The sequence below is a fragment of the Malaclemys terrapin genome, chromosome 12, assembly GCF_027887155.1.
Source record: "Malaclemys terrapin pileata isolate rMalTer1 chromosome 12, rMalTer1.hap1, whole genome shotgun sequence".
In the NCBI taxonomy this organism is placed as follows: Eukaryota; Metazoa; Chordata; order Testudines; family Emydidae; genus Malaclemys; species Malaclemys terrapin.
In genome coordinates, this window is record NC_071516.1 from 10,988,708 (window position 1) to 11,105,742 (window position 117,035).

At 42.2% G+C, this 117,035-nt stretch overlaps 3 protein-coding genes across 6 annotated transcripts; all 3 read left to right on the forward strand.

The window, feature by feature from the left end:
• Positions 1 to 48,133: 48,133 nt before the first annotated feature.
• On the forward strand, positions 48,134 to 83,409 carry LOC128846562 (androgen-induced gene 1 protein-like). Of its 3 annotated transcripts, none has more exons than XM_054045750.1 (7): positions 48,134 to 48,449; positions 49,835 to 49,978; positions 51,588 to 51,689; positions 53,019 to 53,134; positions 61,354 to 61,505; positions 61,942 to 61,987; positions 83,186 to 83,409. In XM_054045750.1, exons 1-6 carry the CDS (start codon positions 48,297 to 48,299, stop codon positions 61,971 to 61,973), a joined length of 699 nt encoding a protein of 232 aa, XP_053901725.1. In that variant the 5' UTR covers positions 48,134 to 48,296; the 3' UTR covers positions 61,974 to 61,987; positions 83,186 to 83,409. The 3 variants fall into 3 exon arrangements, with proteins under 3 accessions (XP_053901725.1, XP_053901726.1, XP_053901724.1); XM_054045751.1 differs by lacking the exon at positions 83,186 to 83,409 and adding an exon at positions 73,732 to 73,794; XM_054045749.1 differs by lacking the exon at positions 83,186 to 83,409 and having other exon boundaries at positions 61,942 to 62,079.
• Positions 83,410 to 83,684: 275 nt separating this feature from the next.
• Positions 83,685 to 95,463, forward strand: LOC128846832 (aurora kinase C-like). Of its 2 annotated transcripts, none has more exons than XM_054046070.1 (8): positions 83,685 to 83,759; positions 86,781 to 86,943; positions 88,193 to 88,250; positions 89,021 to 89,212; positions 90,816 to 90,954; positions 91,432 to 91,580; positions 92,619 to 92,793; positions 95,050 to 95,463. In XM_054046070.1, the coding sequence occupies exons 2-8, from the start codon at positions 86,796 to 86,798 to the stop codon at positions 95,221 to 95,223; spliced, it is 1,035 nt and encodes a 344-aa protein (XP_053902045.1). In that variant the 5' UTR covers positions 83,685 to 83,759; positions 86,781 to 86,795; the 3' UTR covers positions 95,224 to 95,463. The 2 variants fall into 2 exon arrangements, with proteins under 2 accessions (XP_053902045.1, XP_053902046.1); XM_054046071.1 differs by lacking the exon at positions 83,685 to 83,759 and adding an exon at positions 85,953 to 86,013.
• A 966-nt stretch (positions 95,464 to 96,429) lies between these two features.
• On the forward strand, positions 96,430 to 104,007 carry PRELID3B (PRELI domain containing 3B). The gene is made up of 6 exons (XM_054045685.1): positions 96,430 to 96,600; positions 97,304 to 97,472; positions 99,232 to 99,321; positions 99,994 to 100,064; positions 101,296 to 101,398; positions 103,218 to 104,007. The coding sequence occupies exons 1-6, from the start codon at positions 96,569 to 96,571 to the stop codon at positions 103,335 to 103,337; spliced, it is 585 nt and encodes a 194-aa protein (XP_053901660.1). The 5' UTR covers positions 96,430 to 96,568; the 3' UTR covers positions 103,338 to 104,007.
• Positions 104,008 to 117,035: the final 13,028 nt, after the last annotated feature.

Below are 117,035 nucleotides of genomic sequence, written 5' to 3' on the forward strand. Positions count from 1 at the left end.
AATGTCTGTGTGACTAATATGCACTGTACACAGTTACCATGAAAAGTTTGTGGAGGGTATGTTCCTGAGAACAGCCCCAATACTTTAAAATGTAATAAAAAGAAAAAGTCAGCTATCTCCTGTTTGTTTTTTTAAGACTAGCATTAATCATCAGCTATATGGTCACAGTATAATTTTGGGGAAAGTTTTAAGTAATGCTAAACTTTTGAATTAAATGGTAACACACATGCAGCTTAACTTCTGCTTTCTTCTGGCAACTAGCAGAAGTTGCTAGATCGCAGGCCCTGGTTCTCATGGGAGACTTAATCACCCTGATATCTTCTGGGAGAGCAATACAGCGGTGCACATGCAATCAAGGAAATTTTTGGAAAGTGTAGGGGACAATTTCCTGGTACAAGTGCTGCTGGAACCAACTAGGGGCAGAGCTTTTCTTGACCTGCTGCTCACAAACAGGGAAGAACTAGTAGGGGAAGCAAAAGTGGATGGGAACCTGGGAGGCAGTGACTATGAGATGGTCGAGTTCAGGATCCTGACACAAGGAAGGAAGGAGAGCAGCAGAATATGGACCCTGGACTTCAGAAAAGCAGACTTTGATTCCCTCAGGGAACAGATGGGCAGGATCCCCTGGGAGAATAGCATGAAGGGCAAAGGGGTCTAGGAGAGCTGGTTGTATTTTAAAGAATCCTTATTGAGGTTGCAGGAACAAACCATCCCGATGTGTAGAAAGAATAGTAAATATGGCAGGCGACCAGCTTGGCTAAACAGTGAAATCCTTGCTGATCTTAAACGCAAAAAAGAAGCTTACAAGAAGTGGAAGATTGGACAAATGACCAGGGAGGAGTATAAAAATATTGCTCAGGCATGCAGGAGTGAAATCAGGAAGGCCAAATCACACTTGGAGTTGCAGTTAGCAAGAGATGTTAAGAGTAACAAGAAGGGTTTCTTCAGGTATGTTAGCAACAAGAAGAAAATCAAGGAAAGCGTGGGCCCCTTACTGAACGAGGGAGGCAACCTAGTGACCGAGGATGTGGAAAAAGCTAATGTACTCAATGATTTTTTTGCCTCTGTCTTCACGAACAAGGTCAGCTCCCAGATTGCTGCACTGGGCAGTACAGGATGGGGAGAAGGTGACCAGCCCTCTGTGGAGAAAGAAGTGGTTCGGGACTATTTAGAAAAACTGGACGTGCACAAGTCCATGGGGCCGGATGCGCTGCATCCGAGGGTGCTAAAGGAGTTGGCGGGTGAGATTGCAGAGCCATTAGCCATTATTTTTGAAAACTCATGGCGATCGGGGGAGGTCCCAGATGACTGGAAAAAGGCTAATGTAGTGCCCATCTTTAAAAAAGGGAAGAAGGAGGATCCGGGGAACTACAGGCCAGTCAGCCTCACCTCAGTCCCTGGAAAAATCATGGAGCAGGTCCTCAAGGAATCAATTATGAAACATTTAGAGGAGAGGAAGGTGATCAGGAACAGTCAGCATGAATTCACGAAGGGGAAGTCGTGCCTGACTAACCTTATTGCCTTCTATGATGAGATAACTGGCTCTGTGGATGAGGGGAAAGCAGTGGATGTGTTATTCCTTGACTTTAGCAAAGCTTTTGATACGGTCTCCCACAGTATTCTTGCCGCCAAGTTAAAGAAGTATGGGCTGGATGAATGGACTGTAAGGTGGATAGAAAGCTGGCTAGATTGTCGGGCTCAATGGGTAGTGATCAATGGCTCCATGTCTAGTTGGCAGCCGGTTTCAAGCGGAGTGCCCCAAGGGTCGGTCTTGGGGCCGGTTTGGTTTAATATCTTTATTAATGATCTGGAGGATGGTGTGGACTGCACTCTCAGCAAGTTTGCAGATGACACTAAACTAGGAGGCATGGTAGATACACTAGAGGTTAGGGATCGGATACAGAGGGACCTAGACAAATTAGAGGATTGGGCCGAAAAAAACCTGATGAGGGTCAACAAGGACAAGTGCAGAGTCCTGCACTTAGGACGGAAGAATCCCATGCACTGCTACAGAGTAGGGACCGAATGGCTAGGTAGCAGTTCTGCACAAAAGGACCTAGGGGTCACAGTGGACGAGAAGCTGGATATGAGTCAACAGTGTGCTCTTGTTGCCAAGAAGGCTAACTGCATTTTGGGCTGTATAAGTAGGGGCATTGCCAGCAGATTGAGGAACGTGATCGTTCCCCTTTATTCGACATTGGTGAGGCCTCATCTGGAATACTGTGTCCAGTTTTGGTCCCCACACTACAAGAAGGATGTGGAAAAATTGGAAAGAGTCCAGCGGAGGGCAACAAAAATGATTAGGGGGCTGGAGCACATGACTTATGAGGAGAGGCTGAGGGAACTGGGATTGTTTAGTCTCCAGAAGAGAAGCATGAGGGGGGATTTGATAGCAGCCTTCAACTACCTGAGGGGGGGTTCCAAAGAGGATGGCGCTCGGCTGTTCTCAGTGGTGGCAGATGACAGAACAAGGAGCAATGGTCTCAAGTTGCAGTGGGGGAGGTCCAGGTTGGATATCAGGAAAAACTATTTCACTAGGAGGGTGGTGAAACACTGGAATGCGTTACCTAGGGAGGTGGTGGAGTCTCCTTCCTTGGAGGTTTTTAAGGCCCGGCTTGACAAAGCCCTGGCTGGAATGATTTAGCTGGGAATTGGTCCTGCTTTGAGCAGGGGGTTGGACTAGATGACCTCTTGAGGTCCCTTCCAACTCTGATATTCTATGATTCTATGATTCTAACTGATGCATTTATAGTTGTTAAGTGACCTTATTTCTATTTGACTCTGGCAGTTCTCTGTTTTCCGTACCAATTGATGTTATCTTTCTTCCTACGTGATGTCCTGTGTTGTTTACATTTTAGTGTGGTGAATAAGATCTCACTTTTCATGTCTTTATAGTATCCAGATACTTCTACAGAAAAAAAACACAAAGGCTGTGCTGCTGCAGCAACAGTTTATCACAATCTCATTGTAACTCAAGGTTAATTCTAGATCGTCTTTATAGAATATAGCAAATCAATTTTTACATAAAGCATCCAATCCTGAAAAGTACTGAGTGCCCTCAACTCTTACTGACCTTAGGGGAAATGGAGAGTGCTCAGCACCTCCAAGGGGGCACTTGGTACCTTGTGGGACTGCCCCACAGGGTCAAAACCTGGTCCCATTGAAGCTAATGGGAGTTGTGCTATTGGCAAAAGTGGAGCAGGATTTGGCTCATCCTGATTTTTTCCAGCTTCAAGTTTAAAAAGTCTGACTTTTATATAAGTTTCAGAGTAACAGCCGTGTTAGTCTGTATCCGCAAAAGGAAGAACAGGAGTACTTGTGGCACCTTAGAGACTAACAAATTTATTAGAGCATAAGCTTTGCATCCAAAGAAGTGGGCTGTAGTCCACGAAAGCTTATGCTCTAATAAATTTGTTAGTCTCTAAGGTGCCACAAGTACTCCTGTTCTTCTTTTTGACTTTTATATAGGCATTAACAGAACTGGTCACTGTAATTCCATTAAAATACATTATTTCAGTCACTGGTCCAAATCATGCTGCTAGTTACTCCAGTGTAAATAGATCCTATAAAGTCAATGGAGTAGCTCCAGATTGACACCAGTGTAGCCAGGGTTGCCAGGTGTCCGGTTTTCGACTAGAACGCCCAGTCGAAAAGGGACCCCAGCAGCTCCGGTCAGCACTAGTGACTGGGCCGTTAGAAGTCCAGTCACATCGCAGCAGGGCTAAGGCGGGCTAAGGCAGGCTCCCTGCCTGCCATGGCTCCGCGCACCTCCTGGAAGCAGCGGCATGTCCCCCCTCTGGCTCTTAAGTGTAGGGGCAGCCCAGGGGGCTCCACGCGTTGCCCCTGCCCCAAGCACCAGCTCTGCAGCTCCCATGGCTGGGAGCTGCGGCCAGTGGGGGCAATGCCTGTGGATGGGGCAGTGCACAGAGCCACCTACCTGCGCCTCCACATAGGAGCTGGAGGGGTACATGCCACTGCTTCCGGCAGCTACCTGAGGTAAGTGCCACCCAGAGCCTGCACCCCCTCCTGTGCCCCAGCCCCCTGTCCCAGCCATGATCCCCCTCTCGCCCTCCAAACCCCTTGGTCCCAGCCCAGAGCACCCTCCTACACCAAAAACCCCTCATCCCCAGCCCACCCCAGTGCCTGTACCCCAAGCCGGAGCCCTCGTCCCCTCCTGCACCCCAACTCCTAAAGCCAGCCCAGTGAAAATGAGTGAGGGTGGAGAGAGAAAGTGACAGAGGAAGGGGGGATGGAATGAGCAGGGGGCAGGGCCTCAGAGGAGGGGCAGGGCGTTCGGTTTTGTGCGAGTAGAAAGTTGGCAACCCTAAGGCTAGGTCTACACTACCTGCCTGAATCGGCGGGTAGAAATCAACCTCTCGGGGATCAATTTATCGCGTCCCATCGGGACGCCACAATCGATCCCCGAATCGGCGCTCTTACTCCACCAGCGGAGGTGGGAGTAAGCGCCGCCGACAGAAAACCGCAGAAGTCTATTTTGCCGCCGTCCTCACAGAGGGGTAAGTCGGCTGCGATACGTCGAATTCAGCTATGCTATTCACGTAGCTGAATTTGCGTATCTTAAATTGACTCCCCCCTGTAGTGTAGATGTACCCTTAGTGTAGAAGGGATTAGCATTTAACTCACTGTGTTAACCTATCAGTTACATTAATACTAGTTAAACACATAAGAACATTGGAGAATAACAGAACTACATTTTCCTATATAAACTGCTTCTTTATTATGTCATATATATTATATATCCTTGGGTTTCTGAGCACTACAATATAACCCCATTGTAATCCTAAATTATACAACCAAAGGACTCTTTCTACCCACTGGGTATCTAACACCACATACAAACTGTGCTGTAAAGTTGCTATCACATTTTAAAAAATATTGCTAACAGTCCAGCATGCAATCTGTTTCCGGTATTTCTTCTTTACATTTCTTTACACAGTATCTCACATACCTTTTGTGAAGAGTAATTTTTAAATAAACACAATATTAAGTCCCCTCACTTGGCCTATGGGTATTATCCATAGGCACAAAAAGCTTGATGTGTTTTATCACACTGAAGTAGCTGTTGAGGATTCTACACATGCATAATGTACTACAGTATACTAGATATTTTTGGCTCATAGGATGCCTTTTAAAAAGGCTTCCAGTCATTCCTACTCCAAATATAATACTGCAGAGTATAGACAAGATTAAGATATCCTCTTCTGTATAGAAATAAGAATTTTTTTAGCTTACCGTACCTTGCGTATAACTAAGTATTTCACCAAAAGAAGTCTCATTGCTGTCAATATTTGATGCAATCAGAGAGAGAGAGAAATGGGGACAGACTTGAAACAGATAAGAAGTAGGAAGTAATTTTTTTTCTGTATACATTAGTAAGTGTCATAGTAACAACCTTCAAAAAACAGGAAGAGATGAAACAGGAACATGAAACAGCATTTCAACCTTTTTCTATCATTATCATTAGTCATCTAACAGCCCATAAACAGAATCAGCAGCCTCAAAATGTAGGTGTTTTATAAATTGCATTCCTGGTAACATTGTTAAGTGAAAGATATTAATGTGATACATAGAAAACTCCTACAATTGTATGTGACTAAAGCTAATTTTCTTAAAATACTTTTTGTACAACTGTAGCAGGTAGTTCTTAAAATTGTAGTGAAAACGAACAATGAAAGAAAGATGTTTGTTAGACAAGAATCCTAATATCTATCCAATGTGAGTATGATATAAGGGCTTCTGATAGTGCAGCACAGTTAGGGAACAAGTGATAACTGGAATGGTATAGGACACAGATACTTTAACTATGTTGGGAACATGCAGTTAGCATAGGCTGAGAAAAAGAGACTTTGGCATCTAAAATCAGCTTAGAGTTGCATAGAAAATAGGTTGAGGCCCAGTTGCAGGCAACACAAGTGAAGAGAGAGTCTTAATTGTCCAGATCTTGAGCATGGGTGTTCGCTTCATCAGGTCAGACACATCATCACTCAAGTTCATTGCTACATGACAGCTTTCCAGCCCTTAAGTGACATAGGCAAAGAGGCCCTGACCCCTTCTAAAAGCTGTTTTACTTTCAGCAGTCTTCCCTCCAGCTCTCCATAGAGGTGGATGGCCCTGAATGTAACAGAACCAGTGTGGTTTCACTGCACTAGATGACATGCTATGAAAAGTCCTAGTAGGGGGTTCACACATCTTGTGCTACTGAGGCTTGATCCACATTATCACCCAGGGGTAGACTTTGACATAAGCCAGGGAAGAAGCATCAATATGGCCTGTAGACTCATATAGTAGGAGGCACTGTAGTATGATGTTTACTGTGTTTTTATGGATGCAGCCCTTAGATGAAACATGAATTTTACTGCTTTGAGTGATTCTCTCTGCCACATCATTGAATTGTACATCCCAAACTGGAACATGTGAACTTCATTTCCCAAGCTGCTGCAAATTAGCCATTTCTTGGATTGCAAATGGTACATGCTCATCACTAATACCCTGGAGATGTCATATCTTGATAATGCAAATTTTACTTTGGCTATCATCAAATGTGCTGACTCATTTGGTAAACACAGAACTTATGTTTCTTTTGATTGCTTGGTCCATATTCCTTGCGTTTCCACTGGGGTCTTTGAGATCAATGGTTCAGAGTTTGGATCATCTCTAGAAGTGGAAGTGGGTTTTAGTTTTGCAAAACTTCATTGGTCTGGGTTTTTTGTTTTGTTTTTTCTCTCTCGCTCACTATTTTCTCTCTCTCTCACTCACACACATACACACTCACATCCACCCACCCACCCACCCAACTGAGAGTGACTTACATCCTGATCCTATTTACCAAACCCCTAGATTCTGGGGTGGTAGCCAGATAAGTGATTCTGGGGTTAGTCAATCTCTAATTCTTTTCTTTTCTTTTTTTCCTGCTTTTATTTATGAAGAAAAAAGCTCTTACAGCATAAAGTATGGGAACTGTCCACTCCTGTGGTATATAGGAATATTCTTAGCAATAGTTAAACATTAAATTAATGCATGCAGTTAAAATAAGATCAGTGAAACTAGAAAAACACAGGCTTTGTGCCAGCAATGACTCTTGCTTCCAGTTCACACATTTGCTTTATGCATATGTGTAAGAATAACTACAATGCAGCAATTAGTTCCTGCTCCACTGAGGATACTCTCCTTACTGAATCTATCCCAATTCCATACATGTAGGTGAGAACTTCTGAAGGACTATCATGTGCTAAGGCCAACAAACTGAGTTAAAAGAAGATATTAATCTTAAAACAGGGGTTCTGCCCTTAACTTAAATGAGCCACACGCACAATTATGGGCACTTCACAATCAATTACAAATGAGCCACACGCACAATTATGGGCACTTCACAATCAATTACAAATGGTTTCTCTTAAAAGACAAAACCTTCTCTAAGATGATTTAAGCTTCTGCTTGGGACTGAGATTATCATTATTACTCTCACTGAATACATTTAAAGAACATTCCAGTTTTAGAATTATTGCCAATTCCAGCAATATTCCCTTTCTTTAAAATGGGAAATACTGCTGGAACTGGAAACATCTCTAAAACCATCATTATTTATGATAGTCTATAGTTTGTAGTTTATATAGTGCCAGCATTATGCTAGATCATTTAAAAGTAAACATAAATGCAAGATGCCTTCCCTGAGGAGCTTACAATTTAATTTAACATTGTATAGATTGGGGATGGGGTACAAGTAAAAGCAATGGAATGATCAGTTGTTTAGCACATATCATTAGCTACACATTTTGTATGGTACTTCTTATATTTGTTAATGTGTGTTTGAGGGTAAGATTAAAATACACAGGCTTCATGCCCAGGCACGCAGAGCACTCTGAAGCTTCAGCAAAGGCCTGATCCAAAACCTATCAAATCAATGGCAAGGCTCCCACTGTCATCCCTGTGCTGTGGATCAGGCTCATCGTGCAGAATATAGTAGGAGCAGGGCGAAAAATTGTTCTCCTTAACGTCTGAGGATCGGACAAGAAGCAATGGGCTTAAATTGCAGCAAAGGCAGTTTAAGATGGACATTATGAAAAACTTCCTAACTGTCATGGTGGTTAAGCTCTGGAATAAATTGCTTAAATTGGGCTTAAATTGCAGCAAAGGCAGTTTAAGATGGACATTATGAAAAACTTCCTAACTGTCATGGTGGTTAAGCTCTGGAATAAATTGCACAGGGAGGTTGTGGAATCTTCGTTATTGGAGATTTTTAAGAGCAGGTTAGACAAACATCTGTCAGGGATGGTCTAGATAATACTTAGGCCTGCCATGAGTGCAGAAGACTGGATTAGATGACCTCTCTAGGTCCCTTCCAGTCTTACAATTTTGTGATTCTATCCCAAGTGGCCAAGTGTGCTAGCAAGGATACAATGCATATTACACCTGTGTACATGTTGACCCATTCCACTATCCAGAACGCAGTAGCATAGTGCACTACTTTTCTGTTTGAAATGCAAGAGACTGATTTTTTTTTTTTTAAGCCAATCTGTTTTTAGATGTCACCAAGACTCCACTGCCTGTATAGGAATCTTTAGGCAAGATCAGTTATGTGCATTTCAGACCAAATCCTGGTCCCACTGAAGTCAGTGGCAAAGCTCCCACTAACTGGTCCATGATTTGGCAGCATGATTTTTATAATAATTCATAATGATGATCATAGCATAATAGAAATAATAATAAAAATAAATAATGTGTTATCCACCAGGGAATGTCTGGTGCTACCAAACTCACTTCACATGAGTAAGACTATGGAATTCTGAATATTCATTCTAACCTGCAGAAGCAGAAAATCCATCCTGAAAATGCCGCTGACTACCCAGACTTCATATTTGTCATTTTCAATATGCCTATCCAAATTATTCCACTGAGTCACTGGTCTCAAATACAAGAAGCCTGGACATAACAAAGCATTAGATCTTCTTAATACAAAAATAAGTAAGAGAGAAGGTTTTTTAAATGCTTCATATAATTGTTTAGAGAAAATGAGTTGAATAGGATAAACTGTACTTTTAGTTATTTTCAGATCCATAATTAGCTTTCTATGATTTTTGTTCATCATTTATTATCCATGGACATTTTTACATGTACTCTAGAAGTCATTTGGCCAAATCCTGTTCTCTAATACACCAGGGCAATTCCTGGTATTTCACTGTGGCCCATATCTTAGCATTTGTAAATATAAACCAGTTTTCAGTATACATTTCAAACTTGAAAAACTATACATCAGACAGAAGAAAAATCTTGGACTGAGGGTTACATATCATGCTTCAGTCCATTATTCTCTGTGATTTACCTTTTTCATATTTATTTTTTTAAACTGAATGGCACCACCTAAATACCAACTGAAACACAAAGTTCATCTAATCTCTTAGCCAGTGTGGCTTGTTCTGCTACCTCAAATTTAATTAGTGAAATCTACAGTTTGTTGAGACTGTAGATTAATTTACCTGGTTTCTGGGAAGACATCAGAAAAAACCTTGTATTTATAGTATTTTGAAAGTACAGCGCCCAACTCTCTTGGCTTCTTCCAGAGCAATGAGAACATGTAAAAGCTCATCCCCAAGATGTACCTTAATTTCAAATCAGAACACTAATCATTTGGGATGCTCTTGGCCAAGGATTCTCATGCCGTCTTCAGTAGAGCTACACCAATTTTACACCAGCTGAAGATCTGGCTTTCTGACTGTTGCAATCTCTGGCTGTTTAAAGGCCATTTTATGCTGCTTATGGCCTTAATGGACCAGAGAATCCATCCCTCGGTGTTCTGAATGAAAGACCCTTTTACCAGGGCTAAAATATAACTGCAGGCCAGCTATATTTAGTGGCAGGGAGGGATTATTTGTTTTTGGCTTTTACTCCTTATATAATCCTCTTGAAAAGTTAAACTGGTTGCAAGATGTTTCAAATGGAAAAAAATACGCTGGTCTTTGGAACAAAAGGAGTTGATTTAAAAGCTAAATTCTACTGACAGAGTACATCTGTCTTCTGAGAACTCTGGTTGTGTCAAACCAAGGGAAAAGCAAGTTGCAGAGTTGAGGATCCTCATTCAGATTGCCCTATCCCTAGTCTCGCCATGTCTAAATCAGGGGACTGCCAGCTAAAGAATCTCAACTGATCTGAACTGTCAGAATATCATATGAAGAGAAAGTCTCTTGGACTGCCAGGTCCTTTTATTTTCATGTATTGTTCACATTCCAGTAGCATCCAGAGGTCTCGATCAGGAGTGGCACTCCATTGTGCTAGAGACTTTACAAACATAAAACTGAACCATCAATAGATTTGTAAGTTGAAAGTTGGCACTATCCTATTTAGTAAGCACCTATGAGGAAGGTAGGTTTTATTAACTGCACATTTAACCAGCTCAGTCTGAAATGTTTCAACCTCTGGCAGCATCATCTAGTTCCCACTAGCCATGTTCAGATACTTCAGACAGGTATTTAGAATAGTCAGTCATCCATATGTGAAACGATACCTATATTTACAACAACCAGCACCTTAAAATGCACATACACATGAATTCCTCTTAAGTAGCTGTAATCTGGAGGAATGGGATCTTTGATCCGCTTCCTTTAGGAAACTGAAGTACTTCAAATAACACCCAGATACCAGACCGAAGACATCTCTGAAATATTAGTAATAATATTGGATTTTTCAGGGCTTCTTATATGTCCAAGTTAAATATTAAATAAGCACAAAAAGACAGTTGCTACTGTTAACTCTAAAATTAGTGACTATCTGGATGTTGATTTCAGACAAAACTGCTTGCTGTACTAGTACAGTCATGTCAAATACAATGAATATTTTATAACTAATGTAAAAAGCTTTTAAGTGACTATGTGAAACAGACGAAAATACTGATTTGTTTCTTCAGTTGATATTTTTATTTGTTACATGTACATTGGGGGCAGAGCAGATACTTTATAACTGTTTTTCATTATCTCTTACCGATGTCAATGTTTTGATCCAGTGGTTCCCAAACAGTGGTTTGTGATCCATTTAGTAGTAGCAGTGTCATGGTAGGACTGAAAGGCCCCAGGCAGAAACTGGGCCCTATTGGACTAGGTGCCGTAACAACACATAGTAAGTTCTTGGGGCAGGCTGGCTGGGGGACCTAGGTGGAAAATGAAGGGTAGCTGGAGAAAGCCCTGGGTAGTTACCTGACTAAACATGGATTTGCTTACACTGTTCACTTTATCTGCTGGATAGTCCCAGACATCTATATAATAAAGTTGCGGCCTGATTAAATCCATATCAAGCGTCTCCTATCCTTTTGGTATAGCCGGACAATGTTTATTGGCGGCACTTCCTGGAGAATAGATCACACTTGTATTCAGTTACATTTTCATACACAGTATGAAAAAGTAATTGTACGGTTAGTAATAAATTAATTACTAATGGTGCAACAAATACCATTTTGTTTGGTAGAATAGAAGGGTGTTTTGAGGAGGGGGTTCTGTATTGTTTTTAGAGTGCACAAGTTCCATATACTTCTACACTTCAATTCTAATTAGTAACAGTGGTGTTGATGGACTTTCTTACTGGCCCAGAAGTGACTGCTAGTCTCCCCCAAGATACCCTTTTTCACTGTAAACAATTTCTGTCTCTGGCATTTATTCTCATTCTTACCTCATTCCCTGAAGCTGAAATCATACCCCAATGCCTCATAACAAAAGTGCGTATCTGACTTCAGCTCTTCAGTTGTTCTTCAAAAGATCTGATCCTGTGAAATTCGGAGTACCTGCACTAGGGTGCTGACTGCTCACAACATCTGCTAAAGTTAATAGAGTTGAGGGTGCTCAGCCTGTTGCAGGATCAGGACCCAGATTTAGAGCCTCATCTTTGGGAATATTTATAATCTTTCCCAGGACAATTAGTCTTAACCATAGTCTGACCCTGAGACATCTGCCTGCTCATTGTGATATCAGTAGTCCCTGAAAAATCACACACACCTTACGTCATCTGTTATGGTATATACAAAGCAGCTACAAAACATGCTTTATCTAATTTTGAAGTCATGGGACCACAAGAGTCTCTCTTCAGGTACTGTGTATGAATATTTGGGGGAAATTTACCCTTACTAATTCCACAGTATGCTCCTACCATTTCTTAGTTTTACATAAGTGGTTTCTTTTTGTGGATATTGCACCAAAATATTATAATCCTTTCAGAGTATACGAAAGAGAAAATTAAACCTGTAAGATCAGAATACTTCAGATAAAATGTAGCAGCCAACTTAACTTTCTATAACAACTGAAATATACAACACCTATGACAGCAAAGAATTTAGGATTTAGCTTGATGGTTAATAAAAGTACATCAATTTGTGCTCTTTCTTTTCCTCTTGGATATTTTTAAGTTTGAAACCTCCAAAAGGTTTGACCTCAGTATAAACACTCTATAAGCTACAAATAGATTTTAATATGTAAATAAAACATTATTTTTGACTTATAGTTGTCTCAATCAGTATTTGTACATCAAAATATTTTCCATTCTAATTCCTATACCACGTCTCATCTCAGCTGAATCACACAGTACTCTCTAGATTATTCTATGTCTGTACTTCTATTTTAAATTTTACTTATTTCTCTCAAAAGGGAAACATATTTAATACATCTGTTATTCCTGCACATTGTTGGCAGCTCTATAGTGACCAGACAAATAGGACGTTTCTAATTGCACAACAGAAAAAATTAAGGGAGTTCGTTTTTTTATTTTGTCGCATCATCAAATTCACTGTGCATTTTCTATGCTAGGAAAGAGTTAACAACCTTCAGCCAACAGTCTGCAATCAACAGGTTGCACTAAGAGCAAAAAAATAACCTTAATCCAGCTTTTAAAGTTTTGGAGGCTGGACTAACAGATGTAAAAAACACTGATTATAAAGCTGTCTCAGACAGACGGGGGACTGGTACTAAAATGCTCTATGTCTTGGAGAAAAGCTTTCCTCATCTCGAATTGAAATAATTACTGCATTAAAACAAGCACAACTTCATGATCTATCTCATTCTGTATAGAATTTCTAGCCACATAAAGTAACAACAAAGCACTTGCTAACCTTTAGGCGGTCAGTCCATAGGCAGGTGGAGTGGTACAGGTCTCTCTGGAATAGCGTTGAAACAAAAGAAGCATCCTGTTTCCTTTTTCAATTTTCTTTTTAAACTGATCATTGAAGGTTTTACGGTGGGGTGTGTGGGAGTGGGGGTGATTTCAGCCCATGCTTGGCGTGGGAAGAGTTTTAATGGCTGTTGCTGGTAATATGGTTTGCCTGTTACAATGTCTGCACTACTGCAGCTCTGTGTGGGCGTAATGAAATGACACGACTGGGTTTCAAACCATTACAGTGAACATTTGCAAACAGATAAAAAAAAAATAAAACCAAAACCATCGGGTACAAATGAAAAATTCTTTTTTTCTTTCTTATATTCTCTTTTGGTTTTTAAAGGAGCCTTCTTTTTTAACCTTAAAGACTTAATAGATCTAATGCCCTTTCATTCCATCCAGGTCTCCTTCTGGGCCTGTAAAATAAAGAATGTAGCTGAAATATTTAGGAAGATTCTTGGTTGTGTTTTGCAATAAATGTTTCACTATCATCTTTATTTCCACTCTTTAAGGGATTACAAGAAGTTAGTCTTTTAAAAACTCCTTATCAGAATATTTTTTATTTTGTATAGCATCATTTACATATGCCTTGTAAAACACTTCAGTGACTTAATCATACAGAGTTTTAAATTATACAGAGCTTTATTCAATATAAAAGCAACACTTTGAGATTTGATTGAAAAGGATGCTGAAGGGCCAAATTTTGCCCGATCTTCTGGGGACACAGAGGTCCCTGATTCAGTCAGACAAGTGGAAAACAGGTGGCAGAATTTAAGAACTGTGCAGGAGATCCAAACTGCCTTCACACATAAAGCTCTGCTTTATCTGAGGCTTCCTGCACTTCAACATTAAGGGGGGATTTAGAGGTGCCCTATGGAAGGGGTGGAACTGGCAGATTCATAACTATGAAGATTCATCAGCTATACTTCTGCAAGGAGTGGGAGTGCACTAGTCCAGGGGTCCCCAACCTGGTGCCTGCAGGTGCCATGGCGCCTGCTGGGGCGTCTAAGTGCGCCTGCATACTGGCCGGCGGACGAGCATCCGCCGAAATGCTGCCGACAAGCAGCGTCATCCAGAGGCGTTGCTAGCGAAATGCCGCTGGCGGCATTTCAGCAGCGACGCCTCTGGATGACGCTGCTTGTCGGCAGCATTTCGGCGGTGACGCCTATTGAGGTTGCCGCTTGTCGGCAGCATTTCGGCACACGCTCGTCCGCTGCCACAGTCCTCCGTGGCTCGTCGTCTGATGCCCGCCAGACGAAAAAGGTTGGGGACCACTGCACTAGCCGCTAGAACTACTGTATATTCCAAGAAAGAGTGATTAATAGGCACAATGCAGTTCTGATAGTCAAAAGTGCAATTTATCACAAGGGTGTGCAATTTGTCACATTCACATCCCCATCACGTGTGAGTATGAGAGACCCAGATTTTTAGAAAAATATGTAAGCATTTGGCACACAAAAATGCAATGCAATGAGCCCAATTTTCATGTCTTGTTAACATGATTTCATACTGTTATTATTTATTGCTTGTATTACAGTAGCACCTAGAGATTCCCACCAAGAATGGAGCCTATTGTGCTAGGCTCTGTACAAACGCACATACAGTCCCTTCCCCCCCCAAAGATCTTGTCGTCTAAGTGGATAGACAAAGGTGGGGAGGGGAAACAGTGGCAAAGTGACTTGTACACATTCACATAGCAGATTAGTGGCAGAACTGAATTAAGAATCCACATCTATTGACTCCCAGTCCAGTGCCCTATCCACTACATCACCCTGCCACCCCTTATACCGTGCTGTAGCTTTTATCCCAAAGAATCTGTGTTGGGGTGTCCTCCCCACACAGACCTGAAAGGGTTATGGTGGCCAGGCAGGCCTATTAACTCCATAGGCTGCAACCAGAGAAAAAGCCAGGGAGCAGGGAATTGATTGAATTAAGGTTCAGCTGTGCAGGAAGAGGCAGGGCCTATAAAGCCAGGAAGCTGACAACAGACAGGCTGCTACTGGGAAAGAGCAGTCACTCTCTCGGAAGAGGGAGGAGGGTTTGGAGCTGGTACTCCCAGGGAAGGGGGAACTAGCAGTCCAGGGAAGGAGCAGTGAGAGCTGGGAGAGTAAAGTCCAGAACTACTGGGTTGTGTGTCCCTGGACTGGAATATGGAGTAGAGAGAGGGCCCAAGTTCCCCTACCAGCCACTGGCATTTGACTGCCTAGGACTGCTGAAGGAAAGAACTGAATGTACCCCAAAACGGGGGGAAGCTGAGTGACTTGGAGAGAGGGGTGAGTCATGAAGAGAACACTGCAGTTCCTGGAGTGAGAGAGGACCTCCAGACCAGAGAGAGAGAGAGAGAGAGGGAGTAACGATGTGCAATGGCGAGAAGGGGCATTGACCTCACGTAGTTAATCCCCAGAGCAGCCAGGGGGAGGCATCACAGTAGCAGTGAGTGCGGCACCCCATCACAGGATCCCAAAGTGCTTTACAAATTATATTCAGATAGCCCCACAGAAATTCAGCTACCTGACACTACATAACAAAGTAATGGAGAGGGGAAATTTTGGCCAATGGTACCAAAGACCCCTACTCTTAAGAACTGTGGAAACATTCAAGTTCACATAACAGACAAAATGCTGGTGATTGAAGTCTCATCAAAAGACCCAGGCTAACAATAAACCTCATGGAGTTCAGTTTATTTGCCTCTAAAGGACGAAGAGTTCATTCACTCCTACCGGGATTGGAATCTGTGGTTCCAAGGAGTCAGTGTTTTCACACCTTATTGTTATTTATTATTTGTATTTTAGTAGCACCCATCATATGCTAAGCAATGGCTATGTACAGGAAGATAAGGTGTAAGCTCTTGAGAACAGGCACTAAGAAAACCAAGAACCTCACTCATGTGACCAGGGTGAAGCATCACTGAAAGAGTTGTTTTCTTCTAACAGAGAACACGGGACTTTGTTGGAGTAAGGCAAAATCATTATCCCTAAAGCTACTCTTTCTCTCTGCTTCGTAGTTGAGATTCTGTCTAGGATGCTTCTCAGACCCCTTCGTGCCTGGCTTTTTGCTACAGATTTAATGTAACAATACACATATCCTCGTAATCTGATACTGCAAGATTATTCCTTGCCCCTGCAAGTAATCTTATTGAGTCAAAAGAAGTAAATGTATGAGTAAGAGTTGCAAGATTAGGCCCCTGGTGCTTAGATTACTAACCCACCCCTCTAAAACAGAAAGCCAGAATGAGATACATTATAATATATTAAAAATACTTCCATTTCCATATCTTCCGGGTAGGACATACCATAAAATATCTAGTGCTGATAAAAGAACCAGCTGACTGTGCTTGTGATGGTTTAGAGGCTGGCAGCAATGGATACTCAAACTCTTTTAATGACAGACGATCACAGGTTATAGCCAACTCTAATGGAACTTTTCCAGAGAAAGATGTCAGCGGCGTCAGTACTGACAATAAAAAAGTTCCCTGTGTAGAGGCTAAAGACACAGAGTTCCCAGAAGTGTTACATTCATGTAGACTCTGACAAGTCTGAGTGTGATAATACAGTGTAATATGGACTCTAAACTGAAACTGATTAAGTTAATTCACTTAAGATTGTAGATTTCCTAGCGCTCTAACGCCATGTGTGTTGCAGAAGCGACAAGTCAGACACTTATCTCTCAAATTATCTGTTCCTTTCAACATTAATGTAATCTTTGTGTAGATAAAGGGACTGCCTCAGACTGCTCATCACAGAAACTCCTGACCAATTAAGCACTTTTTGTGTCATGATCATTGAGATCTTGCAGCTCTCAAGATATGTCCTAAAAGTCCTCATTTTCTAAGTACATTTCACATGACAAAACCACTTGGATTTCTGAGGTCCAAGGTTAAAATCTGTGCTGCAGCTCCTGGAGAGGGGAAAAATTGGGAAAGGGAGCCAGAGCCAGAAGGATTGTGGAGAAGGAGCTAGGACATGGATCTGAGGGGAAATGGAGATTGGATAAGAAAGAATACTGGTGTGTGGAACTCAAGTAGGGAATCTAGCACCAGGTACAGTACTGAGATGGGAGCAAAACTGGGACTCAGGGGGGGAGAATAGTACTGGCTGGGTGAGGGGAGTGGGACTGGGACAAGGAGTCGGGGATGGGACTAGAATGGGGACCTGGGTGGTGTGGAAAGACAGGACTAGCACAAGGACAGGCTGGAGGGGACACAGGAAAAAGAGGTCAGGCTTGGGGAACAGCGGTGGAAGTGTTTGTGCCCACAACAGCACATTCTCCTCCAGAGCCTGTAAGGTTACGTCTATACTACAATTAAAAACCCGCTGCTGGACAGTGCCAGCTGACTCGGGCTCACGGGGCTCAGGCTAGGTGGCAGTTTAATTGCTATGTAGACGTTAGGGCTCAGGCTGGAGCCCAAGCTCTGGGACCCTGCAAAAGTTTCTCTCTCACCAACAGAAGTTGGTCCAATAAAATATATTACCTCATCCACCTTGACTCTCTCACCTATTACTTCTGTCAGTTACTCTGTTAGCTCAAGTGGCAGAGATCTGTGTTGTGGATCTAAAGAATCCAACCCTGCTAATGAACTGTGTAGGACTCGGTATAGGTCCATATGATGTAATTTCTGTTTTTCAGTTTGCTGTTTCAAAATGCAAGGTAAATTATGCTACTAAAATGGATGTTAAACTATGTTTAAAAAAATATTATGGTCGCAAAGTCAGGCACTCAAAAGTTAGGAAATGCCCATGCAACCTTAATTCAGCCTCCTTGTGCATATACAGTATGATACAGTCTTTAATTACGTGACTATGTATTATTTTTTCTAAATGGCCCCTGCCTCATTTGCAAGTTAACTGAAAACCTTTAAAGGAAGCATTCATAAGATGGAGGTATTTGAATATGTCATAGATATTCAAAGCAGGAGAAATGAACCTACCCCAGTAAACTGACAGCCATCTGTAGCCTCATATTATTACTATATAATAGCAACAAATAAAGACTATTCAACTTTAACAAGAGCTAAACAGAACTCCTCTATGTGCACAACTTACAAGCTGTTAATATTTTGTCCACATGTAAAAAAATTAATAAATTAGCACTTTAAATGCTTATGGCAAAAAACATTGAGTAGCAGCCAATTTAAAGGTAAAAAATTTGGAAATTAGATTCAATTATTCCTGATTAGAATTCAAAAACTCATAGAGATATGAATAGCAATAAGTTGTTGTTTTTTTCCCACTTGGTAATTTCACTCAAACTATTCTAAGATCCTTCTAGGTAACAAAGTAACCTGATGAGGGAGAGTAGGAAGAGCACACTACAAAACCAAAAAAAGAAGAACAGGAGTACTTGTGGCACCTTAGAGACTAACAAATTTATTAGAGCATAAGCTTTCGTGGACTACAGCCCACTTCTTCGGATGCATCCGAAGAAGTGGGCTGTAGTCCACGAAAGCTTATGCTCTAATAAATTTGTTAGTCTCTAAGGTGCCACAAGTACTCCTGTTCTTCTTTTTGCGGATACAGACTAACACGGCTGTTACTCTGAAACTACAAAACCAAATGCTATTCTATCACACTTTAATCCTGATTGTTTTCATTTTTTCCCATTAATACCATAATTAATCTTTGCACTTCTAATGCACTTCTATACGGTTCTCAAAGCACTTTACGGAGAAAAATTAAGCATGTCTCACATATGTGTTCTATTATACCAATTTACTGCTATGTAAACTGAGTTAACTGGAAGAAAGAGTATGTGATTTAACCAAAACCACGAGGCAGGGGCAATGCTGGGACCAGAAACCAGGAGTCCTGATTTCCAATTCCCTTCTCTGTTAGAACAGTGGTTCTCAAAGCCGGTCCGCCGCTTCTTCAGGGTAAGTCCCTGGTGGGCCGGGCCGGGCCGGTTTGTTTACCTGCCGCGTCCGCAGGTTCGGCCCATCGCGGTTCCCACTGGCCGCAGTTCGCCGCTCCAGGCCAATGGGGGTTGTGGGAACTGGCACGGACAGAGGGATGTGCTGGCTGCCCTTCCCGCAGCCCCCATTGGCCTGGAGCAGCGAACAGCAGCCAGTTGGAGCTGCGATCGGCTAAACCTGAGGACATGGCAGGTAAACAAACCGGCCTGGCCCACCAGGGGCTTTCCCTGAACAAGCAGCGGACCGGCTTTGAGAACCACTGTGTTAGAATATTCACTGTGCCAAAACCACTTTTCACAAATTTCTTCTTCTATAATTATGTATGTAAGAGAGGAGTATGACTGCTCAGAGCTCCGGTATGATACTGCAGAAAAACCTGAGAGTCTCTGGATAAAGTTGAGAAGTGTGAGCAACAAGGGTGATGTCGTGGTTGGAGTCTGCTATAGACCACCAGACCAGGGGGACAAGGTGGACGAGGCTTTCTTCTGGCAACTAGCAGAAGTTGCTAGATCACAGGCCCTGGTTCTCATGGGAGACTTTAATCACCCTGATATCTGCTGGGATAGCAATACAGCGGTGCACAGGCAATCCAGGAAATTTTTGGAAAGTGTAGGGGACAATTTCCTGGTGCAAGTGCTGGAGGAACCAACTAGGGGCAAAGCTTTTCTTGACCTGCTGCTCACAAACAGGGAAGAACTAGTAGGGGAAGCAAAAGTGGATGGGAACCTGGGAGGCAGTGACCATGAGATGGTCGAGTTCAGGATCCTGACACAAGGAAGAAAGGAGAGCAGCAGAATACGGACCCTGGACTTCAGAAAAGCAGACTTTGACTCCCTCAGGGAACAGATGGGCAGGATCCCCTGGGAGAATAACATGAAGGGCAAAGGGGTCCAGGAGAGCTGGCTGTATTTTAAAGAATCCTTATTGAGGTTGCAGGAACAAACCATCCCGATGTGTAGAAAGAATAGTAAATATGGCAGGCGACCAGCTTGGCTAAACAGTGAAATCCTTGCTGATCTTAAACGCAAAAAAGAGGCTTATAAGGAGTGGAAGATTGGACAAATGACCAGGGAGGAGTATAAAAATATTGCTCAGGCGTGCAGGAGTGAAATCAGGAAGGCCAAATCACACTTGGAGTTGCAGTTAGCAAGAGATGTTAAGAGTAACAAGAAGGGTTTCTTCAGGTATGTTAGCAACAAGAAGAAAATCAAGGAAAGTGTGGGCCCCTTACTGAATGAGGGAGGCAACCTAGTGACCGAGGATGTGGAAAAAGCTAATGTACTCAATGATTTTTTTGCCTCTGTCTTCACGCACAAGGTCAGCTCCCAGATTGCTGCACTGGGCAGTACAGCATGGGGAGAAGGTGGCCAACCCTCTGTGGAGAAAGAAGTGGTTCGGGACTATTTAGAAAAACTGGACGTGCACAAGTCCATGGGGCCGGATGCGCTGCATCCGAGGGTGCTAAAGGAGTTGGCGGGTGAGATTGCAGAGCCATTAGCCATTATTTTTGAAAACTCATGGCGATCGGGGGAGGTCCCAGATGACTGGAAAAAGGCTAATGTAGTGCCCATCTTTAAAAAAGGGAAGAAGGAGGATCCGGGGAACTACAGGCCAGTCAGCCTCACCTCAGTCCCTGGAAAAATCATGGAGCAGGTCCTCAAGGAATCAATTATGAAACATTTAGAGGAGAGGAAAGTGATCAGGAACAGTCAGCATGGATTCACGAAGGGGAAGTCGTGCCTGACTAACCTAATTGCCTTCTATGATGAGATAACTGGCTCTGTGGATGAGGGGAAAGCAGTGGATGTGTTATTTCTTGACTTTAGCAAAGCTTTTGATACTGTCTCCCACAGTATTCTTGCCACCAAGTTAAAGAAGTATGGGCTGGATGAATGGACTGTAAGGTGGATAGAAAGCTGGCTAGATCGTCGGGCTCAACGGGTAGTGATCAATGGCTCCATGTCTAGTTGGCAGCCGGTTTCAAGTGGAGTGCCCCAAGGGTCGGTCCTGGGGCCGGTTTTGTTTAATATCTTTATTAATGATCTGGAGGATGGTGTGGACTGCACTCTCAGCAAGTTTGCAGATGACACTAAACTAGGAGGCGTGGTAGATACACTAGAGGGTAGGGATCGGATACAGAGGGACCTAGACAAATTAGAGGATTGGGCAGAAAAAAACCTGATGAGGTTCAACAAGGACAAGTGCAGAGTCCTGCACTTAGGACGGAAGAATCCCATGCACTGCTACAGACTAGGGACCGAATGGCTAGGTAGCAGTTCTGCTGAAAAGGACCTAGGGGTCACAGTGGACGAGAAGCTGGATATGAGTCAACAGTGTGCTCTTGTTGCCAAGAAGGCTAACGGCATTTTGGGCTGTATAAGTAGGGGCATTGCCAGCAGATCGAGGAACGTGATCGTTCCCCTTTATTCGACATTGGTGAGGCCTCATCTGGAATACTGTGTCCAGTTTTGGTCCCCACACTACAAGAAGGATGTGGAAAAATTGGAAAGAGTCCAGCGGAGGGCAACAAAAATGATTAGGGGTCTGGAGCACATGACTTATGAGGAGAGGCTGAGAGAACTGGGATTGTTTAGTCTCCAGAAGAGAAGAATGAGGGGGGATTTGATAGCAGCCTTCAACTACCTGAAGGGGGGTTCCAAAGAGGATGGAGCTCGGCTGTTCTCAGTGGTGGCAGATGACAGAACAAGGAGCAATGGTCTCAAGTTGCAGTGGGGGAGGTCCAGGTTGGATATCAGGAAAAACTATTTCACTAGGAGGGTGGTGAAACACTGGAATGCGTTACCTAGTGAGGTGGTGGAGTCTCCTTCCTTGGAGGTTTTTAAGGCCCGGCTTGACAAAGCCCTGGCTGGGATGATTTAGCTGGGAATTGGTCCTGCTTTGAGCAGGGGGTTGGACTAGATGACCTCTTGAGGTCCCTTCCAACTCTGATATTCTATGATTCTATGATTCTATGAATTACTTATTAATTTAACATTATTATAGGAAACCCTTGTAGTTTCAAAAGTTCATTATTTCTACTAAACGAATTTTTCATTTGTAATTGCCAAAAGGATACTAACGTCGTTATTTTTTTCAAGCTATTCTGAAAGAGCCCCTCATCTTGGGACCTGTAAAAATAAATAATAATAATTAATATGTACTAGGCTAGCCATAAATCTTTGGGCTTAATGGAAAAGCCCTCATGTTTTATGAAAAATATGTAAATTTTTAAACAATTCAGTACATTCATAATTTTTTAAAAAAATTATATATATATTTAAATAATATAAACGTTTACACTTATATCTACCAAAGCTAAAGTAAATTCACACTCAGAGCCAGATTTTTCAACAGTAGCCTCCATTTTTGTGCCTGCACAAATAACCACAGACACAATTCTGCACCAGAAATTATTGGCAGGCACAATTAAAGTTACTTAGGGTATGTCTACACTGCACTCTAAGCCCAGACTCTGCCTCGGATTTAAGGATGCAAATCCTAGGACCCTGCTAAGGTGGGTGGGTCAGAGCCCCAGACCTGCTGTGACTCGGGTCCAAACCCTGTCTTTGTGCAGTGTGGAAGCAGCTCAAGCCACAGGCCCAACTCAGAAGATCTGCATAGTGCAGTATGGATGCGTTAGTATAGCTGTGAGACACAGATCCAGCAATTGTAAACACAGGTTTACAATGCAGCTTGAATGCTGAGGTGCAACCTTAGAAACACTGAGTCCACAAGCCTGGGTCCCACAGACCTGGGTTTACCTTGCAGTGTAGACATACCCTTAGATTTTTAAGTACCTGACTTTCAGACTTAATAAGATGCTTGAATGCCAAAGTGATCCTAATCACACCTGCAATAACTGCAGGTTCAAAAGTAGGGGCCCAGTTGAGGCCAACCTGAAAATGTAAGCTAAAATCCTTACTACACTGAAGTAACTGGAATACCTTCTCTTTGCTTCAATGGGGCCAAGTTTTCATCCTTAGTCTCTAAGGATCAAAATTCAAACCTCTTGTTAAAATACCTAGCTGAGGTCTGTACTGCCTATATAATGGATGTTTAATCCTTAACCACTGGTGTTCTTGCTTTTCTAGGTTTGTCAGAACCTTAATATTAAAAGGTAATTTTTCTTCATTGAATAACTTATTTATTATTATTAATTACTATTATTTACTGACTTATTTGTATTTAGGTAGAGTTGAAGACCCCGATTAGAACTGAAGCCACCTTGTGTTAAGCACTGTGAGAACACATAGGAAGACAAAGTCCCTAATGTGAAGAGTCTATAATCTAATTTAAAACAAGACACAAAAAAGTATGTAACAAACAATAGGAGTGAAACAAGGAGGAAAGGAAGAGTAAGAAGGACATGTGTTTATATAGGCTAGCTGTGGACTTGATCCAACTCCCTTTACAGTCAATGGGTGTTTTCAAATTGACTTCAGTAGGCCTTAGATGAGGCCCTATATGCATAACTTAACGGTTCTGAATCATTAAATTTTAAAAATATATATGTAATTAAATGCATAACTCCCAATTTAGCTACTGTTAGCTGCATTTTCCTTTAGACCTCCAAGTACAAGAGGGTCTGGAGAAGGACACCTTTATGGACTAAATCAAAAAGGGTATTTCATGGCTAAAGGGCAACATGCAGGAAAACTGAAGGTAAGTGGAAGAAGCAGAGAGCTGAGGCTGGCTTCAGTGGTAGAGCAGAGGGGATGTGGGTTATAATGAAGAATTCCCCTTTCTACACCAACCACTCCTACACTGAAACTGTGATGGGGGGAGGCATTGGGGGACACATACTAACTCTGAAATACTCTTGTGATCTTTGTCATGTACTGAGTATCTTCCACATGCCTGGGGTTTACAAACATATAGGAAATTGTGGTTCATGTCCTATAGTCTAATTCAGACATAGATAATTCAGTGCAGACACAAAAAAATGGATGATGGATTAGACTAGAAGCAATGCAGATCTCATGGAGAGAAAAGAACTGAAGACCTTTCTGAAAGAAGTATATTTTAAAAGAAGGGATATAAATGAAACGGAGGTTGTTTCTCAAAAGAGAAGGCAGTTCTAAACTTAGGTGGTGATACTGGTACAAGATAAAAAGGAGGTGGTTAACAATAGCTTGTAAAGTGGGAAATATTAGGGCTCAGATGTAATTGATTTTGAGATACTGAAAATCTGGGCCTATCTGAATCATCACCCATTCAGCAAGGTAAGAAAATCCAAGGGGACATAGGACTGGTATTACTAATTATACTTCTGTGTCCTATTTCCGTCTCTCAAGCATGTATGTTTTTACAAAACTGAGTAATCTGAGCTGTATACAATACAAAGGTTAATACTCCACAGTAAGTACCCTAATAAGTTTTGAATATTTCTGTTCTGAAGTATCATGGGGGCGGGAGGGAGGCAGGAGTGTGCAAGAGAGAGAATTAGATACCGAGTATCTGATTTTCACTGTACATTACCCCTCTAAATATAGGTAGAATTATGTTTAAAAAAAAAGGGGGCCCAATTAAGTTTTGGATTTGCAAAGAATGCAGCATCAGGTTCTAACATAAAGATTGTGGTAACTCTTAAAAAAAAAGCTTAGTTCTAAGATAAAATTTGTTGCTGGGACCTCAGAAATGGAATATCCAAAGCAAATTTATTTTGCCTTTCTCGCTCATGTAATGAAAAAGTGAGTTCTGGATCTGGGTAACTCAAAAGCAGAGTCCATCTTATACCACTGTGTCTGTGAATCACCAAGGCTACTTTTAGTTTGACAGATACTGCTCAAAGAGAAAATAATCCAAATAAATAGTGTTGAGGAAGGATTATCAGTTTACAAAAAAAAAAGTAAGTCAATCTCTGAAGACTAAGAACATTCTTTGATTCTGATGCTCAAGGTCAATATGTCACTTGGAGTAAGAAAGCAAAGCAAGGGTCACGGAGACCAAAGTTCGAAGAATTTCCTTTCTTTCACTTCTTAGATCACTGACCATTAGACAAATAATCAGACTGAATCCAAAATGTCCATATATGAGTGTTGTAAATAAAGAAGCTAAAAATCAAACTGTGCTGTCTACAAACTATGTACCCTTATTATCACTTAGAAGGAAATACAAAATGATGGATAGTCTAACAAAAACATTCAGCACGCTTTACAATATAGCAATATATAAAATCAGCGATTAAGGCAATTAAACACAACAACCAGAACATAGCACTTTAACCCGCTTTTAAGAACTGTTATCAACTGGGAATTATAGATAATCAAAAACATATTCCAAAAAAGCACTCCCATTATCTCAAGATTATCTTGTGATAGTGCCAAGAATTGAGGGGCCCATTTTGTAAGGTGTTGTTATATAAAGACATTGTAAAAGAGAGTTGTTTCCCCAAAAAGTTTACAAGCAAGTTTGAGAAGACACAACAAGTGTAACAAATAAAGAAAATGGGACAAGAAGGATGAAGACAACACTGATAAAAAAATATGGTTACTAGACTAACTTTATGTAATTAATTACATTTTGAAAAATTATAAAAAAGGCCCTGCTTTAATTGCGGGATAATTGTCAAATAATTGCATGAGTTGTGGACAAGCCATGGAAAATTGCAGAAAAGTAATAATGGACCTTATCATTTGTGGTAGTAAAGTCCATTATTACTTTTCCATGATTTTCCGCTGTCGGCTGCCCGAGGCTAACAGCAGCGGCTCCCGCTGTCGACCACCCAGGGCCCGCCTGAGAGTAGGGGCCCACAGCTGACAGCGGGGGCCCTGGATTGATAGTGGGAACCTGGGGCTGACAGCGGGGGCTCCCACTGTCAGCTGAACTGGGGCTGAGAGCAGGGCTTTGTATGCAACTCCAGAGGGAAAGGTTACCACCACTCCTCCAGGAACCAAAACCAGTGGAGGGGTGATTAAGGTGAATCACATAGGTTGTAAACAGCTCCCAAAAGGTACCATCCCTTGGGAAGACTTTTATATACGGGTTCAAATTGGGTTTCCCAGAGACCAGCAGACAAAGAAAGTGCTTTTAATATAAAAAGGTTGTATTTAAACTGACACAGGGCTTTCTTTCCGATCCAGAAAATGGACAGTATCTTCTGTCCAAGGGGTACACCAATCTTTGTGGAAGGGTTGGAAAGTCTTTGACTTACTAGGGACCGAGAGGTTCGGAGAGCAGGAGGGGGATCAGGGCTGGGGCAGGGGGTTGGGGCACAGGGGTGCAGGCTCTGGGCAGTGCTTAGCTCAAGGAGTTCCCAGAAGCAGCGGCATGTCCCCACTCCAGCTCCTATATGGAGGTGCGGCCAGGTGGCTCTGTGGGCTGCCCTGTCCGCAGGCACCACCCCTGCAGCTCCCATTGGTCACACTTCCCGGCCAATGGGAGCTGCGGCAGTGGCGCTTGGGGCAGGGGCAGCATGCAGAACCCCCTGGCTGTCCCTACATGTAGGAGCCAGAGGGGGGACATGTCAGTGCTTCTGGGAGCCGCACGGAGTGGGGCAAGTCCCCTACCCCGCTCCCCAGCTGGAGCGCCAGAGCAGGGCAAGCCCCAGACCCCACTCCCCGGCAGGAGCTCAAGGGCCGGATTAAAACGTCTAAAAGGCTGGATGCAGCCCCCGGGCCGTAGTTTGCCCATCCCTTATTTAGAGAGTGTTTAAAGCTATTTATTGTTTTTTTTTAATGTTTTCTCCATAATGCTTTTATCTTAGGAATAAATGTGCTTGCTTAGAGAGATGTGTGGTAAACTGCAATACACTGTTCAGAGCCTTCAGAGATAAAGCAAAGCACAGGTGCTGGCCTTTAGGCAGGCTGGCTTGCTGGAGGTATCAATGTACATAGGGACTCCCAACACTTCCTGGAAGCATCTGTTATCAGCGACTGGCTGGCACTGGGGTAGCAATGGCATTCCCTGACAGACATCTTTCTGATTTGTCCAACAATGGAAAGATGCAAATAAGAATCCTGGAACAAATACTGGCAACTTCACGCTTTGCCTATTTCAGTGGTTCTCAAACTTGGGCCACTGCTTGTTCAGGGAAAGCCCTTGGCGGGCCGAGCCGGTTTGTTTACCTGCCGCATCTGCAGGTTCGGCCGATCGCGGCTCCCACTGGCCGCGGTTCACCACTCCAGGCTAATGGGGCTGCCAGCACATCCCTTGTCCTGCGCTGCTTCCCGCAGCCCCCATTGGCCTGGAGTGGTGAACCGCGGCCAGTGGGAGCCGCGATCAGCCGAACCTGTGGACGCGGCAGGTAAACAAACCGGCCCAGCCCGCCAGGGGCTTTTCCTGAACATGCGGCAGCCCAAGTTTGAGAACCACTGGCCTATTTGGGTTGACAAGCCGACTTCAGCCATCCCTGAAATGTCTCCAACCAGCTTGAGGCATGTTCTCATTTATGTTAATTGGTGATCTTGAAAATCTGCTCTAATACAAAGGATGGCACAAAACCTTTCTTGAGGCAAGAAGTCTTTTACTGTCTTTGAGTTGAGAATTGCCCCTATGAATTCCACCTATGCAGGCCAGTAAAGATAGTTGTTTGGAGCTGCACATTCTATGTAGGTCAAAAGATTCCAGTTTTGCACATGGGGTCCATGGCCTCCAAGAATGGGATCCACATATACAGATACTCAAAAAAGTGGTGGATTCGCCTTATCTTTATGTCTTTGTTAGTCAAACATACAAGTTACTCATACAAATTCAGTACAGGTAGGTAAAATGTAATGCCCAGTAATATACAGGTCAGACTGGATGATCTAATCAGTGGTACCTTCTGGCCTTAAACTCAATGAAACCTTAATAATGTTCTTTTAATATAGGTGTTTCTGCGTCCATTCACACCTATAGCATTGTATAAATAATAATAAATAATCTACATGCGTAAAGTGCCTCAGATAAATCAGGTGAAACTCGGTTTAAGTCAAGGGAAGTACACTGATTTAAAACTTTGTAACGGTTTGTCTACATGGGGAAATTGTTTAGAATAGCTAGTGCATAATAACTCTCCATGTGGAGACTCTTATTCCAGAATAAGCGTGTCCACACAGGGAGTTATTCCAGAATAGCTTTAGCGCTTTAAATTCACACCCAACTTTACTCTGGAATAATTTACCTGAATAGACAAAGCCTAAGGACAGAGGCATCTTCATAATAAAAGATTAGCAGAGCAGCTAACTGTAACTGTTGTGACTCAGCTGCTTATGGTATTTTAAGATGGTTTTCATGTGCACAAGTTCATTGTTATGGTAACTACCTGTCCTACAGCCCACAGTCACTAAATCCTTCTGTCTGATTGCTTTTATCATGTATGTAAATCACTACTACTTGCCTTATTCCTTCATCTTGTAGTAATTTATAGAACAAAGGGTTGCCACAGTCCTGTTAAAGCTTTTGAGCTGCTGTCGCTTGGCACTAGCAGCTGATCTTAAAGCCTTCCCTAAATTCACATTTCACTTTCTCTACTACAGAGAAGTTCTTTTCTTGTTGTGTTAAAAAACACAAAGATTCAATACATAGAAAATACTATTTTCTGAACCATTTTTAACAGAGGTGGAGCCAAGTTGAAAAGTCCAGATCTAGAATTCAAAAATCACAATGTTCAGATCCAGGGTTTTGATTTAAACTCATTTTTAGTTGTTGTTGTTTGTTTTGTTTTTAAACACAAAAATATATAACTGAAACGTATTAAAGGGCCAGATTTTGCCTGGGCCTTGCACAGAAAGGTGCATTTCCCTCTTGCTGTATCCCACATGCAAGAACCAAGGATTTATAGTCACTGTGCTCTCCTAAGGGCAAGGACTTCTTGGTGCAAGCCACCCTAAATAAATCTGCCAATCCATGGTTCCCACCCCTCCTCACCAGCCAGCTGAGGTACATCTTTTACTTTTACACTTCGCTTTCATGCAGTGTTTTTTTTTCCTCAGTTGTCAGGGAAACACTAGACTTCTCCACTTGCAATTTAATGTTTAGATCTATACTGCCAAAAAGACAATTTAGGATTTAAAGGTAATTGATCTACTTCCCCAACAGTCTGATTTGGTGCCCTCGGTACTATGACCCAAGTTTGCCTCAAGGAATAACACTTTTTGAAGACACTTCTTTGTGGTGTCTACAAGAAATATGGTCCCTTGAAATATGTGTTAACTACTTATGGAAAACAATCTGTTCCACGCTATACTTAGCTGTGACACTGAGTACATTTCCCAGACCTGAAGAGCATTGTGTAGCTTGAAAGCTTGTCTCTCTCACCAACAGAAATTGGTCCAATAAAAGATATTACCTCACCCACCTTGTCTCTAGAACCATGGGACCAACATAGCTGCAACACTGCATACAAGAGATGTGTCAATTAAGTCTTCTACTTATTCATTCATTTATGTGTTTTTTAAAATCATTGTTCCATCATGCTGTGAACTAATCTTTGATGAATAACTGTGATCTTATTGATGTTGCCCCTTTCCTATGTCTACATCTAACAATACTATCCTACTACCTCCCTCATTTTGTCCTGTCTGAAATCAGTCTGCCAGCTCTCCTCTAGCAGGGATCTTTCTTTATCTGTATTGAGAGGCATCTAGCATACAATGAATAATGCGACATGCTGCATAGTAATCTCCAGTTGTGCACAACATCATCATAATTTTTTTCCCTTTATATAGCACTTTTCACCTGTAGTTCTCAAAGTGCCTTACAAAGGTGGGTAAAATCATTAGCTCCATTTTACAGGCAGCTGAAGCACAGAGAGTACAAGCTCTGTTATGATTAGGGCTATGATTCTGTCATGGAAATCATGAATTTGAATAAAGTCTGTGAAATCTTGAAAATGGCTATCAGAATACATTTGATTAGGCCCTGAAACCAAGTGGTGTTGTGACCGGGCACATGGGATCAGAGTGTCACTCGGGATTGACCTGTTTACCCATAGATGGGTGGATGGGCCAAACCTAAGTGGTGCTGCAAACCCATGCGCCAGGTCACAACACCTGGAAGGGGGAGCTCAGCCCAGTAGGACAGGAACTGTGGCTGTGGGGCGAGCTTGCTCTCCAGCACCCTCACCCCGCCAGGTCTCACCTTTCAGCACCCCAACTATACTCTTGCGTATGTTGATCTGTATATTGTGTATGTATGTTGATGTAGTGAAAACTACATTATTTGGTGAGCTTTCCATGACTTCTCCTCTGCCATGAAAGTTATTAAAAATTGCCATGCCAAATCATAGCCAAGCGTCTGAGCCACTCTAGGAAAGTGCAGTGCTCAAGCAGGGGCCCTTGGAGACATTATGCTTGTTGAAGTTAGGAGCAGGCAGGGGCAGCTCTATGTTTTTTGCTGCCCCAAGCACGGCAGTCAGGTGGCCTTCGGCGGCATGCCTGCGGATGGTCCGCGGTCACGCAGATTCGGCGGCGTTTCTGTGGGTGCTCTGCCGGTCCCGGGGCTTCAGCGTACCCACCGTCAAATTGCCGCCAAAACCACGGGACTGGCAGACCTCCCGCAGGCACACCGCCGAAAGCCGCCTGACTGCCGCCCTCACAGCGACAGGCAGACCACCCCCCACGGCTTGCCGCCCCAGGCACGTGCTTGTTGCACTGGTGCTTGGAGTCGCCCCTGCAAGCAGGCATAATGTTTCCTGTAGCATGGTCAATGAGGGCCCCTATGATACCCATAGGATGACATGTGTAGTCTGCTTCCCTCAGCACAGCCTTGAAACTGGTCATTGTATAAGGCCCTGGCTACACCCCAAACCCAACAAACAACTCTCTCTTGAATGATGCATACTGTTGGTGGCACTAGCTAGCCTCCCTTCTGCTCCCAGAGCACAGACAGCCAAATCATAGTTGCCTGCTGTGCAGGAATATTTTGGCATAGAAAAAATGTTCTTTGTTTTTCTCTCCCTATTGCACAACCCTAATTTGGCCAAGAAAGATTTATCTACAGTCATACAGCAGAATCAGGAATAAAACCTAGGCCTCTGATTCTTGGCCCTTAAATTAACCTGTTACACCATAGCTGCCCTCCTTTGGTACCTTACAAAGCTCAGTGGAACACCCACCTCTCCATTCCCTCCAGTTTTTATCCCATCATTCTTAAGGCTCAAGTATGTTACAACTACCATCCTTCCAGCCAATGAAAACTGGACTAGACTCTCCTTGAGTGTCTGGTAATGGGGTCACAACAGAGCAGAACAGCATGTGGGATGCTGAGTGGGATGAGAAATAAGAGAGAGACCCATTAAGTCAAAAACACTGGATTAAATTCTAGCAGAGTACTGTATACAGCAGGGGTCGGCAACGTTCGGCACGCGGCTCGCCAGGGTAAGCACCCTGGCGGGCCGGGCCAGTTTTATTTACCTGCTATATTTATCTGCTATACAAACGGTAGGTTCGGCCGATCGCGGCCCCCACTGGCCACGATTCGCCGTCCCGGGCCAATGGGGGCGGCGAGAAGCCGCAGCCAGCACATCGCTCGCGTGCGCCGCTTCTCGCCGCCCCCATTGGCCTGGGACGGCGAACTGCGGCCAGTGGGGGCCGTGATCGGCCGAACCTACCGCGTCAGCGGGTAAATAAAACTGGCCCGGCCTGCCAGGGTGCTTACCCTGGCGAGCCGCGTGCCGAACGTTACCGACCCCCGATATATAGCCAGACAACCTGTGCACACCAGGGAACCAAGGGGCAGAAAAATTCCACTTATGGCTCCCTTCAACTCAGGTTGTTCTGCAGGATCTCTGCAAAAGGTGCCATAGAAGGTCATTCTGGGGGCAGAAAAAGGAGCCAAAGATCATGATCTACTTTTTTTTCTCCTGACAAAGCAGCAGGAATAAACACCTTCTGAATAGATTGTTCCCATTTAGGCAACAATGAGCTCCATATGTGGAATCATTGCTGGCCAGACAGAATATAGATGTATATTAATGTTTCTTTGTAGTATTTATGTGCATCAATTCTAGTATCATTTAGACATGCAACTAACCATCTATTTTTGACCAGTTTCATTTTGTATAACAGTAAGATGTAGTTGATCAATTCTGTACAATATTTTGGTAGGGAAGAGACCATCAATATTATTATTTGTTATTAAACAAACTAGAAGAGTAGTGACTTAATCCACCAGGTTTGCTATTCCTTTCTTCTCACACTGGTGAGTCTCTCATCTTCAAATTATCACTGGTTCCCACTCTGTAAAATTCCAAAAGTGGCCATGCATTGAAATTACTGAGTGCCTCTTTGAACATATATCCCTTAATACGTCAATGACTTCAGAAGGGAGAAAAATGTTGTCTATTAGATAGCATCACAAAGCCAAATAGTCTGAAAATATATTGTGATAAATCTTAACATTAAAGTGTTAGCTGTATTTACAATGTTACTTTTTTTCCCAAGATGACCTATGAAACACAACCAATGGCACAGAATAGCACTGCATAATTTTAATATTAGAAAATGTAAGTGATCATGTGAAAAAAACACTTGATAATTTGCAGGTAGAGTATTTTCACCTATTTATAAGGTATCTCACAAGTCACTGAAGGATGTTATTGCATAGGGGTTATGTTTCAGTAAATGTGATTGTAAAAGTCAGTCTCCCTAGGTTTCATGCAGTTGTGCTTTCATTTGTTGTCAAGGAAACACTGGGTTTCTCCCCCTTGTGCATTAATGTTTAGATTTTCATTTCCATAGCTACAATGAAACCTTAGTATTTTAAGATAACAGTATCATGACATTAATTTATCAGCACTAATAACAACCCAAATTTTCAACTACTGAAAATTACTTCTGTAGTTTTGCAGCTACATGTGTTTGTCCATGCAAAATCCTACATTTGCACACGCTAAGAAATTTCTTGTCTAGCTACATCAAACTCCCTCTGAAGTCAGTTAACACTTATGGGAGAAAGCCCTCTGTTTTCACTTTTAAATATAGGTTTCTGCATATGCTAAAAATTAGTGCATGCAAAAACTGTGGGGGACAATTTTATATGCTCTTGATCTATCACAAGTTATTCCTGACTCCTTATATTAGTACAATGAGTTGTGACAGATGCATTTTCTTTGAGTTTTACCGATCATATGTGTATTGCGTGAGTGCCACATGGCACTGACTAAACTCTCAAAGTCCTGTTATAAAACTGGTCTCTTTGGAAAAATCTGAGCGGGATTCTCTAGAAACAGTCTCTTTAGTTGTTCCAAAGTCCTGGTTAAGAAACTGTAGTATCTTAAGATATTACAGCTCCTTTGAAAATCTGACCCTATGTGAACAAATATTGTTTTTGTTTTGTTGTTTTACCAGTCAAACATGGCTGGACCTAGCTGGATGAGTGATGTGGGGAAGAAGAAAAGGAACTCTCCCTGCGGAATATCTGCACAGGGATGGGCCTGATCCTGATCTGTGTGTCCCCTGAGTGTTAGAAACCAGGAGAATTAAAACTGAAAACAGACATCCTAAAATGGTTGTGCCATAGCCCTGATGAACTTTCACCCCAGCTGGCACTGCAACTGGCTCCTGTGGGGAGGAAAAGCTGCCTGGGAATATACTCCCCCACTGTCACCAGAAGCATTCTGTATTTGTGTGTTTCTCTGAGGCTATTACTAGGAACTGATGCTTGTATGGTGTTCCTTCCCTCTCATTGCAACTGTGCCTAACTGAGGCACAACAAAGCCCTTTGTGTTTCGTAGGCCAAATACTATATTTGGGGGTAAATTGTGAAAAAAATAATACAGGCAACGCACATGAAAAGCCTCCTGCTATTTTGCTTAACAGAATTTCACTGAACTGTGTTGGTTAAGTAGAAAACATTCAGCTGTGACTACCATCCTGTTGGGGCAATTTTGCTGTTCAGGACTAGTGTGAAGTATTGTATCAGAGACAGAAAAAAATAATTCCGACACTACCTGAGTATGCCTGTAAGGCAATGTAATTAACATATTTAATTGTCTTCCATTGTTCACCACAGTAACAGTAATTGCAATGCACTTAAAGAATTTTATACCAAACATAAAAGCAATGCAAATGTAAAACAGTTACATCCAAATAATGGCTAACTTTGCTTTAAAAGGAACTGCAACTGTTTAAGTATAATGTCTTTAATTGTCTCTGTTGTCCAGAGAGCAGGAATTTAGAAACCTTTTCATGGAGGATATGAGGATTTGAGCTCTTATAGAAGGTTTGTACCATACATCTAGTAATTAATTTTTTTTAAATGTTTAGCTCTCACCTTAGCTTTTGTAATGAAGCTGTCGGAGAAAAACTGAGTTCTCACTGTTTTTGTTTAGGTGCAGCAAGTCAGACGCTTTATTATTAACTCTCACATGTGCAGAGGAGAGAGCAAGTAGGTCTCTCTCTGGTAACTAATTACAGCAAGCATTTATACCTTTCATTACAGAAATAATGAGGGACAGCTGCATTTTGTTTATACATAGGCCATCTTGATATCTCATTTCCTTACTTGTTTTGACTCTTGCCTACATACAATTAGTTTCTATACCTTATCTACACAAGGTCTTCTACACCTTATCTATACTGAGGTCACAATGACTTCTTACACAGCTCTTTCTCACCCGTCTCACACAATCCTCACACAATCCTCACACAATCCTCGCTTCTACAAATCTCGCATTATCAGGGTTATCAGGGTCACAGCTAGCTTGACTCTTGCTAACAAAGACTGTCTCTTGCTAACGAAGCCTGACTCTTGCTAACAACCATCATGCATTGCAGTTCCCTTCTGTCAGTTCTTTTCTCTGCTTCCACAACCCCCCCCTTTTGTACTTCTAGTACAACAAACATTCTCAAATCTCTATTTGCATCAAGTCCTGGACTTCAGATTCTAAATTAGATGCTTCAACCTTAGGGGTTTTGATTGGATGCAATGATAATGCATGATTAGCATGAACATGAAAGGTATTACTATTATTACGTCTTTTACAACAACAATAACATAATCCTAAACTAACTAATAACAATACAAGCAATAACATTCCCATAGCAATACTATAATGGGGTTGTTGTACAGCCTTTGTCATAAAGCACAATACATCATATTTAGTACATAAGGTAGCTACTCTATAAGCAGTGTGAAAGGCATACTTTTCTACTTGATATACATTTTGAAGCATGTGAATTTGCCCTTGTACCTCAGAGATTTTCTGAATCTCAGGTAACAATGAAAGCAAGTTTTGAAATCTATCAGATAGTAAGCTAGTCCAATTAAAGGATATCTGGAACCTAAGGGCTACTTGAAAAACTCTATCTGCAGGCCAGTAAATGATATGATTGCCTGCAGTGGTAATGAGATTAAAATGTATGTCTTGTGATATGGTGTCATTAACATACACACAGCTATCATTAGCTTGGAAGAGTAAGTGTCCTGTCAGGGTAGTTCCTTGTCCCCTACCCTCCCAGCAAACGTAGTCATAGACAGTGACAACTTCTCCTGGCTTCAGTTTACGTGTACACTGAAGCTGTGGGGGTTCTAATGGCCAGAATGTCCACAGGTTACCTAACCCCATCCAAATGTCAGGTGTAATCCTAGGAGCACTAACTAAAAATCGATTGGGCATACCAGGTGGTCTAATTTCCCAGATGTCTCGATGAATTACCCAATCCCATATGCATCCTCCCCATGGACCTGGCAGGATACGGTATGTGGGAGCCCACACCCCCTGTACCGGTCCATATGCTTGGAAGGAGCACTGAGAACGTCCACACTTCCACCCAGAAAGTTTCCAAGTATGTCTCCATGGCCACAGGTCAGATGGCACTCCTGACGTGTCTGTAAGGGCAGTGGGCCAAGCCTGGTGCTCTAGATCATTCCGAATGGCCATTAGCTGGTCATTCAAGAAATCCTGAATCTCTGAGCATGCTAGATCCCACTGCAATGCCTTCCCAGCCTCAGTGATATTCAATACCATCTCTGTCAGTAACTTCTGGGTCATAAAACTAAGGGCGGAGATAACATGTAACTCACCAACTCCAGCCTGTACCTGGGTTAGTTGTGCTCCAGAAACAAGGCCTATGGCCTTCTCTAGTTGGCCCAATTTCTCATCATTGGAATGTGTAGTACTGTTTGTATCTGGATAAGTTACAGTGGTGGTGGCAAGGGTCAAGGGACTAGTGGTGGTGGGTGTAGTCTTTGTAGTGGCAAGGCGTTTTTGATATTTATCATCTGAAAGCCAATTAGGGAGGGCAGTGCATCCTGAAGGTACCTGTCCATAAGCACAAAGCCCTGATCCTGGAAAGAATCCACCCCACCACTGGACCCCACATTCCCAGGAACGTTCCCCACAGTTCCCTCCTTGCCAATAAACAATACTTCGTTTCTTCCACCAGGGCCAGTTCTTAATGTCTTTTGTAGTTAGAAAGTTCTGGACTTTGGTGGTTTCAGCAGAGCGAGTGTTTCTTCTTTTCTTCTTCAAAAGCAGTTGTGATTCACCATAATACCGGGGAGAGGTTACTAGCACTTCACCCTGTACTGGTGTGATTCCTGTAAAAGAATTCAAAGGCACAGTAGATCTGTCAGTGGACAAGGGAGAGGTTACTAGCACTTCACCTTGTCCTCTTTCCCTGCTGTCCAGGAGGCACAGCAGAGTTAGCAGGAGAAATAGGCTGATCAGCAGCTGGAGAATCCTCTCCAGGCGGAGGGGTCTTTTTGCAGTGCGAAGCATGGGTCCAGGTGGGCAGACCTTGGCACTTCACAGCAGTGTTGGTAGTTAGCAGGACTTGGAAAGGGCCTTTCCAGCGTGGAGCCAAGGCAGTCTTTCGCTGATGGACCTTTATGTAGACCCAGTCTCCTGGTTCCAGCGAGTGGCAGGGCTGCACAGGATCCTTGGGTAGTGCTTCTTTCACCTGTGTATAGAAAGACTTAACACATTTCATTAGTGCCTGACAATACTTAAGCATTGTGTCATCCATTAAATGAATGTCCATCTGAGCTAGGGTCAGTGGGGGCGCAGTTGGTAGTCTCATCGGGCGCCCTGTCAGAATCTCATGAGGGCTGAGTCCAGTCTTTTGATTGGGAGTGGCCCTCATACTCATTAGTGCCAGAGGAAGGGCATCTGGCCACTTCAAGTTTGTTTCAGCACAAATCTTGGCCAGTTTATTTTTCAGAATTCCATTCTGGCGTTCCACTGTTCCAGCAGACTGCGGATGGTGGGGACAGTGAAGGTTGTGTTGAATCTGCAAAGCTGCACATAACTCCTTTACAATCTGTCCAGTAAAATGAGTTCCACGGTCACTGTTGATACTCACAGGGATGCCAAATCGTGGTACAAAATCTTTAAGCAGAAGTTTCACAACAGTCCTGGCATCTGCTTTCCTGCAGGGAAAAGCTTCAACCCAATTTGAAAATACATCCACCAAAACCAATACATATTCATAGCCACAACATTTAGACAGTTGAATAAAATCAATCTGAATATTTACGAAAGGTCCCCAAGGGGGAGGGTGAGCTGCCTGCCTAACTTTAACAGCTTTACCAATGTTATGCTGCTGACAAATCACACATTGTTGACAGTAGTGATGTGCAATGACTGGGAACCCGAACGCACACCAATCTCGGTTAACTGCAGCAACCATCCCCCCTTTGCTCACGTGAGCCATTCCGTGGTATACACGAGCAAGATAGGGCATTAGCATCTTCGGTGCAACCAGGCGACCAGCTGGGGCACGCCAAAGATGATCAGGGTGTAGAATACAGCCATTAGCACTCCATAAACGTTTCTCAGCTGCCGGTGCTGCTTCCTGGATCTTGGCCAGATCCTCAAGGGAGGCTAGTGGAGGCTGTTCAATCAAAGCACAAGTATATTCAGCCTGAGGTGCAGAAAGGGCCGCTGCTTTGGCTGCAGAGTCTGCCAAAGCATTTCCACGGGTAACTTCATCATGAGGGGTCTGGTGAGCTGTACATTTCACGACAGCTATAGCTTTGGGCAATAAAAGGGCATCTAAAAGAGCAGAGACATACAGACTGTTCTTAATAGGAGAACCAGTGGATGTAAGAAAACCTCTATACTTCCAGAGCAACCCATAATCATGTACCACTCCAAAAGCATAACGAGAGTCTGTATAGATTGTAACTGCTTGATCCTGAGCGAGAATGCAGGCTCGAGTTAAAGCCACAAGTTCGGCCACTTGAGCAGAAAACACAGAAGGAAGGAAAGCACTTTCAATAACAGCATGTGCAGAACACACAGCATAACCAGCAACCAATTTGCCCTTAGAATCTCGCGAGCACGAACCACGAACCATCTACAAAGTAAATAAGATCAGGATTTTGCAAAGGCACATCTAGTAAATCATCTCTTGGACGAGAGAGAACCGATGTCACAGACACACAGTCATGTGGGTCTCCATCTTCGGGCCCAGGCAACAAGGAGGCAGGATTTAGAACAGGGCAACGAGCCAAAGTAATATGAGATGAAGACAACAAGACAAGCTCATATTTTGTAAGACGAGAAGTGGATAGATGCTGTGTCTTAGATTTTAACAAGAGAGCAGCCACAGCATGAGGGACAGCAACAATCAAAGGAGATCCTAAGACAATAGATTCAGATACCTGAACAGCAAGAGCTGCTGCAGCTACAGCACGCAGGCAAGGGAGAAATCCAGCTGCCACAGCATCTAGGGCAGTACTGTAATAAGCAATGGGACGGTGTTCGTCTCCGTGCTTTTGCGTTAATACAGCCAAAGCAAACCCATTACGCTCATGACAGAAAAGAGTGAATGGTTTAGCATAATCAGGAAGTCCCAGGGCTGGTGCACTGGACAGACTTTGCTTGATAGCAACAAAAGCTTGTTCAGCCTCTGGAGACCAAGGAAGAGGCTCAGGGGTACCTGACTTAGTCAGATCCTGTAAGGGTTTAATCATTGTTGCATAGCCTAAAATCCATTGTCTACAGTACCCAGTCATGCCAAGAAAAGTACGCATTTGAGAAATAGTTCCAGGCCTCTTAAAGGAACCTGGAGTGCATGTGCCACACTTCTAGTAAGATAACGGGTACTTTCCTCAGAGGGATTAGAATCAGGGGAGCTACTGGGAGGCTCAGAATCACCTCTTTGTGGTGAAGAGGAGGCTTCTCTCCCAGGGGAAGAGAGAACAATGTATGCAGCTGATACATGCAGTGGTGAAACTGGCACTGCCGGGTGAGATTCGTTAACAGACCCAGGCTGTGCAGGGGGAGGAGGCAGCACGGGCTGCTGCTGCTGCTGAATGTTACTGAAGAAATCTAAAATATCCTCAGCAGTTTCCTCCTCACTGTCAGATCTAACTAATTGGGGATAAAGGGGAGCAGAAGGAATTGCTTGAACGGGATTAGGATACACAGGAGCAGAAGGAATCGCTCTAGGGGGTAAACAGCTGGATGCCTTGCATTTAAGCTGTAAATGTTGCACTTGGGCTTTTAACTTTTCCTGGGAGTCCTTTAGACTCCGCACTCGAGACTCGTGGAGTCTCTTTGTTGCTTCCTCCCACCAACAGACAAATTGCTCCCACTGTGTATCAGAGGCTTTTGGTGAAGCCAGAGTTTCTTTAAGGTATTTAAGTTTGTCTAAATCAAAGGTACCTTCTAGTGGACATTGTTTAGATGGATTTGCACGCGTGTAAAGATTCCAACTATCTAAATACCTGCAGGTTTTCGGGCCATAATGTACGTACATGAAATAAGCTGGGGTACCCTTAGGGGGTGAGAGGGAAGACTTAGACTGTCCCCCACCCATTTTCCAATCACACACTCAAAGGGGGAAGGATGCCCTGTCCGCGCTAGCGGCTCATAAACTAAGGATCTCTCCCTACAGGGTATTCACACAGGAGTGACTAACGAGGATAGCCATGACCCCCTACACCTCCCTTCAGCAAAGAGCGTCGGCTAATCTCAGAGAGAAAGCGCCGCTTACTCTGTTGCATCCAGTGAGATGGTCAGACTGTCAGTGGCTCACACGGAGAGGAAAAGGGGAGGGAAGATGGGTGCACACACTCCTAGACCCAGGTAGCCTCCTCGCCGGACGATGCCAGGCCGAGTTAACTTACATGGGTCGGATCTCCTAAAAGATCCTCTAGTTACCGGGCTTGCGTTAGAGTAGTTCTGGTCACGAGCCAAAAGACTTCGCAGAGTACTCTGGGCGTCTTCCGGTAACACTCAATTCACACTGTGTACACACACACACACACACACTCCAACATACCAAGGCCTTATACCAGGTACTACTCCTGAGTACCTCCAGGTACTATTCCCAAGTACCTTGATGCATCACTTGAGGCGGTAAAAAACCCTCTTGAGGCAGTAACAACTCCTCAATACAGGTGCAAACCCTATGCACCTAGCATATGCTTACAGGGGGCGGCAAACAATTCCCCTATTACGCCGCTCAGCATCTGACCTTGCTGCACAGTCAATAAGTTCGGATGGCGTGAGCCCAACAGGGGCAGACGGCCCCACGGACAGTCCTCCTCCGACACCCCAATAGAGATTTCAAAAGGTCTCTTACCTCTATTGTGGCGCCATGGGGTTCGAAGGGGAACGATCCGTAGCAGCTGCCGTTGCCTCAGTGGGCGTTGCCATCCCGGACGAGCCCCCAAATTGTCGGAGAAAAACTGAGTTCTCACTGTTTTTGTTTAGGTGCAGCAAGTCAGACGCTTTATTATTAACTCTCACATGTGCAGAGGAGAGAGCAAGTAGGTCTCTCTCTGGTAACTAATTACAGCAAGCATTTATACCTTTCATTACAGAAATAATGAGGGACAGCTGCATTTTGTTTATACATAGGCCATCTTGATATCTCATTTCCTTACTTGTTTTGACTCTTGCCTACATACAATTAGTTTCTATACCTTATCTACACAAGGTCTTCTACACCTTATCTATACTGAGGTCACAATGACTTCTTACACAGCTCTTTCTCACCCGTCTCACACAATCCTCACACAATCCTCACACAATCCTCGCTTCTACAAATCTCGCGTTATCAGGGTTATCAGGGTCACAGCTAGCTTGACTCTTGCTAACAAAGACTGTCTCTTGCTAACGAAGCCTGACTCTTGCTAACAACCATCATGCATTGCAGTTCCCTTCTGTCAGTTCTTTTCTCTGCTTCCACAAAGCCAATCCTTAATAAGGACATTTATAGAGCATTTTATTTCATCTGTTTTTTATCTGTTTGTATTCTGCTACTGACTAAGAAAAGATAGGACTGTTTCCAGAAGCTACAAGTAGCAATCATAATAGCACCTTCCATCCAAGCTCAAAGAACTTTACCAACATGAATTAAGCCTCACAATGCCACTTTTAGAATTGGTATCAAAGCAGCAAGATTTTTTATATCCATTATTCAGATGGCTTAACAAAGGCACAAAGTGATTAAGTAACTTGTCTAAGGTCACACAGTGAATCAGTGGCACCACTGGAAAGAGAACCCAGAATCATGACTTCCCATCCCTTGGATACATGATTTATCTTCCCAGCTGCAAGAAAAAGATATATTATAAAATAAGTCCTGTTACTCTAGATTTTAGTTCTTTGTGTCACTGTAAACCGTTGGACAAATTCTGTCTTCAGATGCATCCTTGCAGATCCCACTGACTTATATTACACATGTTCAGCTAATTAAAAATACTATAAGAACTGCTAGAGAAGATTATATTACAGAGTCGAGGGTAAAAATAAATCACCTTCCTTGTTTCACTTTAGAAACCAATGTCCAATAATGATCCATTTAAACTAAGAGAAGTGATCTCAGCAATTTAAAAAAAAAACTTGAGACTGTAAATAATTTTCCATTCTTTTAAGCACTGTATATAATTATTCCCAAAATAAAAGGATGTAAGTAGGTACAACTGGTCATATTTCCACATGTGCTGCTACAGGAACTCCTCATTTAACACTGTAGTTATGTTCCTGAAAAATGCGACTTTAAGCGAAACGATGTTAAGCGAATCCAATTTCCCCATAAGAATTAATGTAAATGAGGGGATTAGGTTCCAGGGAATTTTTTTTCACCAGACAAAAAACTATATTTTATATATATATACACACACACACACAGTATAAGTTTTAAACAAATGATTTAATACTGGTACACAATGATGATTGTGAAGCTTGGTTGAGGTGGAGGAGTCAGAGGGTGGGATATTTCCCAGGGAATGCCTTACTGCTAAATGCACTAGCAATTGACTGAGCCCTCAAGGGTTAACTCTCACAACACTCTACAAGGCAGCAGGAAAGGAGGGAAGGCAGTCAGAGACACACACCCTGTGTGTGAGAGAAAAAATGTGCATTTCCCCTTTAAGTAGCTGACCCCAGGCTTAAGTACACTGCCTTGTTAATTAAATCAGCTTGCTGAGACCTGAGACCCCAGCTAGTGCCTAGAAGCTCCCTTCCTCCATCGTGTGTCCCCCCTGCTCTATGGAAGATGGGGTAAGCAGGGTGCAGGAGCAGAGGGGAGGGGGAGACACCCTGACATTAGCCCCCCCACTTTTCCCCTCCCCCCATACAGCAAGCAGGAGTCTCTGGGAGCAGCTCCAAGGCAGAGGGCAGGAGTAGCACATGGCAGTGGGGGAAGGGATAGCTACTGTGCAAGGAACTTAGGGGAGTGGGGAGCTGATAGTGGGGCTGCTGGTCCACCCTGGTTCCAACCACCCACCAGCTAGCTGCAACGGGCTGCTCTTCCTGCAAGCAGCAGACAAAACAGGCGGCTGCCAAATGACGTTAGAAGGGAGCATTTCACAACTTTAAATGAGCATGTTCCCTAATTGATCAGCAACTTAACATTGAAACAATGTTAACTGGGATGACTTTAAGTGAGGAGTTCCTGAATCTACACTATCATTTGTCCATATATTAAAGAAAAATGCTCCAAATTTACTTTGTATTCAGGATTCATTTATAGGTCTTGCCATTCACTAAACACCCTAGTCCTGCCCCTTCCCTGAGGCCCTGCCCCCCGCTCACTATATTCCCCCACCCTCACTCACTTTCACTGGCCTGGGGCCGGGGTCTGGATTGCGGGAGGGGGCCAGAAATGAGGGGTTCAGGGTGTGGGAGAGGTCTCCGGGCTGGGGCAGGGAGTTGGGGTGCAGGGGGGTGATGGCTCTGGGCTGGGGGTGCAGGCTCTGGGGTGCAGGAGGGGGCTTGTTTGGGGGGGCTCAGGGCTGGGGTACAGGAGGGGGGAGGGGGTATGGGCTCTGGGCTGGGGGTCTGAGGTGGGACCAGGGATGAGAGGTTTGTGGGGGGCTCAGGGCTGGGGCATGGGGTTGGGGCATGGGGTTACCTCAGGTGGCTCACAGTCAGCAGCACGGCGGGACTAAGGCAAGCTGCCTGCCTGTCCTGGCTCCATGCTGCACCCCGGAAGCAGCCAGCAGGTCCAGTTCCTAGGCAGCGGGGGAAGGAGGCTCCGCAGCACATGCTGCTCTTGGCCACAGGCACCTCTCCCCCAGCTCCCATTGGCCGGGAAACAGCCAATGGGGGTGCGGAGCCCCTTGGTGCCCCCTCCTAGGAGCCGGACCTACTGGCCATTTCCAAGGCGTAGTGTGGTGCCCCAGGACAGGTAGGGACTAGCCTGCCTTAGCGCAGCAGCACCGCCAACTGGACTTTTAACAGCCCGGTGACCGGTGCCGTCAAAAACCGGACACTTGGTCACTCTAAAGTGAGGGTTGTGGGGTATGGGTTACCATACATCCAGGTTTTTCCCAGTTGCCTCCTGCCCAGTTGGGAGCTAACAGCTGGAACCATAGCCTCTCTGTATGGGGGCCTGACCACTGGAGCCGCAGCCTCTCTGGATTGGGAGGGGGTGACAGCTTGAGCCGCAACCTCCCGCTTGGGTCAGTGGCTGACAGGTGGAGCCCCAGCCACCCAGCCAGGTTGGGGACCAACAACCACCCTCACTTCTGTGCTGCCTACAGAGCTGGGCTCCCAGTTAACAGCCGCAGAGCTTTCTGCATCTGGAAGAGGTTCCCAGAGGTGGGTTTGACCTGGCTCTGGAAGCGGCCCCTGCAGGGGAAGAGGAAGTCCTGTCCTTTCCCAGATCAGGTCGTGACTACTAGCTGGAGCCTGGCACACGATAGAACTTAGGCACCCCCAGCCCTGCCCCTGCCCCTGCCCTAACAATAGCCAGATTTCGCAGTTGAGATCAGATTTCATGGTCCATGATGCGTTTTTCACAGCCGTGAATTTGCTAGGGCCCTAGTCATATTAAATTGTATTGCTGCACTTAAGATGCATTATTAAATTATGACAAGAACATCTATGAAATAGAGAGAGATGCCTTTTATAGCATTCCTGTAAATGGAAATAAATAAATAAGAAAGAGACTGAGTTTTATTTTATTAAAATTCTGCTTCAAAGAGTGGGTTAGTATTGGATCCATGTTCCCAAACAGCTAAATCTTGCAATTAATTTAAATACTTAACATTAGGGCAGCTGCCGTGATGAATGTTGCCATAACAACACAACTGCAGTGATGTCCATGATGACACAGAAGACCGTTTCTATGGTAATGGAATGTCTTAACCTCAAGGATGCATACAAGACCATTACAAAAAATGGGAACTGACACTCTAGGTTGAGGGAAGTTTCTTCCTTGTACTGCCCACCTGTCTACATCCATTAGTTGTCTCTTGTCGTATAATTAGATGGTAAACACTTTGGGGCAGGGACCTTCTTTTTGTTCAGTGTTTGTATAGCACCTAGCATAATGGGGTCCTAGTGCATTACTAGGGCTGCTAGGGAGCCTTAGCAATACAAATAAATAATAAGCATAATTAATAATATAAATGGGACAGTCAGTTTACAAAACAGAAATACAGCGGCTAGATTTTGTTCCTAATTACATAAGTGTAAATTCAGAGATTTACTGGTGTCAATAAGATTAGAATCAGGCATAACAGTGTGATTCTGATCTCATTCAACTTTTACCTCAGTGAAATTCTACTTAATGCAAAGGAATTATTTCAGAGGTGTGAAATCAGAATCAGGTAGCCATTCTAATTTTAGTTTATCCAAAGGATTACTAGAGATTTATAAAAAGTAGTTAGGAGTTGAAACAGTAAGAGAAAAGGCAAGGGAGCAACAGAGAGAGACCTGAGGAACAATAAAGGCAGACATTAGACTAGGAAAGAATTATCAATAAAGAAAAGCAATTTGGATTCTCTTCCAGAACAGTAGGAGGGAAGGAAGGTTGGGGAGGGAAGGGGGGGGATGTTCTTGTTTTACATCGCTTTTTGCCGGTATCATATAAAATTAGACCATTCTAAAAAATTTTCCACCAGGAATTTCAAAGCAAATTACAAAACATTAACTAACATTTTAAAAATTAAATACATTAATTAACATAACATAAGTAAGGCTTTTGATACCATCTCACATGACCTTGTCATAAACAAACTACAAAAATGCAGCCTAGATTAACCTACTATAGGGTGGATGCGCAACTGGTTGGAAAAGCGTTTTCAGAGAATCGTTATCAATGGTTCACAATCAACCTGGAAGGGCATATCAAGTGGGGTCCCACATGGATCTGACCTGGGTCCAGTTCTATTCAGTCTCTTCAGAAATGATTTGGATAATGGCATAAAGAGTACACTTATAAAGTTTTCAAACAATACCAATCTGAGAGAGGTTGCAAGCACTTTGGAGGACAGCATTAGAATTCAAAATGATCTTGACAAACTGGAGAAATGGTCTGAAATAAACAGGATGAAATTCAATAAGGACAAATACAAAGTACTACACGTAGGAACGAATAATCAATTGCACAAATACAAAAATGTAAACAACTGCCTAGGAAGGAGAACTGCAGAAAAGGCTCTGGGAGTTATACTGGATTACAAACTAAATATGAGTCAACAATGTAACACTGTTGCAAAAAAGCAAACATAATTCTGGGATGTATTAGCAGGAGTGTTTAATCAAGACCTGAGAGGTCATTTTCCCACTTTAATCAGCACTGCTTACGCTCCAGTTGAGGCCTTATGTGCAGTGCTGGGCCCCACACTTCAGGAAAGATGTGGACAAATTGGAGAAGGTCCAGAGGAAAGCAATAAAAATGATTAAAGGTCTAGAAAGAAAAATTCACATTTTCATAATTCCTAAAACATTGCAATATTAGGTAGTGTACTAGTCATTGATTCATTCATTTGAGCAGGACAGTGCTGAATTCAGAGAGGTCTACTTATTTGTAACTAACCTTTATTCAGATAGTTAAATAGATATAAATCAAAGCCAACTGGGTGACTTGTCAAGCAGCATATCATATGTTACATGGGAACTCCATATAAAAGCTACCGTTCTGGAAGTTTCACAAAGGTGATATTTTAATCGGTAGCAAACACTGTTTTGCATTAGTTTAGTACCCTCTAGTGTGAACAATTAAACAGGTACAATTCTGTCAACTGTATAAGAGCTTAATTATCCCATCCGCTTTTGTATCCAAAAGAACATATGTGGCTGTACACTAGGAAAGGAAAAATGAAACAGAAAACAAGTCATAATGACAGGACAGGTGAAAACCCTTGACTCATTTAGATAAGAAATCCTTGAAGTAATGATCATCTGTATAACTATAAAGAGAAGCCTACATTTCATCTGTATACTCTCCCCACAAAATACTAACTAGTAGTAGTTGTAATTGGAATGTTCCAAAGTTGGAGAGAGAAGGTCAACCGCAGTTGAGATGTGGAGAAGAGGAGCAGGTAGAGATGCCAGTCAGTCAGAATGAATCAGTGGCCAAATCACAAGTACCCAGACACATCTTCAAAGAGGTGTGAAGGCAAAAATCACTCTAAGATACCTCAATTATGAAACCAATCATCACCTGCTCTCCTAAAGCCAACAGTCACTCATCAGTATTCTTGTAATTGTTTAATAGGGCCTATGTCTATCTTACTGTACTTGCAAAGACCTTCCAGTTTATCTTAAAATCTCTTTTGACTCGTTAATGTAACACCTTTACTTTCCTAAAGTAAACAAAAATTGTATTTAAATCTAGTCTAGAAACAATAATAAAAATAATAAATAAAATCCAACAAAAGTAGATTTGAACTCTGGGAAAGGATTTCAAGTGTTAATTTTGAACTAGGATTGTAAGGACTTCCATTCATCCCTTACATTCTTTTTTCCCCCATCAGGTGGTTTTCCAGCACTTGCTGTTAGTAATGTTTAGTTCCCTATAGCACACAGCTTTGTAATCTCAAACCACTATCATCAAACTATATATATTTATATATATAACTATATATAACTATATATATATATATATATATATATATATATATATATTTATACTTTACTTTTCATGCCAACCTATTTTACAGAAATCATTCACTCACCATAGAAATACAACCCCCTCTGGGGTTCAGTGTGACAATTCCAGTTGGATGCAATAATTTAGGACAGGCAATGAAGAAATTGGGTGGGCGTATGTAATGAGCTAAGATGCAATCCGATCTGGCCACTGGCATTGACGCCACAACTCTTATGAAAAGTGTCTTTAATGACAATATCAGGGACTCTGGTTTCGGCCTTACACTAAGGATGGTGTACAGACATCGTGCCCATCCAGAATGACGCCATGCCTATCTCAAGAGGCATAAACCCACCCCGAGCCCCACAGACTGAGGTCCTCACAGCTGACACAGGCATTCCTCCAGCCTTTTTATCCAGGACACCTAAGTCCTGCACTAAAGGCTGATCCCTCCCATCCAGGGGCAGCCAGCACCAGGTCCCCGTGGGTGGGCACAATCACACAGGGAGCATGTCACTTCTCGGTAAATCCCACTGTCCCCTGTATTACTGCACTGAATGAGCCACGGTCTGCAGATGGCTGAAGGGTTAGGGGGAGTAATTCTGGGCTGCCCGTCACCCCCCGCTCCCCTAACCCCCGCTCCCCTAACCCCCACTCCCCGCACTGACGCGCATTCCTGGCCACTGTGAAATGAAGAGGCGTCGCCGCAAAGCGCCTCACCTTGCGAGCCTCACAACATGGCGTCGGGCGGCTTTACACCGTCACAGAGCTCAACGAGGTCGCACAAGATGGCGGCGGGCGGGACGACGCACGCGCGGAGTTCACCACAAGGGATTCGGTCCTCCAGTGAGGGGAGGAGGCGTTGGAACGCGCCTCATTTGTAGACCCACACAAGATGGCGACGGGATGTCTAGCTCGTGCGCGGAACGCACCGAAGGCAGGGGCATGTGTCGCGCATGCGCAGCGCGCCTCACACGCGCGTGCGGGAGGCCCCCTTGTGAGGGAAGGGGGCGTCGCGGCTGTGAGGCCCGCCCAAGATGGCGGAGCGGTTCCTGACCTTCGTCCACCTGTGCTGTTTCCTGTGGGCCTCGTTCTCACTCTCTCAGAACGTGGGCATGCCCCACTCCCTCCGCAGGGAGAGCGAGAACACCTACGGCGGCCGCTGGAAATACCTGACCTTCATCAACCAGGTGCCGGCTGGCCTGAGCGGGGCTGGAGGGAGGAGACCGGCTGGGGGCGCTAGGCCCATTGTGAAGGGGGAGTAGGAGGGAGGTCTCACCTGGGGGCGGTAGGAGGGCAAGAAGGAGGGGTGGCTTGAAGGTCGCAGGGGGGCAGAGGGAGGCCTGGCTGGAAGGGGAGTCGGTGTGGGCCAAAGGGGGCTCAAGAGGGAGGCTTGGCCTGAAGGTTGCAGTGGACAGGTGTGGGTTGAAGGGGATGCAAGAGGGAGGCCTGGTTTGTGGGGAGAAGTAGGTGTGAGCCAAAGAGGACACAAAAGGGAAGCCTGGCTTGATGGTTGTAGGGGGCAGGTGTGAGCCAAAACTGGGGAGAAGGACCGGCGTTAGGAGGGCACTGAGTCATGTTGAGGGAACCTGACCTATCATCACTTGATCCATGTTTCCATTGTTATTTGAAAAATTAAAATTAAATTTAAATTAATTTTGAAAATTAAATTATTTCTGATAAAAGTAACTGAAAATGCAAAAGTAATAATGACAATATCCAGCCCTTCCCTTGTGCTTTTCTTCTTTGGGGTCCTTTACAATCATACATTTAAAAAATCAAACAGTATTTTGAGGATATATTATCACCTAGCTTCTGTAGAGAATTCAGGGAATTTTTTTCTCTCTTAGGAAAAAATAGCAGATGATTAATTCTAAACAACTTAATTTTATAACCAGAAACCAAATAAAATAGCTTGTATAAAATGGGGAATTTTGAGACAATGGAGATAGAAGATGTTCACGTTGATAATTTGGGACTTGATCTTGCAATTCCTGCTGCTCACAGAACCTCCCATTGACAACAGTTTTGCACAGGGACAATGTGCACATAGAGCTAGGATCAGATGCCTGCACTTTAAAAAGTTTGAAAATCCATTACTAAAATGCATGTTTAGAATTAGTCAGAAGATAAAGTTTCCAAACGCAAGGAGTAAGTGAAATTTATAGGCCTGAGCCAAAATAAGGTAGATAAGACTCCTTTTGAGTCATTGAGAATTTTGCCTGTATTAGAAATACAGAATTTTGTCCTTTATCCTGAACTGGTAAGATGTCATTACAGTAGATAGACTAGAAACACAAACAATTGAGTGTTTTACTTTCTTTTCAAAAGAAGTTTAAAGGCACTGTAGTGCCAGTAAATGTATATGTGAACAAAAACAAGTATATTGATTGAAGAGTGAGGTAACAGGCTAGGTAAACATGAATAACTTCCAGGACAAACACGTTCTATTCACTTAAATAAAATATTTTCTTCTTTGGAATACTAGAGGAGTAGTAAAATGATATATTTGTAACCAAAATAATGTATTAAAACAATTTCTTAAGATGTTTTCTTCATTTCTTAATACATTTAGATTCTTCAAACTCTATTGTTTGGAATATGTGTCATAATTGACTTTGCTCATATGTTCATCCCTGCAACAAAGAACAGTATGGCATCCCGATTGTTGCCTCCAAGAGACTTCATCTTCTCAGTGCTAGTATTCCCTGTTGGCTTAGTAAGTAGTTCCTACAAACAGGACCCCTCTCAAATAACTTCAGAAAAGACAGAAGATATTGGCATGTCCAGATTAAATTGACACAGCTGAAAGCCATAATATTTTATACACCATTTTGTTTAGTTTCCGACATAATAACAGGTCTAATTTATCCCTGACTCAATTGACTCTTAATGTATACCCGATAGGAAAGGATCATTTTGTCTAATGTGTTACCAGCTGCTTTTTGAAACATATGGACACAAAGAAAGAGAGAAACTAGATTTCTGTTGAGTTCACTTAGGGCCTACCTTTCTTCACGTAAGTAATCCTCATGAATGGGGGTACTCATATGAATAATGACTATTTATATGAATATGAGTTTGTGTTATCAGATTCCTAGATGAGGCCTTGTCTACCTGAGAGAGGTACTCCGATGTAACTAAAATGGTTTAACTCCCTTAGGTGGACATTCTTAATCCAGTGTACCTTATTTTGATTTAGCTTATGTCGGCAAGGAATGAGCATAAATTAGACCAAGAAAAGGCACTCATAAATTGAAATGTGTCCACACAAAGGATTTGCACTAATTTAACTGAATTGGTTTCTAAACTGGGTCCGTTAAATCAGTGCATCTTTCTTGTGTGGACAAGGCCTGGGATTGTCTTGAGTTCTGTGAACAATAGAGCTTAAGAAAAAAATTCCTACAGTTTAGAAAATATAAAATATGCATATTTTAGGAATTAAGGAAGCATTAGATTATAAAATTGCTACTGTAGCTCCTGTACATGTCTCACTTTATCTTTCTACGAACTTTTTTGTTCTTGGTTAATGATTATCAATTATATATTATTTTGTATTTTTCAAAGGATTACTTTGTGTTCTGAGTTCACTAACAGCAAGTTACTGTTAATATTTCCCTCATTCTTTCAGTACATGCTAACCAAAATGGAGTGCAGGCCACCCACCCTGTTGTGCATCTACTGACCTCAGTGGTAAAATTCCCCTGGACTCTAATGGGAGCAGAATTAATTCCATAAATTCACCATTACTTATGCAGTAACTTATAGTAGTTTTTCAATGAAGTATACATTTTCTGAATGTGACAGGAAAAAAAAAAAAGATGGAGGTAATTTGTACTAAACTGTCTTAACATCCACCATGTAAACAGAAAAACTTTTAAATACATCTTCTCTTCAGAGCAACTATTTTGATAAGGATAAACTCTGTCTGAATAGTCCTGTGCACAAAGATTAGTAATACAGTAGAACCTTAGAGTTATGAACACCTCATGAATGGAGGTTGTTTGTAACTCTGAAATGTTCGTAACTTTGAGCAAAATGTTACTTTTTTTTCAAAAGTTTACAGCCGAACATTGACTTAATACAGCTTTGAAACTTTACTATGCAGAAGAAAAATGCTGCTTTCCCTTTATTTTTTTTTAGTAGTTTATGTTTAACACAATACTGGACTGTATTTGCTCTTTTTTGGGGGTCTCTGCTCCTGCCTGATTGCATTCTTCTGGTTCCAAATGGGGTGTGTGGTTGACTGCTCAGTTCAGAGCTCTTGTGTTCATAACTCGAGGTTCTACTGTGTTTAGTTTTATTTACATGCAGTTTTTTTATCTCAGTTTGTAGCTGTTACTTTTTGGACCCTTTATGCATATGACAGAGAATTGGTATACCCTAAAGAACTGGATGAGATTAATCCATCTTGGCTTAATCATACCATGGTAAGCAGATAGTGTTTCTTTCTCTGGGTCTTGGGTTTGATGTTTTTTCACTTTATGGTATTTTCCTTATTATATATGTACAATACATGCAGTTTGAACATAACAATAACTTGCAGACAATTTAGTTTACAAATTTATTACTTATCTTCTGGTATTCCACACTGCATCAAGTGTAGATATCAGGGTCATGGCCTGTAGCCCTACCAGAGCATTCTCTAAACTATAACTCCTACCATCTCTACCACTGGTGGAGATGCACCAGTAGTAACAAGAATTGTGGGGGGGGGGAAGACTAGTGTAGACCCAACCCAGGGCTCTCTGTGCTGTAGGGTACAGCTACACTGAAAGAAAAAACAAACAAACAACCCTACAACAACTCTCCGGGTTTCAGAGCCCAAGCTCCAGCCTGAGCAGAAATGTCTACATTGCTATTTTAGCCTTCATAGCATGAGCCTAAGTCAGCTGACCCAGGTTCGGAGACTTGCTGCTGCTGGGTAGTTGAGGGTGGGGTGGGGGGTGTTTTGGTTGTTGAGTGTAGACATATCCTTAGTTCCTCATATGAACAGCTAGCTGCCTCTTTCACTGAATATCACCTGTCCTGTGCACCAAATTAGGCAGGGTACATGGATAAAACAGTATGTAGCATGTAATTAAATATTGTATTATAATATATACATGGAAGGGGGCAGAATTAAGGCTGCACAAGTCTTTTTCATTTTCTGATATTTGGGTGCTTCACATTGCAACCAGAACATTCTTTTAATCTGTTTTTGTATGGAGTGTAAATCAATCTATCTATCTAGATATATGAATTCCTTAAATCTTGTAGAACATCCGCAGATAAATCTGTAAATTGCACAGTAACTTGTCCTATATATTATGGGCCAGGTCCAAAGCATGTTGAATGCAGTTACATTATTTAGTTATTGATTCTCTAATTTGTCTCATCGGTCCTGAGCCAGCATCATGTCAATGACAGCTTTGCCATTGACTTCAGTGAATATAGGATCACGTCTATAATACTCAAAATCAACTATGGGCATTTTATTTCCTGATTTAAAAACATCAATTTCATTTTGATTGCCTCTCTTGGTGGCCTTTAATTTCTGGGGGAGTGGATGCAGCTGTTACAAAGTAGAGATTACATTTGTGGGGGATGGAAGGAATCTGTTATAATTAATAGTTTACCAGAGAAACCTACCAAACAAAATATTTCATTGCTGTTTGTGAAATTTTCACAGTCAATGTTTCTGTCATATTTTCTAGGATATCATTTGTTCATTTTGTATATTTCCAAATCTGACTCTTGTATTTGATTTTTATTTTCAGCATACCACTATACTGCCACTACTTCTTATTGAGCTGATTACATGTCCACATAAATATCTTTCTAAATTGAATGGAATGATAGGACTTAGCATCTTTGGTACCTCATACCTCACATGGTAGGCATTCCCTGTTTCTCAGAAACACATCAGCATCAAGAAGCATAAAGAGCAGAATGCATGTGTGTATTTGTATTTTTTGGCATAATATTTATTGCTTTTCTTGATGGAGTTATCATCATGTATCTTGGTTCTTACTCTACAGTATAATAAGATACAAATACTTTACAAGAGATAATAAAAATGCATGCTGCAGTCACTTTTTTTTTCTAAACTACAATAGTGTGGTCCCACAGGGCACACTCCTGATTCATGACCAGTGTGGTTCCAAATACTACCTCCATGTGTGTTTTGGAGAGAGCTGCTGCAGAGCACTCTTCTATGGCAGATGTAGTAGCGAATCTTCGTGTGTGGCCTTTATGTGGAGTGCCCCCCTGTGCTGCAGAACACTTATGACCAGTAGATTTGACCCAAAGAGAGGTTTGAACTACTTAATTAGTCAAAGTCAGTGATAATGTTGAAACCTAATAATGACAATTTGAATAGCAACACGGTGAACTATTTCACTGCTTAGTGTATTAGCAAAACATCCATGTAAAATATTTATCTAGTATGGTTGGATTCCGTCAAAAGACATTCCACAAAAATACGTTTCAAGTTTAGAATATACCAGACATTTGAATATTCTGTTTAAGTGTCTGATCCTCCACATAGTATACTAGAAGGGAAACAGATAACTGAGTGCAAGAGGAAGATTTCAGAGGAAAATGAAAGATGTCAGGAAGCTGGAAGGATTCAAAAAAAGCAAAGCAGATTAAATTAAGTCTTTTTATTGATTAAAAGATACAAATATGTTATTAGACACCTTACTGTTTTCATTTGTTTTGAGTAAATTTGCTTTAAGAAAAACCTCTATAGAGTCCCCCCCAAAATTTTGCAGCCTCAGAGAGAAAAAAACCTTTCAAATATTCCTTCAAATTCCCTGTAACCCTGCTCAGTATGAATAGTAAACTGTCATAAAATAACTGCTTAAATTTAGTCACTGACCTTTGAAATGGTTATTCATCTGATACAGGCAAGTTGTCAGTCTATCTTTATTTATTTATTTCATTTTAAACCTAACATTAAAAATATCTATCCTGAACTTTAATCTCCTTTCACTTAATTATAAATATGATTACATGAATATGAAACTAGTATCTTAACCATAGCTAGCCGAAAATATAAGAAAATAACCAAAAATCTTGAATCCAAATATTCCTCCTCTACACTCACCAGTATGAGCCCTTAATACACCATTTCTTATCCAAAAGCCTGGGTAAAGAGGTGGGCTTTGCAGCTTGCCCTGATCAGCACGTTTGAGTTACTTTGGCTTGGGGAGGGGAGTAAATTCCAAAGTTGAAGGCCCCTCAGAGAATGCCCTGCAGGCAGCTCCTGTCTGTTGCATAGAGGGGTCTCCTGTTCAAACACCTGTGTTCACTGCAACTGTGGTACTATAGCCTGAGGAGTAATGTAGTCTCTTAGGCTAGGTCTACACTGCGTAGCTTACAACAGCACGGCTGTGCCGAAGCATCCACAGGGTTGTAAGGTGCGCAGTGTAGCCACTCTTTGTCGCCAGGAGAGCATCTCCCGCCAACGAAGCGCTGTCGACACCAGCGCTTTTCGTCATTAAAACTTTTGTCATTCAGGGCGGGTTTTTTTTCACATCCCTGAGTGACAAAAGTTTTAACGATGAAAATGCTGTGTTGATGTAGCCTTAATGTATGTCTTCACTGTAGTACCTAAACTAGCTACACCGGCATTAGCATGGCTAAAAATAGCAGTGTAGATGCGGTGGTGTGGACTTCAGCACAAGCTGTACAAGCACACCGAAGACCCTGGGTACTCACTTGCTTTGTTGAAGGCTGCATTGTCACATCAACACTGCTGTTTTTAGCTGTGCTACTTAGATGTGTCTACCTGAGCTGCAGTCACACCTCTGACTACATTGTGTATGTACCCTTCGATACATTGGTCCAATCCAGTTCAGACTTTATAGCTCAAAACCAGCACTTTAAACTCCACCTGGAAACCAACAGATAGTTAATGCACATCCCAGAGTAATGGGATCACACATAAATAAACCATCACATCCTGTACCAGCTTCTAGGTTGATTTAAAATGTAGCCCCATATAGGATGCACTGCATTAGAAAATCTTCATATGGAAAAGGTATGGACTACAGAAGCAAGCTCCACATCCAGAAGAATTCATCACAGTACACTGCTACTGGATGAACACAACAGTAGTGATACACCTGAATTGAAATGACAACCTCTATAAATGTATAGTTAAAGTACTGCTGCATGTACATGTGTATAACATGAAACAAGTTGAGAACTAAAGAATAGCTACAATGTCCTAGTCCTTGGGATTGGTAACATAGGATCAGTGTGTCCCCTCTGCACAAATTACCCGCATAGATCACTGGAAACTCTTCTGAATTCCCTTCCCAGTGCAGCTTTTCTGTTATTTTCTCATGCAGAGCTCCCCTCTCCCTATCTGACCAAACTAAATGGTGAGTCAGATCCCCAAAACAAGAGGATCCCACAAAATCTGCTTGGATATCAGGGGAATACGTAAAGGGAAGGACTATGTGTGCAGAGCCTTGGTAGTTTTCTTCCCCCGATGGCTCTTTCCACTCTTCCTGGCAGCTTGGCCTATGATGGATCCTTGTTGCCAAGGATGCATTTATGGAAGATGTATGGAGAATACTCACTGAGATAGGAGAAACAACCTGGCCCTTAATTCAGTCTAGTCTAGTAAACACTACAGCAGTTTGGTATAAGAGTTTGCTTATGGTATTACATTATTTGTATAAGGCCTATACATTGTAGTTTTTAAGTGTTATTTTTGGATTCCATCCTCTACTCCCTCCCCTCCCCACCCCCGATTTTGCAGTTCAGCGTTTTTCCTCAAAATACAGATAAGCAATTCTAACATTTCTGAAGTTTTGTTTATGTCTAAACTCTCTGTGGATCTGTAGTCCTACTTTCTTCAGCCATGGAACTTGTAATAAGGAGGAATTTATATTGGCTCTAGGCAGATATTATTTAGCACTATGAAAGAAAAACTCTGACACTCCAAGTGCAGAAAGTGGGTGCCCACAAGGATTCTAAAAATTAGTACTTGCCACTCAGGGCTTGTATTAATCTCCCAAGGTTACAGCTTTTCTCTGACCTTGGCTTGGTAAACGCTGCCACCATCCAAATGCAAAAAAAACCCTTGGACCCAGGAAGGAACACTTGGGAATTTCTCTCTGTTGGGTACCCTCAAGCTCGCGCACGTGCTCTCGCGCTCTCTCTCTCTCTCTCTCTCTCTCTCACACACACACACCCCACCCCACCCTTAGGACACCAAAAAGCCAATCCTGTTCTTAAAAAGTAAATTTTATTAAAAACAAAAAGGAAAAAAATACATCTGGAACTTAAGCTTTTGCTAGATTTTAAAGGAGCAATTCCAAAAATTAAGCACCCAAACTAACTTTAAGAATGTTACTCCATTGTGTATATGCTCTGGAGAAGCTATGCCCATACATTTGGGGATGGCATTTCTACCTGCAGACTGACCATGCTGCACTCAAGTGGCTTCACGCAGTCAAAGAGACTAACAAAAAACTTCAGTGGAGTTTAGCTCTTCAAGACTTTGATTTTGAGATACAAAACATTTCAGGAGCCTCTAACTAAGTGGCTGATGCACTCTCCCAAGAAGGTTTCCCAGAATCAGCTGGGTAAAAATGCCCCTGCATTTTAAGTCATTGTAGTCCTTGAAATGTAAAAAGTACTGTTTAGTTCTTCATGTAATTATTAGTAAAATTAGAGGTGCATGTATCTTATTAACTCTGTTTCCTAAACCTCCCGGAAGAAATCCCAGCCAGTGTGGACCTGACCTAAACCAGGCTGGCTAGCACCGTCTGTGATTTGGGAGGCATGTGATAAATGAAGAGGGCAGGGGGAGCTCCCTTTTATAAACACCCAGACAGCCAGTTAGCTGTAAAATCCCTCTTGGTGTCTGTTCTCTGCTTACTTTACCTGTAAAGGGTTAACAAGTCCATAGGTAAAAGAAAAGGAGTGGGCACCTGACCAAAAGAGCCAATGGGAAGGCTAGAACTTTTAAATTGGAAAAGAAACTTTTCCTTTGTCTGTGGTTCTCTGGGCTGCAGGCACATGGAGAAGTAATGCTGTGTAAGATTTAAGCCAGGTATGATTGTAGCTAATTTAGCTACAACTAATCAGGAAAGAGATCTTGGAGTCATCGTGGATAGTTCTCTGAAGACATCCATGTAGTGTACAGCGGCAGTCAAAAAAGGAAACAGGATGTTAGGAATCATTAAAAAGGGGATAGAGAATAAGACAGAGAATATCTTATTGCCCTTATGTATAAATCCATGGTACGCCCACATCTTGAATACTGCGTACAGGTGTGGTCTCATCTTAAAAAAAAAAAAATACTGGCATTAGAAAAGGTTCAGAAAAGGGCAACTAAAATGATTAGGGGTTTGGAACTGGTCCCATATGAGGAGAGATTAAAGAGGCTAGGACTTTTCAGCTTGGAAAAGAGGAGACTAAGGGGGGATATGAAAGAGGTATATAAAATCATGAGAGGTGTGGAGAAAGTGAATAAGGAAAAGTTATTTACTTGTTCCCATAATATAAGAACTAGGGGCCACCAACTGAAATTAATGGGCAGCAAGTTTAAAACAAATAAAGGAGTTCTTCACACAGCACACAGTCAACCTGTGGAACTCCTTGCCTGAGGGGGTTGTGAAGGCTAAGGCTATAACAGGGTTTTAAAAAAAAGACTAGATAAATTCATGGAGGTTAAGTCCATTAATGGCTATTAGACAGGATGGGTAAGGAATGGTGTCCCTAGCCTCTGTTTGTCAGAGGGTGGAGATGGATGGCAGGAGAGAGATCACACATTACCTGTTAGGTTCACTCCCTCTGGGGCACCTGGCATTGGCCACTGTTGGCAGACAGGCTACTGGGCTGGATGGATCTTTGGTCTGACCCAGTATGGCCATTCTTATGTTCTTCTTATAGATTATCAATTCATACCTCAAACCTGCTTATCTGGAGGTTCAGATATGTAAGTAAAATTAGGGAATGTCTAAAAAGATGCAATCAGGGTTATTTCTTTTATTTCTTACTGGCTTGTGGACTCCTCTGTGCTAACCCCTGATGCTTTTGTTTGCTTGTAACCTTTAAGCTGAACCCCCAAGAAAGCTAGTTTGGGTGCTTAATTTTTGAAATTGCTCTTTTAAAATCTAGCAAAAGCTTAAGTTCCAGATGTATTTTTCTCCTTTTTGTTTTTAATAAAATTTACCTTTTTAAAAGAACAGGATTGGATTTTTGGTGTCTAAGAGGTTTGTGCATGTTTGATTAGCTGGTAGCACAGCTAATTTCCTTTGTTTTCTTTCTCAGCTCTTCGGCGGGGGGAGGGGAGGTGAAAGGGCTTGAGGGTACACCACAGGGAGGAATTCCCAAGTGTTCCTGGGTCCAAGGGGTATTTTTTGCATTTGGGTGGTGGCAGCATTTACCAAGCCAAGGTCAGGGAAAAGCTGTAACCTTGAGAGTTTAATGCAAGCCTGGAGTGGCGAGTATTAATTTTTAGAATCCTTGTGGGCCCCCACTTTCTGCACTCGGAGTGACAGAGTGGGGAGTCAGCCTTGACAACAGCTAAGAGAATGAATGTTCAGGAAATGTTATTTTGAAAGGCTTTACAATAAAGTTCAAACCCTCTTTCTGTTAGTGATTTCTATTTTATTACTAGTGTAAATTTTAGTGCAGTTCTGTTTTTCCTCTTACTCAGTTTCCTCTTATTCAAATTCTCCCACATAACACACTCTTGTTTGATAAGTTTCTCTTTATTTAGTTTCAGACTTCTCACTGGAAGGATGATGTAGCAGTGCATAACTATCTGGTGACATCAGTCCCAAGTGTTGATAGCAGATGCTGCTAATTGGATGCAGAAAAATGCATCTGCCATCCTCTATTTCAAGTGACAATTCCATTCTATGCAATATTTGACCTGTAAGCCAAAAGACCTAGTTGGGCTGACACTTATTTACTCTGTGACTTTGGGCAAGTCACTTCATTGTCTCCTTCATCAAATGGCTGTGAGGATTAATTAGAAATATTAAGAGTTATTTGAAACAATGCAGCGCTTCATAAGTAATTATTTGTCCCTTCCAGAGAGCGCTGTCTTTATCATACCTCCGCTGCCTTCCACAGAAACCAGAGAGGGCATAAGATTCTCAGATTTATTGCTAGTGTTCTGCAGAGTAACAGATGTAGTTTTGATTCCCGAGACCTTGTTGCTTGGGCCAACAGGCATTGTGAGCACTTAAGGCCAGATTTTTAAAGGTATTTAGGCACCTGACTCCCAATGAAATCAATGAGAGTTAGGTATCTAAACATCTTAAAAATCTGGACCTTAACCCTGGGGCATGGAATCCTTCAGATTGTCCATCCGTGACTTCTCTGACCAATTGTGAGGTAACATTGATTGGGAATGAAGGTCGGTTAGTCCTCAGGTGGAAGACTGGCAGCTACTACATGGTGCCTCAAAGGTGGGAGTGAGGAAAATATGGATGATTCTGTGCTCAGCAGGGGATATGGAGGACTTATTAAAAATCTTAGCTAATCTTTAGTTATACATTTTCCAGTTTTGGAACAGCATAAAATATTTAAATAACCATTACAATAAAATGTTCCTAGGGTTGAGGCAGTTCTGTACCTGCTATAATGTCTGTTGCAATTGTAACTCAGAATTCTCTGGTTGTGTGGGTTTGTGTTGCATCTTTAGGGTCACATTTTCAAAGGACATCCAGTCCATATCCATGCAAAACTTGTTCATGCAAAAACAACATTGCTTAATTACCAGTCATAAGAGGTAGATAGGCTTTCAGTGATGACAGTTTTCATTCAGAAATGCTTTGTTTGCTCATACAAATAGAATTTGGATTTGTGTGCACAAACAGTTGGATGTGTAATTCACCATTCAGTTATGTGTTACTTATCTTTCTTGTGGACAGAGGTTTATGAATCTGCTACTGCTTACACCTAGAGAACGGTCATTTAGCACAAGTGACAGGCTTGTGTTTTTAGGCACAGGTTCAAATCCCACTGTTGGCCCAAGTGAGGTTAGCTGCACATATCCAATGTTGAAGGTCCTCTATACCAGTGGTTCTCAAAGCCGGTCCGCTGCTTGTTCAAGGAAAGCCCCTGGCGGGCTGGGCCAGTTTGTTTACCTGCCACGTCCACAGGTTTGGCCGATCGTGGCTCCCACTGGCTGCGGTCCCCCATTCCAGGCCAATGGGGGCTGTGGGAAGCAGTGCGGGCCGAGGGATGTGCTGGCCGCCTAGTTTGAGAATCACTGCTCTATACATTTCACACACGGATACATTTTCAGAAGCGCTCATGATCAGCCTCCCATTTTGCAGGCTAATTTTTACACTTCATAATATGAATTCAAATTTGCATATTTGCACCCACAAGAACCTAGTTAGAGGTTCAGGTACCCTGATTTGTGCTGACAATTCAGTTGTGGATACAGAAGTGTTTGCACAATCTTTCTGGGCTTGTCTTGCACAAGATTTTGAATATTTGGCCTTCAGTATTGTTTTATTTTAATATTCTGTGTTTAAATGACAGAATGCACACACACTTAAAAGAACATCTGATAGTAACACAGGTTGGCACAATGAAGAATTTCTTGTGTGCACATATGATATATACTGTAACTTGTTGTTTGGCAAATCTGCAGTTTTGTGACTTAAGCAATGGCTGAAAAATGCTTTGCCAATCTCTGTTCAGAGGCGCGAGAGAATTTGAAACCATTATTACGTGTAATTGTTTAAATGATAGTAATTATATTACATTTGACTCTTAGAGCCTTTCCTCAATAATCTCAGATCACTTTATAAATACTAATTTATCCTCACTACACTCCATTAAATCCCCTTACGTTGCTGTTACTGCAGAGAAAAGTTTAAATCAAAACAAAGCTATTTTAATTTTAACTGAAATATATAAATATTTATGAACATTTTGGAAAAAAATTGCTTGAAAATTTAACTAATTTACCAAATGTTCCTTTTAAATGCAAAATTAAAAGTGACAAGAATGGAGATTTTCATATGGCTTTAGAAATAAAGCCAATTTATAATCGTCAAGCAAACTAAAATGTAGATATGTCTAGTTCTGTTTCTCAATACTGTTTGTCTTTCATTGCTTTAGGGTACTATGGGTAAATTATGCATCAGGAATTTGGGCATACCCAATTTTAGAAGTATTAGGCGTACCTGGAAAGGCGGTACTTTTTACCATTTCCTACCTCGTAATGATAGGATTCTACTTACTTGGAGAGCATCTAACAAAGTTATTATGGGGTAAGCAATGTAGAGAATTTTCGTTGTTACAGGATTTTAATTGGGATAAGGACAGTAAATATGTGTTAGCAGAGAAATCTTCTGTCTAAATCTTTCCCTCACCACAGTGGTCAGCACAGAGCTTTCTCATCTCTTTCCATAGAACATAAATTTCTTGAATGATTGATTGTATCTAATAAGGAACTTTATAAGTAAATATCTGCTGCTTCAGTGCAATTTTCATCTCTGGAAATCTAGGATGAAATCGTGCTTGAGTTAAAAGCGAGAATGAGTTTAGTGGCCTCAGTTTAGTCTCTAGTTGATATAGAGCCATTAGACAACTTGAAACAATTCTTAAGGAATAGAAATCTATACTTAGGAGAGTCCCGCCAATGGAAATGCAGGCCAGGATTGAAATGTCCACACTACTTAATTTTAATTTGTTCCTTTCTTGCAGGTGACTTTCGAAAATATAAGAAGCAAGGATAGAGAGGAAGCTGAAAGTAGGTCACAAAAAGTGCGAGTTCATTTATGAACATTTTATATTTTTAAATCGAGATGCCAACTTGCACTGTTTTGAAATATACTCGGTCATCTCTCAAATATATTGTTCAAAGCAATAAAAATATTTCTATACCGATAAGCAGTCAAGCAATCTATAAGGAAAAAAGCTAATTTGTAATCAAGATTTCAATGCTTCTAACAAACTCCCACTCCAGTTATATAGAAAAAATGGTTTACATATATATTCCTTCCTGTATCTCTGTGTGTGCACATGCACATACATATTGAGGCCAGGAGAATGCTTGGCATTTTTTACCCAAGAGGATCTGGTTCTGGCTAACCTTAGGGTTTTAATGCTCAAAGAAGTTACAATTTTCTCCCAGGGTCAGTTCAAGAACTGTATTAGGCTCTAAATGTCACTACATTATGTCCAACATTTGTTAGAACAGTCCTGTATTAAATAATATTACAGGGAGCTTAAACATCAGCCATATCATTAAACTGCCACTTTAATCATTAATCTTGATTTCAAGACCAACAAAATATTACCTTATGAACCCTAATATACCATTTATTTCAATCTAAAAATAAAAATAACTATCCAGATGCTTGCAAAATATTGACTCATAATAACATCCTACTAAGTACATGAAGCATAATTAATCTCAGGCCTTCTTTGGATGGATTAAATACATTAACAACCTTTCAATTGCATTTATAGCCAAGCCAGATTTAGGATTTTGAATCTACAGGAGAATATTTAATTGCTGTAATTTGCCTCGTAATGGGTGGCTAATATTGTGGTATATTTCAACTTGGACCCCTGGTATTGGAAATGGAAAATATTTATAAACTAATGCCCTGAAGATCAATCCTGGATTGTTCTTTCTCTTTTCTTGAGTGCCTTGTCCACTCTAAGGCCTTGTCTACACTACAGGGAAAATTAGGTCTAAGCTACACAATTTGAGTTACGTGAATAGCATAACTCAAATCGACGTAGCTTAGACCTACTTACCACGGGATCCGCACTACGCGATGTCGCTGGGAGACTCCCTCTATTCTTCTTGATCCGGTGGAGTACAGGAATCGACAGGAGAGCAATCAGCAGGGAATCGACGAGCGGCGATCGACCGCAAAGTGTAGACAAGCCCTTAAAATAGGGCTCCACCACTTCTCTTGGGAAGAATATTACACAGTCTAATAGACCTTGGTATTAGGACAGTTCTCCTACTGTTCAAACTAAATTTTCATTCTCTCAGTCACCCCGTCCTCCCCAATTGATTCTAGTTATATTCACTTGGGTCAGCCTCTCCCTTGTTGAAGTTTACACCCTTCAAATCTTTGTAGACCATTATTCTAACTTATTCCAGTGCTTTATCTTCCTAACTGCTTTCAATAAATTGTTTCTTGTAACAGTTGCACAAACTCAGAAGAACAAGTTAAATATAGGACCAGATTTATGGATGTGCCCAAAGAACACACAGCAGAACTCAGGAGGAGATGGGGTCAAAGTTGGTCTTTGTGCTTCTCAGAGACTAGCCTCGATGTGCCTCAATCCAGTCCCTTGGTTTTAGTGAGAGCAGCCCAAAGTTGTTCTAACTTATGTGGGTTGCCAACAGCTCTAAAGGGGTGATAATGGTGGCTGAGGATCATTGGGATGCAGGGAAGCCTGAACCACACTCCCTGTCCTGTAAAATGGTGTTTCTGTGGTGGTAGGGTTCAGCTGGTAATAATTAATCCAGCTCTCCAACTCAGTCTTTCCAGAATTCTAATATCCAGTATTAAATTTCATGTCACTGACTCAATCTTGCAAAGCTTATTGTACCTTGTGACTAGGACTGTCCCTATGGGGGTGTAGGGCCCGGGGCGGAAGTGATGAATCTGTCACTTCTGGGACTGACCCGTCACTTCCGGGACCAACCACACCGACTAATTGCACCAGCCCACAGGGCCTCCCAAAGCGTGGGAACAGTTGCCCCGATTTGCCATACCCAAGGGATGGCTCTGCTTATGACAATAGTGTTCAAATCATCATAGCCAGATGTGGTTTATAAATCAGTAAAACTCCGTTAGATGTCTTGAATTTTGCTAGAAACAGATAGTATTTTGTTTTGTAATCAATTCAAAACATTACTGAAGAACGTTTAATCTTTTTAAAATGCTGAATATAAATAACCTCTGAGCTTGGGATTTGTATCTATGATGTTTTATGTGAATAACCTAAAGATGTTGAGGTCTAAAAAAAGCACTTTTGTCATACCTAATCAGATAACTTATTGTAATTTTGTGCTATTTACTTTTGAGGGTTAGAACAGTTGATACTGGGTATAACAGTTACTAATAGGAAAATACAGCAAACAAGAAAAGAACAGGAGTACTTGTGGCACCTTAGAGACTAACCGATTTATTAGAGCATAAGCTTTCGTGGACTACAGCCCAAAGTGCTCTAATAAATTGGTTAGTTGGGCTGTAGTCCACGAAAGCTTTTGCTCTAATAAATCGGTTAGTCTCTAAGGTGCCACAAGTACTCCTGTTCTTTCTGCGGATACAGACTTAACATGACTGCTACTCTGAAAGAAAAGAATGTTTCACCACTAATGCTGACGTGAGATCTGTTTTTGTGCACATGCCACCTTGATAACTTGCAATAATTGTTTTAAAATTATGAGTCTCCATAATGATATATTTTTCTGCTAAAACAGACAGAGTGCAAAATTTAAAATATTGTTATTCCACTTAAAATTGTGTAAACCTAATCATATGTATATTGCCTGCTCACCAGTTTCGGAACCCCTGCCAGCCTGTGGGCCAAACCCAAACCCACAAGGATCTACCCTTAATCCTTCCTTCATACCCTACGCATGTGTGACAGTCAACCCCTACCTGTACCCTACATAGGTCACAACAATGGATCATCATTCAGCTATATGAACCAAGAGGTAGATTACCAAAGGGACACAAACCAGCCCCCCAAATTCCCAGCTTGCCCCCAGTTCTCTTGACTGGAGGTAGACATGCTTCAAGTACACCTGCCAGATCAGGCTGCACAGTTTGAGACGTCTGTCAGGGAATAGGCATGAGCAATGGCTCCAAGTAGCTCATTAGCTGTGGGGTAGCATCAGGACTTAGGTGTTTTTGTGCATTCCTATCAGTGGAAACTTTGCCACCAATAAAGGTTAGGTGGCAACTGAGCAGCGATTTTGAGAATGTCTGTGGCGCCTAAATATTACTTACATACCTTATGAATCTGGCCCCTATCTCTCCCCTATGTAATCCTGGGCACCTAACTTGGAGCTAACAATTCCATTAAGAAGCAGGGGACATAGGAGTTAGATATTGCAATGCTGAGCAGTGTAATGCTTAAAGTCCCCGTGTGAAACTAACCCCAGGAACTTAGCAGGATTCATAGAAATGTCCAAAGTTATAACTAAACATTTAAAAAATAACACCATATAAGCCTTCATGCTTCAGGGCTTAAACCAGCCTCTTAACTATTTGGATTAAGAGGAGATTTTTCCTGTGAGCAAGTTATTCTAGAACTGAATACTGTAGGAGTTCTTGCCCCTTCTTCTGAAGCAGCTGGTAATAGCCTCTATTGGAGACAAAATACTGGACTGGTTGTACCATTGGTCTTATTCAGTATTCCCACGTTCCTTGACGTGATGAAGAATTCACTTTGGTGGTAACTTCAGATATAAATCCCCTGGTTATCCAATGCTCAGTGTTTTTAATAACATTGTTACTAATAATTTAAGGGTAATATAAACTCAGACTTAATCTGTTTTAATTGTGTTTTGTCTGAGATTGTGTAAATAGAGAACATTCTAACTAGTTGTGATTATGGTTTTCAATGTTTGTTTATAATGGTTGTACATTTTACCCCAGAAGCATGATAAAATAAACTTGTAAAACAGCCCTCAGTAGACACTTGGTAAGGATAGCAATGTTCCACAAAATTAAAAACCAAAAATTGAGTTTTATCTGTGTCATAATAAGGTATCAAAACTTTTAAATAGTCCCTATTTCTTATTTTGTGCAGCAAGCATTTTGTGGCATAATATAGTAGATAACACTAAGTCCAGTATAGGTAGGCTTGATCTGTGGATCTGGCTGATCTCTGTTGGGTACAGGACCCAGAGAGGAACAGAAAACAAAGCCTGCTTTATGCTTTGCCCTCCACCTTATCCTGAGTTTAGCTGAGGGCCAGCACAAGTTATTTTAGCCTCAAAGCAGTTCTAATTTGCACAAGATGGTAATAGTCCCCAGGGCCTATTACAAATAGGAACTGACGGAGCACAAAGGCATTCTATCCGTTCCTATGTTAGGGCAATGCAGGAGGAATTCTCAATTAACAGCTTCATGGCCCCTCTGCAGGATCTGCCCTTTAAACAGAAAGGAGAAACTCTTGCCTCTCTGCAGGTTTAGGACTGTGAACTGTGGCTGTGATAAGTAAATTCAGGTTTCAAGCCTGCATCAGAGGTGTGAAGATGGAGACACCCAGCTGATGGATCGGGAATGTGTTTTGGGAGGGCCATATATATAGGGTAAGACCATATGCAGGATGCGGCCACTGGCAGGATGGACCAAGGCAGGCAGCCATTCATGAACTTGTGATCAGACATTTCTGTGTCTCTCTCCAAGGCCATATATTGATTAACGGAACTTCCTATTACATTTTTATAATAAATAGTAGAATCATTAGATTCTGAATTTTCAAGGATCAAAATCTGGAAATGTTATGATTGTTTATTGCATAACTAAAGGACAACAACCTCTCAAACAAGTTAAGGTAGGCAATTATGTGGTTACTATGATTGTTCAAGGACACATATGCAAATACATGTGATTAGCATATGTCTTCACAATTATGCAATTCATATGCACATTTGTCATAATTGTGAGCATGAATTGTTGTACAGCTCGCTTATAATTGTCATAACCTGGAAGATTTTTAAAAAAACATTGGAAATGTGAGATATTGCATTACTGGGGGGTAGTTCACTCACTTCACATGCAGTAGGATTATGCCACCAGTTATACAACTGGTTGAAATAGCTGGTTACAGCTGTGCCTCATTTAAAGCACAAACAGGATGGGAATCATAAAGAGAACTATTTAGTACACCCATAGTCAAAATTCTCAGAACGATACAAGTCAGGCTTATTTCCGTTATTGTTAAAAATCTGTCGGAAGGAAGAGTGCCAATGGTGTGAGTCATACAATATGTACATTTTGTTACAAATTCTGAGTCATTTTTAAATTGAAATTATGCATCATTCATGAGCAGAAAACCATTTAAGACAGTTGTGTATCGCCTACTTCTGACATTCTGGTTATGTGCAAAATGTAAAAAAAGTATGATTGCACCTGTGTAATATGGCATCTCATTTAATCATGGGTGGTTTAAATATGTTAAAGCAGAAGAGACTTTGCAGACTGCATGTAACAGAGCTAGGGGCATACAACACTTGTGAAGCAGGTCAGAGGTGGCCAAAGAAGTATCCATTGACTTTTGGGATGTTGTAGGATTCTAGGATGGGAAGAGATCTGATTGAAAAATAATTCTTTGCATCATATTGCACTTTCCAGACAAAGGTCTCGGCATACTTCACACACATCAATTACTATAGCCTCACGATACCTCTGTGAGGTAAGCATTTCTGCCCATTTTACAAGTGAGGAAATGACACTCCAGAGAGGTGGTGTGATTTGGGAAAGCCACTCAAGAAGTCGGTGACAGAGCTGAGAACAGAAACCATGTCTCCTGACTCCTGGTCCTGTGCCTAAGTCACCAGATCATTCTACCTAATCGAGACTGCAAGCTCTAATTTAAACTATTTGCTCTTTGAGGCAGAGAGAGTGCTTTTACGTGTGGGTTTGTGTGGTTGTGTGTGGGGGGGAGAGGGGGTTTGAGGTACCCACTCCTAGCATATTTTGGGGGAGCACCCAAAGAATTGGTACTAAAAATCCAACCTCTGTTGGGACATTCCGCTGGGTTTTTAACTTCAGACAGTGAGGCTGAAGTATCTGCTTGTGGCTCACTCTGAACTTGTTGAGTAGAACTGGAGCTAGTAGTAAATCCTTAATACCTTCATGGGCCCCTTATGGTTTGAGATTAACTGGAAGGTGACCTAAAGCCAATTTCTGTCTTCTCATACTATTGAACAATTTCCATTAGCTTATTTTATTTTACTTATATTTCTGTGATACTCATGACAATTGGATCTAAATGTCAGTGAAAATTTCCTACAATTATAGATATGGTGGTCGAATTTAGCCCCGCGCTGAGAAACCAAGTTTCCTAAAGCTTTAACAATCAGCTTGAGACTGGATGATGAAAGGAAGAGAGTATTAGTATACATAAGTCACATGACATCAGGGCCGGCTCTAGGCACCAGCAAAACAAGCTGGTGCTTGGGGCGGCACGTTTTTAGGGGCAGCATGGCCGGTGCCAGAATGCTGCCCCTAAAAATGTGCCCCGGCTGCCCTAGCTCACCTCCGCTGCTGCCGCTCGCACACTGCTGCTCGCCCTTCCTCCCAGGCTCTCAAACCTGGGAGGGAGGGGGAGATCCCAAGTAGCCGCGGCTTGCGAAACAGCTGATTCGCACGCCGCTGCTCCCCCTCCCTCCCAGGTTTGAGAGCCTGGGAGGGAGGGGGAGACTCCGAGTGGCCGCGGCGCACACACCACTTCTCCCTCCCTCCCTCCTAGGCTTGAGAGACTGGGGGGAGGAGGCAGGGCTGGGGATTTGGGGAAGGGGCGGAGCTGATGCGGGGTCAGGGGTGGGGTAAGAAAAAAACGGGGGGCAGCCAAAATTGTTTGTGCTTGGGACGGCAAAAATCCTAGAGCCGGCCCTGCATGACATTGTGATTTCTACTGCAGTGAGACATGGGCTGTGAGGTGACGTCCATTATGATTTTCCCCGTGGATTTTATGCAGTTTGTGGCCAGTGGAGCTGTGCAGGTCACAGAACCATTACTTGTGCCCCTGTCAGTTCTGCAGTTCACCTACAACGCTCCCTACATGACGCTGCAAAATGGAGCATTCTGCAGTACATGGGTCCATATGGCTCGTTTCCATGTCCCTTCTATATTTTGGCTTTGCGGTGTTAACAGAACATGGCAATTCCATTGCACTTTGGCCATTTTGCTGCCAGAAGAGGGAAGGGGACAGGATTTCATCCAGTATACACAGGTGAAGTAAAGGCTTCTGATTGCATAGTAGCTCTGACCTGCAAATCCACTTATTTGCAAGTCCTGACTCTTGTCTGAGCAGAGACTGACATTCATACTACTTGTTTTGTGGTTTGGTGATGTGCATAAAAGAGATCTAAAAAGGAGACCATCGTCCTTTTCATGTGTGTCCTAAGGCAGCATTCAAGATCAGGTCTTTATGCGTGGAAAGTGAGAAGAACACTAATAACCGCTGCTGGTTAAACTTTTTTCCATACCTCAATATTTGTTTTATTTAGCATTGTAACAGTAAAGAAAAAAAATGGTGGGACAAATTCTACCTTTGCTTACGCCCATATAATATCATTTACTACACTCTGAGTCCTAGGGTGTAAGTGAAGGTAGAATTTTGTCTACAAAACTACAATTCTAGAGAAAAATGTATGTGTTAGAGGGAAATAAACCAAGATGTTTTACTAAAAAAACCATCAGGACATCGCAGCATTCGCATCTGAAAGCAACTTGCAAGGAAAACTGTTGCCGTTTTTTGTTTTTGTTGATCAGTGAACTGATTATTCCACTGCAGAAATATTGGTAGACAAATATCCTGTTTAGTAGAACCAGCTTTCGCTTTTCGTTAGCTGAATAGAGAAAGTAATTCTAGATAGAGTTCTGTTCACTTGAAAAAATTACTTTCCACTGTGTTCTAGCAGTGTTTGCAAATGAGTATGTTCAACCCTGACAATAATGATTTAATTCTAGGAAAAAGCAGGAATTTTACAGTTCAAGGAACAGCTGCATTTTCAGCTTGCGATTAAACACATCCAGTGGGGTCCATAGGAGCTTTTAGTGCAGCTGATGGAAGACCACTGACCACACTAAATCAGAGACCAATTACTCACTCCCTTTCGTACTGATTGTAAGAAAGGCACCCAAAGATTTGTTTGCTGAAATGATGCATTGCTACAAAGTCACTTATTTTTTCAGTAATTAAATGCTTATCAGCTAAACTTAGCCATTAAAACCATATTCTCCAAACTGACCTCGCTGTTGATCTGAGGTATTCATGATGTGCGCATTGTATTATTTCCAGGCAAATAAATTTACATTCACAATTATTTGTGGGCTCAAATAATACAATTTTGACATTTAACCATTTGTTCTCTTGGTGCAAACAACATTTGCAGATGGAAATAAGATAGATGGCTTAATGAATACATGTTCTGGGCATTCCCTCTGAAGCACCTGGGATTGGCCACTGTTGGAAGCCAGAATACTAGGCTAGATGGACCATTGGTCTGACCCAGTATGGCCATTCTATTCTTAGATGTCTCACTAGAAATGGTAGTTGTGTAAAGTCTGTGATTTGCATGTGCATATTATTGTGTGTGGAAGGTTGTGGGTGCAAATGAGTTTGAATACAAAACGGTGCAGGGAGGAACAGTGCAAATTGATTCTTCTACTATGCTAACCTTTTTTGTAGGATGGATGCATATTAATGGAAAACTGCCATTTAGGTACACCCCTGCACTGGGGATGGTACAGAGCTGGTAGGTACAGAGCTGCAGGCTAATGAGATGGGGAAAACATTGCTGTTTCTGTGTGGGCCCTCTGCACAGGAGTGAATTTCACCCTAGGCAAATAAGACTAAGGGCTTATTTACACAGGGATTTTAAACTGGATCAAATTGAGTTAATCTGGTTTGAAAACACTTGCGCATACACAGTGCAACCCATCATTATGCACTAACTCCACATTTATCAGGAGCTGTGGAGTCCACTTGCAAAGTGTACTAAATTTGCTTCAGATTGAATTAGTTCCGTCTTCTGTGCGTGCACGCAATTGCTGCACAACACTTTCTGCATGCTTCCAACAGCTATCTCACAATGCTGTGCAGGTCGACCATTACTGACCCGTTTCTTTACTTGTGTACTCTTTCTGCCCCGGTGTCAATTTTCCAGGATGACCCTTCTACCCTTTAAAGGGTGGTGCAGAGCCAGATTTTGCCTAAATGCTCCTGGATCCCAATGTATCATTATTGTGGTGATACAACTGCAGTAGCCCTCCCGAAGCTCCACAGTATGCCTCATGCAGCTGTCCGGAGTCGTGCTGAGATCCTAGATCTCATTGCCATCTGGGGAGAAGCATTTATTCAGGAAGCTCTTGTGACCAGCCACAGGAATAAAACCCTTTTTGTGGTTAACAACCAGGATGCCGACTAGTGCCAGATAAAGAGCAAACTACTCAGGAGACAGTACACTGAAACGAGGAATAAAAGGAGACAATCCAGTAGGGCACATGCGACCTGTCTGATTTTGGATGAACTGGACTGGATTCTACACCATTACAGTATGCCCCGTTCAAGGCACTGTTTGGAGACTGCTCCCTCACACCCAGGATCAGGCTGGACCCATCAGCGGATGAGCAGGAGGATCCCAGAGAGGGGCTGCCCCCAAGAGGGCCGGGATCTTTTTGGGACTCCGCTGATGACAGCCAGCTGGAAAGTCAGCTCCAGTCCTGCCCTCTTACAGTGGACCCCGATTTCTGCCCTATGTTGCTGAGCCCAAGTCTCACCATAAACCCAGGCCTGGACCAAAGAGTCAGATCCCCTGGAGGGAACTTGGGCATATAAGTACTTGTCTTTACAATTTATTATTTATTGGTGGTGGTGGCGGATGTCAGCTACGAGCCGCCTACTCCCTCCCACCCATCCCCCTTTTGCTGCTCCAGAAAGGTGTCCACCAGGATGATGCAGTCGCAATCTGTGCCCACCCCCCTCCTGCAGCAGATTTGAATAATGAAAATTCAACAGTTTATATCATGCTTATAGGAAAAGAAATGTGGTTAGTTTCCATAAGATATAAATGCCCAGTGCGTGCCAGGGTAAGGCACAAACAATAATGCTGCCCATTGAAGTAAATGGTTGTAACATGCATTGTAGCTGACAGTGTAGTTTTAGCTCTCAATCAAAGGAAGAAGAGCTCTGTGTGGCTCGAAAGCTTGTCTCTCTCACCAACAGATGTTGGTCCCATAAAAGGTATTACCCCACACACCATGCTTCCCACTATATCTTGCAAAGGCCTTCCACTCCTGCAGTGCTTCTGGGGAGACTATCCTGGTGAATAACTTCAAAGAATATCTCTGGGGTCTCCCCTTTGCCTTTCTGAGTAAGAGCATTCTTTGCCTCCTAATCATCCACCTCAGTGTAATGTCATGGAGAGTGAGGACCACCCAAAGGAGTTCAATCCTTGAGGGGGGCCATTTAGGGATTTGGGGCACAATCCGTACTTGGTCCTGCTAGGGAAGGCAGGGGGCTGGACTCAATGACCTTTCAAAGCTCCCTCCAAGTTCTAGGAGATAGGACATCTCCATTTATTTATGCAGAGGTAACTGAGATCCCAGTGTGGTCTGCACACCCTTCATTATTGATGAAGATAAAAGAAGGAAAGAGACCCACTTTATGCTGAGAGCCCAGGCTGAATTTGCAAGGCTGGCAGTTAGGAAAAACATTATTGTCACTTGTAAACTGAGCACATGTGATACAGAAAACATTGACATACAGGAAACATGGAGCCCCACAATGTCATTTTTACAGAATGGTTTTTCAGACTAGACCTGCACTTTAAGAAGATACCAGGCCAGAATCTTGAAGTCTGTGGGCCTATCCTGACTTACACCAGCTAGGAATCTGACCCAATCTCCAAATCAGTTTTAAACTGTTATCAAGTTTCTCCCATTCAGGGTAATATCATAGGGTTGTCAAGCCTTTAGGATTGTCCTGGAGTCTCCAGGAATTAAAGATTCATCTTCAATTAAAGATTACGTCATGTGATGAAACCTCCAGAAATATGTCCAACCAAAATTGACAACCCTATAATATCTCTTCTGAAATAAGAGATTAATTCTATAGTGCTTCAACGCTGTTTAAAGGCTGGATTGCGGCATAAGTAAGGCAATATATGTCCCTAATGACACAGGAAGAAGGGAGGAATTAGTTTAGAGCTAGGGCCAGATCATCTGCTGGTATAAATCTAGCTAGCTTTATTGATTTCATTGGAGCTATGCTGAGTCTCACCCGCTGCTGATTGGGCTCAGTGTTCTAATTTAGGGCAGTAGGGGTGGTGTTCGAAAGACCAAGAGAGGTCAGACATGCAGTTAGCCTGGTAACTCTGACACTTGACACCTCACAGAATCAGGCTCTAAGAAAATATGTTTTGACAGGAACTAGGTTTTTTGTCTGGACATAGCAAAAGTGTGTTAAAGCCAATCCCTCTATTCCTACCTAGCCTTTAGCAAAAAATGAGGTCCTGTAAACTATGTAACTGTGCATTAAACTGTATAACTAGGTCCCTAGTCAATTTAGAGCACCTTTTAAAGTGAATTTAATTTAGTCCATATTGAGTAGGAAAAGCATTTTTAAATGGCGTTAGCAGAGTCCATTTTTAAATATGGGTCCGTCTATAATGGGTATTTTCTTAGGGCCAAACCAGGCAGTCCCCAAACTCCACTCACCTTGAATTCAATGGTAATTTTCTGAGTAAGGACTGTTGTATTTGACCCTTACTGTGAACAGGAACATAGCAAATAAGAAGCCAGCTTAATAACTGGATATGAGACTCCCAACAGAATGGCCAGTATCAGATACTTCAGAAGAAGGTGCTAGAAACTTCACGTCGGACAATTCTGAAATACCAGTCCATGTGGAATTTCCTTCCTAAACCGTGTCAACTAGTGGTAAGTCATCAGCGCTGCACAGGTTAGTAGTTATCAATCAGTTCCTAGTTGAGGGTTGTCCATGTAAAACAACCACCATCTCAGTTGGCACTGCTTGGCCCTTTTGTGGCAGTCTCAGCAGAGAAGCCAGGGACACTGAGCCATTGAGACTGAACTATTCTTTCTTCCCTAATGCAGCTTTGAGACATATTGGCTCATTGTTGTGGGGAAGCTTGTACTGCTGCTGCCCATGCTACATATACTCTGGGGAGAAAGAACTTCACACTCCAGACAGTATTTTGCCGCCCCAAGCATGGCAGTCAGGCAGCCTTCGGCCGAATTGCAGCTTGGGGCGCTGGTGCTGGAGCCACCCCTGTCTCCAGAGCTCTCAGTTTGGCTCCTTTCAAGAACTGCAAGAGCCCCACGCTGTCACTTACTCTTGTCTGTTAACACCTTGCACTATGAATAGTCCCATTGAAATGATGGATGAAGTTATTACTCAGCATAAGTCAGGGTGGCAGAATCTGTCCCAGAACAATTAAAGATGAGATCCTCTTGTTTTTTTGTTGTTTTTTATTTTTTTCATATGATTTCTATTTAAAACCCAAAGTCTGAGAAATGAAAACAGCCAGTGACATACATTTAGATCTCTTATCTCGGCCATTTAGAGAGTGCACTATAATAATGGCCTGTAATATTCTTCCCTTTTAAAAAAATATTGGATTCATTTTTGCACAAATCAAGTCACTTCCTACTTCATGTGATATTTATAACTGTGAAGGGAAATGCTGATTAAAGCACATGTGAACAATCTTTAGGAGACCTTTTTTGTGGCTACAGCTGGATTTTTGTGTGTGTGAGTGTGTTTTATTATGCTTATAAATCACTTCTGTTTCACTCCAGAAATATATAGGAATGACTGGCCAGAACAGACAACAGAAAGCAATTATCTTCTGGAATAGGTACTCTGTAACAAGAGGAAAATGCCAGAGAAGATAATGAAAGAAGCTGTTTTATAACTACTAATTATAAAACAACTCCCAGCCAGCAGGGTTACAAAACAATTTGGCTAACACCAAAAAAATTGCTGTGGGTAGAGTCCGTGATGATAATGAATAAACCAGTATAAATAATGTTTATACATGTTATCACCTCTCCAAAGGCATCATTCTATCTCTATCAATGGGATTCACAGCATCCCTGTGCCCTCTAGTGGCTGATAGGCAAACGGAATCATAGAATCATAGGCCTGGTCTACACTACGACTTTAATTCGGATTTATCAGCTTTAATTCGAATTAACCCTGTAACCGTCCACACAACGACGCCATTTAATTCGATGTAAAGGGCCCTTTAAATCGATTTCTGTACTCCACCCCAACGAGCGGAGTAGCGCCAAAATCGATTTTAGCAATTCGAATTAGGGTTAGTGTGGCCGCAATTCGATGGTATTGGCCTCCGGGAGCTATCCCACAGTGCATCATTGTGACCGCTCTGGACAGCAATCCGAACTCGGATGCACTGGCCAGGTAGACAGGAAAAGCCCCGCGAACATTTGAACTTCATTTCCTGTTTGCCCAGCGTGGAGAGCACAGGTGACCACAGATACCTCATCAGCACAGGTAACCATGCAGGCTGATAATCGAAAAAGAGCACCAGCATGGACCGTGAGGGAGGTACTGGATCTGATCGCTGTATGGGGAGAGGATTCAGTGCTTGCAGAACTTCGTTCTAAAAGACGAAATGCAAAAACTTTTGAAAAAATTTCCAAGGGCATGATGGAGAGAGGCCACAATAGGGACTCTGAGCAGTGCCGCGTGAAGGTCAAGGAGCTCAGACAAGCCTATCAAAAAACAAAGGAGGCAAACGGTCGCTCCGGGTCAGAGCCGCGGACATGCCGCTACTACGCCGAGCTGCATGCAATTCTAGGGGGGGCTGCCACCACTACCCCACCTTTGTTCGTGGATTCTGGGTCAGGGATAGTCTCGACGCCTGAGGATTCTGCCGATGGGGTAGAGGAGGAGGAGGAGGAGGAGGATGAGCTTGCAGAGAGCACACAGCACTCCATTCTCCCCAACAGCCAGGATCTTTTTATCACCCTGACTGAAGTACCCTCCCAAGCCTCCCAAGCCAGTACCCAAGACTCTGACCCCATGGAAGGGACCTCAGGTGAGTTTACCTTTTAAAATATAAAACTTGTTTTAAAAGCAAACGGTTTTTAATGATTACTTTGCCTGACTTTGCATTCGCGGTCAGTTCAGCTACTGGAAAAGTCTGTAGCTACTGGAAAAGTCTGTTAACGTGTATGGGGATGGAGCGGAAATCCTCCAGGGACATCTCCATGAAGCTCTCCTGGAGATACTCCGAAAGCCTTGCCAGAAGGTTTCTGGGCAGTGCATCCTTATTCCCTCCTCCATGGTAGGACACTTGACCACGCCATGCTTGCAGCAAGTAATCTGGTATCATTGCCTGACAAAGCCTGGCAGCGTATGGTCCCGGTGTTTGCTGGCATTCAAGCAACATCCGTTCTTTATCTTGTTGTGTAATCCTCAGGAGAGTGATATCACTCCTGGTAACCTGGTTGAAATACGGGAACTTAATTAAGGGGACAGAGGTGGCCGTTCCTACTGGGCTGTTTGCCTGTGGCGGAAAATAAATCCTTCCCTGCAGTTAGCCAAGCGCAGATGGGAAATTGGCCCTGAAGTTTTCCGCGTTTGGCTAGCAGGGATCTTCCCTGTTACCAGCCACGCGGTGGGGGGAGGGTACCGTGATCATCCCAGAGAATTCATGGCGAGGGGGGGGGTCGGCGGCGGGGGGGGGGTAGTTTGGTGCCTGCAGGGATCTTCCCTGATACCAGCCACGCGGTGGGGGGAAGGGTACCGTGATCATCCCAGAGAATTCATGGCGGGGGGGGGGTTAGTTTGTTTTCTGGTGCTGCTGAATGTTAATAGAAAAACCGCAGCACTCTACTTGCCTGAAGGGGCCCAGACAAGCCCCCCCACACTGCCCCCCCCCAACTGGCTGAGATTGGCCAGGCTTCTGCAGCACTCTACAGGCTATGCTTGGTATGTGGGAAAGGAGGGTGCAGAAGCTGTAAAACAATGGCTTACCATGGCCGCATGCAAGCCGAATTCTGTTGCCCAGACCTGTGATCTCTAGCAGCAAAGCCACAAGCACTCAGCATTAAGAGGCAAAATGCGACCTTGCACAGAAATCACATGTGCTATGTAATGTGAACAGTGTTGGTCACCGTGAAAGAGTATAAGCATTGTTCTGCAAAATGTAGCTTTTAAAACAATTCTCTCTTTTTTCCCCTCCCTACAGCAGCTGCAAATTCCTCAAGCCTCCCTCCTCCATCCCGAAGGTTATCACAGATAAGGCGTCGTAAGAAGAAGACGCGGGAGGACATGTTTTCTGAAATTATGCAATCCAGCAGGAGTGACAGAGCTCATCTGAATGAGTGGAAGGAAACAGTTTCAAAGTATAGGAAAGAAGTCAGTGAACGTGAGGAGAGGAGGGACCAACGTGAGGAGAGGAGGGACCAACGTGAGGAGAGGAGAGACGATCGAGATGAGAGATGGCGGCAGGAAGACCAGAGGATGAAGGATGCAACGCTGGGGCTGCTCCGGCGTCTGGTGGAGGTTCAGGAACGGCTGCTGGAAAACAGACTGCCGCTTCAGCCCCTGTTCCACCCTCCCCCCTCCCCATGTTCCGTATCCTCCTCACCCAGACGTGTAAGAACGCGGGGGGGGAGGCTCCGTACACCTTCCCATTCCACCCCAGTAGACAGCCCAAGCAAAAGGCTGTCATTTTTTTAACCTTTTCTTTGTGGCTTTTTCCTTCCCAGCAATCCTCCTCCCAAATACCACCCGGGTTCCCTCCCTCTTTTTCTAATCTATTAATAAAGAATAAATGATTTTTAAATGATAGTGACTTTATTTGGTTTGAAAGAAAGATGGGGGAAGGGGCAGGGTGGGTTCCTTACAGAAAATCAGTCAGTAAAGGGGGAGGGTTTTCATGAAGGAGAAACAAACAGATATTTCACACGGTAGCCTGGCCAGCCATGAAACTAGTTTTCAAAGCTTCTCTGATGCACAGCGCTTCATGGTGTGATCTTCTAATCGCCCTGGTGTCTGGCTGCGCGTAATCAGCAGCCAGGCGATTTGCCTCAGCCTCCCACCCCGCCATAAAGGTCTCCCCCTTACTTTCACAGAGATTGTGGAGCACACAGCAAGCAGAAATAACAATGGGGAGATTTCTTTGGCTGAGGTCAGAGCGAGTCAATAATGAACGCCAGCGACCTTTTAAACGGCCAAATGCACATTCTACCACCATTCTGCACTTGCTTAGCCTGTAGTTAAACAGCTCCTGACTCCTGTCCAGGCTGCCTGTGTATGGCTTCATAAGCCATGGCATTAAGGGGTAGGCTGGGTCCCCAAGAATAACTATGGGCATTTCAACATCCCCAACGGTTATTTTCTGGTCCGGAAAGTAAGTCCCTTGCTGCAGCCCTTTAAACAGAGTAGTGTTCCTGAAGACGCGAGCGTCATGAACCCTTCCCGCCCAGCCCGCGTTGATGTTGGTGAAACGTCCCTTGTGATCCACAAGTGCTTGCAGCACCATTGAAAAGTACCCCTTGCGGTTTATGTACTCGGTGGCTTGGTGCTCCGGTGCCAAGATAGGGATATGGGTTCCGTCTATTGCCCCACCACAGTTAGGGAATCCCATTGCAGCAAAACCATCCACTATAGCCTGCACATTTCCCAGAGTCACTAACTTTCGTAGCAGCACCTGAGTGATTGCTTTGGCTACTTGCATCACAGCAGCCCCCACAGTAGATTTGCCCACTCCAAATTGATTCCCGACTGACCGGTAGCTGTCTGGCGTTGCAAGCTTCCACAGGGCTATCGCCACGCGCTTCTCAACTGTGAGGGCTGCTCTCATCTTGGTATTCTGGCGTTTCAGGGCAGGAGACAGCAAGTCACAAAGTTCCATGAAAGTGCCCTTACGCATGCGAAAGTTCCGCAGCCACTGGGAATCGTCCCAGACCTGCAACACTATGCGGTCCCACCAGTCTGTGCTTGTTTCCCTTGCCCAGAATCGGCGTTCCATGGATAGAATCTGCCCCATTAACAACATGATCTCCAAAGCACCGGGGCCTGTGGTTTCACTGAATTCTGTGTCCGTGTCCGTGTCCATGTCCTCATCATGCTTGTCGCTGCGCTGCCGCCGCCGCTGCCTCCTCGCCTCGTTTTTCTGGTCCTGGCTGAGCATAAACTCCACGAGAACGCGCGAGGTGTTTGCAATATTCATGAGTGCTGTCTTGACCTCAGCGGGCTCCATGCTTGCCGTGGTATGGAGTCTGCAGTGTTCACCCACCCAGGAAAAAAGGCGCGAAAATGGTTGTCTGCCGTCCGTTGCTTTCATGCAGGGAGGGAGGGAGGAAGGAAGTGAGGCTGTACCCAGAACCACCTGCGACGATGTTTTTTGTCCCATCAGGCACTGGGATCTTAACCCACAATCCCAATGGGCGCGGGAGACTGCGGGAACTATGGGATAGCTATGGAATTGCTACCCACAGTGCAACGGTGCAGAAATCGACGCTAGCCCCGGTACTTGGACGCACACCACCGAATTACTGTGCTAGTGTGGCCGCACTCATTTCGACTTTATACAACCTGTTTCTCAAATCCGAATTATCTAAATTCGGATTAATCCCGTAGTGTAGACATACCCATAGACTATCAGGGTTGGAAGGGACCTCAGGCGGTCATCTAGTCCAACCCCCTGCTCAAAGCAGGACCAATTCCCAACTAAATCATCCCAGACAGGGCTTTGCCAAGCCGGGCCTTAAAAACCTCTAAGGAAGGAGATTCCACCACCTCCCTAGGTAACGCATTCCAGTGCTTCACCACCCTCCTAGTGAAATAGTGTTTCTTAATATCCAAGCTAGACTGCAACTTGAGACCATTGCTCCTTGTTCTGTCGTCTGCCACCACTGAGAACAGCCGAGCTCCATCCTCTTTGGAACCCACCTCAGGTAGTTGAAAGCAGCTATCAAATCCCCCCTCATTCTTCTCTTCTGGAGACTAAACAATCCCAGTTCCCTCAGCCTCTCCTCTAAGTCATGTGCTCCAGCCCCCTAATCATTTTTGTTGCCCTCCGCTGGACTCTTTCCAATTTTTCCACATCCTTCTTGTAGTGTGGGGCCCAAAACTGGACACAGTACTCCAGATGAGGCCTCACCAATCTCGAATAAAGGGGAACGATCATGTTCCTCGATCTGCTGGCAATGCCCCTACTTATACAGCCCAAAATGCCATTAGCCTTCTTGGCAACAAGAGCACACTGTTGACTCATATCCAGCTTCTCGTCCACTGTGACCCCAGGTCCTTTTCTGCAGAACTGCTACCTAGCCATTCGGTCCCTAGTCTGTAGCAGTCCATGGGATTCTTCCGTCCTAAGTGCAGGACTCTGCACTTGTCCTTGTTGAACCTCATCAGGTTTTTTTTGGCCCAATCCTCTAATTTGTCTAGGTCTCTCTGTATGCAATCCCTACCCTCTAGTGTATCTACCACGCCTCCCAGTTTAGTGTCAAATAGATCTGTTTTCAAATACTGTACAGTAAAAATTAAATTAAATACACCTAGTTAACATGACATGACATGACATGAGTTATGTCGGAGGACAGTGAATAAGCATAGATTTCAGGTGATATTGGCCTCATAGGATTGATTAAGGAGTATTTACGGAGAATAACTTACAAGGTAGCCTGGGAAGGCAGAAAATTCAGACTGAAGATCAGTGTGGCAAAGACAAAAGCCTGTGGCAATAGGAAGACAGGGAAGAGGCATAGATAAAAGTCGGAGACAAAGAACTAGAACAGTGGAAAAATTTGTTTCCATTGGAGGTTTAGTATCGAAGAATGGGAATTGTGAAGATGACATAAAAAGGAACCTTGGACTAGCTGCTGTTGCATTTAGAAAACTCTGTAAGATTTGAAAATCTAAAGACATTTAGATAAAAATCAAAATCAGTGTGTACTGAAACAATTGTCATGGCAGAATGTTGGCGTATGAGGAAAGCTGATGAATATAAGATGTTGACTGTAAAAATGAACTGGCTGAAGGGAATTTTGAGACTTTCATAACTGCAGAAAATAAAATGAAGTGATAAGAAAATGGCTATGGCAAGAAATTGATTTAAGAAAGATAACTGCAATGGTTTGGACACATGTCAAGATTGGACTCAGAAAGGATGCCATACATGGTGATATACTGGAGTACAAGGAACTTGAAATAGGGAATCATAGAATCTTAGTACTGAAAAGGACCTCGAGAGACCTTCTAGTCAAAGCAGGACTAAATATTATCTAGACCATCCCTGACAGGTGTTTGTCTAACCTGCTTTTAAAAATCTCCAATGACGAGATTCCATGACCTCCCCAGGCAATTTATTCCAGTGCTTATCTATCCTGACAGCTAGGAAGTTCTTCCTAATGTCCAACCTAAACCGCCCTTGCTGCAATTTAAGCACATTGCTTCTTGTCCTATCCTCAGAGGTTAATGAGGAAAAAATGTTCTCCCTCCTACTTCTAACAACCTTTTATGTACTTGAAAACTGTTATCATGTCCCCTCTCAATCTTCACTTCTCCAGACTAAACAAATCCAATTTTTTCAATCTTCCCTAATAGGTCATCTTTTCTACATCTTTAATCATTTTTGTTGCTCTTCTCTGGACTTTCTTCAATTTGTCCACATTTTTCCAGAAATGTGGGGCCCAGAACTGGACACAATACTCCAGTGGAGGCCTAATCAGCGCGGAGTAGAGTGGAAGAATTACTTCTCCTATCTTGCTTACAACACTCCTGCTAATACAGCCCAGAATGATGTTTGCTTTTTTTGCAACAGTGTTTACACTGATGACTCATATTTAGCTTGTGATTCTCTGTGACCCCCAGATCCTTTTCCACAGTACTCCTTCCTCAGTCATTTCCCATTTTGTATGTGTGCAACTGATTGTTCCTTCCTACGTGGAGTGCCTTGCATTTGTCCTTATTGAATTTCAACCTGTTTCCTTCAGACCATTTCTCCAGTTTGTCCTGATCATTTTGAATTTTAATTCCATCCTCCAAAGCACTTGCAACCCCTCCCAGCTTGGTATCGTTCGCAAACTTTATAAGTGTACTCTCTATACCGTTAGGAAGACTGAATGTCTAGTTAACTGTAACATGAAACCATTTTAGATTGGGGGAAGATTCAGTAGTTAATATCTGTACAGTGCTTTGGATATGTAAAGCACTATTAAAGTGCTAAGTGATACTTAGTTTCAGTTTATTAAAAAATATATTTAACAATGTCAATAAAACAAAGTCCTCAATGACTGAGTAATGATTGAGGTTTTGTATGTGTTTACGTGTGCAAAACCAACATCAGACATTCAAGCCAGTAAAGAGCAATAAACAGGAACAGCATAAGAAACAGTAATGACAATTATCAGAGGGGTAGCTGTGTTAGTCTGAATCTGTAAAAAGCAACAGAGGGTCCTATGGCACCTTTAAGACTAACAGAAGTATTGGAGCATAAGCGTCTGATGAAGTGGGCATTCACCCACGAAAGCTTATGCTCCAATACTTCTATTAGTCTTAAAGGTGCCACAGGACCCTCTGTTGCTTAGTAATGACAATACGTTCTATAGCATGTTTTAATTGTAGTGTGCTTCAGAAACTAAATTAAGCCTTAATGCCTGTGTATAACCTTTGTTCGGCCCTGCTATGCATTTACATTATGATGCTGTTGTCAATGACATGATCATATACTTTTTTTTTCCCATGGGACTCCTGCCTCATTCAGTGCACAGGATGGACACAATCAAGAGGCAGAAGCAATACTAAATCTGGCATTTCCTAACTTTTGAATTCTTGACATTGAAACCTAAATAACATTCTTTTAGTATAGTTTTTAATGAAATGTATATCTATATATCTGTTCAGAATCCAGCATTTGTAGCACCACAGATACCTGACATGGAAGTCAAGTATCAGAGGGGTAGCCATGTTAGTCTGGATCTGTAAAAAGCAAGAGAGAGTCCTGTGGCACCTTTAAGACTAACAGATGTATTGGAGCGTAAGCTTTCGTGGGTGAATACCCACTTCGTCAGATGGAGAAAGCTTATGCTCCAATACATCTGTTAGCCTTAAACGTGCCACAGGACTCTCTGTTGCTTCTAACATTGAAGGCATCTATCACTCAGTTGATCAATATCCATTTAATATATGTCCACTACCTAACGCCTGTACTCTCTCCCGTTTACAGTACCTTTCTAGTAGCTCTCCCATTTGTGAAAAGCAAATAACAAAATGCACTGCTGAGTGCTGGAACTCTAGTGCCAACTGCTTCATGCCAGGTGGAGACAGAGGACAATTCTTCAGGAAACCCTCCCCTGTCACGAATGAAAAATACAATTCTGCAGTGAGACAGACTGTTTGCTTGGTGACCCTATCCCAAAATAGAGAACAAAGCTTTATGAATTACACGAGTGACCCTGTAGTTGACTATGTTCCTCTGAGTAAATATGGCCCATGAAGCAGGACACAGTGCATTGTTTCAGAAAACAATACTGTGCTACAAGTTGAAGAAGATCCAGCCCTCTGCAATCCTCTTATCTAGGGAGCCTCTCTCCTCCACAGAATGTTTTGGCTTGGCATTCAGGCTCCCTCAACACAGAATGCAAATACAAAGAACAGCAGTGCTCAGTGTCAGGGCCAGCACCGTGGGTTTGAAGAAGTGAAGGATTTTCCATGCAAAATTCCAGCTCAGCTGAAGAGCTGAGAAGATTCCTTGCAACTGTGATGATTTTCACTCAGTATTAACTCTGCTGCTCATAAAGGTAATGTGCAATCAAGAGCAAGGACCCTAATATAGACTCTCTTATTAAACTTACTTTTAATGTTCTCACTTGTTAGAAGCTTATATTTGATAGGAAAGATTTAGATATACGTGCTTAAATGCTATGAGGATAGGTGCTCAACAATGCTGGAAATAGATGGCTTGATTACATAGCAATGGATTGGTATCTGTATTGATTTATATGTACCAATACGACTACAATTGCCCATCCAGCGCTCTGGGCACCTATTCCATAAATTAAAAATGAGCTCACATAAACAAAGGACTGCCCATACATATCTCCATCTCACCCCACACCCTACTTAACGTCCTTATGAAAAGATGGGCTTTGTCGCCCAGGTGTGAGCCATTTCAAGTTGAAAGGAAATATTGTTTTGGTGTTTTCAGTTCATGGTAGCCTTACAAATGTTGTTCTTCGAATGCATTTTTAAAAACTGTTTTGCCAATATTTAGTATGTTATGTGGAGCAATTTCTGTACTGCTAACCCAGGCAGGCAAAAATCATGAATTAGGGCCAGAAGAATCATGAGATAGTCTTAGAAATCATGGGATTTTTAACAAATGATAAATGTGACATTCTTTTGATTTCTGAGCTTTAGAGTGCATTTGGGTTATGTTTTCTGGCCTTTCTCTGCAACTGTGAAGAACAGAAACTTGCATAAACAAAACAAAGCCCACCCCTGAGCTTCTCATGAAATAACATCTCCAGAAGTTGGAGCTTTGAGAAAAAAATATTAAATATCACAAGGTTGGTGATAAAATCATGAAGATTGTTAATACTGCAATTAATTTGCCCAGGACTGAAAAATAATATTTTTAAAAATATATTATATAAAATTACAGCACTTAGATCCTGGCCCTGCAAAAACTTAAGCACATTCTTCATTTTATGCTTAGGAGAAGACTCATTGATTTCAACTGGACTATTCAAGTGTGTGCACAAGTGTTTGCAGGGCCATGGCCTTAACATGTATACAAGGTAGTCTATAACTGGCCCCTGGAGAGGTGTCTTTCCCCAGGTAATTCCGGTTTGTCATATTTCCAAGTTATGACCACTTGGAGAAACCATTAAATTTAATTATAATCATAACACTTATTTCACCTGTAGATCTCAAAGCATTTTGCAAAGATGGGTAAGAATCATTATCCCCATTTTGCAGGTGGAAAAACTGAGGCACAAAGAAAGAAAATTAGTTGACAAAAGTCGCACCATGAATCAGTATCAGAGACAGGAACAGTCCCACGGTCTCCTCACTCCCAGGCAGTTGCTGCCTAACATTGATATATAAATATAATTGTGATTAGAAATGTGCACAGGCATCAACAGATACTGGGATTTTCAGTTTTGATGTCATGGGTTTGCCTGTCCTAGAGTGAGAGATGAACTGTGACATTCAAATCCAGGATTGGATTCTGATTCCTTAAAGTTTAGAATTGGGATTTGAGACTGTAGAACTCAGGGCTGGCCTCAAAACTGAGAACTAGTTCTGGGTTCAGATTCCAACCCTACCCCTACACTGTTGGAGATGCTGAGATTCAGGGGTTTGGTCCATTGCTAATAATAATAATGAGTAATACAATAGCTTTTAACCTGTCACACTGATTCCACACTTTACAAAATATTAATTCATACATCAGAAAAGGAATTTCTCTGCCTTTATTTAGGTTTATATAGTGCATTAAGTTGTGTGTTGATTCAAAGCATGTGTGTAAAGATCTGTAATTTATTCCTCTGTAATGAATCAAAGCAATCATCCCTAAAGCGCTGTTCATTCCTTGGCCCATTTCTAAATCTAATTATATTAACATTAGGCACAGGCCTGGAACAAGATTTGGATCCTTTTTCTGGCTCTGTGATTGACTTACTGTGTGACTCTGGGCAAGTCACTGCTTCCCTCTGTGCCTCAGTTTCACAATTTAGAAATCAGATGTGGGGAGTCTGACTTTAAGGCCTAAGGTCATATGACCCTGGCTTTCTATATAAAGGGAGCTTTTAGAACTAATTTGTGTTTCCAATCTTAGCTGGTGAAGGGAGAGAGAGTAGAATCTGCTGAAGGTCAGAACTGAGATTCAGGCATATCTCTAGATCTACAGCCTTATCGTAGTGCCCTGAGCCAGTGGAGTGCTGCTAATCTGGTCTATTTATTTTATTTTAGCTGGTTTCATTAGAAAGTTATCAGGGGTCCTGGAACACACAAAAACCCTTAATTGTGGACATCCATGTTTTAATATAGGTATATTTTGCTATTGTATTAGAAATAAAACTTAGTACTCAATACATATGTTAATGAATCCTAAAATGCTAATTTAGAAGGTTTTAATGCCTCTGGGCAATCTCTTACAAAATGTTCTTAAATAATAACGTGTCTATCTAAAACTACAGAAGTGCAGCTTAGTTTCTGGCCAAGCTTTGGTCTGTTTGATATCTATAAAGTACTTGTTAGAGCAGGTTTATGTGTGACTGGTGTGCCTATTTTCTTGTTGAAGCCTCAGCTCTTGTGAAATGCGTGTGTCTGATTAAATGAGATCTGGTCTAACTATCTTACCAGGTGTAAATGATTGGGTAAAATTGCTATATGCTCATGGTGACTAATGAAGGAACATAGCAGCTTTCAAAGGATAGCCTAAGATTTCAATGTGATTATAGGTACCCAGCTTGGGACACCTTAAAAGGGCCTGATTTTCATAGGGAGAGTGCTGAAAAATTGGGGCTGTTCTAAAATTAGGCACCCAAAATCAGTAACCACTTCTGAGAACAGCATGGAGGCCAAAGAATTCTAGTTTCATCCTCTTACCCCCTTATATCCATGCTAATAGGAAACTTCCTGAAAGTGAGATGTTAGGGTGGGGGTTGGGCTCTGGCAGGCATTTAAATCAGAGGGGCAATAGAGAACAGCCAGGTGACGAGAGCAGTGGATTATACAGACACAGAAGAAAAAGATAGTCCCTGCCCCAAAGAATTTTTAATCTAACCTTATCTCTTGGATTTTCACTGTTGAAGTTGTCTCCAAAGCCAATGACTGTAAGCAGCTCAGATGTGGACCAGAAGAACATGAGAAAATATTTGAGTAGTTCCTGCATTTCAGTGTTTTCCTGCAAGGGGCCATCTTCTCCAACAATCAAGAATATCATAAGCAAAGCCAAAGCAGGATCAGAGTCAAAGGGTATGTTACTTACTCAAACCATAGCTGGACCCATCCCACAGGTTATGTGGAGTTGGGAATTTTCCAGTTCCCAGACATCCTGAAGGGGTCACCCACTTGCCAAAGAACTGCTTAAAGTCTCAACCATAACTTCAAAAAATATAAAGTCAAGGTAGTGGAGCTGAAATTGGTCAAGGAGTAATCCAGCAGTTATTTGGCCAGTGACTTCTTTGGTGGTGTGAGGGTGAAACAGGATTCTCTACTTCCCTTAAAAATCTGGTTGAGACTTGACTGGCTCTGAAAGCTTCAAATGTAGGCACTAGTCCTATTACTTCCACTGTTAAGGAGTTTATGTGCACCATGAAGCTTGTGAAATACTTTCATTGCTTAAAAAAAATGTAAGCTAGGTGACAACAGCAGAAGTAACTGAAATAAGGGTGCTTTTTCACCTGGTCAAAAGTAACCTAGCTGAGCTCCGACAAAGCGGGCAAGGATAAGCTGCCCCACCCTGTCAATAACTCAGTTTCAGTGGGTTCCTGAGCAAAGAAGTGTTGCTTCCCAGTTCATGGTCTCTTATTTGAGAAAGAAATGCAGAAACAATACAAATGTCAGCAATACATAAAGGGCAGTTCAGCCTTAAAAAGAACTCTCCGTATTTAATGGTACAAAAGACATAGGACCTTCTACAAAGATACAAATGAGCCTTTGAAACTTTTTTTTTAATGGTGTGTTTATTCCTAGTCAGCTGGAGCTCCATGTACCAAGGGGCAGAAATTGGCCCAGAGATATTTGATGCTTATTGTACTCCACACACCTTTAGACTGATTAATAAAATTAGGTGCAATTTTCCTTTAAGGACAGTCTGATATTCCCCCTTGACTCTTACATTAAACATGCTGGTAGTTTCAGTGATCATCTTCCTATTCAAGGATGCAAGAGTTGCCTGGGCATGCCAGCTTCTTCAGTCCCCTTCCATCATGAGATAGTGATCACTGTTTTTCCCCTGGGCTCTGGTCATTACTCTCCCACCTCTTCCATCTTCATCCTATTGTTTTAAATTGTACTTTATTGCCACCACAATTAATGGGTGACATGATGTCTAACACTATGTCCAAACACTCCTAGGGCTGTCTGTTTTCACTGTAGAATTCCTATTCAGTGAAGACTTCCTTCCCCCATTCATCCATCCAAAAGCTCTCAGATCCACTCTACAAGCTACAGCATAAAAAGACTCAATTTCTGTTCTAAAGCTGATGCATTTGTTTTACAGACGAGGAAGATGGTTCAAAAATGGACACCAAACGTACCTCTGTTTCTCAGCTGCCCAGGTAACTATTCAGAAAATATCTCAATATGCTGTTTCTGGAGCATTAATATTGTTTGCTGTATAAGTCTCCAGATCATCCCAAACCTCTAGATACTACAAAACTACTAGCTTTTTTCTGTGTAAGAATTGTCTTGCCGATTTCCCAAGTTGGTTTTAAAAGATACAGATATTTAAAGGGCCTTTCCCCTAAGATATTTAGAACTCTCTATATCTTACATTGTCGAGAATAGTATCTAAGGCCTAGATTTTTCAGAAATGTGCTTCTGCAAAAGTGCAGAGACGTATATGTGAAATCATGGCAGATGTGAGCATGAATGGGCAGTCAAGTATCCAACTCTCCATTTGCATATGCAAATTAAGCACAACTGAACATACAGGTGCATGTATGACTTTGATAACCTGAGCCCTATTTTTTCAAGTAACTTGGTGATTAGAATTGAGTCTACCAAGACTTTATTTATACACCTTTACTTTGCTAAAATAGTAGGACTGTTTTAGCATGGAGGGCTTACACCGGGGAAAGGCTCTGTTTTAGGCTGTGTTGACTGTCATCAGTAACTTTGTCTACCCATTCACTTATATTCTATTGAATATCTAAATGTAGTCAATAGGAAACTTAAACATGTTGAAATATACTGACACCTTCATGATAGGGCTAAGCAGGTGCAGTGACATCTGTTTTACACTAAGATTGAATTTGACGGATAGTTCTCCATTTACTGGAAATTACTAATGTTATAACTTTAATACTGACTCTTGTACTGCATGCAGGAAAATGTGGGGCATTGATGACTTTGAAATTGGGCGACCACTTGGGAAAGGTAGATTTGGAACCGTTTATTTGGCTCGTGAACAAAATACCCACTTCATCCTAGCCCTAAAAGTCATCTTCAAGTCTGCTCTGGAGAAATCACAATTGGAGCACCAGCTCCGAAGAGAAATAGAAATTCTTAGTCATCTCAGGTAAGAACCTGTGCTGAAAGTAAATAAAATAACCATGGAGTGGGACTTATAGCCTGAGGAATGCTGGTATCCCTGGCTGACTTAGTCTTGGCACCCTCCACTTTAGCAAAAGCCAGACTGTAGTTCATTCTAGACCACCCTAGTGGCAAGCTCAACAAACTGGAGCCAGTCTTCTGGGTTGCCTTTTTGGTGATACAGAGAAGTGGAAAACGTGATTACCTTACTTCAAAAACAACTTAACCTGAATTGGTGAACTTGAGAGGTGGGAAAGAAGGTAGTCCTGCTCATTAGTTTGTCAGATGGGTGAGGAAAATCTCTGAGATCTATCCCTACAAACTAACTGCTATCCTCTAAGAAATATACGGCAAACAAAATGGTGTGCTGCTGGTGGGCCTCACTCTCCACCCATGCCTTCAAGAAATTGTTCCTTTGCCTTTTTCAGTTGTCTACTTAAGGCTAGAATCTTGAGGGTCCTAATTTTGATCACGGTTCAGTTGTGAACTAAAGAGGATCTCATTGGGAAAGCTGAGATGCTGAGCTTGTTGTCTTGATTTCTAATGTGGTTCAGTTGTGCCAATCTCAGCATGCTTCTGACTAACCTAATTCCTGACTGTCACAGTTACAAGGCTAACTGTGCCTCTGAGCTGAGTGCACCCCGTCAGGTGTTAGGCCTTGTGCCCTTCTCCCACCAACTCCTAGGGGACAATACCCTGTGTATTGTCTGTGCTCACCCCAACAGGTCCAAGTAGGTTTGGGTACCTGTGGTTCTTCCCTTTTGGGAGCTTGTGACTAGTGGAAAGAATTTAATCTTAAGAGCATGAACAAAGCATAAGACAAAGGTTTGTTAAAGCAATAAAAGGGCTACCTACATATCTGTCTTGCCTTAAAGGCTTGCTGTCCCTTAGCAGAGACCTACCCAGACACTCAACTTCTGGAGCCTGGCTTCACCCTCCCTCTCTTGAGTGACTCTTTATCCAGCCCCAAGTTTTATTGTTCTCCTGTGTTTTCTGAGCCTAGTTAAACCAGTTCAGATAGCTCAAGAAGAGTGGGGGTAGTAACATTAAGGTCCATATTCCTGGGTGCTTGCTGAAAGTCTGTTATCTGGGCAATTGTCCTGGCTTCCTGCATTTCCTGACAATCCTATTATCAAATAAACTCAGTGCAGTAAACATGCCAAAAGCCAGGTCACATACAGCATTCATAAATTGTCACATAGCCGCTCCAAATCCATCACACTAACCCTGGGGGGAATTTTCTAGCCTTCTTCCCTCAGACCTCTGAAATAACAAGCACCATTTCTACAGCATGGCTTCTACTCCTGTTAAATCAGCAGCCAATGCTAATTACTAACAGAAGGACAATAGGACAACTGACGTTAATGTATTGTCTGTTTTTTACGTACCTGATCCATTTAATTAATCACTAGACCAACTAAACTATGGGATTATTATTTTCCCACATGTGCAAGCTTTCATAACACTCCTGATCCAACTGAATAGGAATGTGGTGGCGGGAATCAAGAAACTAGCTTAACATCTGGCTTCAGTGTTGTGATACTTGTTTGATTTTCAGCTACCAAATGTGTCCTTTCTGGCTTTTTTAGGCATCCAAATATTTTGAGATTTTATAACTACTTTCATGACAGAACACGGATCTACCTGATGTTGGAATATGCTCCAGGAGGGGAGCTGTACAAAGAGTTGCAAAAACATGAGCATTTTGAGGAGACTAGAACTGCCACGGTGAGTAAAGTGTTGATGCTGCTTATGTTTTGTGAAGGGGAATGGAATCTCATCTTGGAACTACTATAATGTATGCACTGTAGGCATACACTCTGGGTTTGTATGCAGAACAAATCATCTTGCCTAAGTAAAACTAGTTGGAAATATCTTGCTCACAAAGTGTCTCGTGTGACTGCCAACGTTCCAGTTCCTGGATAGAGCCAGGAATTGCCAAGATGTGGCAAGGCTTCTTTCTAATCTTCAAAGGTTCAGTACATCCATCCCTGGTTTTATATAGTACTACCATTAGCTTTCTACGCAACTCTTGCAAGCAATATCAAAACAAACATGGTAAATATCAAACCAAATCATTCACTGTTGAGCCACAACAAGGTTTGTATTTAACTTACTAAATGGCTAAATCATATTTCCTATAGAAAACCACTACATAAACTGTGTTTGACTGTATCATTCTCTTGGGTGTGGCACATTCTGCAGTATGTAGAAGAAATATCTGATGCTCTGATATACTGCCATGCTCAGAAAGTGATCCACCGAGATATCAAGCCTGAAAACCTCCTGCTAGGACTTAAAGGGGAACTGAAGTTAGCAGACTTTGGCTGGTCCGTGCATGCTCCATCACTCAGGTGAGTCTGACTCCTCTTTTCAGTTGTAAGACCACTACTATATGGACTCAGTCTCTATTCGACTATCCTGTATTTACCGCTCCTCCACTGACAACATTTGGGTAAAAATCTGTCTAATATCCTAATCCTCTCATCTTGATTCACTGATGCCACATAATTGTCTCCAAAGAGATGAACTGTGGACAATCATTGGATTGTGACACCACTGATGGTGAGCAAGGAGGAGCAGGATTGGTTCAAGGTTGTGTGGTCCCTGGAGCACTGAAATGAATCCTCCTGGCCTCTACAAAGGCATGAAAAGTATAGTCCTTGTGCCCTGCTTTGCTTCCACTACATGGTCCTTGAGACAGCATGAGCAGGGAGGTTTGTCAGCAGCCCCAGGACCAACAGCTGAGAGAAGCTCTCCTTCAAGGCTGGCTATCTCTACACCTTGACTGGCACTTTGAGGAAAGAAAGCAAAACAGTGCATATGGCTTTTCTTAGATATTAGAATCTTTATTTTTTCCAAAGATTCTTGCGACACAGACTATAGTCTGTAATATTACTGTCATGGAGCCATATAAGTGCCTCTTGTCTTTCATAAAGCACTAAGAGAATGTTTTTGACTCTGTAGCCCAACCCCTCATGTAGCTTCTGTTTGACCTAATCTAGATCTCTGGCTTCAGGAGTTATGTCTAGTCCCTAATCAAAACTACTCCTTTAGACTGAAACTTAAGAAATTGTATGCACGGAGTCACCCAGCTTGCATACACAATTTTGAAAGTTTGGGCCTTAATTGGTCAGAAGGTTAATTGCTGGGTAAGTAAAGCACTTCCTAGGATTGAGACAGAAGCTAATCTACTTTCCCCACACCTAGGCCACAAAGCTGACATCCTACCTAGGGCAAGATCTTCAAAACAGCTCTGATTCTAGTGGGTCCAAATCTGGCCCCTAAAGTTCTAAATTGGGTGTGGATGTCCGTAGTAAATCAGTTATTGATAAATTTACTCTACCTTATTTGAATGCAACAAAATGACTGGTGATTTATTTTTTAAACAGGAGGACAACATTTTGTGGCACAACAGATTACCTTGCCCCAGAAATGATTGATGGGAGAACCCATGATGAAAATGTTGATGTCTGGTGTGTTGGTGTTCTATGTTTTGAGTGTCTTGTGGGGTATGCGCCATTTGAAGCACCCACCCGCAATGAAACATACAAAAGAATTGCAGAGGTAAGTTTCAGAGTAACAGCCGTGTTAGTCTGTATCCGCAAAAAGAAGAACAGGAGTACTTGTGGCACCTTAGAGACTAATAAATTTGTTAGTCTCTAAGATGCCACAAGTACTCCTGTTCTTCTTTTTGCAGAGGTAAGCTTTCCTAAATCCATGGAAGAGGTTACTTGGTTTGAGAGCAAAGAAAACCACCTCCCACAGGCAAACAAATAATTAGGCTCGGAAGGATTTTTTTTTTTTATTTAAATCAGGGAAAGATGATTTCATGGTACGCACAAACTAATGAAATAATAGCTTAATTGATGATGATCAAAGTTTACAGATAGGCAAAGTACGAAAAATGCTGCTTGAGAACTTTGTGCTTTAAGGATATTTACTTTGTATATTTTGACTGATGTTGACAACTTGTGTTTTAATGGTTATAACGCTTTAACTTTTTGAATCTCGCCATCTGTCATTAAATAATTGTCTGATTTTTCTCTCTCCCCCCCCCCCCCCCAATTTTCTGCAACTGAAAATTTAAATTGATAAAAATGGAAAAAAGCTTAAACATTTGATATTTATTGAATTATATAAAAATCAAATTCTGGCAAGCCTACAAATAACCTAATCATATAAAAGATTAGACTAGGAACCCACAACTGTCAGCACCACTGATAACCAGGCCAATAAATTCTCTTCTTTAGAATCAGACACTGCCTGGGTTTTGATTTCGTTGGCCTCAAACATGACTGGTTAAAGCACTGTCAGAGTGCATTACAGAGAACTGGGCATCTTGTTTGATACCATCTCTGTATTCATTAGGGTCCCTGACATTCCCAGTTAAAATCTTCAGAACAATGTCAAAATAACATTGTTTATTACGAGAAAATCTTGGTTAGTTTTTCTTGCCCTCACCATTTCCCTCTTCAAAGTCTGTAGTTGAGCAGGGTTGGATAAAAATGCCTTCAGAGCACATGGGCTCATTCTTAAATCAACAAGAGTCCTTAAATAGTAATGTGAGGCACTCCCTTTTACTGAAGCACTCATCAATTGTGCTACCTAGTTACTAAAAATAGCACAAACACATACTGTGGCACTTCAACTGGCAATACATATGGCAAAACTGTTAAATCTAAATTAGTGTTGGATGTGTTTCAGACAGCTGCTCCTTTTTTGTACGGAGTTTGGGGTGAAAAGTGGTGACAAGATGTAAACTACCTAATTTGAAACAGTGGATCATCTTGGATATAGATTTGGGGCCTTGTCTTGTACCCATATATCTACGGAATTTTGCCATTGATTTGAATGGGAGCAAGACTGAGGCTGTAATATCTTTTCTATCAGCAAAATTGACATGGTGGAGGGGGATGAACAAATGTAGATAAATATATTGAAGACTAGGGATACAGATACAAAATGTAGCAGTTGGTTCTAATACTGGCCTTATTCAATGAAGATTACTCTCCTTCATTAATTCTGTCTTCCACACTGCTCAGTACAAAAGGTCTCTTTAAAATTAAGCAGCCAACCAATTTATTCCAGTGAACACTATCAGCTAGTGTCCTTGACTGTGTGACTATAATGTGCACACTGCATCACAGATAATTGGAAGTGTATTATGCCAGAAACATCGATCTTATTTTGCACATTAATCAGGGTTAAAAGTATATCAGATAAAGTTCTTGTGATTAGATCTATTCTGTGGCTGCTCTGACAATGATCTGGTATAGGAGATGTTGCAGTGTAATTCTGGAGCACACAAAGAATCTTACTTTTCATTGAAATTCAGTTGTTGTCATCATAACCCAACTATACGCTATCAGACTTGTATGCATTCCAAATCTTAACTGTCAGTAAAACGCTTGCATTTTCGTAGTTTTTTTTAAGACACTAATTTACTATCATGGAATTACCTGGCTTTGGTAATATTGTTACATCACTCGTTACCCGTTAAGCAGTACTTTTTGTAGCTGTGAAGACTACAAAAACTTAACACACTAGACACCGAGCAGTTGTCGAGACCACAGTCTATTGTGCTGACCAGTGCTATCTCCTGTGTCAGTTTGTCTTATAGTTCGATTGCAAGCTTTCTCGAGCAAAGACTATCTCCCCCAACCCCTTCATTCTGTTTGTACAGCACCTAGTGCATTGGGATCCTGGTCCATGATGCAGGCTCCTAAGTGGTGATATACTATTCATTGTACTTGCATCATACCTGTTGTTACCTTGTGGAACTAATATTCTCTCTTTTTTTTTTTTTCCCCCTCCCCCCAGGTGAAATTCACATTTCCCACATGGATGCCTGATGGTGCTAAGGACCTTATTTCAAAAACACTTAAGCGCAGTCCTTCTTTGAGGCTGTCTCTCAAAGAAATAATAAAACATCCATGGGTTAAGAAGAACTCAAGGAGGATTTTCCCACCAGTTTATAAAGCAGCTGAACAATAAACTCGTACTTCCAAGAAAAGACATTCTCACTCTGGAATATTGACTACTTGTGCTTTTCTGAGATGGCTGGATTTTTTTAAATCCGATTAGTATTCAGTTTATTAGAATGAACAGGACTGGGGAGTATTAGACACTAACGTAGAGAACTTTTTGTGACGCTGGAAAGAAAAAAAACACTAGTGCAGGTCTTAAGGCTCAGGGAAGAGAGGTGGTGGGAAATAGCTTGTCCTGAATGTAATATTTAAATGGCTAGGAGTTAATTCACTTTTAGAAATAAAGCAGCTGCTAATACTATCTATAGTCATTTGCTTTTTGTATAAACTTAATTGGATAATTGTGCTTTCCCTCCCCCATTCAATCTGATGTTTCTCTACAAACTCTGAGAGCACCTGCCACCTTCCCGCTTAAAAGGAACCTTCTGCATCGTAATTGCTACTTTTACCTATGCAGCATGGGTGGAGTCCATTGACTTTGCAGTAGGTGACACCCCCCTTGCCTCTTGTTTGCACATAACGCTGCTGTGAGAGGCCAGTGGGGTTGGCTGTGTAAGAGGGCAAGCGAGCGAGCTGTGCTGTAAAGCGCAGTCTTAGGGTTACCAGATGTCCCTATTTTATAGGGACAGTCCCGATTTTTGGGTCTTTTTCTTATATAGGCTCCTATTACCCCACATCCTTGTCCCAATTTTTCACATTTGCTGTCTGGTCAGCCTACGCGGACTGGACAAGTGCTGCCTGCCCGCCTCTGCAGCTCAGGGCCAGCGAGTCCCTTACACTGCACCCCCTCCCGCCTCAGTGCAGTGCTAAAGGTACTTGTCTGCCCCCCCCCCCCCCCACACACACACACACGCTGGGCCCACTCGCCTCCCCCCGCACACCGCCCCAGCCAGGCCGGCGAGGGAACCACACTCTCTCTGACTCAGTTCCAAGGCTGCGCAGCCGCATGCGCGAGAAACACCCACGAAAGGGCGGGGGGGGGGTCTTGCGGAGTTAGCCGGTCTCTAGGCACGCATGCGTCCTGAGGGCAATTATGTCACGAGACAGTCGCCGGCGGGCGCGTCTGCCTGGGGAGGGGAGCCAGCGCAGCACGTGGCCAGCTGCGTGCCCTTCCGACGAGCGGCGCTTCCCTTCTGATGTCACACTGACGCAAGAGCGTCAGATGGGAGACGGGAGTCTCCCCACCCACCCCCACCAGGGCCTCACTCTCCTCACGGCGCAGGCGCAGGGCCCGCCGCCGGCTCTGGCCTCCATTCCATTCGCAGGGACGGCAGGGGCGCCGCGTGAGGAGGAGACGCGCGGCCGCAGCACCGCCCGCCCCGCCTCGCCCCGGGCCGGTCACCGCCGGCACCATGAAGATCTGGACCTCGGAGCATGTCTTCGAGTAAGGGCTGGGCGAAGAGGGGCAACGGCCGCGGGGCCACGCGCGCGCTGTGCGGGGGGGGGCGAGCCCGGTGGGGCTTGTTCCCCAGCCGGGCCGGTGTGAAGAGCGGCCCGCGGGCGTTGGGACGGGGGCCCGTCGCGGATTGTGGGTGCGGGCTAGGGCCTTACATAGTTCATTCCGGTGGGGAGGGGGGTTCTCAAACGCCATTGCCCTGCGACCGCCTTCTGACAACAAAAATTGCTCCACGACCCCAGGGGGGCGAAGCCTGAGCCCGCCTCAGTCCCACTGCCCCGGGTGGCGTGGGGGCGCAAAGCCTGAGCCTCACCACCCTGGGCGAGGAAGGGGTCAAAACCCACGCCCCAGGCTTTATCTCCAGCCAGGGGGCCTGTAACCTGTGCCCCGCTGCCTAGGGTTGTGGGGCTCTGGCTTCCCCAAGCCCCAGCCAGTCTAAGCCAGCCCTGGTCATGACCCACCGTTTGAGAACTGCTGTGTTACAATAAAGCCAATAATTAAGAAATCTTCGCTACTCTGGTATTTCACAAATAATTGTTTGGTTTGTTTAGGTATGGTTTCAACTGAATATGTTTTGGACCTGTGTTTTTAAAGCAAACTGTAAACTGCATCTTTTTTGTGATGTAATAGCAAGTATGACAAACTAATGTATGTAATTTATAAATGTGTTAATTTTGATTTATTTTGTCAGCCACCCCTGGGAAACCGTGACAACAGCTGCTATGCAGAAATACCCAAATCCCATGAACCCTAGTGTGATTGGAGTTGATGTACTAGACAGACACGTAGACCCCAATGGAAAGTTGCATAGCCATAGACTGCTCAGTACAGAATGGGGGATGCCTTCTATCGTAAAATCAGTAAGTACATTATTACAAGACTTGAGAAAGTACGTATGAGTTATCTCATTTTTATAAATAATCAAAACTGTATATAATTTACAATCCAGCTCTTTTTGGGACAACACAAGGCCTGGGGGATCATACGTACTGCACGATTCCTTAGTGCCATCCCACGTCCCTATCTCCTTTACAATTATTTATGTCCTTGTGGCACTAGGAGGGAGCAGTAACTTTACCCACCCTCAAGCACAGAAGCTGCTCTTCTATCTAATTCTTGCTTTGTGTAGGCAGGTGGAGGTAAAGCCCAATATGACCTTTCATGTCTTTGCTTGCAGCAACAACTCTTGTATCTTATTGCTTGGTTACTGCTGCTGCTTTTCAAGTAATCTGGTTAACAGCTGTTCTCTTAAGGTGTCCTATTCCTAAAAATGGCAAATTTGTATTGGATTGTCAGACACACTGACATTCTTGTACTGTGGTTTGATCCTTGAAGAAGTTTTGTAGTATACTTTGGTCCTGAAAGGTACATAAATCATTCCCAATGTATTACCATGGCTTTCCTCATGATGAGTTTCTTTATTAGCTTGGTGGAAGAACCACATGCTTCCTTATTATCAGTTTTAAATACCCCGTAAATCAAGATTGGATTCCATTGTTGCACTTTACATACACATGGTCAGAGACTGTTCTTGCCCCAAATTCAGTCTGACTAGACAAGACAGACAAAGGTTGGGAGTAAGGGAGTAGTATTATTTCCTTTTAATACCTAGTGCTCCTATTTTATGTTCTGGAAGAATAAGGTTGGACTTGGGAAACCATGCCAGTTATTTCTCATCTAGTTGAGAAAATAGCATTCTTCTGTTTTTTTTTGTCATATTACTTTTAAATGTTGAACAGAATTCTGTTTTATAAGCAGTAGATAATATAGTTTAGACTGTTGCATACTTTTCCAAAGTTTAAAAGGATGTTAACTTAAATCACATTTCAATATAAACTGTTTTACCTGCAGTTGTTAAAAGTAACACAGTTGCTATAACTGAAAAGAATGATAGAAAAATTATTTTATTTTTCCCTGCACATTTGACAACTGTCTATGGACAAATTCACCCTTTCCCCTGCATAATCATTTTTTGCAGCATAATGGGTAAGAAGTTTTTTTAATAGGAGCATGTGGTTTTAAAACTGTCAGAGGGAAGAACAGTGGGACTTTTAGCTTTTTTTCTTTAATTGATAGATTTCAAACCGATGGTCTTCTTTTAAATAAATTGAATTAAATTATACCTATTATTTTAAGCAGGAAATAAATACCAACTTTGTCATTTTAAGACTAGTTGCATTTCTTACTCTTTATTCAGTATAGTAATGTTTACTTTGATATTCCATAGTACACCTCTACCTCGATATAACGCTGTCCTCGGGAGCCAATATATCGAACTTGCTTTGATCTGCCGGAGTGCGAAAACACACACACACACACACACACACACACACACACACACACACACACACACACACACACACACACACACACACACACACACACACACACACACACACACACACACACACACACACACACACACACACACACACACACACACACACACACACACACACACACACACACCGGAGTGCTGCGTTATATCAGAATTCATGTTATATTGGGGTAGAGGGGTATGTTGAAATGAAAGGAAAAAAGTAAATACAAATCTTTAAACTTTTCAGAATACTTATTGCAGTGTGTTTGTGTGTATAATCTTGGGTGTCTTTCTTGTAGCTCATCGGTGCTTGTAGAACAAAGACATATGTTCAGGAACACTCTGTAGTTGACCCTGTGGAAAAAACAATGGAACTTAAGTCAAGTAACGTAAGTATTGTAATTTCTTTAATCAATAATGCTAAAAAGTCATTAGTTGACTAACATGTTTACATTGTATAAACAGTTTGAAAGAGAAAATTTTATCTTGAAAATAGCATACCTCATATTCTCAACAGCCTATTGTAGTAAAGGAACTTTTTTGCCAGCTTTGTTATGAAACACCTGCACTAGAAATGATTAGTGATTAGCAAATACAAAGCATCCCACTTAGTTTCAAAAATTATTTTGTAGTATTGCTGCTACCTTAATGTGTAGTACTTTGCTCAGTACTGTATATCGTTTGTACATGGTCATTGTTAAACCCTGGGCTTAGCAGGCCAATGCTTAAACCACTGAGCTATCCCTCCTCCTCCTGCCCCCCCCCCCCCCCCCCGACACTCCTTGACAGTTCATGTTGAAGGACATAAGAAGAAAAAGTAGTTTAGCGAGCTTGAACTTTAGGATTTATTTCTTTTGTGTATGATTATGCCAGTTCTGTTAAATAGTATTTCAGCTGTAATTTTAGAATAATAAATTAGAATACCACATTGAAGGATGGTGTTTAAAATCAGATATTTGAGTGTTAAGGTCTTAGGTTGTTCTAGTTGTGTTTATTTCATCATCTTAATGATTTTTTTTTTCTATTTCTGTGATGACAATCTAACTCATTTTATTCCATAGATTTCATTTACAAATCTGGTATCAGTAGATGAGAGGCTTATCTATAAACCACATCCTCAAGAGCCAGAAAAGTAAGCACATGTATATTTGTCTTCAAGATTGCACCTTAGAAGAGTAAAATAAATTTACATTATCCTTAATGGCATTGCTTCCGCAAATCCCCACTGTGAGATTGCATGCCCTTCCATATGACAGTGGAGTCCATTTCAAAGCAGCTGTTCAGGGAGTGAGCATATGCCCCTCTGTTTCAGCATTTTAAAATGAAGGGTATAAAAATCCCTGGTCTCCCAACTGTGTCTCATTTCCAGAGTCCTGTGTTTTTTACAAATATGAAATAAAATGGAAAAACAACATATAAAGCAAAAAAACTCACCTGCCGCTATGGCTTCTGTCCCATGGGGCTGGGCCCATCTCCTTGCTCTGGGGTGTTCTGACTTGGTGCATGGTTTCTCAGTGCCATTTCAGGTTTGGCCCGGCCGCCCCTCTGTCGCCATGATGCCACTGCCAGGTGAGTGCAGGGCAGGCTTGCTCTGTGACTTCCCTTGGCAAGACCCATCACCCCTCTCCCCATGTTGATAAAATGGATAACATTAAATAATACAAAATTGCAGGAAAATAAAATGAAAAACTGTTTAATAAAATAAAAGGAATTTCATGGGTCTCTACTCTTTTTTTTTTTTTTTTTTTTTTTTTTTTCTTTCTTCCCTCCCCCTCTTTCCATCAACCTGAGTGCACACAGACCATACACCTCTGTCTGCATCTGGATTTCTTTTAGAACGACTAAAGTAATTGTAGATCAGATTAGTTACTCCTTTTGGGAGAGCTGTGTTATCATTTTGTAGCTAGTAATATTCCACAGCCCCCTCCTGGAAAATTGTTGCTGCTAGTTAGTCTCTCTCAGTGGGAATATGTCCTGGCAATGTCATAAGGGAGAAAGAGAGGTGACTTTTGTTCTTTGAATGTATTCCCTCTGCAGATCCATGTTGACCCTCCCTTTTACCCTTTACTATGGAGAATTAAAGGATTCAAGAAGAAGTAAGGGACATTTGTGGGTGGGTGGGAATTACTGTATCTTATTTCTGGAATGCTGGAACAGAGAATCATGCACACCCAGCCTCACAGCAACGTAGTCCATTTCAAAACAATTAGCCATTGTGGGGAGTGTGTATATGCTTTTCTGTTCCAGCACTGTAGAAGCAAGAGAGAGAAAAAATTTTGCCAGGTAGATCTGTGGAAGCAGGGCATTTGGAAGGGGGGAGGAAGCTATTTTTATAAAAAATAGTGATTTTTTTCTTTACTCAGAACCATTTTGACTCAAGAAGCAATAATCTCTGTGAAAGGTGTCAGTGTCAGCAGTTATCTAGAAGGATTAATGGAAAACACTATCTCTTCCAATGCGAATAAAGTAAGTATAACTCCTACATATATGTTCTTTATGATTTCTGGCTTCTTGATTTGTGGAGTTGTGTATATAATTAAAAAAAAAATTTTTTTTTTTGTTAATTCGTATTACATTTAGTTTACTTTTGAAAAAAATAGAGCAGGGCTTCTCAAAAGGGATCGTAGTGTGAATCACTTCTTAAAATACAGATCCTGTCATAGACATCTCCACGCTCAACCTCTCAATCCTGATTCTGCACCTTCCCTAGCGTAACAATAGCACTTTGTTAATATTGTCCTAACGTTTAAGATGACAAAATGAAAATAAGCACGTTTTAGCATGATGGGTGTGGCTGCTTGATCACATCTCTCTGTGAACCTTTAGGGTTTTTTCCCCTCATTGACTGTATATTTATTAGTACCAAATATCCCCATGCTGCTTGGGCTAGCATCTCCAGGTCACTTTGAACTTTGGTTCTGTTCTATATGTTTACTATTTACTGTTTACTATTCCTCCAGTTCAAGTGCCATCCAAAATTTTACATCCGGCAGATGTGAAGCAGATGCAAAAAGTTGCTTCTTTTAGTGCAACTGGTCAGCTAGCCTCTGGAAATCCAAACAGGTCATGGACTGCGCTACAGCAGTTGGGAAGAATAGGTTTGACAGAAGCAACTTTGCAGATCATAATTTAAGCACTGCTAAACTAAAGAAAATCTTTTTTTTTTTTTTAAATGAAAAGCTGCACTTATTTCCTTGATACTTTTGTTGTTTGCTTTATTTGTTGAAAATGTGTGTGTTGAGGTCTCATTTAATTTACATCTTGAGTTTTATAGAAAATAAATTCTTCAACTTTGGTTTGCTAAAACTTAATTTATTAGTTATATGAATGGTCTTCGTCACCCCTAGCTTTTGATATTGTCATAGAATACAGAACTTTGGGACAGACAAAATGAAAAGGCAGTAAATATAAACCGAATTTAAAAAAATACTACTTCACATAGTATTCACCTCGGTGCAAAGATGCTCTGCGCATTGTTTCATGTGACAACTTAGGTATAGTTTGTCTTTTAAAATGGGGAATAAGGGACTTGTAAGGCTTTGTGTGGGCCTCCTGCATGGGGATAAATTTCAGCCCTAAAATATAATCCATTATATTTGCTGGTGCCAGAGACAAGAAGACAAAACTGGATAATTGTATTGCCATTTATAATTGTTTTATCTATGGCCCCTCTAATATTTCTCTCTTATGGTTTTTATAATAGTGCCCATCATTTTAGTTATGAGTGTCTCCCAAAGAATTTGAAATCAAATCTATGAACAGCTAGAGACCTAATTTTCCTCCTTGCTTTCCCATCTGTCAGTCACGTGAATTTTTTTTAAACTGTTTTTATGTGAATTTTCTCTTTTCTCGTTGTTGTACTATTCATTTTCTGATTTTTCTCTTCCTTTTTTCTATACCTTTTTTCTTGTCATCTTCTTTGTGGTTTTTATTGCAGTTGTAGGAGAGAGAAACTGAAGAGAGTTTTCACTTAATTCTGAAGGCTGTAATATTTGTGATAATTTTAATCTCCTGTGGAGTAAACTCTGAAGCCTTGGTCCTGTTCTTGAGAATGCCCTGTTTCCTCTTTGTCAGTAGCTTCGTCCTTGATGTTGACAGCATCATTGTACAGAGAATTTCTCTTTTAAAAAAAAAAACAAAAACAAAACTAGGGCCAGTTTCAACTGTTCTGTTCTAGCTAGTCTTCAAGAAAATATGATGCCTGGCCATTTACTTACACACCTTTCCTTTCTTCATAAATGTTTGAATAAGTTGTTCAATAATTGTTGGTATTTTTTAATTGCAGGGCCGTGAAGCATTGGAATGGGTAATCAGTAAATTGAATGCTGAAATTGAGGAGTTCACAGCTTCAGCAAGAGGAAGCATGAGGACTTCTATGGCAGCGGCAGCATTTGTGGAGAAATAATAGTGAATACAGCTATATCAATTAATAGGTCTAAGTGAAATAAGCAAACTAAAACTTCTCTCCAAGTTGAAATATATTTATTCTTATATTTGTTATTTAAAGGCATATTTGTATATTAGGTAGTTTTTAAATTAAAACTTGGAGAGAAGTTACAAATTCTTGTGACTGAAGGTTATGTGCTGGGGCTTCACTAACATGTTAGTTCCATTGGGCTGAACGTTTGTTTCAAATGAAATAACCTCCTAACATTCAGAGCTCATTCCTGTATTTAATGAACACTTATATAAAACAGTTTTTATCCTAGGTAAGGTCGCAGATGTTGCGGGAGATTGACATGTTAGTGAATCCTACTTGGGTGGAATTTAGTGGTTTGATTCATGGACTCTACCTCTTTTGGGACCAAGCCCATAATTAAGCAAAATGGCTTGTTCTAGCAAAGTTGGTGTTATGTTTGTCTTGGGCAGTTGAATGATATAACTTGTTTTAGATGGAAGTTTTATTACTTGAAGTCTGAAGTATAAATGAATGTTTGTATAAAAATACTTGTTTTGATAAACTGCTGTTAAAAAGTTATTGGATAGCTAAGCTAAAACGGTACTTTTAAAGTTAACTATATCCATCAAACAGCATCTTAAAACTCACAATAAAAGTCATAGTTTTGAATAGTGTACTTACCTGCTGAGGCCCAAGTTCTGTCCTTAAATATGAAATTGAGTGTTACATGCCAATAACTGGGGGAAGAATTTAGCCCTATGTGGCTTACTTATTTTTCGTCCACCATCACAATACAAAGGAAAACAACCTCTATGTAGAAGGGTACTGTAACCACATGTGCATTTTAACATGTAATTTTGTAGACCATTAAAGCTTCATAGAAAAGTAGAAATGTATTTTGAAATTCAGAAGAAAAACTTCCTTGAAGATGTTAGAGGAACTTTATAGAATTGTAGAAGTGAGACTGAGATACTTCCTCGTATGTTTACAGGAGTTTTTACATCGCTAAACATGTTTAAAATGTTGCCTAATCATGCTTCAAAAATACTCATTAAGCATGGCATCATGGACTATTTGACTGTCCTTTAATTTAAAAACAGTATTTTGCATTTAATTTTCTATGTAATGCTTTGTGTGCCTCTTTTATATCTTATTGAAATGTCTGCTTACAAACAAGGCTTTTAAATGAAAGACAGGAATCAGAATTTAGAAGAGGGTTCGATAATCTTGTCTCTTGGTACTGGCCACAGATTCTTGGTGCTGTCTCATTCTTGAGTTCCCACAGCTTATCATTAACTCAGATTTTTGCCAACTGTACTGAAGTCAAGTGCCATATTACTCTGCAGCTAATTCCATTGGAATCAGTGAATCAATCTCATAAAATAAGGTCTTGCCTACATGGCTTGTGTAGTCATGGCACAGCTAAAAAACCCACTTCACGAGGGGCGTAGCTACCAGCGCTGGTGCACTGTGTATACTGGCACGTTACAGCGCTGAAACTTGCAGTGCTCAGGGGGGTGTTTTTTCACACCCCTGAGCGAGAAAGTTGCAGCACTGTAAAGTGCCAGTGTAGACAAATCCTAACGCACCCTTCAGTGTGGGGGAAAGGTGCAAAATGTAGCATTAAAGAAACTGCATAATGATTTACTGGTCGGAAATCCTGAATTCTGGTGTCATAAGGGTCCATTTGGCATTTCAGACCTAATCCTAATCATATGTTGTTTTGTGTCGTTTTTCAGAATATAAGATGTCACCTGTTTAGTATTTTCTGTTATATGCCATTTTTCTGTGATACTAAAGTTGCATATTGAATATTGTGTGTTAGTGACACAAAACTAGATCTTTTCTTAGTTTAACAGTGCTCAATATAGTGGGAACACAAACTTCAATGAGATTTTATATAGAAGAAAGACACTGTGTGTGTGTGTGTGTGTGTGTGTGTGTGTGTGTGTGTATAATGCAACAAAAGAAAATTTACCTATTTAAAATTTAATATTTTTTCTACTTAAAACCTATGAAATTTTAATTAGAGACTTTGTTAGTACATTTGTAAAAGCAACTCAAATCCATTAGGGTTTGTAGGGTTTTTTTACACATGGAGATTGTTCATACAACTGAAATTATATTTCAACTAAAGATTAGTAAATGTTGCTACTTGATAAAATTTCTGTAGTCATACTGTATCTTGTGATAAAAGTTGCAATGCTCAAATTAGTGATTAGAAACTTTTTAAACTTGTACCTTTTCTCTTAAACCTAGCTTAATTCTGTGCTTTTTAAACTCAATATACATTTTCCTCATTTTGCTGCGCTGTGGACCAACTAACTTGAACTGACTATATTTAGTAGGCTTTTGTGCTCTTCCTGAGCAGGGTAGTGCTTTTGTGTGTGAATTTTTTTTATTTTAAATAAAATTGTGGCTGAGTGTTGGCTAGTTTGTAAGAAATCAGTCAGGTCATGAGATCCTATATGCCCTTTAGAGTAGCAGTCAGTTTGAAGGCTACTGATTCTTTTCTTCACTGTTCTGTAGCGGAGGGAGAGCACTGAATGCAGGGGAAGAGACACTCTGCTTTTTAATTTACTTATTAAATAGCATCTCCCCAAATTTACAGAGGCACTAATAAGTTAAGCACAAACAGTTCCTATAACCTTTCTGTACTGCCAAGTATCTTTTCTGTAAGACCACCAGGCATTAACCTGCAGCCCAGTTCCAAGTCCATTGGAGTCAGTGCATGTTTCTTTGCAATATCTGCTCACCTTTCTTGGGGTTAACAGAGGGAACTGAAGCCATAGGGGCTGTGCAGCCCTTTCTGCTCTGAGCTTGTGACCTCCAACAAGAACTACTTTCCAGAAATTTCCTAAAGCTCCGTGGCACTAGGGGTAACATCCTGCAAGTGTGACTAGGGAGCGACAACACTATGAACCACAGTTACCATAGTAACGTGGTTCTTTTTTTATACCTGTTTGCTTTCTCTATCACCATGGCATTAAACCCTTGGGTTATAGAAAGCTGGCCTGGGACCCAGTTTCTTAGTTCCTAACCAGTCTAGGAACATGTTTTTAAAAAATGTTTTAACTAGTAGGCTGGCCAGACTTAGAAATAGGTTTAGGTGAAACCATTTTTAACTGCTTTGAAAGGTTGGCTTATTCACATGGCGAGGCCATTCATGGGAGAGGGAGCAAGGAAAGAGGGTGGTAGACTTTTCACCATTTTCAGTGGTTTGCTTTGGATCTAATGGGCTCATTTCTCCCCTGTGGTAAAGCTGTTTTTGTACCATGCCAACTGTGCAAAGCAGTCCTAAATAGTTTACCCAGCTAATGGATGATTTCCTTTGCTTAGGAGAAGTACTGGTTGGTGCAGAGTCTCCAGAGTGCCTCCTGTACCACTTCTATCCAGCCCCCAAGGTAGAGAGCAGCCAGGGCCCCCCTGTATCTAGCTGACCCACAGCTATTTGAATAGCCTCTGGGGGGGTATCAGCAGCTGTCTTAATTTACAGCAACCCTGAAGCTGGTTTATGCTGGATACTGCGACTGGCACACAAATGACTTTAGGCACAAAAGTGACTTAAAGCCACTAGGCTGACACGGGTTTGCTGTGAGCATAGCATGGGGGATCTGGTTCAGAGTTTAAAATGCCTAATTTGAACCAGGAAATCAGATATCCGTAATAAAGAGCCATATTGTGCTATCAGTTTTTAAGCAGATCACCATTATTGAGTTCAGTAGGAGTTCTGCTTCAAAGTTGCTGCATTATGAATTCAGAGTAAATTTTTAATGTAGGAGTTGCCAGATCCTAGGGATGTAGTGGTCAAATTTATCATCCTCGATAGGCCCCAAATCACTTTTCTCCTACTCAAAACTATACACTACAAGTCTACACTGTTACAAGGGAATAATAGTTCAATAGCAATATTGTATGTATACAACAAGCAAAAATATACCGAGTCACTCAAAGCCTGCCAGCCAACTCTACACTGGCTGTGTGAGTTTTATAGACAGGCCCTCAGAAGGCAGCCAGAAAGGAATAAAGAGAGGCCAGAGCCCATTCTGCCTGTTGTTGGTTCCTCAGTGTTGTGTGCTCACTGTCTGCTTTGCAAGTTCATAACCAAGCCTAGCATACTATTATTGCCACTTGATATTTGTCTTCTCGGCTATTTTGGATGCAATACTGTCAGATTTTTCCTGTTCTGTTTCCATAGCATACCTTCTAGCACAGGGGTTCTCCAACTGGGGGTTGGGACGCCATGGGGTCATGAGCTATCAGCCTCCACCCCAAACCCTGCTTTGCCTCCAGCATTTATAATAGTATTAAATATATAAACATGTGTTTTTAATTTATACGGAGGATCGCACTCAGAGGCTTGCTATGTGAAGGGTGACCAGTAAAAAGGTTTGAGAACCACTGCGGCCTGAACTGAGGATTCCTGTTTAGAGGGACCCAATAGAGTTCTAGTGGATTCTTTAATGTGAGTGAAGCCCACTAGTGCTGCTGTAGTTAATCTTCTTTGAAATTTACATTTTAAATCAAATTTGGGAATATGATACATTGGCCAGTTTAATCTCAGGTCCTACTGAAATTTACTATCTAGGTTGTTACCCCACTGCTATTATTTTCAACCGAATTTTATAATCTGTTCAATGAGTTTTTGTCCCCACAATAGGGTAGTGCACAGTACTTATAGAGCAGTGTTGTCGGGAGTGATGCTGAGGTTGAGTTCAAGCCTTGCTTGGCGCATCAATTTCTTTAAGTAAATGGCTTCTGCTATTCATTTTGGGGGGAGGGATAGCTCAGTGGTTTGCACATTGGCCTGCTAAACCCAGGGTTGTGAGTTCAGTCCTTGAGGGGGCCATTTAGGGATTGCAGGCAAAAATCTGTCTGGGGATTAGTCCTGCTTTGAGCAGGGGGTTGGACTAGATGACCTCCTGAGGTCCCTTCCAACCCTGATATTCTATGAATACCTTTAACTGGTCACTCTAGCTAATCAAGGATATTGCCTTTTAAAATCATGCTCCTACTGTATGGCTGAAGGCTGCAATGTGTATTTAAAAATAAAAAAAGAGCAAAACAGTATTTTTCTTTGGGTTTAGTGGGTTAGTTAATCTAGTGTTTTGGGATTTTTTTGTTTTAGTAAACAATTTCACTATGGGTGATGTTTACTCTTCTCCCCCACAACCCCACTGCATCATTTACATAGGCTTTAGGGTGAGTATCTAATCCAGGGTTCCAGTGATGGAGTTTGCCCCCCTCAACTTTTGGGGTTTCCACATAAGGGTGGCTCTAGCAAACCCTCAACCCTGCCACACCCTCCATCATGGAGCCCCCTTCCATGGCATGCAGGCAGCAGCTGTATGCAGCTGTCTGCCCACCCACCCATTTAGGTCTTAAATGGTGCAGAAAACTTTGCATTTGTCCTCCGCACTGGGGTATAATTCATCCTGCATTAAAATCTTTCTAACTGAGTGAAAATAGTGCTCTTCTGAAAGAAGTACAGTACATATCAATTCACTATCTGAACAGCTAAAAGTAAAGCTATCTAGCCTACCACCATGCAAATGACTGAACTTGCTATGACAGCAAAGTCAGTTGTATTTGTCAGTACAAATATTAAAATACACCCTTAAGTGGTTCATAGACACTGATGGAAATGAAATACTTGCAAAACTAAATCCTAGTTTGCTTAGGAAATATTACCCATTGCTGACAGTGGGTGTCAGCATCAGTTCAGTTATACACAATTTAACGGCAACCGGAGACCAGCCCAAGCTGTGTTCAGGCTATTTTGGAAGATCTGCTCTGAGCAAGTTTCAACCACCATTTCCTAGAAGAGTGCTAAATAACTTGTTCTGTCTAGGCTTGCCATTAAACAGTGTGTAGCTTAACCCATTCCTGAGAACAGTCTAATGTACAGTAAGTCTAAGAGTCTAAATACCTCATTGCATCCTTTGAAAACCACCAAACACTGATGGGTATCCCATTCAGAGGAAAGATCAACCTGCTGCCAACGTTCAGAACCAGGTTTATGACCCAGTGGAGGAAGTGCATGCAAGGAGACCTCGTGAAAGCTGTCATTTCAGAGCTCCTCAACTTCACAGTTAGCGGCTGCTCTTTCATTTCACTTTTTCCCTCTCTCAAAGCACTTCGGGTTAGAGCCACAAAAGGATGTACGTCCTTAACTGCCATTTTAGGCACCTAAGTCCAACATTTAGGTGCCACTGAGATTCTCAAAATCTGCCTAACATCCAAATTCTCTAAGCACCAGCTGTTTTTGCCAGTAAAGTTTCCTAGGAGCCTGTGTTTCCACTGGTGGGTATGTGCAAAGCTGCCCAAGTCCTGTTGAACTGCTTGATGCCCTAGCTCACAGATAAGCCCTGGTGGGATGCTCACACAAAGGTTTTCCAGTGGGCCCAATTTGGTAGGTATGCTAAGACCATACCTAATCTGTACAAAAGGCAGCCTTAGGGCAACCAGATCAGGATTTTTTAGGGGCTGAGGCTATGTCCCAGAATACCAATAGTTCAATGGTTAGGGCCCTCACCTAAAGTGTGCAAGGTTGTTTTCAAATCTGATTTGGAGCAGGGACGTGGGTCACCTACAGTCCAGGTGAATGCCCTAACCAGCAAGCTTTTGGGTTGTCTGGAGTGGGGCTCGCTCAGTCTTTCCTGTTGAAGCTCTTCCCTTTGTACAAATAATATTCATTGAGACAGAACGAGAAGAACACTCCAGGAGATGTAGGAAACCCCAGTTCAAAACAGGCAGATTAGGAACTTGAACCTGATTCACCTACATCCCGGGTGAGTGTCCAAACCACTAGTGGTAACTATTAGTTGTAATAATTGGGGAGTGGCTGGGGCAAGGGTCAGGCTGTCTCTGTTTTTTCACAATAAAGGGCTGTCCTGATTTAGGCATCAATCCAGGAGAGGGTTCACAGCTGTGAATCCCAAGTGGTGATGTGCACCTAGCTGCTGTAGAGGGGTAGGGCTTAGGCCACTCCCCTCTTGGCATTTCCTACTGATTAGCTTGAGTGGCTCCCTGCTCATCTTGCTGGCTTCTGTGAACCCCTTGGTGCCTGACATTCCCCATGCATTGTATAGGGAATCTAATTCAGGGCTGTGGATTCCATTGGGTGGCCGGGTACCTAAAAGCTACATCACGCCTAAGTCCCTTCATTGATCTAGCCCTGGTAGCTTCTTTCTACATTGTGGGTATGTCTACACTGTAATAAAAAGCCCACGGCAACAAGTCTCAGAGCCCAGGCTGATCTGAGCTCTATATGTAGGCCTAAAAATAACAATGTAGCCATTCAGGCTTGGTCTGGAGTCTGGATTCTGAGACCCTCTCCTATTGGGTTTCAAAGCCCCAGCTCCAGGATGAGCCAGAATAACTACACTGCTATTTTTAGTCCCATGACCCCAAGTCTGTTGACCAGGGCTCTGAGACTTGATGCCACGGGTCTTTTATTGCAGTGTAGATGTACCCTTTCACATAAAGCCTAATGCTTCTAACTGAGTGTAAATTTGTGATCCTCTCTCTGGTATATGCAATATACCAATACGTGATGCTGCACAGAGAAAAGACTAGCTTGGGAATGCTTAGTAGCCCATCAGAGTTCTTCCTTTATTATTATGCTATCAACTAGAGATCATAAACTCAATCATATGAGTATAGTAAATAATTTTTCCTGCAAACAATGGGCCAAATCTTGTTCTCACTGAAGTAAATTGGAGCAGGATTGAGCCCAGTGTGGACTTTAAAGAAATTCCTAGAACTTTGTAGATTTCAAAGACAGAGAAAGAAACTTGTTCTGTTTTATGGCCCTGATCCTGCAAGCAGCTCCACTCAGCAAATCTCCATCAATGTGGGTTCTATGCAGGTATAGTGGTCTGCTCCAATGGAGAGGTTTGCAGGACCAGGGCCTATGTTTGTAATGTAAACATATGGGGCTACATATACAGTTAATAATCTTTGTAAAATTCCAGTGAAAGGGGGAGACATCTGATTGGCTGGCAGCTTGGGGATTTTTTGGCTTGTTTTTTGTCTTATTTTTCAATGTATTTAAAATAAATATGACGTCATGTAAAGATTGTACAGCCTTTGTGGCTTTCCTATCAGCTGGCAGGTTCGCTTCAAGCTGAGCCAGTGCAGGTTTGCTGCTTCGCCTGTTGCTGGGGGTTTGAGCTGAAATTATTCTTGTCAACAAACCAAACATTTAGGAAACGAATGGAAATAGTGTTTAGTCACAGGGGAGTTGCACAATAAAATGTTCAGCTGGGGTGTGAAGTTTATTTGGGGCTAGACTAGTGTTTTGTGGGAAGTGAGGTGGGGAAATTTCAGCTGTGTGCAGTGACTTCTTTTCTGTGGAGTCAGTTTATGAGCTTGTTGCTGCTGTTTGTGTCTTCACTGGATTGGAGTCAAAGGTGTCTGGACTCTGGGATTGATGTTTTTATATTCCCTGCATTGAAATTGAGATGAATAAGTAACCTGCTTCTGACGAAGAATTTTTAAAACCCTTTTCCTCTTCCAAAGCAGCTATGTCCCAAACCACTAAGAGAATGCAAAATATAGAAGCAGTAGCATGGCTTGAGGTGAAGAGCTCAGTTTACAGCAACTTGAAGAGTATCGGGTCCTAAAGCCATTTACATTCTGGAGCATCAAAAGAGCCTGGCTTGAGTACAACCATATTTGAAAACAAGCACTGTTCTGCTTAACTCAGAGCTGTGTTACAATTATGCTTGGGCATAACCATGTTTGCAGACAGTTTTAAACTTATTTACAACTAGTAGTAGCAGCAGCGTGGTCTAATATATAGGACGTCGGATTGGGAGTCAGGGGACCTGGGTTATAATTCTGATTTTGCCACTGTCTGATTTTAGACAAGCAACTTTATTGCTCTGTGCCTCAATTTCCCCATCTGTAAAATGGGTAACATTTTCAAACGTGGCTAAGTGGCTTAGCAGCCTAAGTCTCACTGACTTTCACTGGAACTTAGGGCTTGTCTACATGGTGCCTTAGTCCGCACTAGAGAGGTGTGAATTCTAGCATGTTGCACACTAACTGGCTCGTGTGGACCCTGCTGGCATGCACTAAAAAGTTCCCTAATGCATATTAATGTAGTCCAGTTTCAAACAGTACTACGTTAATACACACTCGTGAATTTTTAATGCACACCAACGGGGTCCATATGGGCCAGTTAGTGCACATAGCATTTACACCCCTCTAAAGTGGACTAATGCACTGCGTAGCAAACACTTAGTCTTCTAAGGTTTGGATTCACAAAGGTATTTAGTGATTTCAAGGGCAGTTAGGTGCCTAAGTACCTTTGTGAATCCACATCTAAGTGTCTTAGTTGCTTTTGATGAGGCTCTTAAGTCACATAGGTGCTTTAGTAAATTGTACCCAGTGTTATTTACTATCTTCTGTAAAACGCTTTGACATTTACGGAAAAAAACCCTATATTATTATGTTATATTACAACAGACAGGGCATAAGACCGTTAAATATATTTTAAATTAAAAGAACAAGAAAAAGTCATTATCATCATTTACAATAGTTATTTGTAGCTAGTAAATGTGGACTGAATCCTGACCCACAATTTCCTTATTATGCCAAACCTACGGCTCTCTAGACTGAGAATAGTCAGCCAAGCCTGCCAAATTGTGTCTAATTTGCAGAGTGGACAACTGAAAATTAGAATTTCACTGCCAAAGTCATTTTTACTTACAGTCTAAACCAGGCGTTGAATCCAAATGTCCAAAAGTTAAAAAACACCTAATGGGTTCATCCACATCACCAGCTCATCTCCAACATCTAGCTCTGTAACAGAAAACAATACAGAACTGCAACCTTACATTAAAAGTGTAGATGATTTCAGAATACAGTATTATGTACTAGTGCTCCATGCTGAGTGCATCATTGCGGCAGTAAGGGATTTACCAGAAGATTACCTGTATTTTAATCAGCATGGCATGATTTCCAGTAGCTGTTGAACAGATTAGGGTCATTTTCAGGAAGCACAGCAGAGCTTTAACAGCAGGGCCCAATATGGCTCACACTAGGGAAGAAAGGTGACAAATCCACAACTAGAGAAGGTATGAAGTATTATTAAAGCGCTCTCTATGTTCTGTGCAGTAATGACTATGCTTCCATGTTTCTCCAATGTGTGTCATTTCACAGGAAAAGCAGAGTAGCTTTGCCACTCTAAACAAATGCAGAAGAGACACAGTGAAGGGACACTGGAATCTGTAGTGTGTTGGAAATCATGTCAACATCGGCTTTGCATTGTGTTGCGATTAGCTTAGCTATAATTATTTGTTTTCTATTGTAATGTGCATGCGTGAAACTTTTTAATCTGAAGAGAGAGAGAGTCACAGAATGATGGATCCTTATTCATTAGATGGGAAAGGATTTCTCAGAGATGGTTCATAATTTTTGTTGTTTCATCATAGTGTGCAAGGGAAGAAGGAGAGTGAGCATATTTATATGCTCATCATAAACACTACTGAAACCTGTGTGGCAAGAGATTTTCATGTATTTTGCCATCCTGATCCATATACTGTGTACACTTGATAAAATGACAATTATATTGGATGACCTCTAAAATCACAGGTTTATTCAAAATAAATGTAAAGTTTATTTGGTAATTCGGTATTGTTTAGGCCATGTGTTGTTGCATATGTGGATTTTATTTTGTAGAATTAAATATTTTTCATATTGTGCCAAATTCCTGTGGTCCTTAGTCTGTACATGCTACAACTAAACTCCTGTTGACTTCTCTTCACTTAGTGGGAGTGATGATGTTAAATCAATTATGCGTGTGTCTGCACCTCAGTCAGACGATGATACAGACAAAGTTCAGTTGTGTTCCTAACCACCTGAGAAACTGCAGCCTTGCATCATGAGTGCATGCTTTACATGTCCTGGCCCATTATACTGTGTTTGAACACAACTGTGAGTGAATATATGTTTGTAATGATTTTTTTTAAATACATCTGTTGCCATGTGTCCCATCATGACAACTGGTGTCAGTAAGATTGGAACTGCTGACTGTCTTGCTGTGCAGTCTTGAGGGGCTAGGAGCAGGGCCTGCACCTGTAGAATTTCCATCTTGTGATCTATCCCAAACTATATTAAAGGCACCATTCTGAATTAGAATCTGAAGTTTTCAGTTCCCTTTTCAGCTATACATTGCTTATGTTCTGTGGTTTTGCTGAGCATTTGCCAAACTTTGTTCTCACTCTAGGATTAAAATGGATGTATTGTCTTTTTATCATAATTGATCTCTTCAGTAGTTTATTAAGGCAGCCAGAGTGCCCACAAATTAAAGATCATCATTATTTTATTAAGAATTACACCCAAAGAAAAAAATAACAAGTGATCAGATGGGACCAGTATATAAAATAAATAAAAGAGCATAATAGAAGCTGCCAGACCTTTTCAAAACGTTTCTTAATTAGTTGTGAAGGCAATTTGGAATGACATTGCCCCCCCAAATAAATCAACACTTATTGCTGAGAGAATTACTATTTTCTTTTCCATCTTTATTAATGTCTTCAAGGAAATGCACTTTGCTGAAGTATGCTGCCTCTCTCAGCATTGATTCAGATGAGAAAGAAATGATCCATCATATCTTTATAGTGATAGGCCAAGTAGGACTCACACTTGCCATTTACAACTACATATTTGTTTTAACTGTAAGCCATTAAAAACCTATCTGTCTGCAATGACATTTATTCCACTCTAATCACTATGGCATCTGAATGCCCTCTGGTATCTGGAGACCAGAAGTTGAAAAGAAGGTTTAGTAACTTTCATTCTCTTATTTAATTATTATTTTATTTTAAATCATCAGGCCAGGTGATGAGCTTGTGTATGTAACAGGAGGGTATTTGGAGGGTCGTGTGCTAAGATTTTGCACATACTATGGTCTAGAGATATAGATACACTTAGAAAGACAGATACATACTGATGCACAAATGCTTCTATGCATTTACTTGTCTGGGATTCTGGGAAATGCTAGTATCCTAAGGCAGTGGTCTCCAAACTTTTTTGATCACACACCCCTATCAGTAAAAAAATTTTGAGCACACACCCCCTGCCACGCCGGCTCTACCATTTTTGCCGAAGCAAAAAAAGAAAAAGAAAAAAAAAAGCCACTCGGACTCCCGCCCGAACTGACAAAGCAAAAAAGCAAAAAAACAAACAAAACAAACAAAAATAGCGCTCCTCCTGCCACGCACCCCAAGGATCCTCTTGCGCACCCCACTTTGGAGACCACTGTTCTAAGGGATAATGTTGTGAGCTTATAATATTAGAATTTAGTTGATTAAAATCCCAGAGTGAAATCTGTGTTTAGTTACTTTCAGTAGTAATATTAATTGGTTTTCATGTTCTCATTGTTTTATATTTTCTTAGCATTTTAATTGTTGGAGAGTGTTAGCTGAACCTGCCTACGATCGTATAAAACACCTATCATTTTGTGGATTTTCTTGGCTTTTCAGTCTCTTCAGCCTCCCTGGATCTCCGTGGTCTCACCTTTTTGGCCTCCCTGGACCCCTCCATTTTTGAGTCTTCAGCCTCCTTAGAACTTTCCAAACTCACCTTTTCAGATTCATTGGACCTCTCCAGTCTCAGCTCCTCAGATTCTTTGGACCTCTCAAGCAACACTTCTTCATCCTCCCTGGACCTCTCTGATCTCGCCTCTTCATCTTCTCTGGACCTCTCTAGTTGCAGCTCTTTGGCCTCTCTGGATGTCTCCAGCATCACCACTTCACTTTCCTTGGAGCTCTCCAGTCTCACATCTTCAGATTCCTTGCAACTCTCCAGTCTCACTTCTTCAGTTTCATTGGACCTTTCCAGTCTCACCTTTTCAGGCTCTCTGGACCTTTCTAATTCCAGCTCTTCAGTATCCTTGGACCTCTCCAGTCCCACTTCTTCTGCCTCCTTGGATCTCTCCAGTCTCTCATCTTCACCCTCCCTAGACTTCTCCAGTCATACCTCTTCAACTTCCTTGGACCTTCCTTATGGAGTCTCTTCACCCTCTCTGAATGTATCTGATCTCACCTCTTCGACCTCTTCACCCTCACTAGACCTCACTGATTTTAACGCTTTAACATCTCAGCGTTCCTCTGATTTATCCTTATCAACCTCTCTGGATGTTTCTAATCTCATCTCTTCACCCTTTCTGGACCTCTCTGACCTCACCTTTCAGGATGCCGCTTCTCTCACCTCTTCAGTTTCTCTGGACCTTTCCAATCTCACCTCCTTAGCATCTCAGGACCTCTCTGTCAGAGCTCTCTAAATTAGTTCCTGTTTGGGAGAGTTCTATAAATTGTACTGAACCCTGGGTATGAAAACAGTTTGTACAGATCTGTAGTGGTGCCTTGTTTATGGCTGCAGAAAAGTCAGTCATCTATGTTATAGAGTTTTTGTAGAGCTCTGCTTTTATGTTCATACACTGAGGGCTGGTCCACACTAACCCCCCCAGTTCGAACTAAGATACGCAACTTCAGCTACGTGAATAACGTAGCTGAAGTCAAAGTACCTTAGTTCAAACTACAAGGTACTTACCACGGCTCCACATGCAGCAGGCAGGCTTCCCCGTTGACTCCGCGTACTCCTCTCGCATCGATGGCAAGCACTTCCGGGATCGACTTATCGCATTTACACAAGACGCGATAAATCGATCCCAGAAGATCGATTGCTTACCGC

What these genes read in the sequence shown, in the direction of transcription:
- LOC128846562 (XM_054045750.1), top strand. Translation starts at nt 48,297, where the DNA reads ATGGCGGAGCGGTTCCTGACCTTCGTCCACCTGTGCTGTTTCCTGTGG. An exon ending in CTTGGCTTAATCATACCATG is followed by an intron (nt 51,690 to 53,018) that starts GTAAGCAGATAG and finishes TTTTATTTTCAG; the next exon opens with CATACCACTATACTGCCACT. An exon ending in TCTAACAAAGTTATTATGGG is followed by an intron (nt 61,506 to 61,941) that starts GTAAGCAATGTA and finishes CCTTTCTTGCAG; the next exon opens with GTGACTTTCGAAAATATAAG.
- LOC128846832 (XM_054046070.1), top strand. Translation starts at nt 86,796, where the DNA reads ATGACTGTAAGCAGCTCAGATGTGGACCAGAAGAACATGAGAAAATAT. An exon ending in TCTGTTTCTCAGCTGCCCAG is followed by an intron (nt 88,251 to 89,020) that starts GTAACTATTCAG and finishes TACTGCATGCAG; the next exon opens with GAAAATGTGGGGCATTGATG. An exon ending in AGGAGACTAGAACTGCCACG is followed by an intron (nt 90,955 to 91,431) that starts GTGAGTAAAGTG and finishes CACATTCTGCAG; the next exon opens with TATGTAGAAGAAATATCTGA.
- PRELID3B (XM_054045685.1), top strand. Translation starts at nt 96,569, where the DNA reads ATGAAGATCTGGACCTCGGAGCATGTCTTCGA. An exon ending in ACCTCGGAGCATGTCTTCGA is followed by an intron (nt 96,601 to 97,303) that starts GTAAGGGCTGGG and finishes TTATTTTGTCAG; the next exon opens with CCACCCCTGGGAAACCGTGA. An exon ending in TCTCTTCCAATGCGAATAAA is followed by an intron (nt 101,399 to 103,217) that starts GTAAGTATAACT and finishes TTTTAATTGCAG; the next exon opens with GGCCGTGAAGCATTGGAATG.